This window comes from Heterodontus francisci, chromosome 8 (genome assembly GCF_036365525.1).
Source record: "Heterodontus francisci isolate sHetFra1 chromosome 8, sHetFra1.hap1, whole genome shotgun sequence".
In the NCBI taxonomy this organism is placed as follows: domain Eukaryota; kingdom Metazoa; phylum Chordata; class Chondrichthyes; order Heterodontiformes; family Heterodontidae; genus Heterodontus; species Heterodontus francisci.
In genome coordinates this window covers 121,489,938-121,615,854 of record NC_090378.1, presented here as the reverse complement: position 1 = coordinate 121,615,854, position 125,917 = coordinate 121,489,938, and the positions used below count along the sequence as shown (strand labels likewise).

Sequence of the window (125,917 nt, the reverse complement as noted above, 5' to 3'; positions counted from 1 at the left end):
TGCTAGGCCATCTCAGAAGGCATTAAGTATAAAACGCATTGGGACTGGAATCACATAGAGGCCAGACCAAGTATGGATGGCAGATTTCCTTCCCTAAAGGGCATTAGAGAACCAGATGGGCTTTTACAACAATCGGCAATGGTTTCATAGCCATCATTAATTCCAGATTTATTAACTGAATGCAAGTTTCACCTTCTGCACTGATGGGATTTGAACCCATCTCCCCAGAGTAATACCCTGGGTCGCTCGTCCAGTGACAATACCACTACACCACCACCTCCCTACATGTAAGAGTGAAGAAGTCTTATTGCAGTTCGATCGGACCTTGCTGAGACCACACCTGGTGAACTGTGGACAGTTTTGGTCTCTTTACCTAAGGAAGGATATACTGGCCTTGGAAGGAGTGCAGCAAAGATTCACCAGACTGATTCCTGGGATGAGGGGATTGTCCTATGAGGAGAGATTGAGTAGACTGGGACATTATTCCCTGAAATGTAGAAGAATGAGAGGTGATCTGATTGAAAGATATACAATTTGTAATGTGATTGACAGGGTAGATACTGGGAGGATGTTTTCCCCTGGCTGGGGAATCTAGAACTAGGGGTCACGGTCTCAGAATAAGGGGTCGGCCATTTCGGACTGAGATAAGGAGAAATTTCTTCACTCAAGACGTTGTGAATCTTTGGAATCTTTGGAATTCTGTATCCCAGAGAGCTGTGGATGCTCAGTCCTTGAGTATATTGAAGACAGGGGTCCATACATTTTTAGTTACTACAGAAATTAAGGAATAGGGGATAGTACGGGAAGGTGGAATTGAGTGAGAAGACCAGCCATGATCATATTGAATGGTGGAGTAGATTCAAAGGGCCGAATGGCCTCCCCCTGCTCCTATTTCTGATGTGATTATAATTGTGTCATTGTGTGTTAATAATAAATGGGTTTCCTCTGTTTTAACTGGTCATTATTTAATGATTGAGCTGTTACCCAGGATAAGCTGCAGAAGGTCCAGTTTCTAACCAGAAACTCACCACTCGGGCTCTTGGTCAACATGAACTGGTTACTGTCACGCCCTCCCTGACTAGTCTCTGAGTTACTGTATTTAAAATGTACATGTTCCTTTAATCCATCTCCAGCCAGGGCTCCATTCATCCAGTGCAGTCTCCAGCCAGGCCTCCATTCATCCAATGCAGTCTGCAGCCAGGGCTCGATTCATCCAATGCAGTCTCCAGCCAGGGCTCCATTCATCCAGTGCAGTCTCCAGCCAGGCCTCCATTCATCCAGTGCAGTCTCCAGCCAGGGCTCCATTCATCCAATGCAGTCTCCAGCCAGGGCTCCGTCCATCCAGTACAGTCTCCAGCCAGGGCTCCATTCATCCAGTGCAGTCTCCAGCCAGGGCTCCATTCATCCAGTGCAGTCTCCAGCCAGGGCTCCGTTCATCCAGTACAGTCTCCAGCCAGGGCTCTGTTCATCCAGTGCAGTCTCCAGCCAGGGCTCCGTTCATCCAGTGCAGTCTCCAGCCAGGGCTCCGTTCATCCAGTGCAGTCTCCAGCCAGGGCTCCGTTCATCCAGTGCAGTCTCCAGCCAGGGCTCCGTTCATCCAGTGCAGTCTCCAGCCAGGCCTCCATTCATCCAATGCAGTCTCCAGCCAGGGCTCCATTCATCCAGTGCAGTCTCCAGCCAGGGCTCCATTCATCCAATGCAGTCTCCAGCCAGGGCTCCATCCATCCAGTACCGTCTCCAGCCAGGGCTCCATTCATCCAGTGCAGTCTCCAGCCAGGGCTCCGTTCATCCAGTGCAGTCTCCAGCCAGGCCTCCATTCATCCAGTGCAGTCTCCAGCCAGGGCTCCATTCATCCAGTGCAGTCTCAAGCCAGGGTTCCATTCATCCAGTGCAGTCTCCAGCCAGGGCTCCATTCATCCAGTGCAGTCTCCAGCCAGGGCTCCATTCATCCAGTGCAGTCTGCAGCCAGGGCTCCATTCATCCAGTGCAGTCTCCAGCCAAGGCTCCATTCATCCAGTGCAGTCTGCAGCCAGGGCTCCATTCATCCACTGCAGTCTGCAGCCAGGGCTCCATTCATCCAGTGCAGTCTCCAGCCAGGGCTCCATTCATCCAGTGCAGTTTCTAGCCAGGGCTCCATTCATCCAGTGCAGTCTCCAGCCAGGGCTCCATTCATCCAGTGCAGTCTCCAGCCAGGGCTCCGTCCATCCAGTGCCGTCTCCAGCCAAGGCTCCATTCATCCATCATATCAGTAAAAAGTACAAGGTGAAAACCATCGAATTGTAATAGTGGAGTCTGTCGTCAGGATAGGGGAGCAGGGAGCTGCATGGATTGGTGGAGGGACATCCTCTTTCCTCTCAGATACACACCTCCCTGAGCTCCATCCCTCCCTCCATCCGAGCTCCATCCCTCCCTCCATCGGACCTCCATCCCTCCCTCTATCTGAGCTCCATCCCTCCCTCTATCTGAGCTCCATCCCTCCCTCTATCTGAGCTCCATCCCTCCCTCTATCTGATCTCCATCCCTCCCTCTATCTGAGCTCCATCCCTCCCTCTATCTGAGCTCCATCCCTCCCTCTGTCTGAGCTCCATCCCTCCCTCTGTCTGAGCTCCATCCCTCCCTCCTTCTGAGCTCCATCCCTCCCTCTATCTGAGCTCCATCCCTCCCTCTATCTGATCTCCATCCCTCCCTCTATCTGAGCTCCATCCCTCCCTCTATCTGAGCTCCATCCCTCCCTCTGTCTGAGCTCCATCCCTCCCTCTGTCTGAGCTCCATCCCTCCCTCTATCTGAGCTCCATCCCTCCCTCTATCTGAGCTCCATCCCTCCCTCTGTCTGAGCTCCATCCCTCCCTCTGTCTGAGCTCCATCCCTCCCTCTATCTGAGCTCCATCCCTCCCTCCATTTGAGCTGCTGGGAGTCAGACCTGAGTTTGTTACATTTAATACCATTCAGAATAATGTCTGCATATTTTAAGTGTAAGTTTGATGAAATAAATTTGAACAGCACCAAAAACATTACAAATGGCTTCTACATTTGGCAAAGTAGAAACCACAGCATTGTGTCAATGAGCATAGAACTAATGAAAGGGAGAATAAAAACTTTATGAATATGATTATCAGAAATGTGTCATTATTATATTTAAAAAGGTCTCCTTGTCAGTAAAGATATATCCTGTTGAGTAATATATGCAGACAGGCTGTGCTAAAGTTGGACAATGTTGAGATGTTGATTTCATGTTTTAACAATAAGCAGAATTAAGTTAACAAGATGTGAACAAGATGAGCAGAAATTGTTTACAGATGCTGATGACAGCCTCTGTGTTCCTCAGAGGGTCCCAGTTGTGTTGTTCACAAACCATGTTTTGCAGCCAGGCTGCTCTTCTTAAAGGCAGGCTGTCCCTTTTAAAGGAAATCTGAACTGAATAATATTGCTGAAGTTTAAATGATGCCAAACAGAATGCCAGGGGAGGGAGGGGCTTCAAGGATGACAGAGGCATGAACAGTGGAGGTGGGTAGGAGCAGAGATACCATGGTTCTTCAGGGGGTGGGGGTTGCGGTTAGGATGCATTGGTGGGAGTGTGAGGGTGAGGTGGAGGATTTGACTGTCAGGAGTGAGTCCTGAGTGCTCGGGATTGTTACTGGGTGAGTGATGGGGGTGTGGTACAATGAGCAGCAGGAGAGGTTGGTGCTGTGCTTGGTGGGAGATGTCCTGTGAAGTTACATTCACTGACCTTGACCACCCCTGTGAGGTCACTGAACTTCTCGCGACACTGCTGTCAGGTCCTCAGGTCCAGACTCCAGGAATTGACCTCCCTGGTCATCGCTCCCATTCTCTTCTGAGAGTTTTGCTTTGAGGGCCTCCTGGCTCCTTGTGCAAACATTGATTCTCTCCTCCTTTGTACCTCCTCTATTAATGTCTCCAGTGTCACATCGGGAAACTTGGGAGCCCTCTCTCTGCTCTCCAGCCTGTGTTTTCAGGTACATCACACTTCACAGTCCAGTCTGTGTACTCAAGTAGATCACACTTCACAATCCAGTCTGTGTACTCAGATACATCACACTTCACAATCCAGTCTGTGTACTCAGGAACATCACACTTCACAATCCAGTCTGTGTACTCAGATACATCACACTTCACAATACAGTCTGTGTACTCAGGAACATCACACTTCACAATCCAGTCTGTGTACTCAGGAACATCACACTTCACAATCCAGTCTGTGTACTCAGATACATCACACTTCACAATCCAGTCTGTGTACTCAGGAACATCACACTTCACAATCCAGTCTGTGTACTCAGATACATCACACTTCACAATCCAGTCTGTGTACTCAGGTACATCACACTTCACAATCCAGTCTGTGTACTCAGGAACATCACACTTCACAATCCAGTCTGTGTACTCAGGTATATCACACTTCACAATCCAGTCTGTGTACTCAGATACATCACACTTCACAATCCAGTCTGTGTACTCAGGTACATCACACTTCACAATCCAGTCTGTGTACTCAGATACATCACACTTCACAATCCAGTCTGTGTACTCAGGTACATCACACTTCACAATCCAGTCTGTGTACTCAGATACATCACACTTCACAATCCAGTCTGTGTACTCAGGAACATCACACTTCACAATCCAGTCTGTGTACTCAGGTATATCACACTTCACAATCCAGTCTGTGTACTCAGATACATCACACTTCACAATCCAGTCTGTGTACTCAGGTACATCACACTTCACAATCCAGTCTGTGTACTCAGATACATCACACTTCACAATCCAGTCTGTGTACTCAGATACATCACACTTCACAATCCAGTCTGTGTACTCAGGTACATCACACTTCACAGTCCAGTCTGTGTACTCAGGTACATAACACTTCACAATCCAGTCTGTGTACTCAGGAACATCACACTTCACAATCCAGTCTGTGTACTCAGATACATCACACTTCACAATCCAGTCTGTGTACTCAGGAACATCACACTTCACAATCCAGTCTGTGTACTCAGGAACATCACACTTCACAATCCAGTCTGTGTACTCAGATACATCACACTTCACAATCCAGTCTGTGTACTCAGGAACATCACACTTCACAATCCAGTCTGTGTACTCAGGAACATCACACTTCACAATCCAGTCTGTGTACTCAGATACATCACACTTCACAATCCAGTCTGTGTACTCAGATACATCACACTTCACAATCCAGTCTGTGTACTCAGGAACATCACACTTCACAATCCAGTATGTGTACTCAGATACATCACACTTCACAATCCAGTCTGTGTAATCAGGAACATCACACTTCACAATCCAGTCTGTGTACTCAGGAACATCACACTTCACAATCCAGTCTGTGTACTCAGGAACATCACACTTCACAATCCAGTCTGTGTACTCAGGAACATCACACTTCACAATCCAGTCTGTGTACTCAGGAACATCACACTTCACAATCCAGTCTGTGTACTCAGGTACATCACACTTCACAATCCAGTCTGTGTACTCAGGAACATCACACTTCACAGTCCAGTATGTGTACTCAGATACATCACACTTCACAATCCAGTCTGTGTACTCAGGAACATCACACTTCACAATCCAGTCTGTGTACTCAGGAACATCACACTTCACAATCCAGTATGAATACAACATGCAGTGTTTCACTCACAAGTCTTATCCTAATTCTACTTTATCTACATCTACATTCCATTCATACTGCCACTGAATCAGAGGACATCAAAGATACATAAAAGTGATATCAGAATAACCACATGGAGCCAGCATAGGCTCTTTATTCCTCTCTATCCCTTCAAATCATCCTGTTCCAATGGTTACATTGCCCTCTGAAGCTCCATGATTATATTGCTGTTACAAATTCCTCTGATGATTTGAATAATATAAACACAAGTGAGCAGATTAACATTTCCAGACTATCAGAGACATGGATGAGTGAATTGCAGTACAAGTAGAGGCCACCCCAATGTCTGAGTGCTGCAGTGGAAGCTCAGACTGTGGTATTGTAATCTGAGCTTGCTGCCACACAGGCTCAGACTGCTGCCATCATGGCTGTGGATGCCAGTGCTCAAAGGGGCTTGCAGGATCACACAGCAGCCCAGCACCAAGTCCAGCTTGATGGAGTACTGCTTCAACAGATACCTAACTCGGAGAATTGGGGATTGAGGGAATTCAGTGCAATGACTGAATAGGTTCTGTTCTGATCTTTGACAAAACACGGAGCAGTCTGAGTGATGGAACGGGAGACAGCGAGACCTGGTGATCAGCTCTAAGTGTTTCTAGATACTAGTCTAGAAAGTAAAACATGGCAGGGAACCTCAGCCCTGTGGAATACACATCCTGTGTCATGTGGGAAATCCTGGACACTTCTCATGACCTGGATGACCACATGTACAGGAAGTGTCACCGGTTACAGCAGCTCGAGCTCTGGGTTTCGGAGTTTGAGCACTGACTGGAGTCACTATGCAGCATCCACGAGGCTGAGAGCTTTCTGGAGGTGGTCACCCTACAGTTTAAAAATGTGCTGGCAGAGGCGGAATGGGTGAGGGCCAGAAGAACAAGGAGGACCAGGCATGCAGAACAGTAATCCCATGAGTGCATCTCACTCTCCAACTGGTATTCAGTTCTGAATACTGGTCAGAGTGATGGTTCCATTGGGGAGTGCAGGCAGAGCCAAGTCCACAGCACCATGGGTGACTCAGCTGTACAGGGAGGGAGGAAGAAGAGTGGAAGAGCAATAGTGGGAGGGGATTCGATAGTGAGGAGAATAGACAGGCACTTCTGTGACTGCAGAGGTGTCTCCATGATGGTATGTTGCCTCCCTGGTGCCAGGGACAAGGATATCACTGAGCGTCAGCAGGACATTCTGACAGGGGAGAGTGAACAGCCAGAGGTCGTGGTCCATATTGGCACCAATGACAGAGGCAGAAGGAGGGATGAGGTCCTGAGGCAGAATTTAGGCAGCTAGGAGGGAGATTGAAAAGCAGAACCTCTAAAGTATTAATCTCTAGATTACTCCCAGTGCCACGTATTAGTGAGTACAGAAATAGGAAGATAGAACTGATGAATACATAGAGCTGGAGAGATTATGCAGGAGGGAGGGCTTTAGATTCCTGAGGCTTTGGGACTGCTTCTGGAGGAGGTGGGACCTGTACAAGACGGACTGTTTGCAAATCAACAGGGCCGGGACCAATATCCTCGCAGTGAGTTTTACTTGTGCTGTTGGGGAGAGTTTAAACTAGCTGAGCACAGGGATGGGAACCTGAGAGTAGATTCAGAAGAGAGAGAAGAAAAGTTGGAAATGGAAGGCAGTAAATTAGTCAGCGTCTTTGGAAGGCAGAGAAAACGAAGGTTAGAAAATAAACAAGGGAGTTTGACAGAGCTAAATAATATATACTTCAATACAAGTTGAGGAAATAAGGCAGATGAGCTGAGAGCACAGATTGACACATGGCAGTATGATATTATAGCTGTTACTGAGACATGGCTGATAGAAGGGCAGGAATGGCAGCTCAACATTCCTAGCTACAGGGTTTTCAGACGAGACAGAGATGGGGATATCTCAGGAGGGGGTGAATTGCAATATTGATTAAAGAAACAATTATAGCTGTGAGGAGAGAAGATATGGTAGAAGGATAAACAAATGTTGCCATATGGGTTGAACTGAAGAACAAAACAGGGGCAATCACACTACTGGGAGTGTGCTATAGACCCTGAAACTGTTAGAAGGAGAGAGAAGAGCAAATATGTAGACAAATTTCAGAACTGAAAAAACAATTAAACAGTAATAGTGGGGGATTTCAACTGCCCCAATATTAACTGGGGTAGAGTTTATGTGAAAGACTCAGTGGTCACAGAATTCTTCAAATGCATTGAGGAGAACATTGTTATCCAGTATGTATCAAGTCCAACAAGAGGGATTGTGAGACTGGACATAATTTTAGGGAATGAAGCTGGGCAGGTGGAAGGGGGATCGGACGGGGAGCACTTTGATGAAAGTGATCATAATTCAGTTAGATTTAGGATAGTTATGGAAAAGGACAAAGACAAACCAGGAATAAAAGTTCTCAATTGGGGAAAAGCTAATTTTACTAAGCTGAAATGTGATTTAGCTAAATGGGATTGGAAACAGTTACTTGAAAGTAAATCAGTGCTGGATCAGTGGGAGGCATTCAGGGAAGAGATCGTGAGGGTTCAGAGCAAGTATGTTCCCTTAAAGAAAACGGGTGGGACGAACAAATCCAGAGTCTTGTGGATGTCAAGGGGCTGAAAGGAGAGGATAAAGTAAAACAGGAAGATTAATGACAGATACCAAGGCAGAAAATCGAGAGGAGTATAAAAAGTGTAGGGGTGAAATTAAAAAGGAAATTAGGAAAGCAAAGAGAGGGCATGAAAAAAATTGGCAAGTCAAATAAAATCAAGAAAACTAAAGGTTGTTTTATAAATACAGAAAGGCAGGATTATAATGAAAGAAAGAGTAGAGCCTATTTGGGTCCACCAGGGTAACCTGTGGATGAAGGAGGAGGATTCGCATTTGTTTTCACTAAAGAGAGGGATGATACAGAAATTGCAATCAGGGAGGAGGAGTGTGCAATGTTAGATAAAACTAATATAATGAGATGAGATATTAAGGGATTTAACATGTTTGAAAGTGGTTAAATCACCAAGCCCAGATGAAATGCATCCTAGGCTGTTAAATGAAGCAAGAGAAGAAACAGCAGAGGCTCTGACCATCATTTTCCAATATTCTCTGTCTCCAGGTGTGGTGCCAGAGGACTGGAGGCCAGTTCACATTGTACCATTGTTTAAAACGGGAGAAAGGAATAGACCGAGTAATTACAGGCCAGTCAGCCTACCTCCAGTGGTGGGAAAAATATTGGAAAAAGCTCTGAGGGACAGGATAAATATTCATTTAGACAGACATGGATTAGTCACAGACAGTCAGCATGGATTTGTTGAGGGAAGGTTGTGTCTGACTAACGTGATTGAATTTTTTGAAGAGGAAACAAGGAGGGTCGATGAGGGAAGTGCATTTGATGTAAGCTATATGGATTATACATAGATTTATGATAAAGTCCCAGATGACAGACTGGTCATGAAAGTAAAAGCCCAGGGGACCAAGGCAAAGTGACAAGATGGACTCAAAATTGGCTCAGAGGCAGGAAACAAAGGATAATGGTCGATGGGTGTTTTTGTGACTGGAAGACTGTTTCCAAATGGGTTCTGCAGGGTTCAGTACCAGGTCCCTTGCTTTTTGCAGGATATATCAATGATTTGGACTTCAATGTAAAGGCCTATGGCCCGACCGGGAACCGACGGGACCCGACGACATGTGTTGGGTTCAGGTCGGGTTGGGCCCCTCTTCCAGGTCCGGTTTTCGGGCTCAGGTCGGGCCGGGTTCGGGTCCAGGTCCGGGTCAGGCCGGACACAGACGGTTATTGCTCTGCTGGTCAGTATTAAAATTAAATAAAACTTACCTGAGCTGGGAGTCCGGGACGTCAAGCAGCGAAACTGAGTGTGTGCAGTTAGTGAGTGACGTCTCTGTGATGCCATCACACACATGCTGCAGCTTCCTGGACGTTCCGAGTCGGAAGGTAAGGAAAGGGATGGTCGAGTCGGGCTCGGGTCGGGTTGGGCTTGGGGCAAAATCGGAGGGACTCGGGCCAGGTCGGGCTCGGGTCCACTATGGTTCGGTCTGGTTTGGGTTGGGTTCTTTTTCCCCGACCTGAGCAGGCCTTTACTTCAATGTAATGGGTATAAATAAGAAATTTGCAGACGATACAAACATTGTCCGTGTGGTTGTTAATAAATAAGAAAGCTGTAGACTGCAGGAAAATATCAATGGACTAGTCAGGTGGGCAGAGCAGTGGCAAATGGAGTTCAATCCGGAGAAGTGTGAGGTAATGCATTTGGGGAAGGCTGACAAGGCAAAGGAATACACAATAAATTGTAGGTTACTGAGAAATGTACAAGAACAGAGGGACCTTGGAATGCACGTTCACAGATCCCTGAAAGTGGCTGGACAGGTAGATATGGTGGTCAAGAAGGCACATGGGATACTTGTCTTCATTAACTGAGACATGAAATATAAGAACTGGGAGGTTATACTGGAACTGTATAAAACACTAGTTAGTCCACAGCTGGAGTACTGTGTGCAGTTCTGGTCACCGCACACCGCAGGAAAGATGGGATTGCACTGGAGAGGATACAAAGGAGATTTTCAAGGATGTTGCTGGGACCGGAGAAATTTAGTTATGAGGAAAGATATGATCGGCTGGGTTTGTTTTCTTTGGAACAGAGAGGGCTGAGGAGAGACCTTAGTGAAGTTTATAAAATTATGAGGCGTCTTGACAGAGTGGATAGGAAGGGCCTATTCCCCTTGGCTGAAGGGTCCATAACCAGAGGCATAGAGTTAGGGTAAGATGTAGGAGGTTTAGAGGGAATTCAGGGGGACTTTTTAACCCAGAGGGTGGTGGGGGTCTGGAACTCACTGCCTGAAAGGGTGGTGGAGGCAGAAACATTTCAGTGCTGAAATGGTTAATAGTAAGAGTAATTAAAGAGACCGTGTCCCTTTAAGACACTGTTGACCTGGCAGAAACTCTAACTATAAATCAGTCTATCTGGATCCCTCCTCTATCTTAGCCTCTAAAATACTGGTGGCTGTAAGTGTAAGATTGAGTGATGGTGTCTCTTTATCTTCCTTGTTTTCTGCCTCTTCCTCCCTGACTGGGAAGCTCCCAGTTTTTGGGTACCTGAAATGAATATGGACAAGGATTGGGATGTGGTGAGGGGAGAGGAGAAAGTAAGAAGTGCATGTTTACACCGTCTGCAGCTTGAGAGTCTGAAGAGATTGTGTGATGAGAGAAGGAGGATAAGGTATACAGACAACCTTATCATCGATCTCTCCAGCCCCACCAGTGTCCATAGCCTCAGCGATGCCCCTTCCCATATTGACCAGCACTGTCTCCTCCGTGAGGGTTAAAATCTGCAGATCTGCTTGTCCGCCTCCAGTTCCTTCTTGTTGCCTCTATTATGAACCACCTTCTCCTATAAGAAAGAGAGAAGTGTGAGAGTGAGTGTCCTGTAATATGTTTGATGTGGCTGTCATGGTTGAATAGCTGTGTGCTAGCTGTGAGTTGTTGGTACAAGGTTGGCAGTAATGCTAAGTGTGTGAGGGTGAGGTAAATCCTATGAATTGAAGGGTTGAATACTGATTTATAGAGACTGTTGGTGGCTGGGTGATGTGGGTTTGGTGAATTGAGCAATGGATGAGGTTAGTGATGCAGTTGGTAGGATCTGCCATTTGAAGATGCACTCAGTCACCTTGACAACTCGTATCAGATCATTAAACTTCTTCCTGCATCCTTGTTCTTGGAGCAACACTCCTGACATTGAGCTCTGCTATTACTTCTTCACACTGTCTCTTGATCATCTATCTGGAGGAGTTCCTACCTCTCTGTGGATACTGGATGTCTCTCCTTCTTTCCACTTCTTCCACCAAGACCTGTAACACATCATCAGAAAAGCTTGGTGCACGCTCTCTCACACGTTCAGCCATTCCTCAAAGTATCACAGTGCCATTCCACCTCCACTTTTCCTCCTGTGGTGAGTTCCTCATTTCTACTGGATTGTCTGGTGGCCCAAAGTGCAGACCAGACCTCAGAAAGAGAAACCTGTTGCTGTCCACAACTCACCAGCCCAATGGAAATGAGATCAGTGACCCAGTGTTGGTGGTGCCGTGGACTTCACCATTCAGGTACTGGGATCATTGTTCACATTCCCAAAAATAGGTGCACCTGAATTCCTAGGCCCAGGTTTATCACTGTAGCTATTCTGACAGAGGGCAGGAAAGCATGTTTCTAGTCTCTGTTTGAAGCCAATGTTTTGAAACATCACGCACATTAAGATCTTCCTCAGAGAACTGGTTCATCACAGCAGTCTTAGTGAAGATAATGAATCACTTTTAAAAGGATTTCCTGATGTTCTGAAATAATGGTTATATTTCACTTTAAATTTCTGTACCCAGTGCCACACTCGGACAGATTTCCTCAGCATATTGAGGTCTCGGTAAATTGCTGAGAAAAATCTCATTGTAGGTGTCACTGATCCTGTCTCTGAAACAAAGAGTGTGAACACTTCAGTTTCAACAAGTCACTAATCCTCAATATCCAGTTCTTTCATTTACGATGACAGACATTGCCCCTTTCCTCTATATATTACAAGATATTAATGGAAGAGGAAGGCCATTCGGCCCACCTTAGCTCCTCCATTGATGATGACCCTAAAGTCTCCCCAATGCAGCATCCAGCTGGTTCTTCCATGACTTTCATTTCCATTACTTTATCTGGGAATCCATTCCATGATTAGTCACTCTGATATGAAGAAAGACTCCTTGATATTAGTCCTGAAGCTGCCTTTTACTAGTTTGAATGTGTGGCCTCTCGCTCTTGTCATAATTTAATTGGAAGTAATTGTTGGGATTTACTTTTTCCAGAATAAATACCAAGGACCTATTTCTGTTACCTGATGATTCAATATCCAACATCAGACCAAGAATATTCTTTAGACACAGGTGAATGTGAGTGTGACACAATTTTTATTCTGTAAAATTGCTGTATGTGTCCGCCCAGTGTTTAGTGACCCAGTGTTTCCTGTCAATGGCACCATGGTCTGGGAAAGGGAGCAGATTTGGACAGTCGGGAATAATGTCGTATTCCCACCCTGAGCAAAATTTAGCCCCCCTGTTGCAACCACGGTTAAGCACCTATTCCCCACCCCCCACATGTGGAGGAGAGCAGGGGAGGGTGGGGACTTGTCCGTCTCCCTCTTATCGATACTCCTCAGGAGCAGCTGGTGGAAATTGGAAGTCGCTCCAAGGTTACGGCTGTAATGACCCTAATGTGCTGCAGTTTGAACTGGCAGCGAAAATCAACTTTCATCTGTAGCTGAAGATGCTGCTTCTGACTCAATTTGTGAAGTTGTGTTTTGTGTTTATTATCTCGGGAAGTAAACACAGAAGCAGAAACCCAGCAAAGAACAAAGCCCCAGATATGAGCCTCCAAATGAGCACTTAACTGTTACTCTGCTATGTAGAATATAGGAACAGGGGTAGGCCATTCAGCCCCTTCAAGACTGTTCCATCATTCAGTTCAATCATGTCTGATCTGTACTCCATTTACCCGCCTTTGATCCATATTCCTTGTTATTCTTATCTAATAAAAATCAGTCAATCTCTGCCTTTAAAATGTCAATTGATCAACATCTCCAATGTTTTAGAGGAGAGAATTCCAATTTCCACCACCCTTTGTGTGAAGAAGTACTTCCTGATTTCGAATCTTCTAATTTTAGGATTATGTCACCTTGTTATGGATTCCCGAACTTGATAAAATAACTTCTCTTCATCAAACCTATCAAATCCTTTTATTACTTTAAGCACCTTAATTAAATCATCCGTTCAACTTTCTAAACTCAGAGGAATACAAGACAATATTTGGTAACTTCACAAATGCATTTTAACAGGAGTTTGTGAGTTTTATATAAAAACTTGAATTAAATTAAAGTGTCAGTTTCCAATCACTGTACATGTTACTCACTAGAAAGTCTGTATGTCGGGATGTCAGATTATTACAGAATCAGGTTTCCTGTGATGCCCCCATGATTGAATAGCCTGTTGCCACTCACTGTCAACCTGTTTAACCTTGGAGCAATTGAGGTGATTAATTTGATGCTATTGTTAATTTGATTTGTGAAGAATTATTTCCACAGAACACACACACATTCTCGGAGTGCAAATTAGTTTCAATTAAACCATTGATCCAGGATGGTACATTTTGTACAATCATATCAGTTTGAGATAATGAGGTCTGTTAACATATTCCAAAGAGGAAATTGATCCCTCGAGGATAGCAATCCAGGGGTGAAAATGGGAAGATAAATTACACTTTTCTAATGTTTCCTGGTTATGTTGTGATGGAAACCACACTAGCCAAATATGAGACATATTAATTTTGTCAGATGGAACATTATTTTGTAACTGTTACTGGACTTGAAATAACTTGTTTAAAAAGACCACAACAGTGGCTGAAAACATGGCTGCACATTTGCTTTCTAAAGGACAGTGGCTGGAAAATATGGCTGCACATTGGCATTCTACAAGACAGTTGCAGGAAGAAGACAATGGGGGTGCCTCCCTGATTCAGTTAGCTAGCTGGTTTATGATCAGGAGACATTGAATATGTAAGAGCGAGCATTCCATCCCCCCCCCCCTCCCCCACCACTGAGAGTGTCTGCGAAGCTTGGGGGAAATCCACAAACCACGCAGGGGAGGTTGTTCCAAATAAGGAGCTAGTCACATGACTAACCTGCTGGACAATCTGAGGTCATTTGAATTGTGGCACACAGAAAGGAACAGACTGCAATTTATAGACAAAAGTGAAGGAAGGTCTCTTTCTGTCTCTTTCTCTCATTCTCACGCAAAGTTCCAGGCACCCACAAAAGTAACTCAAGCCTCAAGACAGAAGACCCGTGAAACAAGTTTGAAAGTGTGCACTGGACACCAACGAGAACTGCAGGAGTTAACTTCAATCAAAGACTTTATATCAAACCCAAAGCCAGTAACTGAACTCCAGTTATTACTTCAAACCTTTCCCTTTCTTTCTCCTCCTCTGTCTCTATTTGCTTGTGTGTTTATCGCGTGTGTATGCTCGCATGGTGGCATGGTGCATTGTTAGTAGTTTTAACTGAATTAGAGTTTTAAGGTTAATAAGCGTTCACTTTTCTTGTTTAAATCTGAGAAAGCCTGTCTGGTTGATTTATTTGCCATTATAATTAGAGAGCAGTGAGCAAGGACTCACTGAGAGGGAAGCAAAAACATGATGTTTCAAAAGTTAAACCCTGTCATAGCCAAACCAGGAAGAGGCTGAGAGTGGGAGACTTAGACCCCTGCCTCATCCGGTCGTAACGATGTTTAGCAATCAAAGTGTGTTTACGCAGAAGCTTCTCATATGAGATTCAGTCGGGACATAATCTATAACAGGGAAGATTCGTACCTTGTTAGTGAAAGGAGCAGGCATAATGAACAGAATGGCCTTTTCTTGTTATTATGCTTTCCTATTTTCTTGTGTGTATCTCCCGTTTCCAACAACATTCCAGAGCAACAGACAGTAATTGGGGACCAAGAGACACCTCGAAGCAAATGTCTGCTCAGGGCCCTGGTGGATTATAAACTCCTGTCGACCATACTTGAGTCTGACTAATGGTTCAGTGTATTCTGTGTATGTGACAGTGATGACAGTCAATAGAGGGCACCCTTTACTAAGTAGTTAAACTATCCTGGGTCTAATGCAGTTATCAATTGAAACATTTATCAGTTACACTTCCTTGTTAATCCATGCTCATAACTCTCATTGTTAGTGTTTTTTAAAGTTAAAGTGCTGAAACTTCTCCTGCAAAATCACAATTTCAGGAACAAAAATATATGAAAACTTGAAGCACACAAAAATCATTTCCACAATTCCTTCTATTACACACACAGGCAGCATTTCCCTTATGCTCTACACTTTACAGTCTCGATATTCACAATGCTCAGTTTTGCTTTAAATACAACCTTACTTTATCAACTCAACACAGAGTAAAATAACACCAACTTTATTAAAACAAATGGGAAACAAAAACAAATGACATCACTTCTCTTCTTTCTTCAGGTACTTTTCAAATCCCTGGAATCAAAACTAAAGTTAATTCTCACAAATATGCAAAAAGCAACATTCTTTCACACTGAAGAAAATCACACGGCAATGCCAAGCATTCACACATTACACGGCAGAGTTTTCACAACCTGTAAACTTTCCACAGCTTCAGGGAGATTCAAACAGAATTTTCCATTCTCCTTCATTTCATCTTAACTTAACGTATCCTTTTCTCCACATAAACCAATTTCCAATTCCTGATGTTATCTACATTACCCATTCTTTACTGATTCTAAATCTCAAACTCATTCTCACCCAAACACATTACCTCCTGCAAAATTCTCTTCTTTTACCTGGGAGAGATGTGACAACACAATAAAATCCTAACATGAATTCCACATCCCTTTAAACTTACAATTCTCACATTTAACTTGCCATTGAGTTCCCACAGATCCTCATTTAAACTTTACATACTATTAAATTGACATAGGCATATTCTCAATCATCACATTCACACTTTCTTAATTCCAAACAGCTTAGAAATATTGATTCCTGTAATGAGTCCCACAAAAATATATCCGTGTATAAATAGAACAAGTAACAGACTCAAAAGCCTGGCTCGGGTATAAAATTAAAACCTGACCCAGGACCGATCTGACCACAGCCAACCTGAACCCGACTCAGACCCAAGTCCTTTAATTTTTTTTCGAGCCCGACCTGACCCGACACGAGTATCCTTCATCCTTTCCGGCAGCAGGCTATTCCTGCAGATGGAGTTGTGGGGAATCATGGGTAGGCCTGATCCTGTGACTTCCCGGAAGCAGCACTGTCCAGCCCAACATGACCCGAGTCCGAATGCTGGACTCGGAATATAGACCCGACCCGACCAGAACCTGACACATGTAGTCGGGTCTAGTCGGGTTCAGGTCGGGTCGCCTGGTTTTAACAGACTCATGTTTTTACCATTAAAGCCAGACTACAAAGTGTTAATGACTGTTAGCTCTACAGAACACAAGTTACAGAGATAAGGACATTCATTCATGGAAGCTTCCAACACTCACAGAATCACAGAATCGTTACAGTGCAGAGGAAGCCATTCGGCCCATCGTGTCTGCACTAGCTCTTCAAAAGAACAATTCCCTCAGTTCCACTCCCCCGCCTTCTCCCCATAATCCTGCATCTTCTTCCTTTTCATATAACTGGCTAATTCCCTTTTGAATGCTTCAATTGAACCTGTCTCCACCATGTTCTCAGACAGAGTATTCTAGACCTGAATCACTCGCTGTGTGAAAAAGCTTTTCTTCATGTCACTTTTGCTCCTCTTACACATTACTTTAAATCTGTGCCCTCTCATTCGCAATCCTTTCAGGAATGGGAACAGTTTCTCTCTATCTACTCTGTCCAGACCCCTCATGATGTTGAATACTCAATCAAACCACCTCTCAGCCTTCTCTTCTCCAAGGAAAATAGTCCTAACTTCTCCAATCTATCTTCATAACTGAAATTCCTCATCCCTGGAACCATTCGCGTGAATCTTTTATGTACTCTCTTCAATACCCTCACGTATTTTCATGAGTGTGGTGCCCAGTATTGGACACAATACTCCAGCTGATGCCGAACAAGGGTCTTATACAAGTTCAACATAATTTCCTTGCTTTTGTATTCTATGCCCCTATTAATAAAACCCAGGATACTGTCTGTTTTATTAAACACTCTCTCAACCTGTCCTGCCACCTTCACATGCGCATGTACACCTAGGCCCCTCTGCTCCTGGAGCCGCTTTAGAATTGTACCCTTTATTTTATATTATGTCTCCATGTTCTTCCTACCAAAGTGAATCACTTCACATTTCTCTGCATTGAACTTCATCTGCCACCTGTCTGCCCATTCCACCAACATGTCTATGTCCTTTTGAAGTTCTATACTGTCCTTCTCACAGTTCACAATGCTTCCAAGTTTTGTATCATCTGCAAACTTTGAAATTTTGCCCAGTACACCAAGGCCTAGGTCATTAATATATATTTGGAAAAGCAAGGCTCCCGACACTGATTCCTGGGAACTCCACGACAAACCTTGCTCCAGCCGAAAAGCATCCATTAACCACTAATGTTTGTTTCCTGTCACTCAGCCAATTTCGTATCCATGTTACAACCTCTCTTTTATTCCATGAGCTATAGGTTTGCTCACCAGTCTGTCGTGTGGCACTGTGTCAAATGCCTTTTAAAGTCCATGTACACTACATCAACAGCATTGTCCTCATCAACTCTCTCTGTTACCTCCTCAAAAAACTTCAGCAAATTAGTTAAACATTATTTGCTCTTAAGAAATCCATGCTGGCTTTCCTTAATTAACTAGCATTTGTCCATATGACTCTTGATTTTGTCATGAATTATTTTTTCTAGAAGTTTTCCCACCACCGAAGTGAAACTGACTGGCCTGTAGTTTCTGGGCTTATCTTTACACCCTTTTTTGAATGAGGGTGTAACGTCTGCAATTCTCCAGTCCTCTGGCACAAACCCGAGTCTAAGGAAGACTGAAACATTATGGCCAGTGCCTCTGTGATTTCCACCCTCTCTTCCCTCAGTATCCTTGGATGCATCTCATCTGGTCCTTGTGCTTTATCCACTTTAAGTACAGACAGCCTATCTAATACTTCCTCTTTATCAATTTTAAACCCCTCTCGTGTCTGACTTACCTCCTCTTTCAACATTGTTTGGGTTGTGTCTTCTTCCTTGGTGAAGACAGATGCGAAGTATTCATTTAATATCTCAGCTATGCCCTCTGCCTCCATGTGTAAATCCCCTTTCTGATCCATAATCAGCCCCACTTCTCCTTTTACCACTCTTTTACTATTTATATGCCAATAGAAAACTTTGGCATTTCCTTTAATGCTAGCTGCCAGTCTCTTTTCATGCTCTCACTTTGCTTCTCTTATTTGCTTTTTTTCACTTCCCCTCTGGACCATCTATATTCAAACTCGAATAAAAGACACAGTAACTTTCTTTTACTCCCTTTAAAGTTCCTACCTGACTTTTACTTTCTCAGCCTCATCCCTCCTGCACTGTTGCTGATATGACATCAGCCAATCTACTTTCATCAAGGCTTTCTGACAAGTGGACCTCTGTGTCCACTGTTCTGCCTCATCTACCAGGTCATGGCCCTTCAGGATAATCCAAATCCATCTCTGTTTAAGAGGTAGTTATCCCTGCCACGTCCTTCGTGACTAACCCATCCATAGTATGTTCTGCCATTTCTTTACCTTCAAGTCTCCTGGCTGGTTCACCAAATTCTGTAAGACCCTCTGCCTGGTCTAATTGGTCCTTGCCTTTACTCTGGGTATCAATGACACACAACAACTTAGATATTGTTCCACTAGATGTGGTACACCTTTATTATACCACTAAGCAATAGTACAGACTCACAATAATACTGGTCGCTGAGCAGCCCTGTGAACTGGAGTCCGTCTCCGTGGTCAATCCGTCAACAAATCTTCCGTGCGTGACTTCCCGACGGCCGACCACACCACCCTAACCACTGCAGCAATGATTTTCCTATGGGATCTTTCTTTGTACCTTCTTTTGCTATGGCCCTGTTCCATATAAGATAAAACCTGTTATTAACTCCTTCAATTGGTCTGCAATTACCTCTCTGTTCTTTTAGAAAAACAAGGTATATGGCCACAGGCTGGGCCTCATGTTAGAGTTTCAAGACCCACTGCTTCAGATAACAAAGACAGTTTCTCTTCTTCGTTCTCTCCAGCATCGTTATCAATCTTCAGTCTGCGACAAAGATGTCTTTTTTTAGCTATTAATGAGAAAGCTCTGGATCTCTTCCCGGATGCTGGCACTTTTGCAGTTTAATTAGTTTTGCAGACCCTGCTAATTCTGACAAGGCACTATCATGACCAAAACTGACCAGCTTGCCTTGCGTTTTCAAGCACACATTACAATTCATTAGATGTCTTTGGTCTGGGTACTTCGATGCTCCATGTTGCCTAAGGAGTTGTTTGGTCTTGACTATTCCCTGGTGTCCTTCATTTACTTTATTGACAACACATTCCCTTCATGAGTGTGGAATGACAATACAGCTGTTGCGTAATACAAGATCAGATGTGATTGTAATGGTTAGCTCAAACAGGCTCCACACACTCAGGACTCCACCACAACTGGTCTACGATCATGAATAGAAAAGAAATAAAATAACAGTTACATGGTGAGAATGTGATTGTACATTAAAAGGTAAAGTAATACATTGGTTTACATCTGCCCTCAGGATGCCAGGAGGGTGACGAGTCCTTCCACTGCCCGATCGTTTACAGCCCACTCTCCCGCCACCTGCATGTGATGTCCTCGGGAATTAAGTGAGGTTTAGCCGAGTTTAGTATGAGATGGGAGACTGAGACTGCAGGCTGTTAAACACAAAGGCTTCTTCTTCATTCTGCTTTACTTTCACTTTCCCTTTGCTAGTATAGTGTGTTCTACAGTGGCTTCAAGTTAATTAAATGTACAATGAATTTTAAAACATGACAACACTACATTCCTCCCCTTCTTAGTAAATGAGAGACATGTTTCAATGGATTGTTTACAAAAATGTAAAGAATAAACTTAAACATAAATAGTTCACTTCGTTATCTAGTCACCTACGTGTAGTGGGCCTTTTCTCTCACAAGTAGGATATTGTCTGACATCAGGTGAAGTCTCATTTAACTCACGTTCTTCATCGGAGGTGTCGATGCTGGAATCAGATTCAATGTTTACAAGAGGTGTTTTCAGTGTTTGAAGAATGACACGTTTCTTGTGATAATTTGTGAATCGTGCTCAGCAGTGATCATTGATCCTTTTGTGTTGGTCACAACAAATGGTTGGATGTTATAAGGGGTTGTTTGTTTTCCAACATGACCATCACGTTTCACAAGTACTTTATCTCCTGGCTTTAATGGTGTAGCTCGAAGTTTCATGTTTCACTCTGCATTTACCTTCATTCTATACTTCTGATCTCGATCGTGTTGGTGTATATGTTGATCATTAGCTGTCTGTACGAATGCTTTGTCTTTCAACACACCAATAGGGCGGCACAGTGGCGCAGTAGTTAGCACCGCAGCCTCACAGCTCCAGCGACCCGGGTTCAATTCTGGGTACTGCCTGTGTGGAGTTTGCAAGTTCTCCCTGTGGCTGCGTGGGTTTCCTCCGGGTGCTCCAGTTTCCTCCCACATGCCAAAGACTTGCAGGTTGATAGGTAAATTGGCCATTAGAAATTGCCCCGAGTATAGGTAGGTGGTAGGGAAAATACAGGGACAGGTGGGGATGTGGTAGGAATATTGGATTAGTGTAGGAATAGTATAAATGGGTGGTTGATGGTCGGCACAGACTCGGTGGGCCGAAGGGCCTGTTTCAGTGCTGTATCACTAAACTAAACTAATAACATATTGTTTGCCTTTGCCCCATGACCTTCTGGTCAGTTATTCTGTGACCTTGTCCTATCTACACCTTCTCCTTTGTTATCTCTTGCCCCACCCCCTCATTACTTGCTTAAAACCTTTCACAACGTTAACTCTGCTTCTCCCTCCTCAGATGCTGTCAGACCTGCTGAGTATTTCCAACATTTCTTGTTTTTATTTCAGATTTCCAACATCTGCAGTATTTTGCTTTTATTGATCATTATCTCCGTAGGGTAACTGAGGAAGACGTGTGCACAGAGGATGTGTAAAGATGAGAGTGACTGGAGGTTTTCCAGTAGTTGAGTTTGGAGTCACTCTGTAATTATGAAGAAAGTGATATAACTCTTGCTCCCATGACTTGTTCACAGCTGTAGCTGTACGTATCACTATTTTCAAGGTTCACATAAATGTCTCGACTTCTCCATTAGCTCTTGGCCAATGGGGTGTGATTTCCCTATGAGTGAACACTAGGTAGTTTGTGAATTTACTGAACTCATTGCTGTTGAATGGGGGTTCATTGTCACTTCTTACTGTTTGAGGGATTCCAAACAAGGTAAAGATCTGGTCAAGCTTTGGAATCACTGCTTTTGTTGGAGTTGACTTAACTAATTCCACGATTGGGAATCTGCTGTAGTCGTCAGTGACAACAAGCAGGTGTTCACCTGTGGGTAAATCTGTGAAATCAACACTGACACAATCCCTGGTCCTGGAGGTAGTTCAGACATCACGAGAGGATCATGAAGATTTGACATTGTGGGTAGTTGACATGGTAAACACTGATTGATTTTATCTCTACCATGCAGTTCATTCCTGGAACCCAAACCATTTGCCTAAGGGGTTGTTTACTATTGACTATTCCCTGGTGTTCTTCATGTGCTTTATTGACAACACATTCCCTTAATGAGTGTGGAATGACAATACAGTTGTTGTGTAATACAAGATTAGATGTGGTTGTAACGGTTAGTCCTGAAGAAGGGTCACTGACCTGAAACGTTAACTCTGCTTCTCTCTCCACAGATGCTGCCAGACCTGCTGAGTATTTCCAACATTTCTTGTTTTGATTTCAGATTTCCAGCATCTGTAGTATTTTGCTTTTATGTTATTGTGAAGACCTTGTAGTGTGCGAGCGAATATCTTTTGTAGACGCTCTCTCGATCAGTTTTCCAGTTTTCAGATTCCATAGCCTTCATACATAATTTCAAAGCCTCATCTTATTTTATTCTGATTTTGTTGTTGGCTATTTTTAGCGACTTTAGCACTGCATTTATGCTTACGTAGTTAAGATGTTGTTCAGCAACCTTTTCCACACGACTACTAGGACTGACAGTCGGCAGCGGATGTTGTGAAAGGTAATCCGCTGGATTGAATTTGCCTGGCTGATACTCAACATGGAACTCATACTCTTGTAGTTTGAATATCCAATGTTCTATTTGAGTGGGTGTTTTGCTGTGTGGATTGTTGAACTAGCTCACTAGTGGTCTCTGATAGTTATTTCTTTCAACTCACTTCCATATAAGTAGAGATGAAAGTGTAAGATACCCCATGTGATTGAGAGAGCTTCTCTCTCTCTTTGTGAATAACATTGCTCTATGGCTGTTAATGATCTATTTACAATCACAATGATTACTGGGTGACCTGTCTTGTCTTTCTGTATGAGAACTGCACCGAAGCCAAGCGGGCTGCCATCCACATCGAGCTGGGTCCTTTTCTCAGGGGCAAAATAGGCATTTGTGCAACTTGTTGACAGACGTTGTTTGATCTGGTGTACTGCCTGTTTGTGTGATTTAGTCCATTCCAATTGGTTGTCCCTTTTGACAGATAGCATGGGGGCCAGATAGCGTAACGAGGTCAGGAATGAAATGACTACAGTACATGACTAGTCCTAGCAGATTCCAGACTTCTTTCACTGCCCGCTTGCTGCTCTCCACTCCCTGCGCCCCACTGCCCACTCCATGCCCTCCACTCCCTGCCCGCTCCCTGCTCTCCACTGTCCATTCCCTGCCTTCCACTGCCCTGCTCTCCACTGCCCACTGCCTGCTCTCCACTGCCCACTCTGTGCTCCCCACTGCCCACTCCCCACTCTTCTCTGCCCACTCCGTGCTCTCCACTGCCCATTCCCTGCCCTCCATTGCCCACCACCCACTCTCTACTTCCCACTCCCTGCTCTCCAATGCCCACTCCCTGCTCCCCACTGCCCACTCCCCACTCTCCTCTGCCCACTCCCTGCTCCCCACTGCCAACTCCCCACTCTCCTCTGCCCACTCCATGCTCTCCACTGCCCACTCCATGCTCTCCACTGCCCATTCCCTGCCCTCCATTGCTCGCACCCCCACTCTCTACTACCCGTGCCTTACTCTCCACTGCCCACTCCCAGCTCTCCATTGCCCGCTCCATGCTTTCAACTCCCTGCCCACTAATGCCCACTTGCTGCCCTCCACTTCCCACTCACCATTGCACACTCCCTGCTCTCCACAGCCCACTCCACACTCTCTACTTCAGGCTCCCTGCTCTCTACTACTCACTCCCTGGTCTCCTGCCTGCTCTCCACTCCCTGCTCTCCACTGCCCAGTCCCTGCTCTCCACTGCCCACTCCCTGCTCTCTCCACTGCCCACTCCCTGCCCTCCACTGCCCACTCCCTACCCTCCACTGCCCACTCCCTGCTTTCTCCACTGCCCATTCCCTGCTCTCTCACTGCCCACTCCCTGCTCTCTCCACCGCCCACTCCCTGCTTTCCAATCCCTACCCTCCACTGCCCACTCCCTGCTCTCTCCACCGCCCACTCCCTGCTCTCCAATCCCTACCCTCCACCGCCCACTCCTTGCTCTCCAATCCCTACCCTCCACTGCCCACTCCCTGCTCTCTCCACCGCCCACTCCCTGCTCTCTCCACTGCCCACTCCCTGCTCTCTCCACCGCCCACTCCCTGCTCTCTCCACTGCCCACTCCCTGCTCTCTCCACTGCCCACTCGCAGCTCTCTCCGCTGCCCACTCCCAGCTCTCTCTGCTGCCCACTCTCTGCTCTCTCCACTGCCAACTCCCAGCTCTCTCCACTGCCCACTCGCAGCTCTCTCTACTGCCCACTCCCAGCTCTCTCCACTGCCCACTCCCAGCTCTCTCCACTGCCCACTCCCTGCTCTCTCCACTGCCCACTCCCTGCTCTCTCCACTGCTCACTCCCAGCTCTCTCCACTGCCCACTCCCTGCTCTCTCCACTGCCAACTCCCAGCTCTCTCCACTGCCCACTCCCAGCTCTCTCTACTGCCCACTCCCAGCTCTCTCCACTGCCCACTCCCAGCTCTCTCCACTGCCCACTCCCTGCTCTCTCCACTGCCCACTCCCTGCTCTCTCCACTGCCGAATCCCAGCTCTCTCCACTGCCCAATCCCAGCTCTCTCCACTGCCCAATCTCAGCACTCTCCACTGCCCACTTCCCTGCTCTCCACTGCCCACTTCCCACTCACCACTCACCTCTGTCCACTCCCTGCTCTCCACTTCCCACACCCTGCTCTCCAGTGCCGACTCCACACTCTACTTCATGCTCCCTGCTCTCCACGATGCACTCCCTGCTCTCCACTGCCAACTGCCCACTCCCTGCTCTCCACTGCCAACTGCCCGCTCCCTGCTCTCCACTGCCCACACCCTGCTCGCCACTGCCCAGTCCCCACTCCCTGCCCTTCACTTCCCACTCCCTGTTCTCTACTGCCAGCCCCCCACTCTCCAATTCCCCCTCCCTGCTCTCCACTGTCCGCTCTCCACTCCCTGCTCCCTGCTCTCCATTACCTACTCTCTGCCCTCCATTGCCTGCTCCCCACCCTCCACTTGCCGCTCCCTGATTTGCACTGCTCACTCGCTGCCCTCCAATCCCTGCTGTCCACTGCCCACTCCCTGCTCTCCACAGCCCATTCCACACTCTCTACTTCAGGCTCCCTGCTCTCTACTACCCACTCCATGGTCTCCTGCCTGCTCTCCACTCCCTGCTCTCCACTGTCCACTCCCTGCTCTCCACTGACCACTCTCCATTGCCCACTCCATGCTCTCCACTCCCTGCCCTCCACTTCTCGCTCTCCAGAGCCCACTCCCTGCCCTCCACTTCTCGCTCTCCACTGCCCACTCCCTGCTCTCCACTGATCACTCTCCACTGCCCACTCCCTGCTCTCCACTCTCTGCCCTCCACTGTCCACTCCCTGCCCTCCCATGCCAGCTCCATGCTCTCCACCCCCTGCCCTCCACTGCCTGCTCCCCATTCTCCAGTGCCTGCTCCCTGCTCTCCAATCCCTGCTCGCCACAGCCCACTCACTGCCCTCCATTCCCTGCCTCCACTCCCTGCTCTCCACTGCTCACTCCCGACCCTCCACTGCCACTCCCCGCCCTCCACTTCTTGCTCTCCACTGTCCACTCCATGCGGTCTCCTCTCTGCCCACTCTCCATTGCCCACTCCCTGCTCTACACAGTCCACTCCCTGCTCTCCACCCCTACTCTCCACTGCCTACTCCATGTTCTCCACTGCCCACTCTCTGCTCTCCACTGCCCACACTCCACTCTCTGCTCTCCACTCTCCACTCTCCACTCTCTGCTCTCCACTGCCCGCTCCCTGCTCCCCGCTCTCCTCTGCCCATTTCCCACTCTCCAATGCCTGCTCCCTACTCTCCACTGCCCACTCCCCAATGCCTGCTCCCTGTCTGTGCACTCACCATAAATTGGGATAATAGAGATAGGATGTGAATGGTGTTTGGGAATGGGGTCCTAACAAAACTCTAGCTGCCCACTGATGTGCCTGACATTCAGGCAGTTTGCCCCCATGGGGCAAATGGAAAAGCTTGGAGTGTTTGAGTCTGGCCCATGTATGTTGGACAAACATGTTCTAATTCTTCACCTCCATAGTGTCCAAGTAAGGCCTTTTTCCTTGTGATGTCTGTCATTGCGAAACCTGTCATCGCACCTTGGAAAAGTCTCAGCCAAGTTTTTCAACGTGGGGAAACAGGATGATGGTTCTGAATTCACATCAAAAGGTGGGAGATTGTGCATAAAGGACACCATATTGATCAGCAACACTGTGATAAAGGATCTGGGATTGTGTTCCTTTCAGAGGAAACCTCTCTGCAACGATTTGAGATTATTTCTACTTTTCTGTTTGGATGGTTATTTTGGAGAGATCAGTGTGTGAGTATACACTGCACAAGCTTCCTGTGTATTACTCTAACACAGTCTCCAACTTAAAATGCTGTTTGTAAAAATAGACAAAAACCTTCCAAAAATTTCATCCCTGAAAGCAATCTTTCCAGTTTTTTACCATCCTTAACTATTTACCTCGTTGTCATTGTAATGTTCTCGGGACTGGAGTGAGGTTGAGGTAAGTTCAGTAAAAATATGAGGTAAAGACAGACACAGCATGCTGCTGAACACAAAGGCTTCTTCTTTATTCAGCTTTACTTTCAATTTTCCTTTGCTAGCATGTGTGTTCTACAGTGGCTTCAAGTTAACAAAATGTACAATGCAATTTCAGAACTCAACAACAGCAGACTGCACTGCACCAAGAGAGACTGTTTCTCAATGGCCGAGTCCCCCTCTGCCCCATTCACCCTTTCCTGGGGTCCAGCTAATTCCCTGAGTGGCCATGACTGGCTCCCCACTGTGTGCCTGCCTCCCTTCACCTGCTCTGACCGTGACAGCGTGTGAACTCTGTACGGCCCTGTGAAAATCTCAGCACCTCCCATTAATGATATCTTAATCAGCTCCTCAACCACCTACAGATGGAACTGGGTAGCAGTCACACCCACACTCAGACACACACACCTACAGACAGTACTGGGTAACACACCCACACTCAGAGACGCACATCTACAGACTGTACTGGGTAACACACACACGCTCAGATGCACACCTACAGACAGTACTGGGTAACACACCCACACTCAGAGACGCACATCTACAGACTGTACTGGGTAACACACACACGCTCAGAGACACACACCTACAGATAGTACTGGGTAACACACCCACACTCAGATGCACACCTACAGACAGTACTGGGTAACACACCCACACTCAGAGACGCACACCTACAGACAGTACTGGGTAACACACCCACACTCAGAGACGCACACCTACAGACAGTACTGGGTAACACACCCACACTCAGAGACGCACACCTACAGATAGTACTGGGTAACACACCCACACTCAGAGACACACACCTACAGACAGTACTGGGTAACACACCCACACTCAGAGACGCACATCTACAGACTGTACTGGGTAACACACACACGCTCAGATGCACACCTACAGACAGTACTGGGTAACACACCCACACTCAGAGACGCACATCTACAGACTGTACTGGGTAACACACACACGCTCAGAGACACACACCTACAGATAGTACTGGGTAACACACCCACACTCAGATGCACACCTACAGACAGTACTGGGTAACACACCCACACTCAGAGACGCACACCTACAGACAGTACTGGGTAACACACCCACATGCAGAGATGCACACCTACAGACAGTACTAGGTAACACACCCACACTCAGATGCACACCTACAGACAGTACTAGGTAACACACCCACACTCAGATGCACACCTACAGACAGTACTGGGTAACACACCCACATGCAGAGATGCACACCTACAGACAGTACTGGGTAACACACCCACACTCAGATGCACACCTACAGACAGTACTAGGTAACACACCCACACTCAGATGCACACCTACAGACAGTACTGGGTAACACACCCACACACAGAGACACTCACCAACAGACAGTACTGGGTAACAGTCACACCCACACTCTGGGTCACGTACACAGTGATACCCTGACTGCTCCTGTCTCTAAACTGAGACCTCACTTCATTCAGTTTTGTGCTGTTACCACGAGCCACTGGTTAAGGTTAGAGAAATAAACATTATGACTGTGGTCTGCAGTCCTGAGATTGTCCCAGTCTCATTTCAGGTATTACTCAGCAGTCAGCATAAAACGCACAGTGTGATCCCACGAGCTGGGGCTAGACCTACACCTCCAGTGTGCAGAGTGAAGTATGAATGCTGGGATTGTGATGATTTAATCCCAGCTGCTTTCAGTTTCTGTTTTTAATCTTGTAATCTCAAGGGATTTGAGATAAAACTGATCATTTTAATATGATTGACAATTGGCTTTGGATCAAATCTGCTGCTGACATGTTATTGATTGACAGCTCAACCAGCCAATCATTGGCTGCATTTCAGCAAGTGAATCTAATCAGCTGACAGGAAGGTGGGACATTTCCAAAGCACTCCCAAGACATTTACTCAATATTCTTAATGTTTATTACCTTTTACAGATTTACATTTACAGTAAAAAGACTTGAATAAACAGCCCAGCGAGAGGAAGCTGGAGAAATTCACAGGGAGAATGGAGGTTTATTAAAACAGTTGTGGAGATTTTCTCAATAACATGAGAATCCTGTCGCTTTAAACAGAGACTAAACTTTAAATTGTAACTGCAGAGTGAGCAGGAAGGAGGTCTGGTTTACTGAGCGGCGACTTCTGAGGTTCACATTATTTTAGCTCAGCTGACAGTCTTCAGCATCTTCGAGAGGTTTTACTTGGCAGCACGAGTCTACATTGTCCAATCAAACACTCCCAGGGCAGATACAGCACGGGGATTGGCTCCTCTGTGATTGGGAATACTGAGTGCCTCAATTAGGTGCAGCTGACAGTTGCTGGAGGTGCTGCTGGAGAGGGAGTGCTGAGGAGGGAACTGCAAAAACTTTCAACATTTGCTGCAGAGGAAAGACTTTTGGAATAAGTCTGTATTTGGAGGTGGGTGTTGAGCACAGACTCATTTCATTTGGACTGTTGTGGGAGGTGTAAGAGGCCAGAAGAACAAGGGGTGGGGGCCATAGAATTCTGCAGGGAGCTGTGCAGTTGCACTAAAGTTGCAGGGAAGCTCCCTCCCCACCCCAATTGCCCAGCCTGAGTCAGCTGAAGCTGCCTGGCTAATACACAGATGGGGATAAATAGTGCCTGGGCAGCTTCAGCTGACCCAGGTGAAGATGCCTCCCCCAACCAGAAGATCGTAAGACCAAGTGTGCTGGCAGAGACTGTTTTAAGTGTGCTGTGTGCACCACCTCCAGAAAGGAAAGAAAGTCATCACTTACAGCCTGTCTTTCCCTCTCCTCTATTCCCTCAGCCTCTCCCCTAACCTGTTGTTTGTTTGTTTTGTGCATAGTTATTTTCAAGCCTACAATTTGGGGTGGGTTAGCTCTTAGACCCATGGCAAGCCCTTCATCACAGGTGGCGGGGCCCTCTACAACCTATGCAGCTGCAGCCTCTGTGGCTGCCCACGTGGCCCCGTCACCTTTTAAATTAATAACATCCAGCCATGGGGTGACGAGCTATCCCCACCCCAACATGTCCATTAAGGCCTGTGTGAAGGCATTGGCCGAGGTTGTCAGCCCCTCGGCTATTGTTGCGGCCTCAAAGATGTATGGGAAGGCTGTGTTTTTTCTAAAGACTGAGCGGGCCGTGTCCCTGGCCCTGAATAAGGGGCTCACTGTGGGGGTGACCTTCCTGTCGGTGGACCCTCTGGGGGCCACTGCGCAGTGGATAATGTTATCAAACGTCCCACCCTTCATTCCCAGTGAGCTCCTCCTCCCCCACCTACACCATCTGGGGGAGGTGAGGTCAGGGATCACCCCAGTCCGGCTTGGTCTTCGGGAACACAGCCTCCAACATGTCTACTCCTTCCGCCGCCATTTATTTATGCAGCTGGCGCGGGAGGAGGACTTGGAAGGCCAATTTAATGTGGAGTTCCAGGGCATGGCCTACCACGTCTTTTGGACCTCGGACGGAGCGCGGTGCCACGTCTGTAAGGGGGTGGGGCATGTTCGTAAGAACTGCCCCAACCTCCCGGCCGCCAGCTCCACCTCGGTGGCCCAGAGTGGTTCCACAGCACCTCCTCCCACTCCCCCCACACATCCAACAGTCGGTTCTGGAGGCTGTGGTTTTCACAGCCTCCAGTGGGGAGGGGAGTGCCCGTCTGAGTGGAAGGAAGACACGGAGGCAAAAGAAACATCAAGAGGCGCATCCCCTGGACATATTGAAACGACCCGAGCCTGAGCTCAGCCCAAAGCCCGTTCTCATGGAATCCACCTGTCCCAGGGCTGGGCTCAGGCCTAGGGTGACTAAAAAGGACGAGGGTGCGGAGGCCTCTGATGACATGGAGGTCTCTGAGCCTCTGCGTTCTGGCGGGAAAAAGAGGAGAAGGCACCCCTCCACAGAGGTAACGAGGGGCCCTGAGGCGCAGGGCCCATCTGTTGGAGGGGAGCTGTCTCCTGTTTCGGGTCCCCAGGTTTCCCCTACCGCCACCACCAAGGCGACAAAGTCCAGGCAGGAGCACCCTATTCCTCAGGATGGAGGGGAGGGGAAGGCCCCGGTACTTGAGGCCCCTCCTGAAGGAGTAAGTGGGGCCCTGCTTGTGGTGGGGGAGCCTGAGGACGCCGCCCATTCTGCCACTGCTACTGGGTCGGGTGCCCTGAGTGAAGGGGAGGGCGAGGACCCAGAGTATCAGCCCTCCCAGCCGGAGTCCACCACCAACCAGGAGACACCCGACCCGGTTATAACCGAGAATGCTGCCCCATCTGCTGGGCCTGTGGGTGCTGGCGGAGCAGGAGATAGCCTCCTCCCTCCGCCTCTGGTCTCTGCTCCGGAGTTGGGAACTTCTGTCTCCCCTGGACCACTCATTGGCCTGGGGACGGATGTGGAGGGGCATCCTGAACTGCTGGCGCCCACAGGCTCCAGTTTCTCAGTAGAACCCGGAGAGGACTCCTCCGCCATCGATCCTGGGGGTGGGATCGTGATGGAGGCAGGACCAGCTGGCGCGGCCGGGACGTCCGCCCCACAGTGTGTGGTGGATGTGTCAGCCGCTGGCGGTGACGACCCGGAGGAGGATGGGGATTCGGTGTGGGGCACGGAGGATGACCTTGATTCCATCGCCAGTGAGGTGGTGGAGTCCCTCGTGCCTCCCACCGAATCTCCCCTTATCCCCATGGTGGAACTCCAGGATTTCCTCGCGGCTTGCAGGGGTTGCCGCGATAAAGTTCAGCTGGCCCTCGGCCGTTGGTCGAATCTGGCGCAGATCATACAGTCCGTCCGTGCCGCCCTGAAGAAAGCGGGCAAGCGCACGGGCGTGAAACTGGTTGAGAGGGGCCGTTTTAATGTGTTCCTCAATGGGTTGCTGGGGGAGTGGAAGGCCAGGTGCACTTCCACTCCCTCCTCACAGTGAGCTGTTGGTGACGGGTTTTAAGTACCTTTGACATGAAGGTAACCATAGCCAGCCTCAACATCAACGGCAGCAGAGGGTCTCACTGCAGATTTCACAATCTCTCAGTCCTCAGGGAAGGGAGATACGCGGTGAGCTTTCTGCAGGAAACCCACACCGTTCCGGGAGACGAAGCCACCTGGCTCCTGGAGTGGCAGGGTGGGGTCTACATGAGTCACCTCACCCCTATTTCTAGTGGGGTGGCTATCTTGTTGGCCCCGACTTTTCAGCCGGAGATCTTGGGGGTCAAGGAGCTAGTGCCGGGCCGCTTGCTCCACCTCGCCATTCGCCTGGGTAGCGTGCCGCTACACTTTGAACGTGTACGCGCCCAGGCCCGGCACGTTGCAAGCGCGCTTCTTTGAAGAAGTGTCTGCTCTCTTGAGCTCCATCGATAGCGGCGAGTGCATCATCCTCGGGGGGGGGGGGGGATTTTAACTGCACCCTCGAGGTGGGGGATTGCTCCGGTCCCCAGCGCGGCCAAGCGTCGGTGGAGAAGTTGAGGGGACTGATCAGCTCCCTTAACATGGTGGACGTCTGGCGGAATCTCCATCCCGACTCCAGCGCCTTCACGTGGAGGTCTGGAGGAGGAGGGTCCCGAATCGACCGCCTCTACATTTCGCAGGCGTACGTCTCCCGCGTCTCGGCGGCCTCCATGCGGCTGGTGCCGTGCTCGGACCACCACCTGGTGTGGGTGGAGTTCACTCCGCTCCGCATGCGGGCAGGGTCCACGTACTGGCACTTTAACAACCGGCTGCTGGAGGACGAGCGATTTCGGGACTCGTTCTGTCGATTCTGGGCCGACTGGAGAAGGAAGCAGGGGGGCTTCCCCTCCTTGAGGCTATGGTGGGATGTGGGCAGGACTCACATCCGCGTCTTCTGTCAGGAGTACGCGAAGGGGTCGACCAAGAGGCAGGAAGCCGAGATCGAGCGCCTTGAGAGGGAGGTGCTCGACATGGAGTCCCGCCTCGGTCATGCCGTCGCAGACCCGGCCCTGTGGCAGGCGTACAAAAAGAAGGGCGCGCTGAGGGACCTGCAGCTCATAGGGTCCCGAGGCACGTACGTGAGGTCGCGGATCCGGATCCTGGAAGATTTGGACTGCGCCTCACCCTTCTTCTACTCGCTGGAAAAATGGCGGGGGGTCCGTAAGCAGCTCGTTGAGCTGCTGGCCGACGACGGATCCTCCATCACGGATCCGGAGGGAATGGGCCTCCTGGTCCGTACTTATTACAGTGCGTTCTCTCCGGATCCGTCCAGCGAGGATGCGCGCAGAGTTTTGTGGGAGGACCTGCCGCAGGTCAGCCCGGAGGACGCCGAATGATTGGAGGCTCCGCTCACGTTGGCAGAACTGACTGGTGCCCTCCACCAGCTCTCGAGGCAAATCCCCAGGGCTGGATGGGTTGACCGTGGAGTTCCTCAGGGCGTTCTGGGACGTCCTGGGGGACGATTACGCGCGGGTCCTGGGGGAAAGCCCGGCGACCGGGGAGATGCCCCTCTCGTGGCGCAGGGCGGTCATCGTCCTGCTGCCGAAGAAGGGCAATCTCCGCCTGCTTAAAAACTGGCGTCCGGTCTCCCTCCTCAGCACGGATTATAAGATCTTTGCCCGGGCTATGTCTACCCGCCTGGGCTCCGTGCTGGCCCACATGATCCACCCCGACCAGTCCTACACGGTCCCGGGCCGGTCCATCCAAGACAACATCCACCTGGTCCGGGACCTGATCCATCTTTCCCAGAGGACTGGTCAGTCGGTCGCCTTTCTCTCCCTCGATCAGGAGAAGGCGTTCGACAGGGTGGATCACGTATACCTTTTCGATTGGAATGGCACGGAGGGGTTTCCTGTACGGGCTGTTCCTGCACACTATCCACTTCCTCGCCATCGTCAGCTGGCCGGCCACGCCCTGGCGGTCCACGTTGCCATCTGGCGGTGAGGGGAAACCCCGATGGAGGTCTCTCTACGCGGGAGTCTTCCCTCTTTACATCGGGGACTTGGGGTGGAGGGTGCTGCACAGAGCAGTCCCGTGCAATAGGCTTTTAAGTAGGTTCACGGACTCCCAGGCCACCTGTACTTTCTGCGGCCTGGACGAGTCCGTGTTCCATGTTTATACGGAGTGTGCGAGGTTGCAGCCCCTCTATGAGTATCTGAAGGGGCTGCTCCTCAAATTCTGGCTGCACTTCAGTCCCACGCTCCTGATCTTTGGGCACCCGGTGCGGAGGGGTTTGGGCCGGGAGGAGGATCTCCTCGTCGGTCTGCTCCTGGGCCTGGCCAAGGTGGCAATTCACAGGTCCAGGTTGCGGGCCGTCGGGGGGTCCGTCATCCCCGATTGCCTGCCCCTCTTCTGCGGTTACGTTCGCGCCCGGGTGTCCCTGGAGAAGGAGCATGCGGTATCCGCCGGTACGCTTGAGGCCTTCCGCGACCGGTGGGCACCGCAGGGACTGGAGTGCATTGTCGACGCCGAAAATGGCATTTTAATTTGAGTTTTTGTTTATTTCTGTTTTTAATAAAGAAAAAAAGAAAAATAAAATGGGTTAGATACAGAGTAAAGCTCCCTCTACACTGTCCCAATTTCGTGCCTTAACCCCTGATCCTCAGAAGTGTCTCAGACCCAGTCACAAGAAGGAAGAGAGTTGAAATTCCGTGCTGACAATGACTTTTGTCCTCCCAGCTCACCCCTGTTATATTTAAAGTTGTGTCTCCTCAGCAGACTGTCTCTAACACGCTACACACATTCTGATCTGCTGACACTCTTACTGATGGGACAGGACAGGGTCTTGTGGGTAAGGGCACAGGAATAGCGTGCGTTGGACTCCCAGTCGGAGCCAGAGATGGTCAGCAGGCTGCTGACACTGTAGGTGCTATCCGAAGCTCGCAGGTAGTTGTTAGTCTGAACCCCGGCCGAAATGACGACACCATCCTTCTTCCACTCTACCCCTACTTCATCGGGATAGAAGTGATTGGCAAGGCACACCAGGGTGGCAGTGCCCTTGGCCTTGACCTCCTCCGGGGAGGGGGGCAGCAGGGTCAGTGTGGGCTGAGACTTCTCTTGGCCTGAAAGAGAAAAAAATTTATAATCACTGTGTGTTTGTGTGTTTTGTGTGTATTTCTGTGCTGCATGTATATATTTATGTGTTGTCTGTGTATATTTGTGTCTTCTGTCTGTATATTTGTGTGTTCGATGTGTATATTTATCTGTATGTTTCTGTGGGTGTTTCTATGTTTGGATGTGTCACATCAGATAACAGACAGCTGAGTTAATGAACTTCAGCTGGTGTTGAATCATTAGAAATGAGCATCACTGATTCTTAATTTGCTTCTTTTTTGCCTCATTTGCTAAGTTTATTCTAAAATACGAAGACACTGGATGGTTTGATGTTCAGCTGGTTAAATTGTGTTCGACTGCTCTTGGAAGTATGATATGGTAGTTATTACTGAAACATGACTTAAAGAAGGGCAGGAACGGCAGCTCAACGTTCCTGATACTGGGTTTTCAGATGGGATAGAGAGGGGGATAAAAAAAGGAGGGGGGGGGGGGGTCGCAATATTGATCAAAAAAATCACAGCTGTGACAGACTGGGATGTTTTCACTGGAGTTTAGAAGAGTGAGGGGAGAATTGATTGAAGTTTATAAGATCCTGAACAGTCTTGAAAAGGTGCATGTGGAGAGGATGTTTCCTCTTGTGGGTGAGTCCAGAACTAGCGGGCACTGATTTAAAATTAGAGGTCGTCCTTTTAGGACAGAGATGAGGAGAAATGTTTTCTTTCAGAGGGTTTGGAACTCTCTGCCTCAGAAAGTGGTGCAGGCGGAGTCAGTGAATATTTTTAAGGCAGAGGTAGATAGATTCTTGTTAGGCAAGGGAATCAAAGGTTATCGGGGGTAGATGGGAGTGTGGACTTCGAGACATAAACAGATCAGCCATGATCTTATTGAATGATAGAGCAGACTCGAGGGGCCGAATGGCCTACTCCTGTTCCTAATTTGTATTATTTTTCATATATGAGGAGGAATGATGTTCCCGCAGGATCATCAAATGAAGCCGTATGCTTGAACATAGGAACACAAAAAGGGGCAATCACTTTGCTGCACTATGTATAGACCAGGGCTCAGTACCGTTATTACCTTTTCTCAAAAATATTACCGAAAATAGAAACTACTGGGAACGTCAAGACCAAAATTCAGCATTTCTAAACCTAATACCTGCTAAATTGCCAAGTGTCTCTGGGAGAATGAAGACTTTGTAAATATAATAAATAAAGTACATGTCTAGAATTTATCTATCGAGAAAAAAAATCAAAATCAAATAGGCCTGAATAAATGGCAGGAAATTTTCCTTGGACACGAGGCCTGTCCACCGGCTGGAAAGTCGATAGCGAGGCTGCCTCCACTGGGCCTGGGGAGCCAGACCGGGACTTTTCACTCCCCAGGCCTTCAATTGGTCTTGGGCGGGACTTCCAGCTTCTTGAGGCAGGAAGTCCCGCCTAATGGAGCTGCCAACCAATCAGTGGGCTGGCAGCTCTTAGTCCCATTGGGAGCAGTGGCCAGTGCTGGGACTACACCCAGCCATTGCGAGCAAGGTGACGGATGGCTCTGGAAAAAAGGTAGGTTTTTAGGGCCTCACCGAAAATAATCGGTTTGGTCCCAGCGAGGCAAGGGGGGGGGGGTGGTCAGTTAGGGGGTGGGGGGAATGTTGTGTGTTAGGAGCGGTTGGGGCTTCGGGGGTGGCTCTCCGTGAGGCGCAGGGTGCCCGATCAGGAGGCCCTCCCTCAACAGCCTGCAAGAAGGCCTCCTGGTTTCAATAGGCAGGGGTTTTGAGTCCTCAGCCTCCCACCAGTCAAGGATAAAATACCCAAGGCAGTGGGCGGAGGCCCTTAAGTGCCAGTTAATTGTCCAGTCGATTGGCCTGAGGTGAGTGGGCTTTTTCTCGATGCTGGCGCCGTGTAAAATTGGAGCACGGGTGGGAGGGGGTCGGGAATAGACCCCCGGCCTCCCACTCAATTTTAGACTCCCCACCCCCGTCACTTCTCCACTTGTTTGGGGGGCGTAAAACTCCGGCAATTGTGCTTTTTGACTTTTTCTAAGTATCATTTTGTCAGTAAAGTCATCTTAAAAAAAAATTTTAACTTCAGATGTGTAGAATCAAGACAATTTTTTCAACTATTGATTCTCGTAATTAGAAAGAAGTTTCTAATAGCAGAATAATTTTGTCAGTAAAGTAAAAATTTTAAAAAAAAATTTAAATTCAGACGTGCAGAATTCAGACAATTTTTTCAGCTATTGATTCTCGTAATAAAAAAGAAGTTTCTAATAGCAGAATAATTTATCATCTCAGTGATATTAGAAACAATAATGGTCACAAACATAAAAGCTGTTCCTCCAATGGAAGCTGTACCACTCAAACAAGTTCATTTAGACAATGATCATGCTTTTCATTTAAATAATCATTTGAAACTATAAAGTGCAATATAATGATTAGCCTTTTATCCCCACAATAAAAACACGGTTTACTTTTAGAGAGTCATAGAGTCATACAGCACTGAAACAGGCCCTTTGGCCCACCGAGTCCGCACGGACCATCAACCACCCATTTATACTAATCCTACATTAATTTGATTTTTCCTCTCACCTACCTACACTCGGGGCAATTTTTACAATGGCCAATTTACCTACCAACCCGCAAGTCTTTAGCATGTGGGAGGTAACCGGAGCACCCGGAGGAAACCCATGCAGTCACAGAGAGAACTTGCAAACTCCACACAGGCAGTACCCAGAGTCTTGATTTTCTTGATTTAATTTTTTTTCGGCCTTTTTCATGTTAATGTGATCCAACTGGAAAAGGTTGGCAGCTGTAAATGAGCTGTTAAAGAGTCACATGTGGCTCCGGAGCCGCAGGTTCCAGACTCCTGCTATAGACCCTCAAACAGTCAGAGGGAGAGAGAAGAGCAAATGTGTCGGCAAATTACTGAAAAGTGCAGAAACAACAGGCCAGTAATAGGAGGGGATTTCAACTTTCCAAATATTAACTGGGATAAATTCAGTATAAAAGGTACAGAGGGCGCAGAATTCCTAAAATACATTCGGGAGAACTTTTCTCGTTAGTAGAAAGACCAACAAGAGAAGATACAGTTCTGGACTTAGTTTTCAGGAATGAATCTGGGCAGGTGGAAGGGGATCAATGTGAGAGTGTTTTAGTGGCAGTGATTATAATTCAGTTAGATTTAGAGCAGTTATAGAAAAGGATAAAGATGGACCAAGAGTAAATGTTTTAAACTGGGGAAAGGCCAATTTTACTAAGCTGAGATGTGATTTGTCAGAATTAGACTGGAAACAGCTACTTGAAGGTAAATCAGTGTCAGAGCAGTGGGAGGCATTCAAGGAGGAGATAGTGAGGGCTCAGAACAAACATGTTCCCACAAAGAAAAAGGGTGAGACTCCCAAATCTCCATTTACCGCAGATGGTAAAGAGCATACACAGTAGGATAAGGTACAAAAGGGAAACTTATATCGGATACTGAGAGCTCGATACTGCAGAAAACTTAGAGGCGTATAGAGAGTTCAGGGGTGAAATTGAAAAGGAAATTAGGGAAACAAAGAGAGGACATGAAAAAATATTGGCTAATAAATTCAAGGACAATCCAAAGATGTTTAATCATAAAGAGCCGGAGAATCACTAAGAAAAGAGTGGGGTCAATTAGAGTCCAAAAGCCTAACCTGTGTGTGGAGGCGGAGGATGTGGACATGTTTCTGAATGAATACTTTGTGCCTTTTTTCACAGAGAGTGACAAAGCAGACATTGTAGTTAAAGAGGAGGAGCGTGAAATCTTGGATGGGATAAACTTAGTGAGGGAGGAAATATTAAGGTCTTTCCTCTTTGCCTCCTTACCTCCAGGCGCTTACCCATTGTCTCTCGAGATAGTCAGTGGTTTGTGGAGCAGCGCCTGGAGTGGCTATAAAGGCCAATTCTGGACTGACAGGCTTTTCCACAGGTGTTGCAGAAAAATGTGTTTGTCGGGGCTGTTACACAGTTGGCTCTCCCCTTGCGCCTCTATCTTTTTTCCTGCCAACTGCTAAGTCTCTTCGACTCGCCACACTTTAGCCCCGCCTTTATGGCTGCCCGCCAGCTCTGGCGAATGCTGGCAACTGACTCCCAGGACTTGTGATCAATGTCACAGGATTTCATGTCGCGTTTGCAGACGTCTTTAAAGCGGAGACATGGACGGCCGGTGGGTCTGATACCAGTGGCGAGCTCGCTGTACAATGTGTCTTTGGGGATCCTGCCATCTTCCATGCGGCTCACATGGCCAAGCCATCTCAAGCGCCGCTGACTCAGTAGTGTGTATAAGCTGGGGATGTTGGCCGCCTCGAGGACTTCTGTGTTGGAGATACGGTCCTGCCACCTGATGCCAAGTATTCTCCGGAGGCAAAGATGGAATGAATTGAGACGTCGCTCTTGGCTGACATACATTGTCCAGGCCTCGCTGCCATGGAGCAAGGTACTGAGTACACAGGCTTGATACACTCGGACTTTTGTGTTCCGTGTCAGTGCGCCATTTTCCCACATTCTCTTGGCCAGTCTGGACATAGCAGTGGAAGCCTTACCCATGCGCTTGTTGATTTCTGCATCTAGAGACAGGTTACTGGTGATAGTTGAGCCTAGGTCGGTGAACTCTTTAACCACTTCCAGAGCGTGGTCGCCAATATTGATGGATGGAGCATTTCTGACGTCCTGCCCCATGATGTTTGTTTTCTTGAGGCTGATGGTTAGGCCAAATTCATTACAGGCAGCCGCAAACCTGTCGATGAGACTCTGCAGGCACTCTTCAGTGTGAGATGTTAAAGCAGCATCGTCAGCAAAGAGGAGTTCCCTGATGAGGACTTTCCATAGATTAGATTAGATTAGAGATACAGCACTGAAACAGGCCCTTTGGCCCACCGAGTCTGTGCCGAACATCAACCACCCATTTATACTAATCCTACACTAATCCCATATTCCTACCAAACATCCCCACCTGTCCCTATATTTCCCTGCCACCTACCTATACTAATGACAATTTATCATGGCCAATTTACCTATCAACCTGCAAGTCTTTGGCATGTGGGAGGAAACCGGAGCACCCGGAGAAAACCCACGCAGACACAGGGAGAACTTGCAAACTCCACACAGGCAGTACCCGGAATCGAACCCGGGTCCCTGGAGCTGTGAGGCTGCAGTGCTAGCCACTGTGCCGCCTTTGGACTTTGCTCTTAGACGGGCAAGGTTGAACAACCTGCCCCCTGATCTTGCGTGGAGGAAAATTCCTTCTTCCGAAGACTTGAACGCATGTGAAAGCAGCAGGGAGAAGAAAATCTCAACAAGTGTGGGTGCGAGAACACTACCCTGTTTCACGCCACTCAGGATAGGAAAGGGGTCTGATGAGCCACCATGTTGAATTGTGCCTTTCATGGAATGAGGTGATGATACTTAGTAGCTTTGGTGGACATCCAATCTTTTCTAGTAGTCTGAAGAGACCACGTCTGCTGACGAGGTCAAAGGCTTTGGTGAGATCAATGTCGAGGGGCATCTGTTGTTCGCGACATTTCTCCTGTATCTGACGAAGGGAGAACAGCATGTCAATGGTTGATCTCTCTGCACGAAAGCCACACTGTGTCTCAGGGTAGATGCACTCGGCCAGCTTCTGGAGCCTGTTTAGAGCGACTCGAGCAAAGACTTTCCCCACTATGCTGAGCAGGGAGATTCCACAGTAGTTGTTGCAGTCACCGCGGTCACCTTTGTTTTTATAGAGGGTGATGATATTGGCATTGCGCATGTCCTGTGGTACTGCTCCCTCGTCCCAGCACAGGCATAGCAGTTCATGTAGTGCTGAGAGTATAGCAGGCTTGGCACTCTTAATTATTTCAGGGGTAATGCTGTCCTTCCCAGGGGCTTTTCCGCTGGCTAGAGAATCAATGACATCACTGAGTTCCGATTTGGTTGGCTGTATGCCCAGCTCATCCATAACTGGGAGAGGCTGGGCTGCATTGAGGGCGATCTCAGTGACAGCATTCTCCCTGGAGTACAGTTCCAGGTAGTGCTCAACCCAGCGGTCCATTTGCTTGCTTTGGTCAGTGATTGTGTCCCCTCATTTAGATTTGAGGGGGGCGATCTTCTTGATGGTTGGCCCAAGAGCTCTCTTAATGCCATCATACATTCCTCTGATGTTTTCTGTGTCAGAGGCCAGCTGAATATGACTGCATAGGTGTTGCCAGTAGTCATTTGCGCAGCGCCTGGCTGTTCTTATTTCAGTGCTTCTGGCTGCTTTAAGTGCTACGGATGTTAACTCGCTGGGGGCTTTCTTGTAGTTCAACAGTGCAATGCGCTTAGCGGCTATGACAGGTTCCAGCTCTTCATTATGAGATTGAAACCAGTCTGCATTTATCTTCGCACTTTTGCCGTAGGTGGTCAAAGCTGACTCATAGATGGCGTCTCTGATGTGGGCCCACTTGGTCTCAGCATCCCCTGTGGGAGTGTTTTGAGGTGTTTCACATCCTTGAAAATGGATAAATCACCAGGCCCAGGTGAAATGTATCCCAGGCTGCAAAGGAAGCAATGGGAGAAATAGCGGAGGCTCTGATCCTCATTTTCCAATCCTCTCTGGTTAAAGGCATGGTGCCTGAGGACTGTTAATGTTGTACTGTTGTTTAAAAAGGAAAGAATGGATGGAACAAGTAATTACAGATCAGTCAGCATAACCTCGGCAGCGGGAAAATTATTGGAAAAAGTTCTGAGAGACAGTAAAAACCATCATTTAGAGAAGCACAGGATTAATTCAGGACAGTCAGCATGGATTTGTTAAGTGAGGTCATGTCTGACAAACTAGATTACATTTCTTGAGGTTACAAGGAGTGTCAATGAGGGCAGCATGTTTGATATAGTCCACATGGATTTTAGCAAGGCTTTTGATAAGATCCCACATGGTAGACTGATCAGAAAATTAAAAGCCCATGGGATCCATGGGAAATTGGATCCAAAATTGAGTCAGTGACAGGAAGCCAAGTTTTATTGTCGGTGGGTGTTTTTGTGAGTGGAAAGCTGTTTATAGTGGGGTTCTGCAGGTCAGTACTGGGTCCCCTGTTATTTATAGTATATATCAATGATTTAGATTTAAATGTAGGAGGCATGATAAAGAAGTTTGCTGATGATAAAAAATAGGCCTTGCGGTTGATAATGAGGAAAAAGGCTGTAGACTGCAGGAAGATATCAATGGACTGGTCAGGTGAGCAGAAAAATAGCAAATGGAATTCAGTCCAGAGAAATGTGAGGTGATGCATTTGGGGAGGACAAACAAGGCAAAGGAATATCCAATAAATGGGATGATACTGAGAAGTGTAGAGGAACTGAGGGACCTTGGAGTTCATGTCCACAGATCCCTGAAGGTAGCAGGACAGCTAGATAAGGTGGTTAAGAAGGCTTACGGGATGCTTGCCCTTATTCGCTGAGGCCTGGAGTATAAGGGTAAGGAGGTTATGCCAGAACTGTAGAAAACACTAGTTAGACCACAGCTAGAAAACTGTGTACAGTTCTGGTCACCACATTACAGGAAGGATGTGATCAAACAAGAGGGGGTACAGAGGAGATTTACGAGGATGTTACCAGGAATGGAGAATTTTACCTATGAGGAAAGATAGGATCGGCTGGGATTGTTATCTCTGGAACAGAGGAGGCTGAGGGGAGATTTAATTGAGGTGTATAAAATTATGAGGGGCCTAGATAGAGTGGATAGGAAGGACCTACTTCCCGCAGCAGAGAGGTCAATAACCCAGCGGCATAGATTTAAATTAATTGGTGGAAGGATGAGAGGTGAATTGAGGAGTAATATTTTCACCCAGAGGGTGTTGGGGGTCTGGAACTCACTGCCTGAAAGGATGGTAGAGACAGAAACTCTCATTACATTTAAAAAAACACTTGGATATGCACTTGAGGTGAAACCTACAGGGATATGGGAATAAGAGCTGGAAAGTGGGATTAGGCTGGTGAGCTCATTTTCAGCTGGCATGGAAACCATGGGCCGAATGGTAAATCTTTGTGTTTCTCTGTTTAAACGTCTCTAATGAAGGTTAATCACCAATTCAGCACTGAAATGGTTAATAGTAAGAGTGTTTAAAGACTCAGTGTCCCTTTAAGACACTGTTAACCTGACAGGAAGCTCGAACTATAGATCAGTCTATCCGGAGGAAACAGGCTCAGTGTTAACAAATCTCAGATCACACACACATCCGGAGAACTTTCTCCGAGAACACTGGAGCAGACTTGTATCAACACATGTCAGAAAGGATTCATGTTGGGTGTCGGTGTAGAAGGTTCTAGATTTCATTTGAAAGCTTCCTGCCGAGCACTGGGGTGAGGTCAAGGGTGAGGTTATAATCAGTTTCTGTGTACTGGGGTCAGGCAGGGTCACTGCTCCAAATGATCCCATGACCCCAGGAAGGTGAGAGTGTGCGCGAGGGTCAGGATCAGGAGCCTCCAAACTCAAAGAAAGACTTGCATTTCTATAGCACCTGTCACCACCTCAGGATATCCCAAAGTGTTTTACGGCTGATTGTGCACAGCAAGATCCCAGACAGCTGAGTGATAATGAGCAGATAATCTGATTTTCAGTGCTGTTGGTTGAGTGATAAACATTGTCCAGAACACCGAGGAGAACTCCCCTGCTCTTCTAATAGCGCAGTGGGATCCTTTACATCCACCTGAGAGGGCAGACGTCAGTTTGTCTCAACTGAAAGACAGCACCTCTGACAGTGCAGCACTCCCTCAATACTGCACTGCAGTGTCAGCCTGGATTACGTGCTCCAGTCTCTGGAGTAGGACCTGAAGCCACGACATTCTGACTCAGAGGTGAGAGTGCGACCCACTGAGACAACACTAAAACCTCACAGTCGAATAGCCTGCCATTCTCAACCACCCGGCTCACACTTGGAGGAATGAGGCCACTTGGGGAGGGTGGAGCTGTGACCCAGCCAGAGATAGTGCCTTCAGGAGAGAGATGGAGAGCAGATTGCGGGAGACCTGTAGTCTAGAGGGGTGACATTTAACCAGTCGATGGCAGGTGCTGAGCCCTTTCCCTGTAAGTATTTTGTAAGTCGATGGGGAAAGTGGGAGGGGCACTAGAGTAACACCTTTGTTGCTGCTGAAACTCTTGCTATCTGCTCAGTCATGTCTAATAAACACACAGACAAATCAGACAAACATTAGTCAGTTTTCTGTGGATTTTCTGCTGGGTTCAGCTTTAATCAACAGGGTATTGTGGGAGCTCCCGGTTAATAAAAAGAAAAGAAAGACTTGTATTTATATCGAGTATTTCACACCTCAGGACCTCCCAAAGTCATTTACAGACAATGAAGGACTTGTTTAAAGAGCAGTCACTGTTGGAATGTCGGAAATGTGGCAGACAATTTGTGCACAGCAAGATCCCACAAACACCGATGAGGTAAATGAACATTTTTAGTGATGTTGGTTCAGAGATAAATATCTGCCTGAACTTCACCCAAAGAGAAAGCAACTGAGAGTCTCCCCAAAACCCTGGGACACTGAAGCCACTGGATTGGGAGCCCTGCTGTCACTGTTTGTCATCAGAACTTTGACAAGAGATAAGCAGGGAGTGGACAGAGCAGAGTTAAAGCTGGGGGAGGTGGGACCTCGGTATCTCCCTGTGCTGGTGCTGAGATCAGTTATATCAGAGACTGTGACAGAGACCCAGAGCTCTCACTGAGACTGGCAGGAGTCTAGTGAGGGATTTCACTCCATGGAGCAGGAATGTGACCACAGTCTGCAAACGTCCAGATCTCCTCTGCACACTCGGTAAAAGTTGGTTACTTATATCTTGCTGGTTAAAGGGGGAATGTAACTAAAGAAATACAGCTGGGCACCCTGTTATACACAGTGCTCTTCAATGAACCATTTCATTGACTGCAGCTCCTTACTAACACCTTCCACTATTCAGCATTTGTGTTTTAGAAAGTTTCAGTATTTAAAGGATTAATAACAGAGGATTGGGGTTTACTTACTCAGTCTGAGCTTGGTTCCTTTACCGAACGTTAACCACACTGACTGCTTCCAGTGCAGGTGCTGTACAATATCCTCTGCTCTCTACCAAACACATCTTCCCCTCCTTTCCTCTGTCAGTATTTTGAAAAGATCGTTCCTTCCGCAATTCCCTGGTCCACTCCTCCATTAGCCCAACCACCTCGTCCCCTTCCCATGGCACCTTCCCCTGCAAACGCAGGAGGTGTAATACCTGCACTTTTACCTCCTCTTTCCTCACTATCCCAGGCCCCAACACTCCTTTCAGGTGAAGCAGTGATTTACTGGTATTTCTTTCAATGTAGTATAATGTGGTCTCCTCTACACTGGGGAGATCAAACGGAGGCTGGGTGACCACTTCGCGGAACACCTCTGCTCGGTCTGAAAGCAGGACCCCGAGCTTCCGGTTGCTTGCCATTTCAACACTCTCCCCTGCTCTCATGCTCACATCTCTGTCCTGGGATTGCTGCAGTGTTCCAGTGAACATCAACGCAAGCTCGAGGAACAGCATCTCATTTACCGATTTGGCACACTACAGCCTTACGGACTGAACATTGAGTTCAATAATTTCAGAGCATGACGGGCCCCCCATTTTACTTTTATTTTTAGTTATTTTTTCTTTTCTTTTGTTTTTATTTTAGTTTGTTTCTACTGTTTTTTTCATGTTTGTACTTGTGTCTGTTCAGTTTTCAGTCCATTAACATTCTATCTGTACTAATGCTTTGTCTTTCAACACACCATTAACATAGTGTATGCCTTTGTTCCATGACCTTCTGGTCGGTTATTCTCTGTGACCTTGTCCTATCTACACCTTCTCCTTTGTTATCCCTTGCCGCATCCCCGCTTCACTTGCTTAAAACCTTTCACATTTCTAATTTCTGCGCGTTCTGCAGGGTCACTGACCTGAAATGACTCTGCTACTTTCTCCACAGATGCTGCCAGAACTGCTGAGTATTTCAAGCATTTCTTGTTTTTATATCCTCTGCTTTCTGTTTCACTTACTCTCTGTCACTCACTCATTCTCTCACCCTCTCTCTGTCTCTCACTGTCACTGTGTGCTTGTCTCTCTGTGTATCTTTACCTGTGAGTGTGTGTCTCTCTCTCTCTCGCTTTCTGTATGTATCTATTTGTCTCTGTCGTTATGTGTGCTTCTCTGTTTATGTCTTGGTGAGTGTGTGTTTCTATCTCTCTCTCTCCCTGTTTGTCGCTCTTTGTGTGTTTCACTCTGTCTCTGCTTCTTTGTGTTTCTCTCACATTCCATCCCCCCTCACTGTTTTTTCTCATTATGTCTCTCTCTCTCTCTCTCTCCCCCTGTTACTCTGTTTCTGCCACACGCTCGCTCTCTCTCTCTCTCTGTCTCTAGATCTATCTCAGTCTGGGATAAATTTTCCCAGCGCCATGGAGGCGGGGTTCTGGGTTGGAGGTGGGCCGACTGGGAAAATAGGGGCGAGCTGCTTTGATACAGCTCCCTGACACATTCCCGCCTCTGGGGTACTTTCCCAGGGGCGGACTGGGAACCAGGTCGGCTGCTGGTTACATGGAGACGGGCAGTCAATTAGAGCAATGAAGGCCCCACTTAGGGGCCATTTTGAGCCGGTGCTGGTATTTTACCAATGTCGGAGTGGCCTCCCCACCCCCAAGTGTGGAAGCCCCCAGCTCAATGGAGGTGGCCTTCCGGCAGCAGACCAGGGGACCATCGGAGCCGGAGACTCCATGCCCCAATGACAGAGCCACAGGCATGAACGGCTGCAGCCCTGCCCATGAATAATCCTGTGGAGGGGTGCCACCTCCAACCTGATGGTCCTACTGGCTTCAGGCCTCATTATTTTATTACTCCTCTGCAGGCAGCCGAGGGCATCTTCATGTTGAGGGGCCCTCGCCTGCCTGTTTCAGCAGGGCCCACCTCTCCTGGTGAGGCAGCCGGTCTGACATCACTGAAGGCCCTCTGATTGGGCCTACAGCCTCAGAGCCAGACTGCCATCATTAATAGGACAGTGAATGTGGAGGTGATCAATTAGCAGGCTGCCTCCCAGAGGGTTGCCCCGGCGAGTGTTGATGACATGGGCAGGCTTGGGACCCTCATATAGGCCCAACGTCAGGGTCCCAATGTCCACTGGAACATGCAGCCATCTCTCTCTCAATGTGTCCCTCTTGCGCTCTCTCTCTCTCTGAATTTCTCTCCCTGTCTCTCTCTATCTCTCACTCTGACTCTCTCCTCTGTTACTCTAGCTCTCTCTCTCGCTGGATGATTCTCACTCTGTCTCTCTCTGTCCCCTCTGTCGATCTCACTCTTTCACCCTCTCTCTCTCTCTCTCCCACTGTCTCTGTTTTTCTCACTTTCTCTCTCTCCCACTGTCTCGTTCTCTCTCTCCCACTGTCTCTCTCCCAATGTCTCTCTTTCTGTCATTCTCTCTCTCCCACTGTCTCTGTTTCTCTCCCACTGTCTCTCTTTCTGTCATTCTCTCTCTCCCACTGTCTCTGTTTCTCTCTCTCTCCTGCTGTCTCTGTTTCACTCTCTCTCTCTGTCTGAATTCCATGCTGCCGTGCTTGGGAAAGTTGGGAATTCTACTTGTCGATGATAAATCTTCCAGCTGCTCTTCCCACCACATCAGATGGAAAAGCCTGGAGCCACTCAATTCCTGGAAAATGAAAATCTCCCAGCAAACCGAGCTCACCTGCCTGTGCCCTGGAAAAAAGGGGAGGAGTGTTTCTGTAAATGTGATGTTTCTGTTGCTGACTCTGGTCTTCCTCATGGACCATTTGAAAACAGTGAGTTTCAGAGTCAGTGGATCATGTCTACATGGAGTGGGAGAGGTTGTGGCCCCTGTTCCATTATTTGAAGGGGCTGCTTCTCATCCTCTGGTTCTAAATCAGGCCCACGCTCCTGATCTTTGGCCACCCAGTGCAGAGGGGAGTGGGCAGGTTGGAGGCCCCTCCTCGTGGGTCTGCTCCTGGGCCTGGCCAAGGTGTCCATCCACAGGCCCGAGTTGGATGGGACCCGTGGGGGTGGTGGCACTGGCTGCCAGCCTATCTATCATGGCATTGGCCCCACCCGGGTGACCCTGGAGAAGGAGCAGGGGGTGTCTGCTGGGTCACTTGAGGCCTTCAGGCAGCGGTGGGCACCACCGCGACAGGAGTGTGTAGTGGATAGTGAAAATAACATCAGGCTTTAATTTGTTCAGTTTGCTTTCTATTTATGATTTCAGTTTTATTTGTTATGACTCATTTCTTAATTTAATGCTGATTGGGGAAACATGGGCCAATTAGATGAGAAGAAACTGGTTTGCACTGCAGCAGCCTAGGGTGTCTGACCTGGGGTGTCTGACCTGGGGTGGGGTGGGGTGGGGTGGGGGGGGGTCTATAATAATGAGCAATAATTAGTCTGTGCTCATGAAGCGACTCTACCAGAACCCAGAGAGATTCGAATGAAGCAAAATGTCATCTCTCCAGAGCTGTGAAATTCTCACTGATGAAGACAGCAGCTCCTTGTCCTCTCTAAACTCCTCCATCCTTTCCCAATTCGTCACACCGTTCAGGTAAATGTTAGTGTCATCACTCTGATCCAGACATGTGACAGCAATGCACAAAACAGCAAATATTTCCCAGACAGAAAAGACTGGAGATTAAAGCAACTGTTTTAACACACCGTCTGTTTATTATATAATAAACATAACTGTGGGTTGTGTCAGTGCGGGAGGTGGGACTGTGTGTCCATTATTATATATTATATATAACTGTGGGATGTGACGGTGCAGGAGGTGGGACTGTGTGTCCATTATTATATATTATATATAACTGTGGGATGTGTCAGTGCAGAAGGTGGGGCTGTGTGTCCATTATTATATATTATATATAACTGTGGGATGTGACGGTGCAGGAGGTGGGACTGTGTGTCCATTATTCTATATTATATATAACTGTGGGATGTGTCAGTACAGGAGGTGGGAGTGTGTCCATAATTATATATTCTACATTACTGTGGGATGTGTCAGTGCAGGAGGTGGGACTGTGTGTCCATTATAATATATTATATATAACTGTTGGATGTGTCAGTGCAGGAGGTGGGACTGTGTGTCCATTATTATATATTATATATAACTGTGGGATGTGTCAGTGCAGGAGGTGGGACTGTGTGTCCATAATTATATATTCTACATTACTGTGGGATGTGTCAGTGCAGGAGGTGGGACTGTGTGTCCATTATTCTATATTATATATAACTGTGGGATGTGTCAGTACAGGAGGTGGGAGTGTGTCCATAATTATATATTCTACATTACTGTGGGATGTGTCAGTGCAGGAGGTGGGACTGTGTGTCCATTATAATATATTATATATAACTGTTGGATGTGTCAGTGCAGGAGGTGGGACTGTGTGTCCATTATTATATATTATATATAACTGTGGGATGTGTCAGTGCAGGAGGTGGGACTGTGTGTCCATTATTATATATTATATATAACTATGGGATGTGTCAGTACAGGAGGTGGGACTGTGTGTCCATTATAATATATTATATATAACTGTTGGATGTGTCAGTGCAGGAGGTGGGACTGTGTGTCCATTATTATATATTATATATAACTGTGGGATGTGTCAGTACAGGAGGTGGGACTGTGTGTTCATTATTATATATTATATATAACTGTGGGATGTGTCAGTACAGGAGGTGGGATTGTGTGTTCATTATTATATATTATATATAACTGTGGGATGTGTCAGTACAGGAGGTGGGACTGTGTGTTCATTATTCTATATTATATATAACTGTGGGATGTGTCGGGGCAGGAGGTGGGACTGTGCGTCCATTATTTTATATTATATATAACTGTGGGATGTGTCAGTGCAGGAGGTGGGACTGTGTGTCCATTATTATATATTATATATAACTGTGGGATGTGTCAGTGCAGGAGGTGGGACTGTGTGTCCATTATTATATATTCTACATTACTGTGGGATGTGTCAGGGCAGGAGGTGGGACTGTGTGTCCATTATTATATATTATATATAACTCTGGGATGTGTCGGGGCAGGAGGTGGGACTGTGCGTCCATTATTATATATTATATATAACTGTGGGATGTGTCAGTGCAGGAGGTGGGACTGTGTGTCCATTATTATATATTATATATAACTGTGGGATGTGTCAGTACAGGAGGTGGGACTGTGTCTCCATTATTATATATTATATATAACTGTGGGATGTGTCAGTGCGGGAGGTGGGAGTGTGTGTCCATTATTATATATTATATATAACTGTGGGATGTGACAGTGCAGGAGGTGGGACTGTGTGTCCATTATTATATATTATATATAACTGTGGGATGTGTCAGTGCAGGAGGTGGGACTGTGTGTCCATTATTCTATATTATATATAACTGTGGGATGTGTCAGTACAGGAGGTGGGACTGTGTGTTCATTATTATATATTATATATAACTGTGGGATGTGCCAGTGCAGGAGGTGGGACTGTGTGTTCATTATTATATATTATATATAACTGTGGGATGTGCCAGTGCAGGAGGTGGGACTGTGTGTCCATTATTCTATATTATATATAACTGTGGGATGTGTCAGTACAGGAGGTGGGACTGTGTGTTCATTATTATATATTATATATAACTGTGGGATGTGTCAGTACAGGAGGTGGGACTGTGTGTCCATAATTATATATTCTACATGACTGTGGGATGTGTCAGTGCAGGAGGTGGGACTGTGTGTCCATTATTCTATATTATATATAACTGTGGGATGTGTCAGTGCAGGAGGTGGGACTGTGTGTCCATTATTATATATAATTTTCTACTGTGGGATGTGTCAGTGCAGGAGCTGGGACTGTGTGTCCATAATTATATATTCTACATGACTGTGGGATGTGTCAGTGCAGGAGGTGGGACTGTGTGTCCATTATTCTATATTATATATAACTGTGGGATGTGTCAGTGCAGGAGGTGGGACTGTGTGTCCATTATTATATATTATTTTCTACTGTGGGATGTGTCAGTGCAGGAGCTGGGACTGTGTGTCCATTATTCTATATTATATATAACTGGGATGTGTCAGTGCAGGAGCTGGGACTGTGTGTCCATTATTCTATATTATATATAACTGTGGGATGTGTCAGTGCAGGAGGTGGGACTGTGTGTCCATTATTATATATTATTTTCTACTGTGGGATGTGTCAGTGCAGGAGCTGGGACTGTGTGTCCATTATTCTATATTATATATAACTGTGGGATTTGCCAGTGCAGGAGGTGGGACTGTGTGTCCATTATTCTATATTATATATAACTGTGGGATGTGTCAGTGCAGGAGGTGGGAGTGTGTGTCCATTATTATATATTATTTTTTGCTGTGGGATGTGTCAGTATAGGAGCTGGGACTGTGTGTCCATTATTATATGTTATATATAACTGTGGGATGTGACGGTGCAGGAGGTGGGACTGTGTGTCCATTATTATATAATATATATAACTGTGGGATGTGTCCGTGCAGGAGGTGGGACTGTGTGTCCATTATTAGATATTATATATAACTGTGGGATGTGTCAGTGCAGGAGGTGGGATTGTGTGTCCATTATTATATATTATATATAACTGTGGGATGTGTCAGCGCAGGAGGTGGGACTGTGTGTCCATTAATATATATTATATATAACTGTGGGATGTGTCAGCGCAGGAGGTGGGACTGTGTGTCCATTAATATATATTATATATAACTGTGGGATGTGTCAGCGCAGGAGGTGGGACTGTGTGTCCATTATTCTATATTATATATAACTGTGGGATGTGTCAGTACAGGAGGTGGGAGTGTGTCCATAATTATATATTCTACATTACTGTGGGATGTGTCAGTGCAGGAGGTGGGACTGTGTGTCCATTATAATATATTATATATAACTATGGGATGTGTCAGTGCAGGAGGTGGGACTGTGTGTCCATTATTATATATTATATATAACTGTTGGATGTGTCAGTGCAGGAGGTGGGACTGTGTGTCCATTATTATATATTATATATAACTGTGGGATGTGTCAGTACAGGAGGTGGGACTGTGTGTTCATTATTATATATTATATATAACTGTGGGATGTGTCAGTACAGGAGGTGGGATTGTGTGTTCATTATTATATATTATATATAACTGTGGGATGTGTCAGTACAGGAGGTGGGACTGTGTGTTCATTATTCTATATTATATATAACTGTGGGATGTGTCGGGGCAGGAGGTGGGACTGTGCGTCCATTATTTTATATTATATATAACTGTGGGATGTGTCAGTGCAGGAGGTGGGACTGTGTGTCCATTATTATATATTATATATAACTGTGGGATGTGTCAGTGCAGGAGGTGGGACTGTGTGTCCATTATTATATATTCTACATTACTGTGGGATGTGTCAGGGCAGGAGGTGGGACTGTGTGTCCATTATTATATATTATATATAACTCTGGGATGTGTCGGGGCAGGAGGTGGGACTGTGCGTCCATTATTATATATTATATATAACTGTGGGATGTGTCAGTGCAGGAGGTGGGACTGTGTGTCCATTATTATATATTATATATAACTGTGGGATGTGTCAGTACAGGAGGTGGGACTGTGTGTCCATTATTATATATTATATATAACTGTGGGATGTGTCAGTGCGGGAGGTGGGAGTGTGTGTCCATTATTATATATTATATATAACTGTGGGATGTGACAGTGCAGGAGGTGGGACTGTGTGTCCATTATTATATATTATATATAACTGTGGGATGTGTCAGTGCAGGAGGTGGGACTGTGTGTCCATTATTCTATATTATATATAACTGTGGGATGTGTCAGTACAGGAGGTGGGACTGTGTGTTCATTATTATATATTATATATAACTGTGGGATGTGCCAGTGCAGGAGGTGGGACTGTGTGTCCATAATTATATATTCTACATGACTGTGGGATGTGTCAGTGCAGGAGGTGGGACTGTGTGTCAATTATTCTATATTATATATAACTGGGATGTGTCAGTGCAGGAGCTGGGACTGTGTGTCCATTATTCTATATTATATATAACTGTGGGATGTGTCAGTGCAGGAGGTGGGACTGTGTGTCCATTATTATATATTATTTTCTACTGTGGGATGTGTCAGTGCAGGAGCTGGGACTGTGTGTCCATTATTCTATATTATATATAACTGTGGGATTTGCCAGTGCAGGAGGTGGGACTGTGTGTCCATTATTCTATATTATATATAACTGTGGGATGTGTCAGTGCAGGAGGTGGGAGTGTGTGTCCATTATTATATATTCTACATGACTGTGGGATGTGTCAGTGCAGGAGGTGGGAATGTGTGTCCATTATTATATGTTATATATAACTGTGGGATGTGTCAGTGCAGGAGGTGGGAGTGTGTGTCCATTATTATATGTTATATATAACTGTGGGATGTGACGGTGCAGGAGGTGGGACTGTGTGTCCATTATTATATATTATATATAACTGTGGGATGTGTCAGTGCAGGAGGTGCGAGTGTGTCCATAATTATATATTCTACATTACTGTGGGATGTGTCGGGGCAGGAGGTGGGACTGTGTGTCCATTATTATATATTATTTTTTGCTGTGGGATGTGTCAGTATAGGAGCTGGGACTGTGTGTCCATTATTATATGTTATATATAACTGTGGGATGTGACGGTGCAGGAGGTGGGACTGTGTGTCCATTATTACATATTATATATAACTGTGGGATGTGTCAGTACAGGAGGTGGGACTGTGTGTCCATTATTATATATTATTTATAACAGTGGGATGTGTCAGTACAGGAGGTGGGACTGTGCGTCCATTATTATATATTCTACATTACTGTGGGATGTGTCAGTACAGGAGGTGGGACTGTGCGTCCATTATTATATATTACATATAACTGTAGGATGTGTCAGTGCAGGAGGTGGGACTGTGTGTCCATTATTATATATTATATATAACTGTGGGATGTGTCAGTGCAGGAGGTGGGACTGTGTGTCCATTATTATATATTATATAAAACTGTAGGATGTGTCAGTGCAGGAGGTGGGACTGTGTGTCCATTATTATACATTATATTTAACTGTGGGATGTGTCAGTGCAGGAGGTGGGACTGTGTGTCCATTATTATACATTATATTTAACTGTGGGATGTGTCAGTACAGGAGCTGGGACTGTGTGTCCATTATTATATATTATATATAACTGTGGGATGTGTCAGTCCAGGAGGTGGGACTGTGTGTCCATTATTATATATTATATATAACAGTGGGTTCTGTCAGTGCAGGAGGTGGGACTGGGTGTCCATTAGTAAATATTAGATATAACTGTGGGAAGTGTCAGTGCAGGAGGTGGGACTGTGTGTGCATTATTATATATTATATATAACTGTGGGATGTGTCAGTGCAGGAGGTGGGACTGTGTGTCCATTATTATATATTATATATAACTGTGGGAAGTGTCAGTGCAGGAGGTGGGACTGTGTGTGCATTATTATATATTATATATAACTGTGGGATGTGTCAGTGCAGGAGGTGGGACTGTGTGTCCATTATTATATATTATATATAACTGTGGGAAGTGTCAGTGCAGGAGGTGGGACTGTGTGTGCATTATTATATATTATATATAACTGTGGGATGTGTCAGTACAGGAGGTGGGACTGTGTGTCCATTATTATATATTATATATAACAGTGGGTTGTGTCAGTGCAGGAGGTGGGACTGTGTGTCCATTATTATATATTATAAAAACTGTGGGATGTGTCAGTACAGGAGGTGGGACTGTGTGTCCATTATTATATATTATATATAACAGTGGGATGTGTCAGTACAGGAGGTGGGACTGTGTGTCCATTATTATATATTATAAAAACTGTGGGATGTGTCAGTACAGGAGGTGGGACTGTGTGTCCATTATTATATATTATATATAACAGTGGGATGTGTCAGTACAGGAGGTGGGACTGTGTGTCCATTATTATATATTACATATAACTGTGGGATGTGTCAGTGCAGGAGGTGGGACTGTGTGTCCATTATTATATATTATATATAACTGTGGGATGTGTCAGTCCAGGAGGTGGGACTGTGTGTCCATTATTATATATTATACATAACTGTGGGATGTGTCAGTACAAGAGGTGGGATTGTGTGTCCATCATAATACCTTATACATAACTGTGGGATGTGTCAGTACAGGAAGTGGGACTGTGTGTCCATTGTTATATATTATATATAACTGTGGGATGTCTCAGTCCAGGAGGTGGGACTGTGTGTCCATTGTTATATATTATATATAACTGTGAGATGTGTCAGTGCAGGAGGTGGGACTGTGTGTCCATTATTATATATTATATATAACTGTGGGAAGTGTCAGTGCAGGAGGTGGGACTGTGTGTCCATTATTATATATTATATATAACTGTGGGATGTGTCAGTGCAGGAGGTGGGACTGTGTGTCCATTATTATATATTATATATAACTGTGGGATGTGTCAGTGCAGGAGGTGGGACTGTGTGTCCATTATTATATATTATATATAACTGTGGGAAGTGTCAGTGCAGGAGGTGGGACTGTGTGTCCATTATTATATATTATATATAACTGTGGGATGTGTCAGTGCAGGAGGTGGGACTGTGTGTCCATTATTATATATTATATATAACTGTGGGATGTGTCAGTGCAGGAGGTGGGACTGTGTGTCCATTATTATATATTATATAAAACTGTAGGATGTGTCAGTGCAGGAGGTGGGACTGTGTGTCCATTATTATACATTATATTTAACTGTGGGATGTGTCAGTACAGGAGCTGGGACTGTGTGTCCATTATTACATATTATATATAACTGTGGGATGTGTCAGTACAGGAGGTGGGACTGTGCGTCCATTATTATATATTATATATAACAGTGGGATGTGTCAGTACAGGAGGTGGGACTGTGCGTCCATTATTATATATTACATATAACTGTAGGATGTGTCAGTGCAGGAGGTGGGACTGTGTGTCCATTATTATATATTATATATAACTGTGGGATGTGTCAGTGCAGGAGGTGGGACTGTGTGTCCATTATTATATATTATATAAAACTGTAGGATGTGTCAGTGCAGGAGGTGGGACTGTGTGTCCATTATTATACATTATATTTAACTGTGGGATGTGTCAGTGCAGGAGGTGGGACTGTGTGTCCATTATTATATATTATATAAAACTGTAGGATGTGTCAGTGCAGGAGGTGGGACTGTGTGTCCATTATTATACATTATATTTAACTGTGGGATGTGTCAGTACAGGAGCTGGGACTGTGTGTCCATTATTATATATTATATATAACTGTGGGATGTGTCAGTCCAGGAGGTGGGACTGTGTGTCCATTATTATATATTATATATAACAGTGGGTTCTGTCAGTACAGGAGGTGGGACTGTGTGTCCATTATTATATATTATATATAACTGTGGGAAGTGTCAGTGCAGGAGGTGGGACTGTGTGTCCATTATTATATATTATATATAACAGTGGGTTGTGTCAGTGCAGGAGGTGGGACTGTGTGTCCATTATTATATATTATAAAAACTGTGGGATGTGTCAGTACAGGAGGTGGGACTGTGTGTCCATTATTATATATTATATATAACAGTGGGATGTGTCAGTACAGGAGGTGGGACTGTGTGTCCATTATTATATATTACATATAACTGTGGGATGTGTCAGTGCAGGAGGTGGGACTGTGAGTCCATTATTATATATTATATATAACAGTGGGATGTGTCAGTACAGGAGGTGGGACTGTGTGTCCATTATTATATATTATAAAAACTGTGGGATGTGTCAGTACAGGAGGTGGGACTGTGTGTCCATTATTATATATTATATATAACAGTGGGATGTGTCAGTACAGGAGGTGGGACTGTGTGTCCATTATTATATATTACATATAACTGTGGGATATGTCAGTGCAGGAGGTGGGACTGTGAGTCCATTATTATATATTATATATAACTGTGGGATGTGTCAGTGCAGGAGGTGGGACTGTGTGTCCATTATTATATATTATAAAAACTGTGGGATGTGTCAGTACAGGAGGTGGGACTGTGTGTCCATTATTATATATTATATATAACAGTGGGATGTGTCAGTACAGGAGGTGGGACTGTGTGTCCATTATTATATATTACATATAACTGTGGGATGTGTCAGTGCAGGAGGTGGGACTGTGTGTCCATTATTATATATTATATATAACTGTGGGATGTGTCAGTCCAGGAGGTGGGACTGTGTGTCCATTATTATATATTATACATAACTGTGGGATGTGTCAGTACAAGAGGTGGGATTGTGTGTCCATCATAATACCTTATACATAACTGTGGGATGTGTCAGTACAGGAAGTGGGACTGTGTGTCCATTGTTATATATTATATATAACTGTGGGATGTCTCAGTCCAGGAGGTGGGACTGTGTGTCCATTATTATATATTATATATAACTGTGGGATGTGTCAGTGCAGGAGGTGGGACTGTGTGTCCATTATTATACATTATATATAACTGTGGGATGTGTCAGTACAGGAGGTGGGACTGTGTGTCCATTATTATATATTATATATAACTGTGGGATGTGTCAGTACAGGAGGTGGGAATGTGTGTCCATTATTATATATTATATATAACTGTGGGATGTGTCAGTGCAGGAGGTGGGACTGTGCGTCCATTATTATATATTATATATAACTGTGGGAAGTGTCAGTGCAGGAGGTGGGACTGTGCGTCCATTATTATATATTATATATAACTGTGGGAAGTGTCAGTGCAGGAGGTGGGACTGTGTGTGCATTATTATATATTATATGTAACTGTGGGAAGTGTCAGTGCAGGAGGTGGGACTGTGCGTCCATTATTATATATTATATATAACTGTGGGAAGTGTCAGTGCAGGAGGTGGGACTGTGCGTCCATTATTATATATTATATATAACTGTGGGAAGTGTCAGTGCAGGAGGTGGGACTGTGTGTGCATTATTATATATTATATATAACTGTGGGATGTGTCAGTGCAGGAGGTGGGACTGTGTGTCCATTATTATATATTATATATAACTGTGGGATGTGTCAGTGCAGGAGGTGGGACTGTGTGTCCATTATTATATATTATATATAACTGTGGGATGTGTCAGTGCAGGAGGTGGGAATGTGTGTCCATTATTATATATTATATATAACTCTGGGATGTGTCAGTGCAGGAGGTGGGACTGTGTGTCCATTATTATATATTATATATAACTCTGGGATGTGTCAGTGCAGGAGGTGGGACTGTGTGTCCATTATTATATATTATATATAACTGTGGGTTCTGTCAGTCCAGGAGGTGGGACTGTGTGTCCATTGTTATATATTATATATAACTGTGGGATGTGTCAGTACAGGAGGTGGGACTGTGTGTCCATTATTATATATTATATTAACTGTGGGATGTGTCAGAACAGGAGGTGGGAATGTGTGTCCATTATTATATATTATATTAACTGTGGGATGTGTCAGAACAGGAGGTGGGAATGTGTGTCCATTATTATATATTATATTAACTGTGGGATGTGTCAGAACAGGAGGTGGGAATGTGTGTCCATTATTATATATTATATATAACTCTGGGATGTGTCAGTGCAGGAGGTGGGACTGTGTGTCCATTATTATATATTATATTAACTGTGGGATGTGTCAGAACAGGAGGTGGGAATGTGTGTCCATTATTATATATTATATATAACTCTGGGATGTGTCAGTGCAGGAGGTGGGACTGTGTGTCCATTATTATATATTATATATAACTGTGGGTTCTGTCAGTCCAGGAGGTGGGACTGTGTGTCCATTGTTATATATTATATATAACTGTGGGATGTGTCAGTACAGGAGGTGGGACTGTGTGTCCATTATTATATATTATATTAACTGTGGGATGTGTCAGAACAGGAGGTGGGAATGTGTGTCCATTATTATATATTATATATAACTCTGGGATGTGTCAGTGCAGGAGGTGGGACTGTGTGTCCATTATTATATATTATATATAACTGTGGGATGTGTCAGTACAGGAGGTGGGACTGGTTGTCCATTATTATGTATTATATATAACTGTGGGATGTGTCAGTGCAGGAGGTGGGACTGTGTGTCCATTATTATATATTATATAAAACTGTGGGATGTGTCAGTGCAGGAGGTGGGACTGTGTGTCCATTATTATATATTATATAAAACTGGAGGATGTGTCAGTGCAGAAGGTGGGACTGTGTGTCCATTATTATACATTATATTTAACTGTGGGATCTGTCAGTACAGGAGGTGGGACTGTGTGTCCATTATTATATATTATATATAACTGTGGGATGTGTCAGTACAGGAGGTGGGAATGTGTGTCCATTATTATACATTATATATAACTGTGGGATGTGTCAGTGCAGGAGGTGGGACTGTGTGTGCATTATTATATATTATATATAACTGTGGGATGTGTCAGTGCAGGAGGTGGGACTGTGTGTCCATTATTATATATTATATATAACTGTGGGTTCTGTCAGTGCAGGAGGTGGGACTGGGTGTCCATTAGTAAATATTAGATATAACTGTGGGAAGTGTCAGTGCAGGAGGTGGGACTGTGTGTCCATTATTATATATTATATATAACAGTGGGTTGTGTCAGTGCAGGAGGTGGGACTGTGTGTGCATTATTATATATTATATATAACTGTGGGAAGTGTCAGTGCAGGAGGTGGGACTGTGCGTCCATTATTATATATTATATATAACTGTGGGAAGTGTCAGTGCAGGAGGTGGGACTGTGTGTGCATTATTATATATTATATATAACTGTGGGATGTGTCAGTGCAGGAGGTGGGACTGTGTGTCCATTATTACATATTATATATAACTGTGGGATGTGTCAGTACACGAGGTGGGACTGTGTGTCCATTATTATATATTATATATAACTGTGGGATGTGTCAGTACAGGAGGTGGGACTGTGTCCATTATTATATATTATATATAACTGTGGGATGTGTCAGTACAGGAGGTGGGAATGTGTGTCCATTATTATATATTCTATATAACTGTGGGATGTGTCAGTACAGGAGGTGGGACTGTGTGTCCATTATTATATATTACATATAACTGTGGGATGTGTCAGTACAGGAGGTGGGACTGTGTGTCCATTATTATATATTATATTAACTGTGGGATGTGTCAGAACAGGAGGTGGGAATGTGTGTCCATTATTATATATTATATATAACTGTGGGATGTGTCAGTGCAGGAGGTGGGACTGTGTGTCCATTATTATATATTATATATAACTGTGGGATGTGTCAGTACAGGAGGTGGGAATGTGTGTCCATTATTATATATTATATATAACTGTGGGATGTGTCAGTGCAGGAGGTGGGACTGTGTCCATTATTATATATTATACATAACTGTGGGATGTGTCAGTACAGGAGGTGGGAATGTGTGTCCATTATTATATATTATATATCACTGTGGGATGTGTCAGTGCAGGAGGTGGGACTGTGTGTCCATTATTATATATTATATATAACTGTGGGATGTGTCAGTGCAGGAGGTGGGACTGTGTGTCCATTATTATATATTATATATAACTGTGGGATGTGTCAGTGCAGGAGGTGGGACTGTGTGTCCATTATTATATATTATATAAAACTGTAGGATGTGTCAGTGCAGGAGGTGGGACTGTGTGTCCATTATTATATATTATATAAAACTGTAGGATGTGTCAGTGCAGGAGGTGGGACTGTGTGTCCATTATTATACATTCTGTTTAACTGTGGGATGTGTCAGTGCAGGAGGTGGGACTGTGTGTCCATTATTATATATTATATATAACTGTGGGATGTGTCAGTGCAGGAGGTGGGACTGTGTGTCCATTATTATATATTATATAAAACTGTAGGATGTGTCAGTGCAGGAGGTGGGACTGTGTGTCCATTATTATACATTATGTTTAACTGTGGGATGTGTCAGTGCAGGAGGTGGGACTGTGTGTCCATTATTATATATTATATATAACTGTGGGTTCTGTCAGTGCAGGAGGTGGGACTGGGTGTCCATTAGTAAATATTAGATATAACTGTGGGAAGTGTCAGTGCAGGAGGTGGGACTGTGTGTCCATTATTATATATTATATATAACTGTGGGATGTGTCAGAACAGGAGGTGGGAATGTGTGTCCATTATTATATATTATATATAACTCTGGGATGTGTCAGTGCAGGAGGTGGGACTGTGTGTCCATTATTATATATTATATATAACTGTGGGATGTGTCAGTACAGGAGGTGGGACTGTGTGTCCATTATTATATATTATATTAACTGTGGGATGTGTCAGAACAGGAGGTGGGAATGTGTGTCCATTATTATATATTATATTAACTGTGGGATGTGTCAGAACAGGAGGTGGGAATGTGTGTCCATTATTATATATTATATTAACTGTGGGATGTGTCAGAACAGGAGGTGGGAATGTGTGTCCATTATTATATATTATATATAACTCTGGGATGTGTCAGTGCAGGAGGTGGGACTGTGTGTCCATTATTATATATTATATTAACTGTGGGATGTGTCAGAACAGGAGGTGGGAATGTGTGTCCATTATTATATATTATATATAACTCTGGGATGTGTCAGTGCAGGAGGTGGGACTGTGTGTCCATTATTATATATTATATATAACTGTGGGTTCTGTCAGTCCAGGAGGTGGGACTGTGTGTCCATTGTTATATATTATATATAACTGTGGGATGTGTCAGTACAGGAGGTGGGACTGTGTGTCCATTATTATATATTATATTAACTGTGGGATGTGTCAGAACAGGAGGTGGGAATGTGTGTCCATTATTATATATTATATATAACTCTGGGATGTGTCAGTGCAGGAGGTGGGACTGTGTGTCCATTATTATATATTATATATAACTGTGGGATGTGTCAGTACAGGAGGTGGGACTGGTTGTCCATTATTATGTATTATATATAACTGTGGGATGTGTCAGTGCAGGAGGTGGGACTGTGTGTCCATTATTATATATTATATAAAACTGTGGGATGTGTCAGTGCAGGAGGTGGGACTGTGTGTCCATTATTATATATTATATAAAACTGGAGGATGTGTCAGTGCAGAAGGTGGGACTGTGTGTCCATTATTATACATTATATTTAACTGTGGGATCTGTCAGTACAGGAGGTGGGACTGTGTGTCCATTATTATATATTATATATAACTGTGGGATGTGTCAGTACAGGAGGTGGGAATGTGTGTCCATTATTATACATTATATATAACTGTGGGATGTGTCAGTGCAGGAGGTGGGACTGTGTGTGCATTATTATATATTATATATAACTGTGGGATGTGTCAGTGCAGGAGGTGGGACTGTGTGTCCATTATTATATATTATATATAACTGTGGGTTCTGTCAGTGCAGGAGGTGGGACTGGGTGTCCATTAGTAAATATTAGATATAACTGTGGGAAGTGTCAGTGCAGGAGGTGGGACTGTGTGTCCTTTATTATATATTATATATAACAGTGGGTTGTGTCAGTGCAGGAGGTGGGACTGTGTGTGCATTATTATATATTATATATAACTGTGGGAAGTGTCAGTGCAGGAGGTGGGACTGTGCGTCCATTATTATATATTATATATAACTGTGGGAAGTGTCAGTGCAGGAGGTGGGACTGTGTGTGCATTATTATATATTATATATAACTGTGGGATGTGTCAGTGCAGGAGGTGGGACTGTGTGTCCATTATTACATATTATATATAACTGTGGGATGTGTCAGTACACGAGGTGGGACTGTGTGTCCATTATTATATATTATATATAACTGTGGGATGTGTCAGTACAGGAGGTGGGACTGTGTCCATTATTATATATTATATATAACTGTGGGATGTGTCAGTACAGGAGGTGGGAATGTGTGTCCATTATTATATATTCTATATAACTGTGGGATGTGTCAGTACAGGAGGTGGGACTGTGTGTCCATTATTATATATTACATATAACAGTGGGATGTGTCAGTACAGGAGGTGGGACTGTGTGTCCATTATTATATATTATATTAACTGTGGGATGTGTCAGAACAGGAGGTGGGAATGTGTGTCCATTATTATATATTATATATAACTGTGGGATGTGTCAGTGCAGGAGGTGGGACTGTGTGTCCATTATTATATATTATATATAACTGTGGGATGTGTCAGTACAGGAGGTGGGAATGTGTGTCCATTATTATATATTATATATAACTGTGGGATGTGTCAGTGCAGGAGGTGGGACTGTGTGTCCATTATTATATATTATACATAACTGTGGGATGTGTCAGTACAGGAGGTGGGAATGTGTGTCCATTATTATATATTATATATAACTGTGGGATGTGTCAGTGCAGGAGGTGGGACTGTGTGTCCATTATTATATATTATATATAACTGTGGGATGTGTCAGTACAGGAGGTGGGAATGTGTGTCCATTATTATATATTATATATAACTGTGGGATGTGTCAGTGCAGGAGGTGGGACTGTGTGTCCATTATTATATATTATATATAACTGTGGGATGTGTCAGTACAGGAGGTGGGAATGTGTGTCCATTATTATATATTATATATAACTGTGGGATGTGTCAGTGCAGGAGGTGGGACTGTGTGTCCATTATTATATATTATATATAACTGTGGGATGTGTCAGTACAGGAGGTGGGAATGTGTGTCCATTATTATATATTATATATAACTGTGGGACGTGTCAGTACAGGAGGTGGGACTGTGTGTCCATTATTATATATTATATATAACTGTGGGATGTGTCAGTGCGGGAGGTGGGACTGTGTGTCCATTATTATATATTATATATAACTGTGGGATGTGTCAGTGCAGGAGGTGGGACTGTGTGTCCATTATTATATATTATATAAAACTGGAGGATGTGTCAGTGCAGGAGGTGGGACTGTGTGTCCATTATTATATATTATATATAACTGTGGGATGTGTCAGTGCGGGAGGTGGGACTGTGTGTCCATTATTATATATTATATATAACTGTGGGATGTGTCAGTGCAGGAGGTGGGACTGTGTGTCCATTATTATATATTATATATAACTGTGGGATGTGTCAGTGCAGGAGGTGGGACTGTGTGTCCATTATTATATATTATATAAAACTGGAGGATGTGTCAGTGCAGGAGGTGGGACTGTGTGTCCATTATTATATATTATATAAAACTGGAGGATGTGTCAGTGCAGAAGGTGGGACTGTGTGTCCATTATTATACATTATACATTATATTTAACTGTGGGATCTGTCAGTACAGGAGGTGGGACTGTGTGTCCATTATTATATATTATATATAACTGTGGGATGTGTCAGTACAGGAGGTGGGAATGTGTGTCCATTATTATACATTATATATAACTGTGGGATGTGTCAGTGCAGGAGGTGGGACTGTGTGTGCATTATTATATATTATATATAACTGTGGGAAGTGTCAGTGCAGGAGGTGGGACTGTGTGTGCATTATTATACATTATATATAACTGTGGGATGTGTCAGTGCAGGAGGTGGGACTGTGTGTGCATTATTATATATTATATATAACTGTGGGAAGTGTCAGTGCAGGAGGTGGGACTGTGTGCATTATTATACATTATATATAACTGTGGGATGTGTCAGTGCAGGAGGTGGGACAGTGTGTGCATTATTATATATTATATATAACTGTGGGAAGTGTCAGTGCAGGAGGTGGGACTGTGTGTCCATTATTATATATTATATATAACTGTGGGATGTGTCAGTGCAGGAGGTGGGACTGTGTGTGCATTATTATATATTATATATAACTGTGGGAAGTGTCAGTGCAGGAGGTGGGACTGTGTGTCCATTATTATATATTATATATAACAGTGGGATGTGTCAGTGCAGGAGGTGGGACTGTGTGTCCATTATTATATATTATATATAACTGTGGGATGTGTCAGTGCAGGAGGTGGGACTGTGTGTCCATTATTATATATTATATAAAACTGTAGGATGTGTCAGTGCAGGAGGTGGGACTGTGTCCATTATTATACATTATATTTAACTGTGGGATGTGTCAGTACAGGAGGTGGGACTGTGTGTCCATTATTATATATTATATAAAACTGTAGGATGTGTCAGTGCAGGAGGTGGGACTGTGTCCATTATTATACATTATATTTAACTGTGGGATGTGTCAGTACAGGAGGTGGGACTGTGTGTCCATTATTATATATTATATATAACTGTGGGATGTGTCAGTCCAGGAGGTGGGACTGTGTGTCCATTATTATATATTATATATAACAGTGGGTTCTGTCAGTGCAGGAGGTGGGACTGGGTGTCCATTAGTAAATATTAGATATAACTGTGGGAAGTGTCAGTGCAGGAGGTGGGACTGTGTGTGCATTATTATATATTATATATAACTGTGGGATGTGTCAGTGCAAGAGCTGGGACTGTGTGTCCATTATTATATATTATATATAATTGTGGGATGTGTCAGTACAGGAGGTGGGACTGTGTGTCCATTATTATATATTATATATAACTGTGGGATGTGTCAGTGCAAGAGCTGGGACTGTGTGTCCATTATTATATATTATATATAATTGTGGGATGTGTCAGTACAGGAGGTGGGACTGTGTGTCCATTATTATATATTATATATAACTGTGGGATGTGTCATTACAGGAGGTGGGAATGTGTGTCCATTATTATACATTATATATAACTGTGGGATGTGTCAGTGCAGGAGGTGGGACTGTGTGTGCATTATTATATATTATATATAACTGTGGGAAGTGTCAGTGCAGGAGGTGGGACTGTGCGTCCATTATTATATATTATATATAACTGTGGGATGTGTCAGTGCAGGAGGTGGGACTGTGTGTGCATTATTATATATTATATATAACTGTGGGATGTGTCAGTGCAGGAGGTGGGACTGTGTGTCCATTATTATATATTATATATAACAGTGGGTTGTGTCAGTGCAGGAGGTGGGACAGTGTGTCCATTATTATATATTATATATAACTGTGGGATGTGTCAGTACAGGAGGTGGGACTGTGTGTCCATTATTATATATTATTTATAACAGTGGGATGTGTCAGTACAGGAGGTGGGACTGTGTGTCCATTATTATATATTATATATAACTGTGGGATGTGTCAGTACAGGAGCTGGGACTGTGTGTCCATTATTATATATTATACATAACTGTGGGATGTGTCAGTACAGGAGGTGGGACTGTGTGTCCATCATAATATATTATACATAACTGTGGGATGTGTCAGTACAGGAGGTGGGACTGTGTGTCCATCATAATACATTATACATAACTGTGCGATGTGTCAGTACAGGAGGTGGGACTGTGTGTCCATCATAATACATTATACATAACTGTGGGATGTGTCAGTACAGGAAGTGGGAATGTGTGTCCATTGTTACATATTATATATAACTGTGGGATGTGTCAGTGCAGGAGGTGGGACTGTGTGTCCATTATTATATATTATATATAACTGTGGGATGTGTCAGTACAGGAGCTGGGACTGTGTGTCCATTATTATATATTATACATAACTGTGGGATGTGTCAGTACAGGAGGTGGGACTGTGTGTCCATCATAATATATTATACATAACTGTGGGATGTGTCAGTACAGGAGGTGGGACTGTGTGTCCATCATAATACATTATACATAACTGTGCGATGTGTCAGTACAGGAGGTGGGACTGTGTGTCCATCATAATACATTATACATAACTGTGGGATGTGTCAGTACAGGAAGTGGGAATGTGTGTCCATTGTTACATATTATATATAACTGTGGGATGTGTCAGTACAGCAGGTGGGACTGTGTGTCCATCATAATACCTTATACATAACTGTGGGATGTGTCAGTACAGGAAGTGGGTATGTGTGTCCATTGTTACATATTATATATAACTGTGGGATGTGTCAGTGCAGGAGGTGGGACTGTGTGTCCATTATTATATATTATATATAAATGTGGGATATGTCAGTACAGGAGGTGGGACTGTGTGTCCACTATTATATATTATAGATAACTGTGGGATGTGTCAGTACAGGAGGTGGGAATGTGTGTCCATTATTATATATTATACATAACTGTGGGATGTGTCAGTACAGGAGGTGGGACTGTGTGTCCATTATTGTATATTATTTATAACTGTGGGATGTGTCAGTGCAGGAGGTGGGACTGTGTGTCCATTATTATATATTATATATAACTGTGGGATGTGTCAGTACAGGAGGTGGGAATGTGTGTCCATTATTATATATTATATATAACTGTGGGATGTGTCGGTACAGGAGGTGGGAATGTGTGTCCATTATTATACATTATATATAACTGTGGGATGTGTCAGTGCAGGAGGTGGGACTGTGTGTGCATTATTATATCTTATATATAACTGTGGGAAGTGTCAGTGCAGGAGGTGGGACTGTGCGTCCATTATTATATATTATATATAACTGTGGGAAGTGTCAGTGCAGGAGGTGGGACTGTGTGTGCATTATTATATATTATATATAACTGTGGGATGTGTCAGTACAGGAGGTGGGACTGTGTGTCCATTTTTATATATTATACATAACAGTGGGATGTGTCAGTACAGGAGGTGGGACTGTGTGTCCATTATTATATATTATATATAACAGTGGGATGTGTCAGTGCAGGAGGTGGGACTGTGTGTCCATTATTATATATTATATATAACAGTGGGTTGTGTCAGTGCAGGAGGTGGGACAGTGTGTCCATTAATATATATTATATATAACTGTGGGATGTGTCAGTACAGGAGGTGGGACTGTGTGTCCATTATTATATATTATTTATAACAGTGGGATGTGCCAGTACAGGAGGTGGGACTGTGTGTCCATTATTATATATTATATATAACTGTGGGATGTGTCAGTGCAGGAGGTGGGACTGTGTGTCCATTATTATATATTATATATAACTGTGGGATGTGTAAGTCCAGGAGGTGGGACTGTGTGTCCATTATTATATATTATATATAACTGTGGGTTGTGTCAGTGCAGGAGGTGGGACTGTGTGTCCATTATTATATATTATATATAACTGTGGGATGTGTCAGTACAGGAGCTGGGACTGTGTGTCCATTATTATATATTATACATAACTGTGGGATGTGTCAGTACAGGAGGTGGGACTGTGTGTCCATTATTATATATTATACATAACTGTGGGATGTGTCAGTACAGGAGGTGGGACTGTGTGTCCATTATTATATATTATACATAACTGTGGGATGTGTCAGTACAGGAGGTGGGACTGTGTGTCCATCATAATATATTATACATAACTGTGGGATGTGTCAGTACAGGAGGTGGGACTGTGTGTCCATCATAATACATTATACATAACTGTGCGATGTGTCAGTACAGGAGGTGGGACTGTGTGTCCATCATAATACATTATACATAACTGTGGGATGTGTCAGTACAGCAGGTGGGACTGTGTGTCCATCATAATACCTTATACATAACTGTGGGATGTGTCAGTACAGGAAGTGGGAATGTGTGTCCATTGTTACATATTATATATAACTGTGGGATGTGTCAGTGCAGGAGGTGGGACTGTGTGTCCATTATTATATATTATATATAAATGTGGGATATGTCAGTACAGGAGGTGGGACTGTGTGTCCACTATTATATATTATATATAACTGTGGGATGTGTCAGTACAGGAGGTGGGACTGTGTGTCCATTATTATATATTATATATAACTGTGGGATGTGTCAGTACAGGAGGTGGGAATGTGTGTCCATTATTATACATTATATATAACTGTGGGATGTGTCAGTGCAGGAGGTGGGACTGTGTGTGCATTATTATATCTTATATATAACTGTGGGACGTGTCAGGACAGGAGGTGGGACTGTGTGTCCATTTTTATATATTATACATAACAGTGGGATGTGTCAGTATAGGAGGGGGGACAGTGTGTCCATTGTTGTATATTATATATAACTGTGGGATGTGTCAGGACAGGAGGTGGGACTCTGTGTCTATTATTATATATTATATATAACTGTGGGATGTGTCAGTCCAGGATGTGTGACTGTGTGTCCATTCTTATACATTATATATTACTGTGCGATGTTTCAGTACAGGAGGTGTCACTGTGAGTCTATTATTATATATTATATATAACTGTGGGATGTTTCAGTACAGGAGGTGGGATTGTGTGTCCATTATTATACATTATATATAACTGTGGGATGTGTCAGTGCAGGAGGTGGGACTGTGTGTCCATTAGTAAATATTAGATATAATTGTGGGACGTGACAGTGCTGGAGGTGGGACTGTGTGTCCATTATTATATATTATATATAACTGTGGGAAGTGTCAGTGCAGGAGGTGGGACTGTGTGTCCATTATTATATATTATATATAACTGTGGGATGTGTCAGTGCAGGAGGTGGGACTGTGTGTCCATTAGTAAATATTAGATATAATTGTGGGACGTGACAGTGCTGGAGGTGGGACTGTGTGTCCATTATTATACATTATATATAACTGTGGGAAGTGTCAGTGCAGGAGGTGGGACTGTGTGTCCATTAGTAAATATTAGATATAATTGTGGGACGTGACAGTGCTGGAGGTGGGACTGTGTGTCCATTATTATATATTATATATAACTGTGGGATGTGTCAGTGCAGGAGGTGGGACTGTGTGTCCATTAGTAAATATTAGATATAATTGTGGGACGTGACAGTGCTGGAGGTGGGACTGTGTGTCCATTATTATACATTATATATAACTGTGGGAAGTGTCAGTGCAGGAGGTGGGACTGTGTGTCCATTAGTAAATATTAGATATAATTGTGGGACGTGACAGTGCTGGAGGTGGGACTGTGTGTCCATTATTATATATTATATATAACTGTGGGATGTGTCAGTGCAGTAGGTCGGACTGTGTGTCCATTATTATATATTATATATAACTGTGGGATGTGTCAGTTCAGGAGGTGGGACTGTGTGTCCATTATTATATATCATCTATAACAGTGGGTTGTGTCAGTGCAGGAGGTGGGACATTGTGTCCATTATTGTATATTATATATAACTGTGGAATGTGTCAGTACAGGAGGTGGGACTGTGTGTCCATTATTATATATTATATATAACAGTGGGTTGTGTCAGTGCAGGAGGTGGGACTGTGTGTCCATTATTATATATGATATATAACTCTGGGATGTGTCAGTGCAGGAGGTGGGACTGTGTCCATTATTATATATTTTATATAACTGTGGGTTGTGTCAGTACAGGAGGTGGGACTGTGTGTCCATTATTATATATTATATATAACTGTGGGTTGTGTCAGTGCAGGAGGTGGAACTGTGTATCCATTATTATATATTATATATAACAGTGGGTTGTGTCAGTGCAGGAGGTGGGACTGTGTCCATTATTATATATTTTATATAACTGTGGGTTGTGTCAGTGCAGGAGGTGGGACTGTGTGTCCATTATAATACATTATACATGACTGTGGGATGTGTCAGTACAGGAGGTGGGACTGTGTGTCCATTATTATACATTATACATAACTGTGGGATGTGTCAGTACAGGAGGTGGGACTGTGTGTCCATTATTATATATTATATATAACTGTGGGTTGTGTCAGTGCAGGAGGTGGGACTGTGTGTCCATTATAATACATTATACATAACTGTGGGATGTGTCAGTACAGGAGGTGGGACTGTGTGTCCATTATTATATATTATATATAACTGTGGGTTGTGTCAGTGCAGGAGGTGGGACTGTGTGTCCATTATTATATATTATATATAACTGTGGGTTGTGTCAGTGCAGGAGGTGGGACTGTGTGTCCATTATAATACATTATACATAACTGTGGGATGTGTCAGTACAGGAGGTGGGACTGTGTGTCCATTATTATATATTATGTATAACTGTGGGTTGTGTCAGTGCAGGAGGTGGGACTGTGTGTCCATTATTATATATTATATATAACTGTGGGATGTGTCACTTCAGGAGGTGGGACTGTGTGTCCATTATTATATATCATATATAACAGTGGGTTGTGTCAGTGCAGGAGGTGGGACTGTGTGTCCATTATTATATATTATATATAACTGGGATGTGTCAGTACAGGAGGTGGGACTGTGTGTCCATTATTATATATTATATATAACAGTGGGTTCTGTCAGTGCAGGAGGTGGGACTGGGTGTCCATTAGTAAATATTAGATATAACTGTGGGAAGTGTCAGTACAGGAGGTGGGACTGTGTGTCCATTATTATATATTATATATAACTGTGGGTTGTGTCAGTGCAGGAGGTGGGACTGTGTGTCCATTATTATATATTATATATAACTGTGGGATGTGTCAGTACAGGAGCTGGGACTGTGTGTCCATTATTATATATTATATATAACTGTGGGATGTGTCAGTGCAGGAGGTGGGACTGTGTGTCCATTATTATATATTATATATAACTGTGGGATGTGTCAGTACAGGAGCTGGGACTGTGTGTCCATTATTATATATTATATATAACTGTGGGATGTGTCAGTACAGGAGGTGGGACTGTGTGTCCATCATAATACATTATACATAACTGTGCGATGTGTCAGTACAGCAGGTGGGACTGTGTGTCCATCATAATACCTTATACATAACTGTGGGATGTGTCAGTACAGGAAGTGGGAATGTGTGTCCATTGTTACATATTATATATAACTGTGGGATGTGTCAGTGCAGGAGGTGGGACTGTGTGTCCATTATTATATATTATATATAAATGTGGGATATGTCAGTACAGGAGGTGGGACTGTGTGTCCACTATTATATATTATATATAACTGTGGGATGTGTCAGTACAGGATGTGGGACTGTGTGTCCATTATTATATATTATATATAACTGTGGGATGTGTCAGTACAGGAGGTGGGAATGTGTGTCCATTATTATACATTATATATAACTGTGGGATGTGTCAGTGCAGGAGGTGGGACTGTGTGTGCATTATTATATCTTATATATAACTGTGGGAAGTGTCAGTGCAGGAGGTGGGACTGTGCGTCCATTATTATATATTATATATAACTGTGGGAAGTGTCAGTGCAGGAGGTGGGACTGTGTGTGCATTATTATATATTATATATAACTGTGGGATGTGTCAGTGCAGGAGGTGGGACTGTGTGTCCATTTTTATATATTATGCATAACAGTGGGATGTGTCAGTACAGGAGGTGGGACTGTGTGTCCATTATTATATATTATATATAACTGTGGGATGTGTCAGTACCGGAGGTGGGACTGTGTGTCTATTATTATATATTATGTATAACTGTGGGATGTGTCAGTATAGGAGGGGGGACAGTGTGTCCATTGTTGTATATTATATATAACTGTGGGATGTGTCAGGACAGGAGGTGGGACTCTGTGTCTATTATTATATATTATATATAACTGTGGGATATGTCAGTCCAGGATGTGTGACTGTGTGTCCATTCTTATACATTATATATTACTGTGGGATGTGTCAGTACAGGAGGTGTCACTGTGAGTCTATTATTATATATTATATATAACTGTGGGATGTGTCAGTACAGGAGGTGGGATTGTGTGTCCATTATTATACATTATATATAACTGTGGGATGTGTCAGTGCAGGAGGTGGGACTGTGTGTCCATTATTATACATTATATATAACTGTGGGATGTGTCAGTGCAGGAGGTGGGACTGTGTGTCCATTATTATATATTATATATAACTGTGGGAAGTGTCAGTGCAGGAGGTGGGACTGTGTGTCCATTAGTAAATATTAGATATAATTGTGGGACGTGACAGTGCTGGAGGTGGGACTGTGTGTCCATTATTATATATTATATATAACAGTGGGATGTGTCAGTACAGGAGGTGGGACAGTGTGTCCATTATTATATATTATATATAACTGTGGAATGTGTCAGTGCAGGAGGTGGGACTGTGTGTCCATTATTATATATTATATATAACTGTGGGATGTGTCAGTTCAGGAGGTGGGACTGTGTGTCCATTATTATATATCATCAATAACAGTGGGTTGTGTCACTGCAGGAGGTGGGACATTGTGTCCATTATTGTATATTATATATAACTGTGGAATGTGTCAGTACAGGAGGTGGGACTGTGTGTCCATTATTATATATTATATATAACAGTGGGTTGTGTCAGTGCAGGAGGTGGGACTGTGTGTCCATTATTATATATGATATATAACTCTGGGATGTGTCAGTGCAGGAGGTGGGACTGTGTCCATTATTATATATTTTATATAACTGTGGGTTGTGTCAGTACAGGAGGTGGGACTGTGTGTCCATTATTATATATTATATATAACTGTTGGTTGTGTCAGTGCAGGAGGTGGAACTGTGTGTCCATTATTATATATTATATATAACAGTGGGTTGTGTCAGTGCAGGAGGTGGGACTGTGTCCATTATTATATATTTTATATAACTGTGGGTTGTGTCAGTGCAGGAGGTGGGACTGTGTGTCCATTATAATACATTATACATGACTGTGGGATGTGTCAGTACAGGAGGTGGGACTGTGTGTCCATGATTATACATTATACATAACTGTGGGATGTGTCAGTACAGGAGGTGGGACTGTGTGTCCATTATTATATATTATATATAACTGTGGGTTGTGTCAGTGCAGGAGGTGGGACTGTGTGTCCATTATTATATATTATATATAACTGTGGGTTGTGTCAGTGCAGGAGGTGGGACTGTGTGTCCATTATAATACATTATACATAACTGTGGGATGTGTCAGTACAGGAGGTGGGACTGTGTGTCCATTATTATATATTATGTATAACTGTGGGTTGTGTCAGTGCAGGAGGTGGGACTGTGTGTCCATTATTATATATTATATATAACTGTGGGATGTGTCACTTCAGGAGGTGGGACTGTGTGTCCATTATTATATATCATATATAACAGTGGGTTGTGTCAGTGCAGGAGGTGGGACTGTGTGTCCATTATTATATATTATATATAACTGGGATGTGTCAGTACAGGAGGTGGGACTGTGTGTCCATTATTATATATTATATATAACAGTGGGTTCTGTCAGTGCAGGAGGTGGGACTGTGTGTCTATTATTATATATTAGAAATAACTGTGGGATGTGTCAGTACAGGAGGTGGGACTGTGTGTCCATTATTATATATTATATTTAACTGTGGGATGTGTCAGTACAGGAGGTGGGACTGTGTGTCTATTATTATATATTATATATAACTGTGGGATGTGTCAGTACAGGAGGTGGGACTGTGTGTCTATGATTATATATTATATATAGTTGTGGGATGTGTCAGTACAGGAGGTGGGACTGTGTGTCCATTATTATATATTATATTTAACTGTGGGATGTGTCAGTACAGGAGGTGGGACTGTGTGTCTATTATTATATATTATATATAACTGTGGGATGTGTCAGTACAGGAGGTGGGACTGTGTGTCTATTATTATATATTATATATAACTGTGGGATGTGTCAGTACAGGAGGTGGGACTGTGTGTCTATTATTATATATTATATATAACTGTGGGATGTGTCAGTACAGGAGGTGGGACTGTGTGTCCATTATTAGATATTATATATAACTGTGGGATGTGTCAGTTCAGGAGGTGGGACTGTGTGTCCATTATTATATATCATATATACCAGTGGGTTGTGTCAGTGCAGGAGGTGGGAATGTGTGTCCATTATTATATATTATATATAACTGTGGGATGTGTCAGTACAGGAGGTGGGACTGTGTGTCCATTATTATATATTATATATACCAGTGGGTTGTGTCAGTGCAGGAGGTGGGACTGTGTGTCCATTATTATATATTATATATAACTGTGGGATGTGTCAGTACAGGAGGTGGGACTGTGTGTCCATTATTATATATTATATATAACAGTGGGTTCTGTCAGTGCAGGAGGTGGGACTGGGTGTCCATTAGTAAATATTAGATATAACTGTGGGAAGTGTCAGTACAGGAGGTGGGACTGTGTGTCCATTTTTATATATTATATATAACTGTTGCCAGCATTCGCCAGAGCTGGCGGGCAGCCATAAAGACAGGGCTAAATTGTGGCGAGTCGAAGAGACTTAGTAGTTGGCAGGAAAAAAGACAGAGGCGCAAGGGGAGAGCCAACTGTGCAACAGCCCCAACAAACAAATTTCTCTGCAGCACCTGTGGAAGAGCCTGTCACTCCAGAATTGGCCTTTATAGCCACTCCAGGCGCTGCTTCACAAACCACTGACCACCTCCAGGCGCGTATCCATTGTCTCTCGAGATAAGGAGGCCCAAAAGAAAAATATATAACTGTGGGATGTGTCAGTACAGGAGGTGGGACTGTGTGTCCATTATTATATATTATATATAACAGTGGGTTCTGTCAGTGCAGGAGCTGGGACTGGGTGTCCATTAGTAAATATTAGATATAACTTTGGGAAGTGTCAGTGCAGGAGGTGGGACTGTGTGTCCATTATTATATATTATATATAACAGTGGGTTGTGTCAGTACAGGAGGTGGGACTGTGTGTCCATTAATATATATTATATATAACTGTGGGATGTGTCAGTACAGGAGGTGGGAATGTGTGTCCATTATTATATATTATGTTTAACTGTGGGATGTGTCAGTGCAGGAGGTGGGACCGTGTGTCCATTATTATATATTTTATATAACTGTGGAATGTGCCAGTGCAGGAGGTGGGACTGTGTGTCCATTATTATATATTTTGTATAACTGTGGGACTTGTCAGTACAGGAGGTGGGACTGTGAGTCCATTATTATATATTTTATATAACTGTGGGACGTGTCAGGACAGGAGGTGGGACTGTGTGTCCATTATTATATATTTTATATAGCTGTGGGTTGTCAGTACAGGAGGTGGGACTGTGTGTCCATTATTATATATTATATATAACTGTGGGATGTGTCAGTACAGGAGGTGGGACTGTGTGTCCATTATTGTATATCATATATAACTGTGGGATGTGTCAGTACAGGAGGTGGGACTGTGTGTCCATTATTATATATAACAGTGGGTTGTGTCAGTGCAGGAGGTGGGACTGTGTCCATTATTATATATTTTATATAGCTGCGGGATGTGTCAGTACAGGAGGTGGGACTGTGTGTCCATTATCATATATTATATATAACTGTGGGTTGTGTCACTCCAGGAGGTGGGACTGTGTGTCCATTATTATATATTTTATATAGCTGTGGGATGTGTCAGTACAGGAGGTGGGACAGTGTGTCCATTATTCTATATTATATATAACTGTGGGTTGTGTCAGTACAGGAGGTGGGACTGTGTGTCCATTATAATACATTATACATAACTGTGGGATGTGTCAGTACAGGAGGTGGGACTGTGTGTCCATTATTATTTATTATATATAACTGTGGGTTGTGTCAGTGCAGGGGGTGGGACTGTGTGTCCATTATTATATATCATATATAACTGTGGGATGTGTCAGTTCAGGAGGTGGGACTGTGTGTCCATTATTATATATCATATATAACAGTGGGTTGTATCAGTGCAGGAGGTGGGACTGTGTGTCCATTATTATATATCATATATAACTGTGGGATGTGTCAGTACAGGAGGTGGGACTGTGTGTCCATTATTATATATTATATATAACTGTGGGATGTGTCAGTACAGGAGGTGGGACTGTGTGTCCATTTTTATATATTATATATAACTGTGGGATGTGTCAGTACAGGAGGTGGGACTGTGTGTCCATTATTATATATTATATATAACTGTGGGATGTGTCAGTGCAGGAGGTGGGACTGGGTGTCCATTAGTAAATATTAGATATAACTGTGGGAAGTGTCAGTGCAGGGGGTGGGACTGTGTGTCCATTATTATATATTATATATAACAGTGGGTTGTGTCAGTACAGGAGGTGGGACTGTGTGTCCATTATTATATATTATATATAACTGTGGGTTGTGTCAGTGCAGGAGGTGGGACTGTGTGTCCATTAATATATATTTCATATAGCTGTGGGATGTCAGTGCAGGAGGTGGGACTGTGTGTCCATTATTATATATTATATATAACTGTGGGTTGTGTCAGTGCAGGAGGTGGGACTGTGTGTCCATTATAATACATTATACATAACTGTGGGATGTGTCAGTACAGGAGGTGGGACTGTGTGTCCATTATTATATATTATATATAGTTGTGGGATGTGTCAGTACAGGAGGTGGGACTGTGTGTCCATTATTATATATCATATATAACAGTGGGTTGTGTCAGTGCAGGAGGTGGGACTGTGTGTCCATTATTATATATTATATATTACTGTGGGATGTGTCAGTACAGGAGGTGGGACTGTGTGTCCATTATTATATATTATATATACCAGTAGGTTGTGTCAGTGCAGGAGGTGGGACTGTGTGTCCATTATTATATATTATATATAACTGTGGGATGTGTCAGTGCAGGAGGTGGGACTGGGTGTCCATTAGTAAATATTAGATATAACTGTGGGAAGTGTCAGTACAGGAGGTGGGACTGTGTGTCCATTTTTATATATTATATATAACTGTGGGATGTGTCAGTACAGGAGGTGGGACTGTGTGTCCATTATTATATATTATATATAACAGTGGGTTCTGTCAGTGCAGGAGCTGGGACTGGGTGTCCATTAGTAAATATTAGATATAACTTTGGGAAGTGTCAGTGCAGGAGGTGGGACTGTGTGTCCATTATTATATATTATATATAACAGTGGGTTGTGTCAGTGCAGGAGGTGGGACTGTGTGTCCATTATTATATATCATATATAACAGTGGGTTGTGTCAGTGCAGGAGGTGGGACTGTGTGTCCATTATTATATATTATATATAACTGTGGGATGTGTCAGTACAGGAGGTGGGACTGTGTGTCCATTATTATATATTATATATAACTGTGGGATGTGTCAGTACAGGAGGTGGGACTGTGTGTCCATTATTATATATTATATATAACTGTGGGATGTGTCAGTACAGGAGGTGGGACTGTGTGTCCATTATTATATATTATATATAACTGTGGGATGTGTCAGTACAGGAGGTGGGACTGTGTGTCCATTATGATATATTATATATAACAGTGGGTTGTTTCAGTACAGGAGGTGGGACTGTGTGTCCATTAATATATATTATATATAACTGTGGGATGTGTCAGTACAGGAGGTGGGAATGTGTGTCCATTATTATATATTATGTATAACTGTGGGATGTGTCAGTGCAGGAGGTGGGACCGTGTGTCCATTATTATATATTATATATAACAGTGGGTTGTGTCAGTGCAGGAGGTGGGACTGTGTGTCCATTATTATATATTATATATAACAGTGGGTTGTGTCAGTGCAGGAGGTGGGACTGTGTGTCCATTATTATATATTATATATAACAGTGGGTTGTTTCAGTACAGGAGGTGGGACTGTGTGTCCATTAATATATATTATATATAACTGTGGGATGTGTCAGTACAGGAGGTGGGAATGTGTGTCCATTATTATATATTATGTATAACTGTGGAGTGTGTCAGTGCAGGAGGTGGGACCGTGTGTCCATTATTATATATTATATATAACTGTGGGTTGTGTCAGTGCAGGAGGTGGGACTGTGTGTCCATTATTATATATTATATATAACTGTGGGATGTGTCACTTCAGGAGGTGGGACTGTGTGTCCATTATTATATATCATATATAACAGTGGGTTGTGTCAGTGCAGGAGGTGGGACTGTGTGTCCATCATTATATATTATATATAACTGGGATGTGTCAGTACAGGAGGTGGGACTGTGTGTCCATTATTATATATTATATATAACAGTGGGTTCTGTCAGTGCAGGAGGTGGGACTGGGTGTCCATTAGTAAATATTAGATATAACTGTGGGAAGTGTCAGTACAGGAGGTGGGACTGTGTGTCCATTTTTATATATTATATATAACTGTGGGATGTGTCAGTACAGGAGGTGGGACTGTGTGTCCATTATTATATATTATATATAACAGTGGGTTCTGTCAGTGCAGGAGGTGGGACTGTGTGTCTATTATTATATATTAGAAATAACTGTGGGATGTGTCAGTACAGGAGGTGGGACTGTGTGTCCATTATTATATATTATATTTAACTGTGGGATGTGTCAGTACAGGAGGTGGGACTGTGTGTCTATTATTATATATTATATATAACTGTGGGATGTGTCAGTACAGGAGGTGGTACTGTGTGTCTATTATTATATATTATATATAGTTGTGGGATGTGTCAGTACAGGAGGTGGGACTGTGTGTCCATTATTATATATTATATTTAACTGTGGGATGTGTCAGTACAGGAGGTGGGACTGTGTGTCTATTATTATATATTATATATAACTGTGGGATGTGTCAGTACAGGAGGTGGGACTGTGTGTCTATTATTATATATTATATATAACTGTGGGATGTGTCAGTACAGGAGGTGGGACTGTGTGTCCATTATTATATATTATATATAACTGTGGGATGTGTCAGTACAGGAGGTGGGACTGTGTGTCCATTATGATATATTATATATAACAGTGGGTTGTTTCAGTACAGGAGGTGGGACTGTGTGTCCATTAATATATATTATATATAACTGTGGGATGTGTCAGTACAGGAGGTGGGAATGTGTGTCCATTATTATATATTATGTATAACTGTGGGATGTGTCAGTGCAGGAGGTGGGACCGTGTGTCCATTATTATATATTATATATAACAGTGGGTTGTGTCAGTGCAGGAGGTGGGACTGTGTGTCCATTATTATATATTATATATAACAGTGGGTTGTGTCAGTGCAGGAGGTGGGACTGTGTGTCCATTATTATATATTATATATAACAGTGGGTTGTTTCAGTACAGGAGGTGGGACTGTGTGTCCATTAATATATATTATATATAACTGTGGGATGTGTCAGTACAGGAGGTGGGAATGTGTGTCCATTATTATATATTATGTATAACTGTGGAGTGTGTCAGTGCAGGAGGTGGGACCGTGTGTCCATTATTATATATTATATATAACTGTGGGTTGTGTCAGTGCAGGAGGTGGGACTGTGTGTCCATTATTATATATTATATATAACTGTGGGATGTGTCACTTCAGGAGGTGGGACTGTGTGTCCATTATTATATATCATATATAACAGTGGGTTGTGTCAGTGCAGGAGGTGGGACTGTGTGTCCATCATTATATATTATATATAACTGGGATGTGTCAGTACAGGAGGTGGGACTGTGTGTCCATTATTATATATTATATATAACAGTGGGTTCTGTCAGTGCAGGAGGTGGGACTGGGTGTCCATTAGTAAATATTAGATATAACTGTGGGAAGTGTCAGTACAGGAGGTGGGACTGTGTGTCCATTTTTATATATTATATATAACTGTGGGATGTGTCAGTACAGGAGGTGGGACTGTGTGTCCATTATTATATATTATATATAACAGTGGGTTCTGTCAGTGCAGGAGGTGGGACTGTGTGTCTATTATTATATATTAGAAATAACTGTGGGATGTGTCAGTACAGGAGGTGGGACTGTGTGTCCATTATTATATATTATATTTAACTGTGGGATGTGTCAGTACAGGAGGTGGGACTGTGTGTCTATTATTATATATTATATATAACTGTGGGATGTGTCAGTACAGGAGGTGGTACTGTGTGTCTATTATTATATATTATATATAGTTGTGGGATGTGTCAGTACAGGAGGTGGGACTGTGTGTCCATTATTATATATTATATTTAACTGTGGGATGTGTCAGTACAGGAGGTGGGACTGTGTGTCTATTATTATATATTATATATAACTGTGGGATGTGTCAGTACAGGAGGTGGGACTGTGTGTCTATTATTATATATTATATATAACTGTGGGATGTGTCAGTACAGGAGGTGGGACTGTGTGTCTATTATTATATATTATATATAACTGTGGGATGTGTCAGTACAGGAGGTGGGACTGTGTGTCTATTATTATATATTATATATAACTGTGGGATGTGTCAGTACAGGAGGTGGGACTGTGTGTCCATTATTATATATTATATATACCAGTGGGTTGTGTCAGTGCAGGAGGTGGGACTGGGTGTCCATTAGTAAATATTAGATATAACTGTGGGAAGTGTCAGTACAGGAGGTGGGACTGTGTGTCCATTAATATATATTTCATATAGCTGTGGGATGTCAGTGCAGGAGGTGGGACTGTGTGTCCATTATTATATATTATATATAACTGTGGGTTGTGTCAGTGCAGGAGGTGGGACTGTGTGTCCATTATAATACATTATACATAGGGCGGCACAGTGGCGCAGTGGTTAGCACCGCAGCCTCACAGCTCCAGGGACCCGGGTTCGATTCCGGGTACTGCCTGTGTGGAGTTTGCAAGTTCTCCCTGTGTCTGCGTGGGTTTTCTCCGGGTGCTCCGGTTTCCTCCCACAAGCCAAAAGACTTGCAGAGTGATAGGTAAATTGGCCATTATAAATTGTCACTAGTATAGGTAGGTGGTAGGGAAATATAGGGACAGGTGGGGATGTTTGGTAGGAATATGGGATTAGTGTAGGATTAGTATAAAATGGGTGGTTGATGTTCGGCACAGACTCGGTGGGCCGAAGGGCCTGTTTCAGTGCTGTATCTCTAATCTAATCATAACTGTGGGATGTGTCAGTACAGGAGGTGGGACTGTGTGTCTATTATTATATATTAGAAATAACTGTGGGATGTGTCAGTACAGGAGGTGGGACTGTGTGTCCATTATAATACATTATACATAACTGTGGGAAGTGTCAGTACAGGAGGTGGGACTGTGTGTCCATTAATATATATTTCATATACCAGTGGGATGTGTCAGTACAGGAGGTGGGACTGTGTGTCCATTATTATTTATTATATATAACTGTGGGTTGTGTCAGTGCAGGGGGTGGGACTGTGTGTCCATTATTATATATCATATATAACTGTGGGATGTGTCAGTTCAGGAGGTGGGACTGTGTGTCCATTATTATATATCATATATAACAGTGGGTTGTATCAGTGCAGGAGGTGGGACTGTGTGTCCATTATTATATATCATATATAACTGTGGGATGTGTCAGTACAGGAGGTGGGACTGTGTGTCCATTATTATATATTATATATAACTGTGGGATGTGTCAGTACAGGAGGTGGGACTGTGTGTCCATTTTTATATATTATATATAACTGTGGGATGTGTCAGTACAGGAGGTGGGACTGTGTGTCCATTATTATATATTATATATAACAGTGGGTTCAGTCCGTGCAGGAGGTGGGACTGGGTGTCCATTAGTAAATATTAGATATAACTGTGGGAAGTGTCAGTACAGGAGGTGGGACTGTGTGTCCATTATTATATATTATATATAACTGTGGGTTGTGTCAGTGCAGGAGGTGGGACTGTGTGTCCATTAATATATATTTCATATAGCTGTGGGATGTCAGTGCAGGAGGTGGGACTGTGTGTCCATTATTATATATTATATATAACTGTGGGTTGTGTCAGTGCAGGAGGTGGGACTGTGTGTCCATTATAATACATTATACATAACTGTGGGATGTGTCAGTACAGGAGGTGGGACTGTGTGTCTATTATTATATATTAGTAATAACTGTGGGATGTGTCAGTACAGGAGGTGGGACCTTGTGTCCATTATTATATATTATATTTAACTGTGGGATGTGTCAGTACAGGAGGTGGGACTGTGTGTCTATTATTATATATTATATATAACTGTGGGATGTGTCAGTACAGGAGGTGGGACTGTGTGTCTATTATATATTATATATAGTTGTGGGATGTGTCAGTACAGGAGGTGGGACTGTGTGTCCATTATTATATATCATATATAACAGTGGGTTGTGTCAGTGCAGGAGGTGGGACTGTGTGTCCATTATTATATATTATATATAACTGTGGGATGTGTCAGTACAGGAGGTGGGACTGTGTGTCCATTATTATATATTATATATACCAGTGGGTTGTGTCAGTGCAGGAGGTGGGACTGTGTGTCCATTATTATATATTATATATAACTGTGGGATGTGTCAGTGCAGGAGGTGGGACTGGGTGTCCATTAGTAAATATTAGATATAACTGTGGGATGTGTCAGTACAGGAGGTGGGACTGTGTGTCCATTATTATATATTATATATAACAGTGGGTTCTGTCAGTGCAGGAGCTGGGACTGGGTGTCCATTAGTAAATATTAGATATAACTTTGGGAAGTGTCAGTGCAGGAGGTGGGACTGTGTGTCCATTATTATATATTATATATAACAGTGGGTTGTGTCAGTGCAGGAGGTGGGACTGTGTGTCCATTATTATATATCATATATAACAGTGGGTTGTGTCAGTGCAGGAGGTGGGACTGTGTGTCCATTATTATATATTATATATAACTGTGGGATGTGTCAGTACAGGAGGTGGGACTGTGTGTCCATTATTATATATTATATATACCAGTGGGTTGTGTCAGTGCAGGAGGTGGGACTGTGTGTCCATTATTATATATTATATATAACTGTGGGATGTGTCAGTACAGGAGGTGGGACTGTGTGTCCATTATGATATATTATATATAACAGTGGGTTGTTTCAGTACAGGAGGTGGGACTGTGTGTCCATTAATATATATTATATATAACTGTGGGATGTGTCAGTACAGGAGGTGGGAATGTGTGTCCATTATTATATATTATGTATAACTGTGGGATGTGTCAGTGCAGGAGGTGGGACCGTGTGTCCATTATTATATATTATATATAACAGTGGGTTGTGTCAGTGCAGGAGGTGGGACTGTGTGTCCATTATTATATATTATATATAACAGTGGGTTGTGTCAGTGCAGGAGGTGGGACTGTGTGTCCATTATTATATATTATATATAACAGTGGGTTGTTTCAGTACAGGAGGTGGGACTGTGTGTCCATTAATATATATTATATATAACTGTGGGATGTGTCAGTACAGGAGGTGGGAATGTGTGTCCATTATTATATATTATGTATAACTGTGGGATGTGTCAGTGCAGGAGGTGGGACCGTGTGTCCATTATTATATATTATATATAACTGTGGGTTGTGTCAGTGCAGGAGGTGGGACTGTGTGTCCATTATTATATATTATATATAACTGTGGGATGTGTCACTTCAGGAGGTGGGACTGTGTGTCCATTATTATATATCATATATAACAGTGGGTTGTGTCAGTGCAGGAGGTGGGACTGTGTGTCCATTATTATATATTATATATAACTGGGATGTGTCAGTACAGGAGGTGGGACTGTGTGTCCATTATTATATATTATATATAACAGTGGGTTCTGTCAGTGCAGGAGGTGGGACTGGGTGTCCATTAGTAAATATTAGAAATAACTGTGGGATGTGTCAGTACAGGAGGTGGGACTGTGTGTCCATTATTATATATTATATTTAACTGTGGGATGTGTCAGTACAGGAGGTGGGACTGTGTGTCTATTATTATATATTATATATAACTGTGGGATGTGTCAGTACAGGAGGTGGTACTGTGTGTCTATTATTATATATTATATATAGTTGTGGGATGTGTCAGTACAGGAGGTGGGACTGTGTGTCCATTATTATATATTATATTTAACTGTGGGATGTGTCAGTACAGGAGGTGGGACTGTGTGTCTATTATTATATATTATATATAACTGTGGGATGTGTCAGTACAGGAGGTGGGACTGTGTGTCTATTATTATATATTATATATAACTGTGGGATGTGTCAGTACAGGAGGTGGGACTGTGTGTCTATTATTATATATTATATATAACTGTGGGATGTGTCAGTACAGGAGGTGGGACTGTGTGTCCATTATTAGATATTATATATAACTGTGGGATGTGTCAGTGCAGGAGGTGGGAATGTGTGTCCATTATTATATATTATATATAACTGTGGGATGTGTCAGTACAGGAGGTGGGACTGTGTGTCCATTATTATATATTATATATACCAGTGGGTTGTGTCAGTGCAGGAGGTGGGACTGGGTGTCCATTAGTAAATATTAGATATAACTGTGGGAAGTGTCAGTACAGGAGGTGGGACTGTGTGTCCATTAATATATATTTCATATAGCTGTGGGATGTCAGTGCAGGAGGTGGGACTGTGTGTCCATTATTATATATTATATATAACTGTGGGTTGTGTCAGTGCAGGAGGTGGGACTGTGTGTCCATTATAATACATTATACATAGGGCGGCACAGTGGCGCAGTGGTTAGCACCGCAGCCTCACAGCTCCAGGGACCCGGGTTCGATTCCGGGTACTGCCTGTGTGGAGTTTGCAAGTTCTCCCTGTGTCTGCGTGGGTTTTCTCCGGGTGCTCCGGTTTCCTCCCACAAGCCAAAAGACTTGCAGAGTGATAGGTAAATTGGCCATTATAAATTGTCACTAGTATAGGTAGGTGGTAGGGAAATATAGGGACAGGTGGGGATGTTTGGTAGGAATATGGGATTAGTGTAGGATTAGTATAAAATGGGTGGTTGATGTTCGGCACAGACTCGGTGGGCCGAAGGGCCTGTTTCAGTGCTGTATCTCTAATCTAATCATAACTGTGGGATGTGTCAGTACAGGAGGTGGGACTGTGTGTCTATTATTATATATTAGAAATAACTGTGGGATGTGTCAGTACAGGAGGTGGGACTGTGTGTCCATTTTTATATATTATATATAACTGTGGGATGTGTCAGTACAGGAGGTGGGACTGTGTGTCCATTATTATATATTATATATAACAGTGGGTTCTGTCAGTGCAGGAGCTGGGACTGGGTGTCCATTAGTAAATATTAGATATAACTTTGGGAAGTGTCAGTGCAGGAGGTGGGACTGTGTGTCCATTATTATATATTATATATAACAGTGGGTTGTGTCAGTGCAGGAGGTGGGACTGTGTGTCCATTATTATATATCATATATAACAGTGCGTTGTGTCAGTGCAGGAGGTGGGACTGTGTGTCCATTATTATATATTATATATAACTGTGGGATGTGTCAGTACAGGAGGTGGGACTGTGTGTCCATTATTATATATTATATATACCAGTGGGTTGTGTCAGTGCAGGAGGTGGGACTGTGTGTCCATTATTATATATTATATATAACTGTGGGATGTGTCAGTACAGGAGGTGGGACTGTGTGTCCATTATGATATATTATATATAACAGTGGGTTGTTTCAGTACAGGAGGTGGGACTGTGTGTCCATTATTATATATTATATATAACAGTGGGTTGTGTCAGTGCAGGAGGTGGGACTGTGTGTCCATTATTATATATCATATATAACAGTGGGTTGTGTCAGTGCAGGAGGTGGGACTGTGTGTCCATTATTATATATTATATATAACTGTGGGATGTGTCAGTACAGGAGGTGGGACTGTGTGTCCATTATTATATATTATATATACCAGTGGGTTGTGTCAGTGCAGGAGGTGGGACTGTGTGTCCATTATTATATATTATATATAACTGTGGGATGTGTCAGTACAGGAGGTGGGACTGTGTGTCCATTATGATATATTATATATAACAGTGGGTTGTTTCAGTACAGGAGGTGGGACTGTGTGTCCATTAATATATATTATATATAACTGTGGGATGTGTCAGTACAGGAGGTGGGAATGTGTGTCCATTATTATATATTATGTATAACTGTGGGATGTGTCAGTGCAGGAGGTGGGACCGTGTGTCCATTATTATATATTATATATAACAGTGGGTTGTGTCAGTGCAGGAGGTGGGACTGTGTGTCCATTATTATATATTATATATAACAGTGGGTTGTGTCAGTGCAGGAGGTGGGACTGTGTGTCCATTATTATATATTATATATAACAGTGGGTTGTTTCAGTACAGGAGGTGGGACTGTGTGTCCATTAATATATATTATATATAACTGTGGGATGTGTCAGTACAGGAGGTGGGAATGTGTGTCCATTATTATATATTATGTATAACTGTGGGATGTGTCAGTGCAGGAGGTGGGACCGTGTGTCCATTATTATATATTATATATAACTGTGGGTTGTGTCAGTGCAGGAGGTGGGACTGTGTGTCCATTATTATATATTATATATAACTGTGGGATGTGTCACTTCAGGAGGTGGGACTGTGTGTCCATTATTATATATCATATATAACAGTGGGTTGTGTCAGTGCAGGAGGTGGGACTGTGTGTCCATTATTATATATTATATATAACTGGGATGTGTCAGTACAGGAGGTGGGACTGTGTGTCCATTATTATATATTATATATAACAGTGGGTTCTGTCAGTGCAGGAGGTGGGACTGGGTGTCCATTAGTAAATATTAGATATAACTGTGGGAAGTGTCAGTACAGGAGGTGGGACTGTGTGTCCATTTTTATATATTATATATAACTGTGGGATGTGTCAGTACAGGAGGTGGGACTGTGTGTCCATTATTATATATTATATATAACAGTGGGTTCTGTCAGTGCAGGAGGTGGGACTGTGTGTCTATTATTATATATTAGAAATAACTGTGGGATGTGTCAGTACAGGAGGTGGGACTGTGTGTCCATTATTATATATTATATTTAACTGTGGGATGTGTCAGTACAGGAGGTGGGACTGTGTGTCTATTATTATATATTATATATAACTGTGGGATGTGTCAGTACAGGAGGTGGTACTGTGTGTCTATTATTATATATTATATATAGTTGTGGGATGTGTCAGTACAGGAGGTGGGACTGTGTGTCCATTATTATATATTATATTTAACTGTGGGATGTGTCAGTACAGGAGGTGGGACTGTGTGTCTATTATTATATATTATATATAACTGTGGGATGTGTCAGTACAGGAGGTGGGACTGTGTGTCTATTATTATATATTATATATAACTGTGGGATGTGTCAGTACAGGAGGTGGGACTGTGTGTCTATTATTATATATTATATATAACTGTGGGATGTGTCAGTACAGGAGGTGGGACTGTGTGTCCATTATTAGATATTATATATAACTGTGGGATGTGTCAGTGCAGGAGGTGGGAATGTGTGTCCATTATTATATATTATATATAACTGTGGGATGTGTCAGTACAGGAGGTGGGACTGTGTGTCCATTATTATATATTATATATACCAGTGGGTTGTGTCAGTGCAGGAGGTGGGACTGGGTGTCCATTAGTAAATATTAGATATAACTGTGGGAAGTGTCAGTACAGGAGGTGGGACTGTGTGTCCATTAATATATATTTCATATAGCTGTGGGATGTCAGTGCAGGAGGTGGGACTGTGTGTCCATTATTATATATTATATATAACTGTGGGTTGTGTCAGTGCAGGAGGTGGGACTGTGTGTCCATTATAATACATTATACATAGGGCGGCACAGTGGCGCAGTGGTTAGCACCGCAGCCTCACAGCTCCAGGGACCCGGGTTCGATTCCGGGTACTGCCTGTGTGGAGTTTGCAAGTTCTCCCTGTGTCTGCGTGGGTTTTCTCCGGGTGCTCCGGTTTCCTCCCACAAGCCAAAAGACTTGCAGAGTGATAGGTAAATTGGCCATTATAAATTGTCACTAGTATAGGTAGGTGGTAGGGAAATATAGGGACAGGTGGGGATGTTTGGTAGGAATATGGGATTAGTGTAGGATTAGTATAAAATGGGTGGTTGATGTTCGGCACAGACTCGGTGGGCCGAAGGGCCTGTTTCAGTGCTGTATCTCTAATCTAATCATAACTGTGGGATGTGTCAGTACAGGAGGTGGGACTGTGTGTCTATTATTATATATTAGAAATAACTGTGGGATGTGTCAGTACAGGAGGTGGGACTGTGTGTCCATTTTTATATATTATATATAACTGTGGGATGTGTCAGTACAGGAGGTGGGACTGTGTGTCCATTATTATATATTATATATAACAGTGGGTTCTGTCAGTGCAGGAGCTGGGACTGGGTGTCCATTAGTAAATATTAGATATAACTTTGGGAAGTGTCAGTGCAGGAGGTGGGACTGTGTGTCCATTATTATATATTATATATAACAGTGGGTTGTGTCAGTGCAGGAGGTGGGACTGTGTGTCCATTATTATATATCATATATAACAGTGGGTTGTGTCAGTGCAGGAGGTGGGACTGTGTGTCCATTATTATATATTATATATAACTGTGGGATGTGTCAGTACAGGAGGTGGGACTGTGTGTCCATTATTATATATTATATATACCAGTGGGTTGTGTCAGTGCAGGAGGTGGGACTGTGTGTCCATTATTATATATTATATATAACTGTGGGATGTGTCAGTACAGGAGGTGGGACTGTGTGTCCATTATGATATATTATATATAACAGTGGGTTGTTTCAGTACAGGAGGTGGGACTGTGTGTCCATTAATATATATTATATATAACTGTGGGATGTGTCAGTACAGGAGGTGGGAATGTGTGTCCATTATTATATATTATGTATAACTGTGGGATGTGTCAGTGCAGGAGGTGGGACCGTGTGTCCATTATTATATATTATATATAACAGTGGGATGTGTCAGTACAGGAGGTGGGACTGTGTGTCCATTATTATATATTATATATACCAGTGGGTTGTGTCAGTACAGGAGGTGGGACTGTGTGTCCATTATTATATATTATATTTAACTGTGGGATGTGTCAGTACAGGAGGTGGGACTGTGTGTCTATTATTATATATTATATATAACTGTGGGATGTGTCAGTACAGGAGGTGGTACTGTGTGTCTATTATTATATATTATATATAGTTGTGGGATGTGTCAGTACAGGAGGTGGGACTGTGTGTCCATTATTATATATTATATATAACTGTGGGATGTGTCAGTACAGGAGGTGGGAATGTGTGTCCATTATTATATATTATGTATAACTGTGGGATGTGTCAGTGCAGGAGGTGGGACCGTGTGTCCATTATTATATATTATATATAACAGTGGGTTGTGTCAGTGCAGGAGGTGGGACTGTGTGTCCATTATTATATATTATATATAACAGTGGGTTCTGTCAGTGCAGGAGCTGGGACTGGGTGTCCATTAGTAAATATTAGATATAACTTTGGGAAGTGTCAGTGCAGGAGGTGGGACTGTGTGTCCATTATTATATATTATATATAACAGTGGGTTGTTTCAGTACAGGAGGTGGGACTGTGTGTCCATTAATATATATTATATATAACTGTGGGATGTGTCAGTACAGGAGGTGGGAATGTGTGTCCATTATTATATATTATGTATAACTGTGGGATGTGTCAGTGCAGGAGGTGGGACCGTGTGTCCATTATTATATATTATATATAACTGTGGGTTGTGTCAGTGCAGGAGGTGGGACTGTGTGTCCATTATTATATATTATATATAACTGTGGGATGTGTCACTTCAGGAGGTGGGACTGTGTGTCCATTATTATATATCATATATAACAGTGGGTTGTGTCAGTGCAGGAGGTGGGACTGTGTGTCCATTATTATATATTATATATAACTGGGATGTGTCAGTACAGGAGGTGGGACTGTGTGTCCATTATTATATATTATATATAACAGTGGGTTCTGTCAGTGCAGGAGGTGGGACTGGGTGTCCATTAGTAAATATTAGATATAACTGTGGGAAGTGTCAGTACAGGAGGTGGGACTGTGTGTCCATTTTTATATATTATATATAACTGTGGGATGTGTCAGTACAGGAGGTGGGACTGTGTGTCCATTATTATATATTATATATAACTGTGGGAAGTGTCAGTACAGGAGGTGGGACTGTGTGTCCATTATTATATATTATATATAACAGTGGGTTCTGTCAGTGCAGGAGGTGGGACTGTGTGTCTATTATTATATATTAGAAATAACTGTGGGATGTGTCAGTACAGGAGGTGGGACTGTGTGTCCATTATTATATATTATATTTAACTGTGGGATGTGTCAGTACAGGAGGTGGGACTGTGTGTCTATTATTATATATTATATATAACTGTGGGATGTGTCAGTACAGGAGGTGGTACTGTGTGTCTATTATTATATATTATATATAGCTGTGGGATGTGTCAGTACAGGAGGTGGGACTGTGTGTCCATTATTATATATTATATTTAACTGTGGGATGTGTCAGTACAGGAGGTGGGACTGTGTCTATTATTATATATTATATATAACTGTGGGATGTGTCAGTACAGGAGGTGGGACTGTGTGTCTATTATTATATATTATATATAACTGTGGGATGTGTCAGTACAGGAGGTGGGACTGTGTGTCTATTATTATATATTATATATAACTGTGGGATGTGTCAGTACAGGAGGTGGGACTGTGTGTCCATTATTAGATATTATATATAACTGTGGGATGTGTCAGTGCAGGAGGTGGGAATGTGTGTCCATTATTATATATTATATATAACTGTGGGATGTGTCAGTACAGGAGGTGGGACTGTGTGTCCATTATTATATATTATATATACCAGTGGGTTGTGTCAGTGCAGGAGGTGGGACTGGGTGTCCATTAGTAAATATTAGATATAACTGTGGGAAGTGTCAGTACAGGAGGTGGGACTGTGTGTCCATTAATATATATTTCATATAGCTGTGGGATGTCAGTGCAGGAGGTGGGACTGTGTGTCCATTATTATATATTATATATAACTGTGGGTTGTGTCAGTGCAGGAGGTGGGACTGTGTGTCCATTATAATACATTATACATAGGGCGGCACAGTGGCGCAGTGGTTAGCACCGCAGCCTCACAGCTCCAGGGACCCGGGTTCGATTCCGGGTACTGCCTGTGTGGAGTTTGCAAGTTCTCCCTGTGTCTGCGTGGGTTTTCTCCGGGTGCTCCGGTTTCCTCCCACAAGCCAAAAGACTTGCAGAGTGATAGGTAAATTGGCCATTATAAATTGTCACTAGTATAGGTAGGTGGTAGGGAAATATAGGGACAGGTGGGGATGTTTGGTAGGAATATGGGATTAGTGTAGGATTAGTATAAAATGGGTGGTTGATGTTCGGCACAGACTCGGTGGGCCGAAGGGCCTGTTTCAGTGCTGTATCTCTAATCTAATCATAACTGTGGGATGTGTCAGTACAGGAGGTGGGACTGTGTGTCTATTATTATATATTAGAAATAACTGTGGGATGTGTCAGTACAGGAGGTGGGACTGTGTGTCCATTATAATACATTATACATAACTGTGGGAAGTGTCAGTACAGGAGGTGGGACTGTGTGTCCATTAATATATATTTCATATACCAGTGGGATGTGTCAGTACAGGAGGTGGGACTGTGTGTCTATTATTATATATTATATATAGTTGTGGGATGTGTCAGTACAGGAGGTGGGACTGTATGTCCATTATTAGATATTATATATAAATGTGGGATGTGTCAGTTCAGGAGGTGGGACTGTGTGTCCATTATTATATATCATATATAACAGTGGGTTGTGTCAGTGCAGGAGGTGGGACTGTGTGTCCATTATTATATATTATATATAACTGTGGGATGTGTCAGTACAGGAGGTGGGACTGTGTGTCCATTATTATATATTATATATACCAGTGGGTTGTGTCAGTGCAGGAGGTGGGAATGTGTGTCCATTTTTATATATTATATATAAATGTGGGATGTGTCAGTACAGGAGGTGGGACTGTGTGTCCATTATTATATATTATATATAACAGTGGGATGTGTCAGTACAGGAGGTGGGACTGTGTGTCCATTATTATATATTATATATAACAGTGGGTTCTGTCAGTGCAGGAGGTGGGACTGTGTGTCCATTATTATATATTATATATAACAGTGGGATGTGTCAGTACAGGAGGTGGGACTGTGTGTCCATTATTATATATTATATATAACTGTGGGATGTGTCAGTGCAGGAGGTGGGACTGTGTGTCCATTATTATATATTATATATAACAGTGGGATGTGTCAGTACAGGAGGTGGAACTGTGTGTCCATTATTATATATTATATATAACTGTGGGATGTGTCAGTGCAGGAGGTGGGACTGGGTGTCCATTATTATATATTATATATAACAGTGGGATGTGTCAGTACAGGAGGTGGGAATGTGTATCCATTATTATATATTATATATAACTGTGGGATGTGTCAGTGCTGGAGGTGGGACTGTGTGTCCATTATTATATATTATATATAACTGTGGGATGTGTCAGTGCAGGAGGTGGGACCGTGTGTCCATTATTATATATTTTATATAACTGTGGGATGTGTCAGTACAGGAGGTGGGACTGTGTGTCCATTATGATATATTATATATAACAGTGGGTTGTTTCAGTACAGGAGGTGGGACTGTGTGTCCATTAATATATATTATATATAACTGTGGGATGTGTCAGTGCAGGAGGTGGGAATGTGTATCCATTATTATATATTATATATAACTGTGGGATGTGTCAGTGCTGGAGGTGGGACTGTGTGTCCATTATTATATATTATATATAACTGTGGGATGTGTCAGTGCAGGAGGTGGGACCGTGTGTCCATTATTATATATTTTATATAACTGTGGGATGTGTCAGTACAGGAGGTGGGACTGTGTGTCTATTATTATATATTATATATAACAGTGGGTTGTTTCAGTACAGGAGGTGGGACTGTGTGTCCATTAATATATATTATATATAACTGTGGGATGTGTCAGTGCAGGAGGTGGGACCGTGTGTCCATTATTATATATTATATATAACTGTGGGAAGTGTCAGTACAGGAGGTGGGACTGTGTGTCCATTTTTATATATTATATATAACTGTGGGATGTGTCAGTACAGGAGGTGGGACTGTGTGTCCATTATTATATATTATATATAACTGTGGGATGTGTCAGTACAGGAGGTGGGACTGTGTGTCCATTATTATATATTATATATAACAGTGGGAAGTGTCAGTACAGGAGGTGGGACTGTGTGTCCATTTTTATATATTATATATAACTGTGGGATGTGTCAGTGCAGGAGGTGGGACTGTGTGTCCATTTTTATATATTGTATATAACTGTGGGATGTGTCAGTACAGGAGGTGGGACTGTGTGTCCATTTTTATATATTATATATAACTGTGGGAAGTGTCAGTACAGGAGGTGGGACTGTGTGTCCATTTTTATATATTATATATAACTGTGGGATGTGTCAGTACAGGAGGTGGGACTGTGTGTCCATTATTATATATTATATATAACTGTGGGATGTGTCAGTGCAGGAGGTGGGACTGTGTGTCCATTTTTATATATTATATATAACTGTGGGATGTGTCAGTGCAGGAGGTGGGACTGGGTGTCCATTAGTAAATATTAGATATAACTTTGGAAAGTGTCAGTGCTGGAGGTGGGACTGTGTGTCCATTATTATATATTATATATAACAGTGGGTTGTTTCAGTACAGGAGGTGGGACTGTGTGTCCATTAATATATATTATATATAACTGTGGGATGTGTCAGTACAGGAGGTGGGAATGTGTGTCCATTATTATATATTATGTAGAACTGTGGGATGTGTCAGTGCAGGAGGTGGGACCGTGTGTCCATTATTATATATTTTATATAACTGTGGGATGTGTCAGTGCAGGAGGTGGGACTGTGTGTCCATTATTATATATTTTATATAACTGTGGGATGTGTCATTGCAGGTGGTGGGACTGTGAGTCCATTATTATATATTTTCTATAACTGTGGGACGTGTCAGGACAGGAGGTGGGACTGTGTGTCCATTATTATATATTTTATATCGCGGTGGGATGTATCAGTACAGGAGGTGGGACTGTGTGTCCATTATTATATATTATATATAACTGTGGGATGTGTCAGTACAGGAGGTGGGACTGTGTGTCCATTATTATATATTACATATAACTGTGGGATGTGTCAGTGCAGGAGGTGGGACTGTGTGTCCATTATTATATATTATATATAACTGTGGGATGTGTCATTGCAGGTGGTGGGACTGTGAGTCCATTATTATATATTTTCTATAACTGTGGGACGTGTCAGGACAGGAGGTGGGACTGTGTGTCCATTATTATATATTTTATATCGCTGTGGGATGTATCAGTACAGGAGGTGAGACTGTGTGTCCATTATTATATATTTTATATCGCTGTGGGATGTATCAGTACAGGAGGTGGGACTGTGTGTCCATTATTATATATTATATATAACTGTGGGATGTGTCAGTACAGGAGGTGGGACTGTGTGTCCATTATTATATATTATATATAACTGTGGGATGTATCAGTACAGGAGGTGGGACTGTGTGTCCATTATTATATATTATATATAACTGTGGGATGTGTCAGTACAGGAGGTGGGACTGTGTGTCCATTATTATATATTATATATAACTGTGGGTTGTGTCAGTGCAGGAGGTGGGACTGTGTCCATTATTATATATTTTATATAGCTGCGGGATGTGTCAGTACAGGAGGTGGGACTGTGTGTCCATTATCATATATTATATATACCTGTGGGTTGTGTCAGTACAGGAGGTGGGACTGTGTGTCCATTATTATATATTTTATATAGCTGTGGGATTTGTCAGTACAGGAGGTTGGACTGTGTTTCCATTATTATATATTTTATCTAGCTGTGGGATGTGTCAGTGCAGGAGGTGGGACTGTGTGTCCATTATTATATATTATATATAACTGTGGGTTGTGTCAGTGCAGGAGGTGGGACTGTGTGTCCATTATCACACATTATACATAACTGTGGGATGTGTCAGTACAGGAGGTGGGACTGTGTGTCCATTCGTATATATTAAATTTAACTGTGTGATGTGTCAGTACAGGAGGTGGGACTGTGTGTCTATTATTATATATTATATTTAACTGTGGGATGTGTCAGTGCAGGAGGTGGGACTGTGTGTCTATTATTATATATTATATTTAACTGTGGGATGTGTCAGTACAGGAGGTGGGACTGTGTGTCTATTATTATATATTATATATAACTGTGGGATGTGTCAGTACAGGAGGTGGGACTGTGTGTCCATTATTATATATTATATTTAACTGTGGGATGTCAGTGCAGGAGGTGGGACTGTGTGTCCATTATTATATATTTTATATAGCTGTGGATTGTGTCAGTGCAGGAGGTGGGACTCTGTGTCTATTTTATATATTTTATATAGCTGTGGGATGTGTCAGTACAGGAGGTGGGACTGTATGTCCATGATTATATATTATATATAACTGTGGGTTGTGTCAGTACAGGAGGTGGGACTGTGTGTCCATTATTATATATTATATATAACTGTGGGTTGTGTCAGTGCAGGAGGTGGGACTGTGTGTCCATTTTTATATATTATATATAACTGTGGGATGTGTCAGTACAGGAGGTGGGACTGTGTGTCCATTATTATATATTATATATAACAGTGGGTTGTGTCAGTGCAGGAGGTGGGACTGTGTCCATTATTATTTATTATATATAACTGTGGGATGTGTCAGTACAGGAGGTGGGACTGTGTGTCCATTATTATATATTATATATAACAGTGGGTTGTGTCAGTGCAGGAGGTGGGACTGTGTGTCCATTATTATATATTATATATAACAGTGGGTTGTGTCAGTACAGGAGGTGGGACTGTGTGTCCATTAATATATATTATATATAACTGTGGGATGTGTCAGTACAGGAGGTGGGAATGTGTGTCCATTATTATATATTATGTATAACTGTGGGATGTGTCAGTGCAGGAGGTGGGACCGTGTGTCCATTATTATATATTTTATATAACTGTGGGATGTGTCAGTGCAGGAGGTGGGACTGTGTGTCCATTATTATATATTTTATATAGCTGTGGGTTGTGTCAGTACAGGAGGTGGGACTGTGTGTCCATTATTATATATTATATATAACTGTGGGATGTATCAGTGCAGGAGGTGGGACTGTGTGTCCGTTATTATATATTATATATAACTGTGGGATGTGTCAGTACAGGAGGTGGGACTGTGTGTCCATTATCATATATTATATATAACTGTGGGTTGTGTCAGTACAGGAGGTGGGACTGTGTGTCCATTATTATATATTATATTTAACTGTGGGATGTGTCAGTACAGGAGGTGGGATGTGTGTCTATTATTATATATTATATATAACTGTGGGATGTGTCAGTGCAGGAGGTGGGACTGTGTGTCTATTATTATATATTATATTTAACTGTGGGATGTGTCAGTACAGGAGGTGGGACTGTGTGTCTATTATTATATATTATATATAACTGTGGGATGTGTCAGTACAGGAGGTGGGACTGTGTGTCCATTATTATATATTATATTTAACTGTGGGATGTCAGTGCAGGAGGTGGGACTGTGTGTCCATTATTATATATTTTATATAGCTGTGGATTGTGTCAGTGCAGGAGGTGGGACTCTGTGTCTATTTTATATATTTTATATAGCTGTGGGATGTGTCAGTACAGGAGGTGGGACTGTATGTCCATGATTATATATTATATATAACTGTGGGTTGTGTCAGTACAGGAGGTGGGACTGTGTGTCCATTATTATATATTATATATAACTGTGGGTTGTGTCAGTGCAGGAGGTGGGACTGTGTGTCCATTTTTATATATTATATATAACTGTGGGATGTGTCAGTACAGGAGGTGGGACTGTGTGTCCATTATTATATATTATATATAACAGTGGGTTGTGTCAGTGCAGGAGGTGGGACTGTGTCCATTATTATTTATTATATATAACTGTGGGATGTGTCAGTACAGGAGGTGGGACTGTGTGTCCATTATTATATATTATATATAACAGTGGGTTGTGTCAGTGCAGGAGGTGGGACTGTGTGTCCATTATTATATATTATATATAACAGTGGGTTGTGTCAGTACAGGAGGTGGGACTGTGTGTCCATTAATATATATTATATATAACTGTGGGATGTGTCAGTACAGGAGGTGGGAATGTGTGTCCATTATTATATATTATGTATAACTGTGGGATGTGTCAGTGCAGGAGGTGGGACCGTGTGTCCATTATTATATATTTTATATAACTGTGGGATGTGTCAGTGCAGGAGGTGGGACTGTGTGTCCATTATTATATATTTTATATAGCTGTGGGTTGTGTCAGTACAGGAGGTGGGACTGTGTGTCCATTATTATATATTATATTTAACTGTGGGAAGTGTCAGTACAGGAGGTGGGACTGTGTGTCCATTATCATATATTATATATAACTGTGGGAAGTGTCAGTACAGGAGGTGGGACTGTGTGTCCATTATCATATATTATATATAACAGTGGGTTGTGTCAGTACAGGAGGTGGGACTGTGTATCCATTATTATATATTATATATAACTGTGGGAAGTGTCAGTACAGGAGGTGGGACTGTGTGTCCATTATCATATATTATATATAACTGTGGGATGTGTCAGTACAGGAGGTGGGACTGTGTCCATTATTATATATTATATTTAACTGTGGGATGTGTCAGTACAGGAGGTGGGACTGTGTGTCCATTATTATATATTATATTCAACTGTGGGATGTGTCAGTACAGGAGTTGAGACTGTGTCCATTATTATATATTATATTTAACTGTGGGATGTGTCAGTACAGGAGGTGGGACTGTGTGTCCATTATTATATATTATATTTAACTGTGGGATGTGTCAGTACAGGAGGTGGGACTGTGTGTCCATTATTATATATTATATTTAACTGTGGGATGTGTCAGTACAGGAGGTGGGACTGTGTGTCCATTATCATATATTATATATAACTGTGGGATGTGTCAGTACAGGAGGTGGGACTGTGTCCATTATTATATATTATATTTAACTGTGGGATGTGTCAGTACAGGAGGTGGGACTGTGTGTCCATTATTATATATTATATATAACTGTGGACTGTGTCAGTACAGGAGGTGGGACTGTGTGTCCATTATTATACATTATATATAACTGTGGGATGTGTCAGTGCAGGAGTTGGGACTGTGTGTCCATTATTGTACATTATATATAACTGTGGGATGTGTCAGTGCAGGAGGTGGGACTGTGCGTCCATTATAATATATCATACATAACTGTGGGATGTGTCACTTCAGGAGGTGGGACTGTGTGTCCATTATTATATATTATATATAACTGTGGGTTGTGTCAGTGCAGGAGGTGGGACTGTGTGTCCATTATTATATATTATATATAACTGTGGGATGTGTCAGTGCAGGAGGTGGGAATGTGTGTCCATTATTATACATTATATATAACTGTGGGATGTGTCAGTGCAGGAGGTGGGAATGTGTGTCCATCATAATACATTATCCATAGCTGTGGGATGTTTCAGTTCAGGAGGTGGGACTGTGTGTCCATTATTATATATTATATATAACTGTGGGTTGTGTCAGTGCAGGAGGTGGGACTGTGTGTCCATTATTATATATTATATATAACTGTGGGATGTGTCAGTGCAGGAGGTGGGACTGTGTGTCCATTATAATATATTATACATAACTGTGGGATGTGTCGTTGCGGGAGGTGGGACTGTGTACCATTATTATATATTGTATACAACTGTGGGTTCTGTCAGTGCAGGAGGTGAGAATGTGTGTCCATTGTAATATATTATATATAACTGTGGGATGTGTCAGTGCAGGAGGTGGGACTGTGTGTCCATTATTATATATTATATATAACTGTGGGATGTGTCAGTGCAGGAGGTGGGACTGGGTGTCCATTATTATATATTATATATAACTGTGGGATGTGTCAGTGCAGGAGGTGGGACTGGGTGTCCATTAGTAAATATTAGATATAACTGTGGGAAGTGTCAGTGACGGAGGTGGGACTGTGTGTCCATTATTATATATTATATATAACTGTGGGTTGTGTCAGTGAAGGAGGTGGGACTGTGTGTCCATATTTATATTTTATATATAACTGTGGGATGTGTCAGTGCAGGAGGTGGGACTGTGTGTCCATTATTATATATTATATATAACAGTGGGTTCTGTCAGTGCAGGAGGTGGGACTGTGTGTCCATTATTATATATTATATATAACTGTGGGATGTGTCAGTGCAGGAGGTGGGACTGTGTGTCCATTATTATATATTATATATAACAGTGGGTTCTGTCAGTGCAGGAGGTGGGACTGTGTGTCCATTATTATATATTATATATAACTGTGGGATGTGTCAGTGCGGGAGGTGGGACTGTGTGTCCATTATTATATATTATATATAACTGTGGGATGTGTCAGTGCAGGAGGTGGGACTGTGTGTCCATCATCATACATTATACATAACTGTGGGATATGTCAGTGCAGGAGGTGGGACTGTGTGTACATTATTATATATTGTATCTAACTGTGGGATGTGTCAGTCGAGGAGGTGGGACTGTGTGTCCATTATTATATATTACTGTGGGATCTGTCAGTGCAGGAGGTGGGACTGTGTGTCCATTATTATATATTATATATGACTGTGGGATGTGTCAGTGCAGGAGGTAGGACTGTGTGTCCATTATTATATATTATATATAACTGTGGGATGTGTCAGTGCAGGAGGTGGGACTGGGTGTCCATTAGTAAATATTAGATATAACTGTGGGTTGTGTCAGTGCAGGAGGTGGGACTGTGTGTTCATTATTATATATTATATGTAACGGTGAGATGTGTCAGTACAGGACGTGGGACTGTGTGTATTGAGGTTTTTGTAAGGCTCTGTCTCACTGTGTAGAGGCCAGCTGTTATATTGCTGACAGTAATAATCTGCAACATCCTCACTCTGTACTTTACTGATTGTCAGAGTGAATTTGGTGTTCTGTTGACTGCCGGTGAATCGGTCGGATGTTCCTGTGAATCGAGTTGCTGCCTCATAGATCAGGAGAGTGGGTTTCTGACCTTCTCTCAGCTGATACCAAGAAACATATTTGCTCACGGACTGGCTGGCCATACAGGTGATAGTTGCGGTCTGTCCCAGTCTCACTGACAGTGCCGGTGGAGACTGGGTCATGATGGTGTCTCCACTGCTACCTGAGGGGTAATAGAGAAACAGAGTGAAGTAAGAACTGTCACAGAAAGACCTTGTAAAATGAGATATTATTAGAGACAGTGACCATTCCTCTTGTTTCAGCATTTTCCCTCCAAATCACAAGTCAGTAGAATTGGACTGAAATAAACAGCAGGAAAATATTAAACGTGGAAGGAGAGAGATTTGTACCTGCGACGCAGAATGCCAGAGGCCAGATCAGCTGGATGGGTGAAATCATGGTGCCTGCTCCTGTCTCTGTGCCTGGTTACTGATAAACTCTCCCTTCACTGGGCTCTGCTTTATAAAGCTGCAGCCTGTGAGAGTCTGACTGCCTGTTTCTCAGTATGTAAATGGTATCACCCAGAGAAAGGCACGTCAGCAACTCTCACTTCCTCTTCTCTTTTTCTGTTTCCCTCATTAGCTCCCTCTCTCTCTCTCTTTCTCAGCCCCCTTCCTTTCTTCTCTCTCCTTCTATCCCCATTCCTTTCCCTCTTGCGCAGTCTCCCTCTCACTCACTCTGTCCCTCTCTCCCCACACTCTGTGCTGTTGTTCCTTCCATCTGGGCCCTCCAATAGGGACCAGTAAACTTGGGCCACCTCCCCACTGGACCACCAATAGGGACGGGTAAACATGGGCCTCCTCCCCACTTGACCTCCAATAGGGACCAATAAACATGGGCCACCTTCCCAATGGACCCTCCAATAGAGATTAGTGAACATGGTCCTCCTTCCCACCGGGGGCTCCAATAGGGACCAGTAAACATGGGCCTCCTCCCCACTGGACATCCAATAGGGACCAGTAAACATAGGCCTGCTTCCCACTGGGCCCTTGAATAGGGACCAATAAACATGGGTCTCCTTCGCATTGGGCCTCCAGTAGTTGAGCTTCAAACCCCACATCCTTTCCATCATGTCGACCTCTTTTTTTCTATCCGCACAACATTGCCCGTCTCTACACTACATCAGTCCCTTGACCACACAAACTCTTATCCCTGCTTGTCTCGCCTCCTGACAGGTTTATTCTTATGTCCTCTTGCGGCTTCCTTCATCCACGCTCCATAAACTCCAACATGTCTGAAATGCAGTCGTCCATACCCTGTCTCACACCATCACTATCCCTGACCTCACTGACCCTGTTACTCATGATCTCAATGACCTCTGTTTCCCTCCATAGCCTCACTACTCCCTACCTCTGCCTCCTGTTGCATACTCACATTCCCTCCCTCGCTCTTCCATCTTCTGAGTCTGCTCTCCTGCCCATCGCTGCTTCCTTCATCCCAGCATTGACAGCAGAGTCTTCAGATGCCTCAGCCCTGCTCTCTGAACACCCTGCCATTAATCCCTCCCCCTCTTCAGGTCTCTCTCTGCTCCATCAAACTCCATCCTTTCACCCAAGTCTTTGATCACTCTTCTGAAAGACCCCTCACCCCCTCCCCGTTCCTCCTACTGCAGCTCTGTGAAGCATCTTGTGACTGTTTGTATATTAACACTGCTCTATAAATGCACGTTGTGTGTGGATTTCAGGTGGGGACAGAATTGGATGCAGTGGTGATGGTCCCTGTAGTTAAATATCCTGTTGACGGGGTCCACGCTTGTACACACAGAATGGGGAAGTAAGTGAGGTAGGAATGTGCTGTCGGGGCCCATGGAACTGTTACCCCAGCATGAAGTGTCCCTCAGAAGGGGAGAGGGAATGTTCAGAGTCCTGAGCTCCATTTCCCACAACAGGCATTTTGTCTTCCAATGAATGAATGCGGTACCAATTTCGAGCCCATGTTAGGGGCAGTCTCGTGGTGTGGGCCCAGGTCTGCAAGAGGGAATTGTAGATCTCCCAAAAGGAAAAATTTGCTGTGTTGTGGGGCCAGAGAGGGGCAGTGGGAGTAATTGGGTAGCTCACAGGCAGGATGGGCTGAATGGCCTCCTTCTGTGCTGTAAGATTCTAGGTAGCGTGTGCGGTTCACAGTTTTCTCCCGTGTCATTAACAAACGTCCAGCTGCTCCGAGCTCCTCCTTTCACTTCCTCTGTTGGTTAAGTTTCAATCTTCCGAACTGACAGTCTTTGCAGTTATTTTTTACATTGGGGATTTCTGCTGTGGTCTGAGTCTCTAATAATAACCGTCCAATCAGTGAAAATAACAGCAGCTAAGAGCAGTCAGCACTGAGGACCCAGTCTCACTGGGAAACACATTGGGAAGATCAAAGCTGATTGTTTGGTGAATTCTCTGAATACTCTTGACTCCCCCACCAGAGGAAAGAGTTTCTCTCGATCTCTCCAACATAATCCACTCCATTACTAAGACCAACTATTTCCATCTCTGTAACCATGCCTGAGTCCACCCTGACTCAGATCATCTGCTGAAACCCTCATCCATGCCTTTTTACCTCTAGATTTGACTGTTCCAATGCTCTCCTGGTCAGTATCAAACACACACCCTCTGTAAACCAGAGCTCATCCAAAATTCTGCTGCCTGTGTCCTAACCCTGACCATGTCCCATTCACACAGCACCCACTGTGCTCAATGACCTACATTGACTCCCTGTCCGGCAACTTCTCCATTTGAAAATTCACATCCTTGTTCTCAAATCACTCCCCGGCCTCGACCCTCCCTATCTCTGTAACCTCCTCCAAGCTGCTGAACTTGGTGTCATCAGCAACCATGGATAGATTGCTCTCTATTCCTTCATCCAAGTCATTGATCAATACAGTGAAAAGTTGAGGCTCCAGCACAGATCCCTGGGGACACCACTATTCACATCTTGCTAACTGGAGTAAATACACATTATCCCTACTCTCTGTCTCCTACCTCCTAACCAATTCCTTACCCATATCAAAACATTTCCTCACATTCCATATGCTTCCATTTTGCTAACAGTCTCTTGTGTCCTCACCTTGACAGAGGAGACAGTGCTTGCAATTATTGGAGTAGCCGTAACTAATATCATGGCCAGAGATGGGGCTGAAATAATAGCAGATGTTCCCACTTAATCCACCTTCTGACATCCCACTTCCCCCTCATCCCACAATCTCTTCTGATTTACAAGCCACAGATAGGGTAAATATGCACCACTTGCTTTCCTTCTCAATCTCCTACCCTTCTGCCTTTCTCCTTTCAGCAATCCAAGAATTGTCACCTGGCCAGACAATGTTATGGGCGCGTCAAGTCCAAGAGCAGCAGGAAACTGATGACAATGAAATATTGTCACTCAATATCACATTCGCAGCCACTAACTCAGATATTGATCAGAGGTGAGATGTGCATGTGGTGAGACACCAGCCACAAGGGAAAGGATAGCACAGGTACCAATGCGCTGTCGGGCGAGGTCACATACGAGTTCTGCTGCAGAGGACTCAGATGAGGACTTTGATGGGGCAGAGTACAGACAAAGGCTGTTGGTTCAGCACAATGAAATACTTGGAGCATTTTCAGTCCCGTCAGAAAGCCCGCGGTCGCTAAAGGCCTGCTTGTGTCTGCAAATGAAACCCGATTCGAGCCAAACAGAACTACATCTGACCTGAGCCCGACCGGAGTCCTTCGATTTTTTCCCACATCCGACCCGACCACTGGAATAAAGTTGTTTATATTAAAGAGGTTGTGCTCTACCTTGGATGAAATCGCTCACTGCAGACCAGTGTAAATGCACGTTTCCCGCCTTGGCGTCCTGGCTGTCACTGTGTCCGACCCAGCCCAAGCCCGAATGCCGGATTCAGAACAGCGACCAAAGCCAACCCCGATATGTCTCGGGTTGGGTGGGTTCAGGTTGGGTAGCGGTCACTGTCAAGGAACATGGAGGAGGCGGTTCCAACTTGGCAACTTCCAGCACCCATTAAGAGTGGATGTTCGAAGGACATTTCCATTTGTTTTTTTATGCGATCATGGGATGTGGGCATCGTTGGCTAGGCCAGCATTTATTGCCCATCCCTAAGTGCCCTTGGAAAGGTGGTGGTGAGCTGCCTTCTTGAAATGCTACAGTCCTTGGGGTGTAGATACAAACAGTGCTGTTTGGAAGGGAGTTCCAGGATTTTGACCCAGTGACAGTGAAGGAACGGTGATATAGCTCCACGTCAGGATGGTGTGTATCTTGGAGAGGAATTTGCAGGTGGTGGTGTTCCCATGCATCTGCTACCTTTGTCTTTCTAGATTGCAGGTTTGGAAGCTGTCAAAGGAGCCTTGGTGAGTTGCTGCAGTGCATCTTGTAGATGGTACACACTGCTGATACTGTGCATCAGTGGTAAAGGGAGTGAATGTTGAAGGTGGTGGATGCGGTGCCAGTCAAAGAATAAAGAACAGTGCAGCACAGGAACAGGCCATTCGGCCCTCCAAGCCTGCGCTGATCTTGATGCCTGCCGAAACTAACACCTGCATTTCGGGGCCCATATCCCTCTATTCCCTTCCTATTCATATATTTGTCAAGATGTCTCTTAAACGTCGCTATCGTATCTGCTTCCACCACCTCCCCTGGCAGCAAGTTCCAGGCACTCACCACCCTCTGTGTAAAAAGGTTGCCTCGCACAACCACTCTAAACTTTGCCCCTCGCACCTTTAACCTATGTCCCCTAGTAACTGACTCTTCCACCCTGGGAAAAAGCTTCTGACTATCCACTCTGTCCATGCTGCTCATAACTTTGTAAACCTCTATCATGTCTCCCCTCCACCTCCGTTGTTCCAGTGAAAACAATCTGAGTTTATGCAACCTCTCCTCATAGCTAATGCCCTCCAGACCAGGCAACATCCTGGTAAACGTCCTCTGTGCCCTCTCCAAAGTCTCCACGTTCTTCTGGTAGTGTGGCGACCAAAATTGCACACTATATTCTAAGTGTGGCCTAACTAAGGTTCTGTACAGCTGCAACATGGCTTGCCAATTTTTATACTCTGTGCCCCGACCGATGAAGGCAAGCATGCCGTATGCCTTCTTGACTACCTCATCCACCTGCGTTGCCACTTTCAGTGACCTGTGGACCTGTGCGCCCAGATCTCTCTGCCTGTCAATACTCCTAAGGGTTCTGCCATTTACTGTATACCTCCCACCTGCATTAGACCTTCCAAAATGCATTACCTCACATTTGTCCGGATTAAACTCCATCTGCCATTTCTCTGCCCAAGTCTCCAACCGATCTATATCCTGCTGTATCCTCTGACAATCCTCATCACTATCCGCAACTCCACCAACCTTTGTGTCGTCCGCAAGCTTACTAATCAGACCAGCTACATTTTCCTCCAAATCATTTAAAAATACTACAAACAGCAAAGGTCCCAGCAATGATCCCTGCGGAACACCACTAGTCACATCCCTCCATTCAGAAAAGCACCCTTCCACTACTACCCTCTGTCTTCCAAGACCGAGCCAGTTCTGTATCCATCTTGCCAGCTCACCTCTGATCCTGTGTGACTTCACCTTTTGTACCAGTCTGCCATGCGGGACCTTGTCAAAGGCTTTACTAAAGTCCATATAGATAACATCCACTGCCCTTCCTTCATCAATCATTTTCGTCACTTCCTCAAAAAACTCAATCAAATTCGTAAGACACGATCTCCCTTTCAGAAAACCATGCTGTCTCTCGCTAATAAGTTCGTTTGTTTCCAAATGGGAGTAAATCCTGTCCCAAATAATCCTCTCTAATAATTTCCCTACCACTGATGTAAGGCTCACCGGCCTATAATTTCCTGGATTATCCTTGCCACCCTTCTTAAACAAAGGCACAACATTGGCTATTCTCCAGTCCTCTGGGACCTCACCTGTCGCCAATGAGCATGCAAAGATTTCTGTCAAGGCCCCAGCAATTTCTTCCCTTGCCTCCCTCAGTATTCTAGGGTAGATCCCATTAGGCCCTGGGGTCTTATCTACCTTAATGCTTTGCAAGACACCCAACACCACCTCCTTTTTGATAATGAGATGACTGAGACTATCTGCACTCCCTTCCCTCGGCTCATCATCCACCAAGTCCTTCTCTTTGGTGAATACTGATGCAAAGTACTCATTTAGCACCTCGCCCATTTCCTCTGGCTCCACACATAGATTCCCATCTCTGTCCTTGAGTGGGCCAACCCTTTCCCTGGTTACCCTCTTACTCTTTATATGTGTATTAAAAAGCCTTGGGATTTTCCTTAATCCTGTTTGCCAATGACTTTTCATGACCCCTTTTAGCCCTCCTAACTCCTTGTTTAAGTTCCTTCCTACTGTCTTTATATTCCTCATGTGGGTTGCTTTGTCCTGGATGGTGTCGAGCTTCTTGAGTGTTGTTGGAGCTGCTCCCATCCAGGCAAGTGGAATGTTTTGCATCACACTCCTGACTTCTGCCTTGTAGTTGGTGGGCAGGCATTGGGGGACAGGTCAGTTACTCGCTGCAGAACTCCCTGCCTCTGATCTGCTCTTGTAGCCGCAGTATTTATGTGGCTGATCCAGTTTTTTGTCAATGGTAACCCCAGGATGTCAATAGTGGGAGATTCAGTGATGGCAATGTCATTGAACACCAAAGGGAGATGGTTGAATTCTATCTTGTTGGAGATGGTCATTGCCTGGCACTTAAATGGCAAGTAACATTGGCACCAAACATCAGTCCAAGCCTGGATGTTGTCCAGGTCTTGCTGCAAATGGACACGGGATGCTTCAGTATCTGAGGAGACGCGAATGGTACTAAACACTGTGCAATCATCCATGAAAATGAGTCTGCGCCATCTCTTTCAAACAACAATCGAGTTAGTCCCTTGTTCTTTCCCCATATCTCTGCAATTTTCTTCTCCAAATATTTGTCAAATTCCCTTTTGAAGGCTACTATTGAATCTGTATCCACCACCCTATTAGGCATGGCATTCCAAAACCTAATTAGTTGTGGTGTAGAATGAATTCCATGTGCTGGATTTCTCTGAATTGGCAGAAAAAAGCCACTCTGAAATTCTATACAGTTCTATATATGGGCGGCCCAGTGGTTAGCACCGCAGCCTCACAGCTCCAGGGACCCGGGTTCGATTCTGGGTACTGCCTGTGCGGAGTTTGCAAGTTCTCCCTGTGTCTGCGTGGGTTTTCGCCGGGTGCTCCGGTTTCCTCCCACATCCAAAGACTTGCAGGTGATAGGTAAATTGGCCATTGTAAATTGCCCCTAGTGTAGGGAGGTGATAGGGAATATGGGATTACTGTAGGGTTAGTATAAATGGGTGGTTGTTGGTCGGCACAGACTCAGTGGGCCGAAGGGCCTGTTTCAGTGCTGTATCTCTAAATAAAATAAATTAAATAAAATAAACATCCCCACTTCTGACCTTATGATGGAAGAAAGGTCATTGATGAAGCAGCTGAAGATGGTTGGGCCTGGAACACTATCCTGAGGAACTCCTGCAGTTTTGTTATGGAGCTGAGATGAGATGATCATCCAATAACCATCTTCTTTCATGCTAGGTATGACTCCAACCAGCCGAGAGCTTTCCCCCCCGATTCCCATTGACTTCAGCTTTGTTAGAGCTCCTTGATGCCATGCTTGGTCAAATGCTGCCTTGATGTCAAGGGCAGTCACTCTCACCTCACTTCTTGAGTTCAGCTCTTTGTCCATGTTTGAACCAAGGCTGTATTGAGGTCTGGAGCCGAGTGGCCCTGGCGGAACCCAAACTGAGCATCACTGAGCAGGTTACTGCTAAGCAAGTGCCGCTTGATAGCACTGTCGACGACACGTTCCGTCATTTGACTGATGAGATGGTAATTGGCCAGGTTCCTCGTCCTGTGTTTTGTGTACAGGACAGACCTGGGCAATTTTCCACATTGCCAGGCATATGCCAGTGTTGTAGTCATACTGGAAAAGTTTGGCTAGGGGCGCGGCAAGTTCAAAGCCTTTGCAGTATCCAGTGCCTGCAGCCATTTCTTGATATCCCGTGGAGTGAATCAAATTGGTTAAAGACTGGCATCTATGATGCTGGGGAATTCAGGAGGCTGAAATGGTTCATGGGTCATGCAATTTCCAATAACGGCCCTTTTTTAACTTTGTTTGTTTCAGCCCCAGGTTTTATTGAAGAAGAATCCATGTTTATATAGCACCTATCATGGCTTCAGATACTCAAACTGCTAAAAATATAAGGGGTCTCCCATTTAAGATGGGGGTGAGGTGAATTTTTTTCTCTGAGGGTTGTTAATCCGTGGAATTCACTTCTTCAGAGAGCAGTTCAGGCAGGGTCATTGAATATATTCAGGATAAAGTTGGATGGATTTTTGACAGACAAAAGAGGCAAGTGTTATGAAGGGCAGACAGGAAAGCAGAGATGTGGCCACAATCAGCCATGATCTTATCAAATGACCTACTTCTGCTCCTAATTTCATGTATGTTCCTTTGTACGTATGTATGTCTTTTCACCATTGACACTCCACCAGTGCCCTTGTTGTTGCCTGTCCATCAGCCAGCCCAGATTGCCACTTCCCATACTGAGATAGTGCAGTGTGAAACTGGGCCTTCTAGATTCAGATACTCGAGAGTGTCCTCCAAGGCCATCTGCAGTCTCCCCCAGTCAAGGCTGCAGCCACATTGGGAGAAGTGCGTCGGAGCACTAGGACAGGCTAAGCACCTGCAATACAGGCACCAAGGGAATGCACAAGGGTGCTCACTTGACTTTTGTTTGGGATATTAGATGTTTTGCTTGATAAGGTCAATTTGCAATGGTTCTGTGGTGGCTTTTATTTCCTCATTGCTTCCAAGAGGACACAGATGGTCACTAAGGTGTGGGAGTGTTGGTGAATGGGGAATTGGGGTTATGCTCACTGGTACCTCAGTCCATGAGGTGATAACAGACAGCCTGGCTGGAAAGAGGATGTGTTTGCTTCCTGCCTTCCTCCTCCTCAGCCTGATCCCTGGTGGAAAGGGTTGTGCTCTCATGATGTTGAGGTTGTACAGGATACAGCAGACCATGACTAATCGTGACACATGCTACAACGAGGGCTCCTCCAAAGTGGTCCAGGCAACGAAGCCATTTCTTGAAGAACCCAATCACTTTATGACATTTCATATGGCAAACATGGCTTTTCTTTATATGCAGGCTGCCCATAGTGATAGGTGATTCAATAGACAGGGGAACAGACAGACGTTTCTGGAGCCGCAGACGTGAATCCAGGATGGGTTGTTGCCTCCCTTGTGCCAAGGTCAAGGATGTCACTGAGCGGCTGCAGAGCATCCTGAAGGGGGAGGGGGAACAGCCAGCCGTCATGCTCCACATTGGAACCAACGACATAGGTAGAAAAAGGGATGTGGTCCTGCAGTCAGAATTTAGGGAGCAAGATAAGAAATTAGAAAGCAGGACCTCAAAAGTAATAATCTCCGGATTATTCCCAGTGCCATGCATAAGTGAGTACAGAATAGAAGGATAAAACAGATGAATGCATAGCTGGAAAGATGGTGCATGAGGGAGGGTTTTAGATTCCTGGGACATTGGGACCGGCTCTGGGGGAAGATGGGACCTGTACATGCCGGACGGGTTGCACCTGAAAAGAGCCAGAACGGAGTTCCTTGCGGGACGTTTTGCTGGTCCTGTTGGGGTGGGTTTAAACTAGTTTGGCAGGGGAATGGGGACCTGAGGGTAGACTCAACTGGGACAAAATCAGAAATGAAGGCTGAAAATTAATGGATGAGTCTGGAAGACAGAGGAAGCAATGGTTAGGAAATAAAAGAGTTTTGCAGTGCTCAGGGGTATCTATTTTAATGCAAGCAGTATAGAAAATAAAGCTGATGGCACAGATAAACATGTGGTAGTATGATATCCTAGCTATTACAGAAACATGGCTTAAGGAGGGACAGGAATGGCATTTCAACGTTCCTGATTACAGGATTTTCAGGTGCAATGGGGAGGGGGATAGGAAAGGAGGGGAAGTATCAATTTTGGTCAAGGAAACTATTACAGCTGTGAGGAGGGATAATATGTTGGAAGGTTCATCAAATGAGGCCATATGGATTCAGCTGAGGAACAAAAACAGGGCAATCATACTGCTGGAATGGAACTATAGACCCCCAAACAGTCAGAGGGAGATACAAGAGCAGATATTCAGGCAAGTCTCTGAGAAATGCAAGAACAATAGGGCAGTAATAGGGGATTTTAACTACCCCAATATTAACTGGGATAGTTTTACTGTGAAAGGAATTGAGGGAGCAGAATTCTTGAGGTGCATTCAGGAGAACCTTTTTGTCCAGTATGTAGCAAGTCCAACAAGACAGGGCGCAGTTTTAGACTTAGTTTTAGGATATGAAGATGGGCAGGTGGAAGGGGTGGCAGTGGGAGAGCATTTTTGGTGGTAGTGATCATAATTCAGTCAGTTTTATAACTATGGAAAAGGACAGAGAAAGAAGAGGAGTTAGAGTTCTCAATTGGGGAAAGGCCAATTTTACTAAACTGAGGAGTGATTTAGCAAAAGTGCACTGGAAACAGCTACTTGAAGGTAAATCAGTGTCAGAACAGTGGGAGGCATTCAAAGGGGAGATTCAAGGGGTTCAGAGTAAACATGTTACCACAAAGAAAAAGGATGAGACGGCTAAAACTAGAGCCCTATGGATGTCAAGGGGCTTACAGAGTATAATAAAGGCAGAAAAGGAAAGCTTATGTCCGACACCGAGAACTCAATACTATAGAAAGCCGAGAGTACAGAAAGTGGAGGGGTGAAATCAAAAAGGAAATTAGGAAAGCAAAGCAAGGGTATGAAAGAATATTGGCAAGCAAAATCAAGGTGAACCCAAAGATAATTTATCAATACATTATGGGTAAGAGGATAACTAAGGAAACAGTAAGACCAATAAAAGACCAAAAAGGTAACCTATGTGTAGGGGCAGAAAATGTTGCTATGGTTCTCAATGAATACTTCGCGTTTGTCTTCACAAAAGAGGGGGACAATGCAGATATTGTAGTTAAGGAGGAGGAATGTGAAGTATTGGATGTGATAAACATAGGAAGAGAGGAAGTATTAATGGGATTAGCATCCTTGAAAGTTGATAAATCACCAGGTCCAGATATAATGTACAAGAAGCAAGAGAGGAAATAGCAGAAGGGTTGACCATCATTTTCCAGTCCTCACTAGATACAGGTGTCATGTCGGAGAATTGGAGAACTGCTAACAGTGTACCTCTGTTTACAAACGGAGTGAAGGCTAGACTGAATACTTACAGCCAGTCAGCCTAACCTCAGTAGTGGCAAATTATTGGAATGTATTCTGAGAGACAGGATAAACTGTCACTTGGAAAGGCACAAATTAATCAAGGTTAGTCAGCATGAATTTGTTAAGGGAAGATCTTGTTTGACCAACTTGATCAAATTTTTTGAAGAAGTAACAAGGAAGATAGATGAGGGTGGTGCAGCTGATGTGGTCTGCATGGATTTTAGCAAGGCTTTTGACAAGGTCCCACATGGCAGACTGGTTAAAAAAATAAAAACCTATGTGATCCAGGGAAATGCAGCAAGGTGGATACCAAATTGGCACGGTGGCAGGAAACACAGGGTAATTGTTGACGGGTGTTTTAGGTCCTGAGGGCTGTTTCCAGTGACGTTCCGCAGGGCTCAGTACTGGGTCCCCTGCTTTTTGTGTCTATTAATAATTTGAACGTGAAGATAGAGGGCATAATCAAGAGGTTTGCAGATGACACAAAGATTTGCCATGTGGTAGATAGCGAGGAGGATAGACTCAAAAGGAGTCTGGATATACACCTCAAGTGCAGTAATCTGCAGGGCTACGGACCAAATGTTGGAAGGTGGGATTAGAATAGGTGGATTGTTTTTCGGCCGGCACAAAGACGATGGGCCAAGTGGCCTCTTTCTGTGCCTTAAACTTCTATGATTTTACGTGTGCATGGGACGCACACCAATGGCATAACCCAGGTGGTCAGTGGATAGCCCTGATGGCCCAGCAGCCACCCTCTGGTTTGACATGGTGGCTCAGCAGTTTGGCACAGAATAAAGACATCTTAACTGCTGCCAGGATACCAGCTATTTACCAACATGATCTACTGAGCATGGTTGCATCCCAACTGCACATTCAGAAAGTGGAACCCTTTATGATTGTGGTTCATCTCTGCATTTAGACGCGACACTCACAAAGCAATGTGTGTGCAATAAATGGCCCCTGCACCATAGGGATCCCAGCTATCCTGGTGAAGCTATGTGCACGCTTCGCTGCTTCTCTCTGGTCAGACACAATGTAATGTACTCCTCTCTCCTGATATAAAGAGTGTCCATCATCTCACTCCTGCAGCAACCAACAGCCAAACTGGGAGATGTTAAGAAATGCTGCCTGCTTCAGTCTGAAAGTATCCCCACACAATGAAATTCAGGGCCATGGTCACCTTCAAAGCCACTAACAGCACCATTCTTGTCCTGCTCTGAGGCTGCAGGTCTGGTTGCAAGAGGTGGCAGACTTCCGTGAGCACCTCCTTTATAAAGCAGAGACATCACACACACTGATCCTGGCTTAGGTTGAAGTAAGAGAAATGCTTCCAGAAGACCCCAGGTTGATAAGGCCTCCGACTGAGAGCCCTTCTTCCCCCTCCTCCTCTGCCCTCTTGCAGCAGCTTGTCTTCCTCCATGTTGCCTCTGCTCATTCTCCCAGTCATGCTGCAGACCAAGGAGGATGGAAACTTACTGAACCCATGACCGGGAGCCAGTGGTCTGATCAGAACCCTTGAAGTCAGAACCAAGACCTTCACCACGTGCAACACCAGTCCCTGTCGACTTCACCAACTTTAAATGGCAATAAAAACTCACCTCTACAAACTCAGACAGAGCCAGTAGAAATCAGTCAGTAAATAACCTGAGCATAGTCGACAATCACTTTAAACAGAGTTGATGGGAGATTCCTTCCTGCTGCTAAACACATATTCAGCTGTGTGTTTAAGACAGGGCATTCCGCCAAGCAGCGAGGTTGGAAATGGCAGCGCTGGTGTCAAATCAGCATCACACACTGACTGACGTCATGATCTGCCTACTCTCCATACTTGTGGTGCATGCTTCTAACGCACACGCTATTGCCCTCATCAAAATGGTTTCTGGAAGAGGCTGTGCCAGAGGTGAGCATGGGTCGTGGTCACTTGTTTGGCAGCAAAACAGACCCTGTAGTGTGAAAACTACAGGCACTATGGAACCAAATTTGTGGCCAGTGTGAGCTAGGAGCACATGGATGAGGAGGACAGTACGATAAGCAACATGAATAAACAGCCTGTACAAAATACTGGAGCTGTTCTGTGAAACTTGCAGAATACATCTTTATTTTCTATCACTTCAAGCAGGAGCCTACAACCGATGCACAAGTTGCCAAGTGCCATCCATTAGCAGCGATGAGCTTTCATTTTAGTTTATAAATATGGAGAGTTTTGAGCTCAGTCACTCTTTGAAATTAAACTCAGATGAATGTTTAAACAGGTTTGCAACTTGTTTCCCTCCCTGACATTTTCCCATTGCTTGACAACTGTTACCACATCTTCTTGATGTTCCAATATAATCCAGGTCAGATAGGTCTTTATAGAATAGAGGATTCAGAGGAGCAGTGCTTGTCATGACATTTCACTGGAGTGGAAGTGGAGTTGTGCATTATCTATAGAATAAAGGTCTTACTGTAGAGGTGATGAGCGTCAAAAATTGAGAGTCAATATTGTAAATGACATAAGAGCTGTAAGTAAATTCTACTGAGAACCTTGTGACAGAGACTATGTTATCATTTCCTACACATAACACATCCCTTCTAGAACTTTCAAGCCCTGAGTTTAACCGGAGGGACAGCCAGGAATCTCCTCACTCCGGGCCCGATGATTTTATCACCGGATTAGTATTTGGCAGAGGTTCTGCTCCTCCGGGCCCACAAAGATTCCACTGAAAACTTCAATCAAAATACTTGCCATGGCCTTTTCTGTCCACTCTGCTGACTCTCATTCGATCTGACTGTGGACTTTGAGCCCTCACTGACCTCCTGATATTCTGAATGAATATTGTGCCCAGTTGCTCAGCCTAAACGAGTGACACTGAACACGTCTGCGGCTCCGGCTCTGGGAAGCCTCCCTCTCAGTCACGTGGTCGGGCCCTTGAAGTGACCGTTAGTGGCCGGTCACGTGGGAAAATTTAAACCGGCTGAGCACTGAAGCAAAGCGCTGGGCAGCTGTAAAATCAAATAGTGTCTGACAAAATAAACCTTACAGCTACCCTGCCTTCATTAAAAAGGCTGTTTGACTTTCCTGATCGATATTTGAGGAGGAAAAGAGGCTGGAAAGACACTTTTGTCATGATGATGTTGCAGGCTTGTGGCACAGTGCTGATGTGATCTACCTCAGAGTGTTAAAATAAAGCTCAGCCAACACTTTATCGGATGAAGACATTTAATTTCTCTTGTTCCATTTTAAAGGCACATTTTCTTGCATCAATTGCCTTGGTGAATGAGATTTCTGAAAATATTTGGAAGTCATCTAAAATATGGCTGTAAAGATTTAAAGGAGGGAACAAGCATTGAGTGAGATGGCTGTGCAAAGCAGACGACTCAGTTGGGATTATCCAGTGTCCTCCACTCCACATCGTGGTGGGCCCGCTGAACATTCTTTAACCATTCCCACAGTATCACTGTTGTGTTATCAACGTTGTGGTCCATGTCAAGCCTATGGAAGGATACAGATAAAATCATCATTGGATAAAGTCAACCGGAGTCTGCAGCCACACCCGACCTCACAGACAAAATGAAAAGAAGCTGAGCCAGTTGCTGCTGACTGCACTGCTTCAAAGGTCAGAAAGCTGGATGGGTTGGGGTGTTGGAGATCCAGATCATTGCTGAGCAGATTTGAGAGAAAAAAAAGCTTGCAATATGGTCTGACCTTCTAAAAGTAAAAGAAAAGTGCTCTCTTCATAATCTTAACACCGTTTTCGTCTTTGAGTCTTCAGAAATCTCACTGCAGCCAACATGTTGCATGTTCCTTGAACCTCTGTGTTTGTATAGACTGTTCACAAAGACTGTCACTCAAGATGAGATCAGTAATGCAGTATTGTGGGTTCTTTGTTAATTACTGAGAGAGCAGCAATTACATTGAGATAGTAACTGTACACGTGTATCATCAAGACTGACCAACACTCAATCATATGTTGTGTTACATTATAACTCTTACATAACTAACATGATCTTGTAGCCACACATCTGAATGGTGTACACACACAACAGTTACCTGACAATCACACATGAATGATTCATTGTCGAAAATAAGTACAAAGAAATATTTAAAAAGAAAATGTTTTCATTTTGTTTCTGGGATGTGGATGTCATTGCCTGGCCAGCATTTATTGCCCATCACTAATTGCCTCGAGAAGGTGGTGGTGAGCTGCCTTCTTGAACTGCTGCAGCCCATGTGGAGTAGGTGCACCCACAGTGCTGTTAGGAAGGGAGTTGCAGGACATTGACCCAGCAACAGTCAAAAGCGATATAGTTCCAAGTCAGGATGGTGTGTGGCTTGGAGGGGAACTTGCAGGTGGTGGTGTTCCCTTGCATCTGCTGCCTTTGTCTTTCTAGGTGGAAGAGGTCGCAGGTTTGGAAGGTGCTGTCTAAGTAGCCTTGGTGCATTGCTGCAGGACATCTTGTAAATGGTACACACTGCTGTATTTTATTGAAGTTTTCAGTGCATTGGTGGTGGAGGGAGTGAATGTTTGTGTATGGGGTGCCAATCTAGTGGGCTGCTTTGTCCTGGATGGTGTCGAGCTTCTTGAGTGCTGTTGCAGCTGCACCCATCCAGGCAAGTAGACAGACATTGGAGGGTGGATGGGCGGGAGTGGAGAGACGGAGGCTTTGGGTGATCGGGTGGTGAGGGTGGGTGGAGGTGCGTGGGTGAGGTGCGTTTGGTAAAAAGTGTCATCGTGATGTTGCAGCCATCATGAGGTGTGGGGCATGCTTGATGCACCAGCTGATCTTTTCCTACCTCTTAATTTATATGGTTACATCCTATCAAATCCTTTTAAAATTTTATATCCTCAATCACATCACCCCCTCAATCTCCTACACTTGAGAAATTACAATCCAATTTGCAAGGATTTGTTCTTGAAAGAGTTAAAGTTTGATTAAACACTTTTGAAATAAAATGGGAGATAAATGTGAGGTAATCCTGAATTTATAAATGCATCACTGTTTAAATCAACATTTCATCATATGTTGAGATTTGTAATTGCTAGACATCTAATTCATTCCCTGATAATGAACAGTGGGTTTTTGCTGTTTTATAGAAAAAAGGTATACATTTACTAACAAATATGCAATGTGTTCATTTTTTTAAATTATTCTTTCATGGGATGTGGGTGTCATTGGCCAGGCTAGCATTTATTGCCCATCCCAAATTGCCCTTCAGCTGAATGGCTTGTTGGGTTATTCAGAGGGCAGTTGAGAGTCAACTACATTGCTGTGGGTCTGGAGTCACATTGTAGACCAGACAAGATGGTAGATTTCCTTCCCTAAAGGACATTAGTGAATGAAATGTGTTTTTACAACAATTGATAGTAGTTTCATGACACTATTGCTGAGACTCGCTTTCAATTCCAGATTTTTTAATTAATGAATTGAATTTAATTTCCATGGTGAGATTTGAACCCATGTTCCCAGGACATTAGCTTGGGCCTCTGGATTACTCATCTAGTAACATTACCACTGTGCCACCTTCTCCCCATGGTAAGTCAGAGATTATCCTGCTTTTGAATGACAAGAGTGTTGTACCCTGGAGTGTGCCTGTGTAATGCTCAGTTCCCAAGCAAGGTGAAGAGGCAATGGAGGCCAAAAGCTGGTACATCGCGCCTTTGTCCTCACCATGCTACCCTGAGCCTTCTGGGCTTTCCTAAATGGACAGAGTGGGGCTTTGTGGGCACAGACCTGGTGTAAGATAATGAAGCAGGAGGGGTGTTGCTGGCTTGCTACCTCGCCAACCTCTGTCTGAACACGTGTTTACACAAGTAGAGGAACACACCATACAAAGCAGAGGGTTAGGGTTAAGATTTCTGCAAGGTAATTGAGATAATCCCTCCACATATGTACCTTGATGACTTCCAGGCCTTAAAGTTTCCGTCCATCAGCAGCCAGGAGTACTTCTCAAACCTGCAGTACACTGCAACTGTTGGGTCTACAGGGAAGGCACAGAGAGTAGAATTAGCACCAGTGTATTTTCCTGCTTCTGAGTTGGGGCTATGGGTATCCTGGTGTGTGTCTCTCTAAACCTAATTGCTGTAAATAAGCACTGACTCCTCAGAGGACACCACACTGGATATTTCTCCAGTTTAGAAAACATCACCACTTTGTTTTCTAGTCTGATCACATATCCCCAGGACTGTGTACTTCCATCTCTGTAACATCATCCATCTCCACCCCTGCCTCAGCTCATCTGCTGCTGAAACCATTATCAATGCCTCGAGACTTAACTTTTCCAATGCTCCCCTGGCTGGTCTCCCATCCTGTCACCCAGTCCAGCAATACTGTGATTTTAAATATTTCATCCTTGTTTTCAAATCCCTCCATGGCTTTGCTCCCTCCCTTTCTCTACAATCTCCTCCAGTCCTACAGTCCACTGAGATTTCTGTATTCTGCAATTCTGGCATCTTGCGAATCCCGATTTTAGTTGCTTGACCATTGTTGGCCGTGCTTTCAGCTATCCAGCCCTAAATCCTGGAATTCCCTCACTAAACCTCTTCGCCCTCCCTTCTCCTTTAAGACACTGCTTAAAAACCTATCTCTTTGACCAAGCCTTCACTCAGCTGTCCTAAATATCTCCTTATGTGGCTCAGTGTCAAATGTTGTTTGATAACAGTCTTGTGAAACACCTTGGGATATTTTACCACATTAAAGGTGCTATATAAATGTAAGTTGTTGTTTAGTCACCTACCTATCCATGTAGCCACTTTCCCCTCACTACCGTGTGCCTTCCTTTTCTCAATCAGCCTCCTACAGGGCACAAAACAAAATAACTTTTGAAAATTCTAATTTCTAATATCCATTGTATTTGAAAGCAAAATACTGCGGATGCTGGAAATCTGAAATAAAGACAAGAAATGCTGGAACCACTCGGCAGGTCTGGCAGCATCTGTGGAAAGAGAAGCAGAGTTAACGTTTCGGGTCAGTGACCCTTCTTCGGAACTAGCAAATATTAGAAATGTCAAATGTTATAAGCAAATGAGGCGGGGCTGGGGCAAGCGATAACAAAGGAGAAGGTGTAGATTGGACAAGGCCACATAGCTGACCAAGAGGTCATGGAGCAAAGGCAAACAATATGTTAATGGTGTGTTGAAAGACAAAGCATTAGTACAGATAAGGTGTTAACGAACTGACGATCCCCCTCCATCCCCCACCAGGATGGTTTAAGGGCTCTCCGCTTCTTCCTTGAACAGAGGCCCAACCAGTCCCCATCCTCCACCACCCTCCTCCACCTGGCTGAACTTGTTCTCACATTGAACAACTTCTCCTTCAACTCCACTCACTTCCTTCAAGTAAAAGGTGTTGCTATGGGTTCCCGCATGGGTCCTAGTTATGCCTGTCTTTTTGTGGGATATGTCGAGCATTCTTTGTTCCAGTCCTACTCAGGCCCCCTCTCCCAACTCTTTTTCCGGTACATTGATGACTGTATCGGTGCCGTTTCCTGCTCCCGCCCTGAACTGGAAAACTTTATCAGCTTTACTTCCAATTTCCACCCTTCTCTCACCTTTACTGGTCCATCTCTGACACTTCCCTTCCCTTCCTCGACTTCTCTGTCTCCATCTCTGGGGATAGGTTGTCTACTAATATCCATTATAAGCTCACCGACTCCCACAGCTACCTCGACTACACTTCTTCACACCCTACCTCCTGTAAGGACTCCATTCCATTCTCCCAATTTCTCCGTCTCCGACGCATCTGCTATGATGATGCCACCTTCCATGACGGTGCTTCTGCTATGTCTTCCTTTTTCCTCAACTGAGGATTCCCCCCCACTGTTGTTGACAGGGCCCTCAACCGTGTCCGGCCCATTTCCTGATCCTCTACCCTCACCCCTTCCGCTCCCTCCCAGAATCGTGACAGGGTTCCCCTTATCTTCACTTTCCACCCCATCAGCCTCCATATCCAAAGGATCATCCTCCGCCATTTTTGCCACCTCCAGCATGATGCCACTACCAGTCGCATCTTCCCCTCCCTTCCCCTGTCAGCATTCCGAAGGGATCGTTCCCTCCGCGGCACCCTGGTCCACTCCTCCGTTACCCCCACCACCTCATCCCCTTCCCACGGCACCTTCCCCTGCAATCGCAGGAGATGTAATACCTGCCCATTTACCTCCTCTCTCCTCACTATCCCAGGCCCCAAACACTCCTTTCAGGTGAAGCAGCGATTTACTTGTACTTCTTTCAATGTAGTATACTGTATTCGCTGCTCACAATGTGGTCTCCTCTACATTGGGGAGACCAGATGCAGACTGGGTGACCGCTTTGCAGAACACCTCCACTCAGTCCGCAAGCAGGACCCTGAACTTCCGGTTGCTTGCCATTTCAACACTCCCCCCTGCTCTCATGCTCACATCTCTATCCTGGGCTTGCTGCAGTGTTCCAGTGAACATCAATGCAAGCTCGAGGAATAGCATCTCATTTTCCGATTAGGCACACTACAGCCCGCCGGACTGAACATTGAGTTCAATAATTTCAGAGCACGACGGCCCCCCATTTTACTTTCATTTTTAGTTATTTTTTCTTTTTTCTTCTTTACATTTTTTTTCTTTTGTTTATTTCATTTCATTGTAGTTTGTTCAGTTTGCTTACCCACTGTTTTTTTTTCATGTTGGTACTTGCTGCTGTTCAATCTTCAGTTCGTGAACACCTAAACTGTACTAATGCTTAGTCTTTCAACACACCATTCACATATTGTTTGCCTTTGCTCCATGGCCTCTTGGTCAGCTAAGTGGCCTTGTCCAATCTACACCTTCTCCTTTGTTATCGCTTGCCCCACCCCCGCCTCACTTGCTTATAACCTTTGGCATTTCTAATATTTGCTAGTTCCGAAGATGGGTCACTGACCCGAAACGTTAACTCTGCTTCTCTTTCCACAGATGCTGCCAGACCTGCTGAGTAGTTCCAGCATTTCTTGTTTTTAATCCATTGTCTTTGCTTTATCAATGCACTGTGATTTCCTCAAATAATTCTTAAATCTATCTGCTATTATGTTCAACATTCTTGTCCTCACTCCACCCTGCCTCTGTAAGCTTGTCCAGCCCGAAATCCCAGCTCTCACCCTCTTCTCTTACAAATTTGGTTTGTTATATGTCCTGATGATCAATGTCAGAGCCTTCAGACATCCTGGCCTCACACTCTGGAACTCTCTGTGCAAATCTCTCTGTCTTAATAAACCCCCTCATCTTTGAAATTGAACTCTTTAAAATCCACCTCCTTTGTACTTTTGATCAGTTTCTCTATTGTTAAAGGAGCTACATAATGTAAGTTTTTATATATTGTAACTAATGGAAGTTGGATCGCACAATGGGTTAAACACTGTTGTTTTACCCCAGAGAGCTTGGTCTGAATCGAGTCCAGCCTGATGGAGATAATCAAACAGGCAAGCTTTCTGAGTGATGACTCGTGATGGTGCCACCTTTACATTTTGATTTTATGGATAGTTTTAAATTACTGGAGCTCATTTTATCTTGGCTGCTGCTGCTGATGGTCCGTGAGGGAGTTTGAAATCTGTCTTTCAAAAACTGAGATGGGCTTTCAGAAAGGACAACATTTATTGGAACAAATTACTGTACCAGACAATGTCCAAGGGAAAAAATGGCAATTTCTCATTCAGTTTAAGCTGTTGCACTAAAGAAATTTGTCAATCTAACATTCATCAGTCCTGACCACCTGCAGGCAATAGTCTGAGGTTCCTGACAAAGTTATTGTACAGTTAGTTGCTTCCTGTAGTAATGCACATTAGTAAAAGATGGTAATATAGTGCTTATGTTACTGGACTAGCAAGCTAAAGGTCTGGATTAATAATCTACATGAGTTCAAATCCCACCTTTTAGGGAGGGAAACCTGTTTTCTTTGCCCGATCCGTCTTTGATATGACTACAGTCCTACACCAATGTGATTGACTCTTACCTGCCCTCTGAAATGACTGAGCAAACCATTTAGTTGTAGCAAACACAGGGCAACTAGTGATAGGCAATGAATGCCAGCCTTGTCAGTGATGCGCACATTCCAAAAATGATTTTTTTTTTAAATCTACATTTATCAAGATCAAGATCTGTTTGCCAGTTCCTTAGCCCTGTTACTTACTTTGTCCAGATTGTTTAGAATATTAGATATACTTGACCCATATAGATTAGATTAGATTAGATTAGAGATACAGCACTGAAACAGGCCCTTCGGCCCACCGATTCTGTGCCGAACATCAACCACCCATTTATACTAATCCTACACTAGTCCCATATTACTACCAAACACCCCCACCTGTTCCTATATTTCCCTACCACCTACCTATACTAGTGACAATTTATAATGGCCAATTTACCTATCAACCTGCAAGGCTTTTGGCTTGTGGGAGGAAACCGGAGCACCCGGAGAAAACCCACGCAGACACAGGGAGAACTTGCAAACTCCACACAGGCAGCACCCGGAATCGAACCCGGGTCCTTGGAGCTGCGAGGCTGCGGTGCTAACCACTGCGCCACTGTGCCGCCCTATATAGTTTGACTTGTGGTGAAATATCCAAAGCAAGTATTCACAGGGATATGTTCTGGGACTCCTGCTGTTTCGAATATTTCGATGGATACTGCTGGGATTATAAAATTTGCTAACAATGCAAAGTTTTTAATGAAGAGTCTCTATATGATCCAGAATAAAAGCTAGCTGTGTTCTCTTCCTCTCCCTCTCCGGGTTTGCAGGATATTTAGCTAATAGTTCTTCCTTGAGAAATTCCACCAAAACCCATTATTCCAGTCATTCAGCTCATTTGATGAATGTGAGCCCTTGCTGTGCAAAATGTCCATTGCATTTTACTACATGAGAACTGTAATTGAACTTCAAATGTAATTAATAGGCTGTAAAAACACTTTGAGACCTACTGGGGATGTGAAAGGGGCTATGTAAATGTCAGTTTCTTTTTGTGTTCAACTATTTTGAAGTTTTATGAAAGAACTGCACTCACACCTGCTAATCCATTACTGGCTGTAACTCACCGTATGTGCATGTTGCATTACAACCTCCTGTGAAATTCGTCACAGTAATGAAAGTGAAATACTGCAGATGCTGGAAAACTGAAATGAAAACAAGAAATGCTGCAAATACTCAGCAGGTCTGGCAGCATCTGTGGAGGGAGAAGCAGAGTTTACGTTTCAGGTAAACCTGACCCTTCATCAGAACTGCATCAGCCTGGTTAGACAGGCTATAAAGATAATCCTTGACATTTTACTGACCAGACATTTCAGTTGGTAAAAACAATGGGAATATTTGTCAGTGAAAAAATAAGTCACAACAACCAGGAAAACCAGGGCACACATAATTGTTATTGCAGAAAATGAGTCTCAACTTTTGAATCAACAACTTTTAATACAAGTTTGACTACCAAGAATTTACAAGCCACAGCACTTTTGGATAAATTAGGATGCATTTTGTGGCTGAGCCACAGGTCCTGAGGTTGGGACCAGAAGCAGGTACCGCTCCCATTCTAGCATTGAGCGGCTGATAGCGCAAGATGTTATGATAGCCGGCCAATGAAGACTGGAGAGCCGTGGGTGCCGTCCACATACGGTGCAGAGGCAGGAAGTGCGGCAGCTGGTACTGGCACCATATTCATAGGGCTACTAGCCCTGCATTCACAACTGCCTTCCAGCCAGGAGCTACAGTCTGCATTTCAGGGAGGAGATACAGCCTATAGTGAAAGAAAAGTACTGCGGATGCTGGAAATCTGAAATAAAAACAAGAAATGCTGGAAATACTCAGCAGGTCTGGCAGCATCTGTGGAGGGAGAAGCAGAGTTAACGTTTCAGGTCAGTGACCCTTCTTCAGAACTGGCAAATATTAGAAACGTGAAAGGTTATAAGCAAGAAAAGGGGGGGGGGGGGGGGCGGGGCAAGAGATAACAAAGGAGAAGGTGTAGATAGGACAATGTCACAATAGCTGACCAGAGGGTCATGGAGCAAAGGCAAACAATATGTTAATGGTGTGTTGAAAGACAAAGCATTAGTACAGATAGGCTGTTAACAGACTGAAAATTGAAAAAACAGTGGGTAAGCAAACTGAACAAACTAAGATGAAATAAAATATAAACACAAAAAAATACATAAAAAAAGAAAATATAACTAAAAATAAAAGTAAAATTGGGGGCCCGTCATGCTCTGAAATTATTGAACTCAAGGAGATAGAGCCTGCCTTCCAGCCAGGAACTGCAGACTGCATTCCAGGCAGGAGCTACAGCCTGCCTTCTGCCCAGGAGTTACAGCCTGCCTCACTGTGATTGGAAAACTGAAGGGAAACCTGCAGCCACAATGGCAGATGGAAGGCCTTGGGTGACTACACGGTTCAGTGATCCCTCCCTGCATGTTCTCCTCCAGGGACAGGAGGAGGAGAAGACCAGCAAGCATGACCAAACAAACCTGGGCGGAGATTGCAGAGGAGGTCCACAGCCATGGGGTCACCCAAAGAACCTAACTCCAGTGCCACAAGCACGTCAATGACCTAATTCATCCACTAAGTTAATTCCTCTTTAACTCTTTTCTATTTGGAGCTTGCATGTGGCAATGAGAGAGGGGGTGCTTGGTGGAGAGGGAGTGACCACCCAGTCAGTAGAAATAGTGTTAGGCAGTTTCATATACTGCCAGAGGCATGACTGCATTTCAGTGAGATGCATTTGTGATCCCCACAAGGTTCCTCGAGAATGGTCACATGCAAAAGGCATTTATGTGACCCCATCATGGACAGCTGGGCTGCCACCAGCACAGGCATTGTGCCTGTCTCCATGTGGAAACTAACAGTGTTCATTTTTGTGTTTGCAGGACAGGACAGCCCATAACATAAAGGAAAGGGTCAAGATGGCAGAGGGGTGCTGGACACACAAATCCTGAACCCCATGGAGGAGGAGGCCTTGGAACTGGCAGGGCACCAGGATGGTCAATCCGTCACTGATGGCAAATGATGAGTGCCAACTCAAGAGAGTGAGTGAACGAATGCAGGGGCACAAGGGTGTATTTGGCACAAAAGAGGCATAATGCTCATGTGTGCACCACTGGACACCTGGAGCTGCACAGTAGGGTAGTTGGAATGATATAATGGGAAGCCCATAACCCTTCAATCTATCTGTTCTCTCATAAAGGTCAGGGTTATGCTGATGAGCAGACAGGTGGAGAAACCAGGGTCAGCCAGGTGCCTCTAAGAAGGAGGAGGGATCCTCAGAAGATGCAATGTCACATCATTCTTCCACATCCTCAACCAGCACAGATACTCTCACATTGGTGGGTGCCCATTCATGCTTCAATTTACACACATGACCTGGTGAGAACAGCACAGATACACCTGAGCAACTGACGGAGGCTGTGAAAGTTGAGGCCGCTGACAGTCGGAGGACTGTGGGAGGCCAGGCCGATGCTGAGCCCCAGGGTGATGACCTGCTCTGGAGTCATTGGCAACATGGCAACTGCTGCAGCTGCAATGAGTGGTGCCGAAACATCTGGGGAAGCTTCCAGAGGCTATGCACAGCCACGTGCGGACGATGGAAGAGTCCGTCCAGGCCATAAGTGCTGCCGTGTCTCTGGTGTATGTGAGTATGGCCTTCTCCAGGGAGAGATTGGCAACCCTCATGGACAGGCTGATACAACAGACCACTCAGTGGATGCTGGAGATGTACGCGAACTTGAATGCCATCACCTTGTCCATGAGCTCATGCAGCAGTGGCAAAGCAAGAGAGCGACGAGGTGCCTGGAGTCTGTGTCAGGTCCTCATGCTTCCCAGGTCAGCAGGAAGGAACATTAAATGAGAAATTATTGGGGCATGTATAAAAGGTATTGTATTAACTGTGGGGGACTTTAATCTGCATATAGACTGGGAGAATCAAATTGGCAACAGTGGCGTAGATGATGAGTTTGTAGCATGTTTTCATGACAGTTTCGTGACAGGAGCAATATGTTGTAGAAACGACTCAGGATAAAGCTATCTTAGATCTCATATTGTGTAATGAAGCAGGGTTAATAAGCAGTGTCCTAGT

General features: G+C 44.0%; 1 gene segment (V, D, J or C); it reads right to left on the bottom strand.

Annotated features, from left to right (window-relative positions):
* Positions 1-34,170: 34,170 nt before the first annotated feature.
* LOC137373123 (Ig kappa chain V region Mem5-like) lies at positions 34,171-100,778 on the bottom strand. The segment is given in 3 exon segments: positions 34,171-34,506; positions 44,495-44,527; positions 100,485-100,778. Coding segments are annotated over 3 exon segments (639 nt in total).
* Positions 100,779-125,917: the final 25,139 nt, after the last annotated feature.